Source organism: Schistocerca serialis, chromosome 9 (assembly GCF_023864345.2).
Source record: "Schistocerca serialis cubense isolate TAMUIC-IGC-003099 chromosome 9, iqSchSeri2.2, whole genome shotgun sequence".
NCBI classification, from domain to species: Eukaryota; Metazoa; Arthropoda; class Insecta; order Orthoptera; family Acrididae; genus Schistocerca; species Schistocerca serialis.
In genome coordinates, this window is record NC_064646.1 from 97,106,709 (window position 1) to 97,250,887 (window position 144,179).

The following is a 144,179-nucleotide window of genomic DNA, read 5'->3' on the forward strand; positions in this document are numbered from 1 at the left end:
TATAAATTTTGATACATTTGTTGCATTACATGTGAGTTACTTACGAATATTAATGATTCCCATCATTGACAAAATTTACAGGGAAATGACAGAAGGTCAATCTATTGGTTATGACCTGTAGATTATAACTGAAGAAACTGCAAAAAGGTGGGAATTTAAGGAGATGGGACCTGGATAAACTCAAAGAACCAGAGGTTGTACAGAGTTTCAGGGAGAGCATAAGGGAACAATTGACAGGAATGGGGGAAAGAAATACAGACGAAGAAGAATGGGTAGCTTTGAGGGATGAAGTAGTGAAGGCAGCAGAGGATCAAGTAGTTAAAAAGACGAGGGCTAGTAGAAATCCTTGGGTAACAGTAGAAATATTGAATTTAATTGATGAAAGAAAATATAAAAATGCGGTAAATGAAGCAGGCAAAAATGAATACAAATGTCTCAAAAATGAGATCGACAGGATGTGCAAAATAGCTAAGCAGGGATGGCTAGAGGACAAATGTAAGGATGTAGAGGCTTATCTCACTAGGGGTAAGATAAATACTGCCTACAGGAAAATTAAAGACACCTTTGGAGATAAGAGAACCACTTGTATGAACATCAAGAGCTCAGATGGAAACCCAGTTCAAGGAAAGAAGGGAAAGCAGAAAGGTGGAAGGAGTATATAGAGGGTCTATACAAGGGCTATTTACTTGAGGATAATATTATGGAAATGGAAGAGGATGTAGATGAAGATGAAATGGGAGATACGATACTGCGTGAAGAGTTTGACAGAGCACTGAAAGACCTGAGACGAAACAAGGCCCGCGGAGTAGACAACATTCCATTGGAACTACTGACAGCCTTGGGAGAGCCAGTCCTGACAAAACTCTACCATCTGGTGAGCAAGATGTATGAAACAGGCGAAATACCGTCAGACTTCAAGAAGAATATAATAATTCCGATCCCACAAAATGCAAGTGTTGACAGATGTGAAAATTACCGAACAATAAGCCACAGCTGCAAAATACTAACACGAATTCTTTACAGACGAATGGAAAAACTAGTAGAAGCCGACCTCGGGGAAGATCAGTTTGGATTCCGTAGAAATACTGGAACACGAGGCAATACTGACCTTACGACTTATCTTAGAAGAATGATTAAGGAAAGGCAAACCTACGTTTCTAGCATTTGTAGACTTAGAGAAAACTTTTGACAATGTTGACTGGAATACTCTCTTTCAAATTCTAAAGGTGGCAGGGGTAAAATACAGGGCCCGAAAGGCTATTTACAATTTGTACAGAAACCAGATGGCAGTTATAAGAGTCGAGGGACATGAAATGGAAGCAGTGGTTGGGAAGGGAGTAAGACAGGGTTGTAGCCTCTCCCCGACGTTATTCAATCTGTATATTGAGCAAGCAGTAAAGGAAACAAAAGAAAAATTCGAAGTAGGTATTAAAATCCATGGAGAAGAAATAAAAACTTTGAGGTTCGCCGATGACATTGTAATTCTGTCAGAGACAGCAAAGGACTTGGGAGAGCAGTTGAATGGAATGGACAGTGTCTTGAAAGGAGGATATAAGATGAACACCAACAAAAGCAAAACGAGGATAATGGAATGTAGTCGAATTAAGTCGGGTGTTGCTCAGGGTATTAGATTAGGAAATGAGACACTTAAAGTAGTAAAGGAGTTTTGCTATTTGGGGAGCAAAATAACTGATTTTGGTCGAAGTAGAGAGGATATAAAATGTAGACTGGCAATGGCAAGGAAAGCGTTTCTGAAGAAGAGAAATTTGTTAACATCGAGTATAGATTTAAGTGTCAGGAAGTCATTTCTGAAAGTATTTGTATGGAGTGTAGCCATGTATGGAAGTGAAACATGGACGATAAATAGTTTGTACAAGAAGAGAATAGAAGCTTTCGAAATGTGGTGCTACAGAAGAATTCTGAAGATTAGATGGGTAGATCACATAACTAATGAGGAAGTATTGAATAGGATTGGGGAGAAGAGACGTTTGTGGCACAACTTGACCAGAAGAAGGGATTGGTTGGTAGGACATGTTCTGAGGTATCAAGGGATCACCAATTTAGTATTGGAGGGCAGCGTGGAGGGTAAAAATCGTAGAGGGAGACCAAGAGATGAATACACCAAGCAGATTCGTAAGGATGTAGGTTGCAGTAGGTATTGGGAGATGAAGCAGCTTGCACAGGATAGAGTAGCATGGAGAGCTGCATCAAACCAGTCTCAGGACTGAAGACCACAACAACAATAACAACAACTATGTCGACGACACAATATTGCTTATAGCTGGAAAGAATGAGGACATAGAATACATGCATACAACAGTCTACACTTTGCACCCCAGATGGAAATTTACTGTGGAAGAGAAACAAAAAATCAATGAACTTCCTCGGTCTGACCAGGAGTAATAGTAACAGCAGTCATAAATTCAAAATATACAGAAAGCCAACTACATCTGACAACATTATAAATGCAAATTCCTGCCAACTGATACCGCACTAGTACGCGTACTTTCACATCGTGATCAATAGAATGATTAACTTGGCTCTATAACAAGACGCTGTACAAAAAGAAGTTAGAACCCCGCAATACGTGGCACAACAGAATGAATACAATCCACAAATAACCACAGAGTTACGTAACAAATATAGAAAATTCTCACCTCCTACTATACATAAAGGAAAAACACTCATCAGGAAAATATCAAAAAGAAGAAAATTGCTTATACAGCTGCCACATACCTGAGAAATACATCAAACAAAACTAACACACTGCTGAGAAACACCGATATACGTTTCACTTACCAAAAGCGTTATAACATAAAAACAAAAATACAGTCATGCAACGGGAAATCACCAGTATACCCAAGCCCAGGTACACTATGTGATCAAAACCATTCGGACACCCCCAAAAACATACGTTTTTCATATTATGTGCATTATGCTCCCAGCCACTGCCAGGTACTCCATATCAGCGCCCTCAGTAGTCATTAGAGATCATGAGAGAGCAGAATGGGTTCTCTGCGAAACTCACGGACTTCGAACGTGGTCAGGTGATTGGGTGTCATTTGTGTCATATGTCTGTAAGCGAGGTTTCCACACTCCTAGACGTCCCTAGGTCCACGTTTCCGATGCGATAGTGAAGTGGAAACGTGAAGGGACACGTACAGCACAAAAGCGTATAGGCCGAACTCATCTGTTGACTGACAGAGACCGCCGACAGTTGAAGAGGGTCGTAATGTGTAATAGGCAGACGTCTATCCAGACCACCACACAGGAATTCCAAACTGTATCAGGATCCACTGCAAGTACTATGACAGTTAGGCGGGAGGTGAGAAAATTTGGATTTCATAGTCGAACGGCTGCTCATAAGCCACACATCACGCCGGTAAATGCCTAATGACGCCTCGCTTGGAGTAAGAAGTGTAAACATTGGACGATTGAACAGTGGAAAAACGTTGTGGGAAGTGACGATTCGCGGTACACAATGTGGCAATCCGATTGCAGGGTGTAGGTATGACGAATGCCCGGTGAACGTCATCTGCCAGCGTGTGTAGTGTCAACAGTAAAAATCTGAGGCAGTGCTGTTATGGTGTGGTCGTCTATTTCATGGAGGGGGCTTGCACTCCTTGCTGTTTTACGTGCCACTATCACAGCACAGGCCTACATTGATGTTTTAAGCACCTTCTTGCTTCCCACTGTTGAAGAGCAATTCGGGGAAGGCGACTGCATCTTTCAACACGATCGATCACCTGTTCATAATGCACGACCTGTGGCGTAGTGGTTACACGACAATAACATGCCTGTAATGGACTGGCCTACACAGAGTCCTGACCTGAATGCTATAGAGCCCCTTTGGGTTGTTTTGGAACGCCGACTTAGTGCCAGACCTCACCGACCGACATCGATATCTCTTCAGTGCAGCAGTCCGTGAAGAATGGGCTGCCATTCGCCAAGAAACCTTCCAGCACCTGACTGAACGTATGCCTACGAGAGTGGAAGCTGTCGTCAGGGCCAGGGATGGGCCAACATAATATTGAATTCCAGACTTACCGATGGAGGGCACCACGAACTTTTATGTAATTTTCAGGCAGGTGTCCGGATACTTCTGATCGCTTAGTGTATATATAAAATTCACAGCAAAACTGCGAAAAATTCTACATAGGACAGAGAGGCAGAAACATCGAGAGCATGTTAGACTAAGTGACAGCAGCCCAGTCACCTCTTCCATCACATTAAAAATGAATTACATATAACAGACTGATTGGAAAATGCTGTCGATATTTTACACATAACACCAAAAGGACCTATACAGAAAATATTGGAACAAATTCAGATACATTTGCTCACAAGAAAATATTCACAGCTAATCCTCAAGAAACAAATTGACCTAAAATATAAACATTTTATCGGAAACTTTAAAGACATTATACACCAAGATCCTGGATAAACTATAATACAACCAAAGAAAAAATTTATGTACTCTAACAGAACAGATAAGCATTCATAATAAACGAGTAACATCTCTGATAGAATTGTCAACAAGCAGATTTAAACATACAATATCACTGATCGTCTGACATAATTGGAGTCACGAAATTTCTACTGAGAATGAAGTTTATTACTGACCCTTACTAATGAAATGCCAGAACATAACACACAGCTTAAAATTACTGGCACAAAAACGAAAGAATGTAGTAGATAGATATTACAAAATCGCTGATCATCTGTCACAACTCCTGTAACTAAATGTCATCTACAGACTAAGATTTATTTCTGGCCACTACTAAATGAAATGTCAGAACATACTACAAAATTGATTATTATTGATTCATTAACGTAAAATATTGTCAGTAACAAAGAGACAGCGACAGAAACGACCATATTGCATGGTAATCAGGACTTTGAAACGTATGTAATATCGTATTATTCGTGAGTAACTCATATGTAATACAACAAATGTACCAAATTTTATAAGATGTTCTGTTGCAGAAAACCTGATAATGGCTGTATATCTTCAATAGGCCCATAATTCAAACAAAAATTGTAGTCATAGCAGTGTAACTAGTTATACAAATTTATTATGTCCTTGAAAGACATAGTGGAGAAGAGTACAATTTTCAGATTATCTTACAGGTAAACAATTTTTTACCTGCATCTAACTTTCCTTTACGTAACAACAGATGGAACTTCAGCATTAAATCGATCACTGGATAACAGTAAGAAGCATTTTTTATACAGGGTGCCCGAAAAATCTTTCCCTGATTACATGAATTGATAACTCAGGCTAGAAGTAAGATACAAATATGAAACTGGTGTCTAATTGTTTACAAACTATCAAAGTTTTTTTCACACATCAGTAAACTTCCACTTCCATTGTTGCCGAATGACAGTATACGACGATATGACTTTGCGGTCGAATTGCTATCACGTATTGAGGACGATGATGGTTATCCCAGACGAATTGCTTTTTCCGACAAAGCGACCTCTTTTGTCAGTGGAGTAGTGAATCGCCATAATGTGCGAATTTGGGGTCCACAACCCCCTGGCGAGGTCATGGAGTGCACCAGAGGCAGTCCAAAGGTGAATGTTTGGTGCGCGCTATTGCACGATCGAATTATCGGGCTATTCTTCTTCGCTGAGGCTACCATCACATCTGCAGTGTATCTGGACATGTTGCAGCTGTATGCTGTTCCTCAGCTGCTTCAGTATCACCCCGATGTCTTGTTTCAGCCTATCTCGATATGACCTTTCCTGGGCGATGGATTGGTCTTGATGGGCCAACGGTTTGGCCTCCACGCTCCCCTGACATAACCCCATTAGGCTTCTTTTTATGGGTTATGTCAAGGACGAGGTCCACCGAACACGTGTACCAGATCTTGAAACCCTGCGGCAACGGATAACCACAGTCGTTGAATGTATCCCTCCAGCGATGTTGGCTAATGTGTGGACGGAAATTGAATATCGCCTAGATGTGCCACGTGCTACCAAGGGTGCTCATGTGGAAGTTTACTGATGTGTAACTTCGATAGTTTGTAAACAATTAGACACCAGTTTCATATTTGTATCTTACTTCTAGCCTGAGTTATCAATTTATGTAATCAGGGAAAGACTTTTCGGACACCCTGTTTTTTTTTTCTTTCTTCATAAATTGTTTGTCAAGGGAAAGCCATTTGCATTGACACTATTACCCGTCACGCAAAAATGTTACATTTGTTTCTGATTGCTGGCAATCAACAACACAGCTGATTTTTAATTTTCTCCTAGCGTGAAGGTAAGGTACTGGCTCGGTGTAACAGGATTCTCCTCACTGCAGCACCCCTGCAGTTACTTTTGTGACCGCGATTTGCTGTACGAAGCGTGTTGGACGCGCGACACTTGTCACACCGCTGCCGGCGCGGCGGCGCGTACACACGTCCTCTCGTAAAGAGCGGGTCGCCCGGCCCCCACTTTGATCCCCGGCGGCGGCGGCGGCGACCGCTGCCCATAAAACCGCCCTCTTCGCCACCTGGAGCACGTGCCGACTGCGGCCTCGCCTCCAAACAAGCCGGCCGACGGTTGGCCACACTGTTACTCGCTCCTACCGGCGTTTCCCACCTCCACTGCGCTCTCCGCTTCCTCCTCTTCCTTACTGCTACTTATGGAACAACCACAGCTCTTGTCTCCTTTAACCCTTTCGAGGGCAAAACTATTGAGCAGTTTTTTTTAATGATTGGAGAGCAGATAGTAGTTGATAGGTATATTTATCATACAGAATATAAAATTTGCTCCAACTGTGAAAGCGAGGTCACACAACAAGGTGGGAAGTATTCTTCCCACTGCCCTTCCTTGGAGTTAAATGACCAAAACAACTTTTTCAATATATGTCATATTTATTTGATAAATTTACTGCTCTTTTTACAATGATCGTTCACAATTACTTGCCATGAAATCTTCTGAAACATGGGTCTATGCAAAGTGGTATTTGACAATATGTACAAACACAGCGAGTGCTCTTTTCCGCAAGTTTGGTACTACAATGACGGCACGTCCAATAGGTTTCTCCTAAAATGGGTTGATGCTCCCCTAAAGTGACATGACGAAAATCTGCAGGTACTTTACCCCTTTTTGCGAGAAAGACAGGTTTTTGTCCACGCCCTTTTTGGGATGAGAAGCCAGCGATCAATTGTCTGGCTAGATGGAGCCTGTATGTTAGTTGATCATGCTGTCCACTTTCTCTTTTACTTATTTTCCACAGGATAAAACTGTTCACTGCAGCAACGTCCACCAGGAAATAAAATATTCTGTGCCACCATTTTACAGAACGTCTGCCAATAGCATACCTTTCTCGTAATTGATCAAACTTATCGACACCACCCATTATTTTGTTGAATTCTGCCACAACTTCAGGACAAGAAATCTCTGTACTAGTACCATCCTTGTTTTTCCTTTTCACTGTGGCTGTTTCTCATGGGTCATGAATTGAGGACAGGAAAGTGACTGGACGGTTATCCATCCATTTTACTGCAGAAAGGGCTCCTTTTTTTTCAAACTGGAATTCTCCTCGTTCTAATTTTACGTTTTCCTTCATAAATTTGGGTAAATACTACAGCTTTGAGGAAAAAAATCACAAAATGTCAAGCAAACAGCACTGAAAGGCTCTTCTACAGAGCAACACTCAGCTATACAATGCCTCTGCGCGAAGGTACAGCAAAAACGGCGGGAACTTCCGATTGTAAGTAGTACGCTATACTGTTCACTAGGTGATAGCACCGTACAGAGGTGGGAACTGTGAATCCCACGGGACTAGGAGCGAGTTCATTGTAATGGGAAGCATGTTTCCCACGGCTCACGAAAGGGTTAACTGGAGGTCAGAGATGGCAAAGATAATAAGAAGACCCGCCTTGGAAGTGTTAAGGAATGGGATTAGATGTAATAACAAAGCCGAGACTTATGGCATGTAAATATTTTCTATTTCGTAATTATTTTCTACTTTCTCGCTAGACCCTATAGAGGGTCTATACAAGGGACTTTAACTTGAAGACAATATCAAGGAAATGGAAGGCGACGTAGAACAAGATGTGATGGATGGGTGATGCTGTGAGAAGAATTTCACAGAGCACTGAAAGACATAACTCGAAACCTGCCCCTGGGAGTAGACGACATTTTGTCTTAATTACTGATAGCCTTGACAGAGCCAGCCACAACGAAACTCTTCCATCTGGTGTGCAAGGTGTATGAGACAACATATATAATTCCAAACAAACAGATGCTGACAGGTGTGAAAACGACCGAACTATCAGTTTAACAGGTCGTGCTAGCAAAATACTAACCAAATTTTTTACAGATGAACGGAAAAACTGGTAGCAGCCGACCTCGGGGAATATTAGTTTGGATTCCGGAGAAATGGTTGGGACACGCGAGGCAATACTGACCCTACGACTTATCTTAGACGGTAGGCTCACAAATGGCTCTGAGCACAATGGGACTTAACATCTGTGGTCATCAGATAGAACTTAGAACTACTTAAACCTAACTAACCTAAGGACATCACACACATCCATTCCCGAGGCAGGATTCGAACCTGCGACCATAGCGGTCGCGCGGTTCCAGACTGGAGCGCCTAGAACCTCACGGCCACACCGGTCGGCTAGAAGGTAGGGTAAGGAAGGCAAAACAACGGCTATAGCGCTTGTACACTTACAGAAAGCTTTTCACAATTTGGACTGGAATATTCTCTTTGAAATGGTAGTAAGGGTACAACATAGGGAGCAAAACGCTGTTTACAGCTTGTACGGAAACCAGACGGCAGTTATAACAGTCAAGGAGCATGAAAGCTTACCAGTGGTTGAGAAGGGAGTGAGACGGGGTTGCAGCACATCCTCGATGTTATTCAATCTGAACAATGAGAAACCAGTAAAGGAAACTAAAGAAAAATTTGCAGTAAGAATTAAAGTCCAGGGGGAAGCAATAAAAATTTTGAGGTTTTTCAAGGACATTGTAATTCTGTCGCACTCAGCAAAGAAACTGGAAGAGTAGCTGAACGGTACTGACAGCATCTTGAATGAAAGATATAAGATGAGCATCAACAAAAGCAAAACAAGCAAAATGGAATGTAGTCGAATTGAATCAGGTGATGCTGAGGGAATCTGGTTAGGAAACTAGACACTAAAAGCAGTAGACGAATTTTGTTATTTGGGCAACAGAATAACTGAATATGGTCGTAGTAGAGAGATGATATAAAATGTAGACTGTCAATGCTAAGAAAAGTGTTCTGAAGAACAGAAATTTGTTAACATCGAATACAGATTTAAGTGTTAGGAAGACTTTCCTGAAGATATCTGTCTCGTTTGTAGCCATGTATGGTAGTGATAAATGCCCGATAAACTGTTTAGACAAGAAGAGAATAGAAGCTTACGAAACGTTGTCCTACAGGAGAATGCTGAAGATTCTGTGGGTAGATCACGTGACTATTGAGAAGGTACTGAATAGAATTTGGAGGCAAAAAAATTATGGTACAACTTAACTAAAAGAAGGGATCGGTTGGTAGAACACATTCTGCGACATCAAGGAATCACCAAGTGGGGGGAAGTGTGAGGATAGAAGTCGTAGAGAAAGACTAAGCAGATTCAGAAGGCTGAAGGTTGCCGTAGCTATTCGAGGTGAAGAAGCTTGCACAGGATAGAGTAGCATGGAGAGCTGCCATCAAACCAGGCTTCGGAATAAAGACCACAAGAAGATTACGAACCGATGTTTTTGTCGAAGTGAGTTCCATTGTTATGTTAAACATACACAAGAGCATAAATTATAACACTTTCATTGTTACATAAAATCCTAAGCGATAATATACTTATCATAATTTTTACGGCTGTTAAGGCGCTTATTATGATAAACAACCAACGTCCGATTTTCATTCTCATAAGCATCTGCTACCTCTCATGTGAACCACTGCTGTACGTCGGTTTTGACGTCATCATCACCATCGAGGGGCACAAAACAAATCCAGTGTTCCGAATTTCCTTTGCCGCGTAGGAATGAAGGTCATAAATTTTTAAGCCCAACTTCTATTAGAGACGACACTTGGATGGTTTACGATGTACCATGACCGATACTACAGCACATGGAATACAGATATTCATCATTGCCAATGAAAACGAAGGACAAACAAGAAATTTCAAATAGGAGGGTGGTCGTACTTGTGGAACTTTTATTTCAGCGTTGAGGTGTCAGGTCAGAGGGTGTTCTGAACACAATTTCGACACAAAGCAGCTCAATAGGCTGTGGACAGGAAGGGGTAGGCTATCAACAGAACAGTGCATCACCATTGACTAGACACTCATTTATTTAACACATAAGTCAGGTACTACCCAGAAGGAACAATCAGTACAAATTACAAAATATTCTTTTCCTTTAAGTCTCTCAAACTTTTAAACAGGCAAATAGCAATCGGTTAACTGAAAGCCTTTTAAGAAAACAAGACTAGAAAATTTGAATGATGAGTTAAGATCATATTTAAATAGACTCTGACCGAGCACATATTTTAAAACGAAATACTTGCTTTAAGGAACCAGCGATCAAAATTAATTACATAATCCTCAACAACCATATTACATCCAAGACATTTAAAATTAAACAGTAATATATAACATGAGAGAGCTGCAGTCCTAAGTTTTAAGCAGCACATTTCAGATGGACTGCACTGCAACAGTACAATACAAGTCCCTCAGAGGGTCTCCCACACAGGAAGTTATTGCCGCAATCGACAAAATATCAACATCATTCCATGTACAGACCTAAAACAAACTAAAAGCTCTCTTAAGTGTGGTACAGTTAATTCCCTTTCAACATTACATCACAAGTCTAGCCTAGGACGGCACCGACACCCCGCAATTTACCACGCGAAAAACTACAGCGATGCACTCATCCCGTATGCTTACAAAATCCAAGAACAGAGAGCCGGCTCCCCAATAGCAGAGCATTTAACCGCGTGCAGAGTGCGGGTTTGCGGGATGCTGACCTCGCACTTAACCTCAACACCAGTTCAAATACTAGTCAGCCTACAATCTTGAACCGCCATACACATTCCTTCAGTTACTGCATAGAAAGCCAATGTGATAGGCAAACAGACCAGCATATGATAAAAGCTTAAGCAATTTCCTTGCTAGACAACCCTTATGAATAGTAGCCGTAATTTTTTTTTAAACGTGAGCACACCCACAATCAAACAACAAACAACACCAATCATAAGGACAGTAACACATAAGCAAGTAGCAATGGTAACTTCTGCTTAGATTGGCTACAAATCAGCGCGTGATTTAACACACCAGAGAACAGTCTGTACAACATAAGCATGAATACAATAGCAAATTACTCACATGTGTACTCCCCCACGATTTCGATCCGCAAAGCCATAGACAAAACGTGGAGAACGTATCACTTGTTGTTGTTGTTGTTGTTGTTGTGGTCTTCAGTCCTGAGACTGGTTTGATGCAGCTCTCCATGCTACTCTATCCTGTGCAAGCTTTTTCATCTCCCAGTACCTACTGCAACCTACATCCTTACGAATCTGCTTAGTGTATTCATCTCTTGGTCTCCCTCTACGATTTTTACCCTCCACGCTGCCCTCCAATACTAAATTGGTGATCCCTTGATGCCTCAGAACATGTCCTACCAACCGATCCCTTCTTCTGCTCAAGTTGTGCCACAAACTTCTTTTCTCCCCAATCCTATTCAATACTTCCTCATTAGTTATGTGATCTACCCATCTAATCTTCAGCATTCTTCTGTAGCACCACACTTCGAAAGCTTCTATTCTCTTCTTGTCTAAACTATTTATCGTCCATGTTTCACTTCCATACATGGCTACACTCCATACGAATACTTTCAGAAATGACTTCCTGACACTTAAATCTATACTGGATGTTAACAAATTTCTCTTCTTCAGAAACGCTTTCCTTGCCATTGCCAGCCTACATTTTATATCCTCTCTACTTCGACCATCATCAGTTATTTTGCTCCGCAAATAGCAAAACTCCTTTACTACTTTAAGTGCCTCATTTCCTAATCTAATTCCCTCAGCATCACCCGACTTAATTAGACTACATTCCATTATCCTTGTTTTGCTTTTGTCGATGTTCATCTTATATCCTCCTTTCAAGACACTGTCCATTCCATTCAACTGCTCTTCCAAGTCCTTTGCTGTCTCTGACAGAATTACAATGTCATCGGCGAACCTCAAAGTTTTTATTTCTTCTCCATGAATTTTAATACCTACTCCGAAATTTTCTTTTGTTTCCTTTACTGCTTGCTCAATATACAGATTGAACATCATCGGGGAGAGGCTACAACCCTGTCTTACTCCCTTCCCAACCACTGCTTCCCTTTCATGTCCCTCGACTCTTATAACTGCCATCTGGTTTCTGTACAAATTGTAAATAGCCTTTCGCGCCCTGTATTTTACCCCTGCCACCTTTAGAGTTTGAAAGAGAGTATTCCAGTCAACATTGTCAAAAGCTTTCTCTAAGTCAACAAATGCTAGAAACGTAGGTTTGCCTTTTCTTAATCTTTCTTCTAAGATAAGTCGTTAGGTCAGTATTGCCTCACGTGTTCCAGTGTTTCTACGGAATCCAAACTGATCTTCCCCGAGGTCGGCTTCTACTAGTTTTTCCATTCGTCTGTAAGGAATTCGTGTTAGTATTTTGCAGCTGGGACTTATTAAACTGATAGTTCGGTAATTTTCACATCTGTCAACACCTGCTTTCTTTGGGATTGGAATTATTATATTCTTCTTGAAGTCTGAGGGTATTTCGCTTGTTTCATACATCTTGCTCACCAGATGCTACAGGACTGGCTCTCCCAAGGCCGTCAGTAGTTCCAATGGAATGTTGTCTACTCCGGGGGCCTTGTTTCGACTCAGGTCTTTCAGTGCTCTGTCAAACTCTTCACGCAGTATCATATCTCCCATTTCATCTTCATCTACATCCTCTTCCATTTCCATAATATTGTCCTCAAGTACATCGCCCTTGTATAGACCCTCTATATACTCCTTCCACCTTTCTGCTTTCCCTTCTTTGCTTAGAACTGGATTTCCATCTGAGCTCTTGATATTCATACAAGTCATTCTCTTATCTCCAAAGGTCTCTTTAATTTTCCTGTATCAGTATCTATCTTACCCCTAGTGAGATAGGCCTCTACATCCTTACATTTGTCCTCTAGCCATCCCTGCTTAGCCATTTTGCATTTCCTGTCGATCTCATTTTTGAGACGTTTGTATTCCTTTTTGCCTGCTTCATTTACTGCATTTTTATATTTTCTCCTTTCATCAATTAAATTCAATATTTCTTCTGTTACCCAAGGATTTCTACTAGCCCTCGTCTTTTTACCTACTTGATCCTCTGCTGCCTTCGCTACTTCGTCCCTCAAAGCTACCCATTCTTCTTCTACTGTATTTCTTTCCCCCATTACTGTCAATTGTTCCCTTATGCTCTCCCTGAAACTCTGTACAACCTCTGGTTCTTTCAGTTTATCCAGGTCCCATCTCCTTATTCCCACCTTTTTGCAGTTTCTTCAGTTTTAATCTACTGGTCATAACCAATAGATTGTGGTCAGAGTCCACATCTGCCCCTGGAAATGTCTTACAATTTTAAACGTGGTTCCTAAATCTCTGTCTTACCATTATATAATCTATCTGATACCTTTTAGTATCTCCAGGGTTCTTCCATGTATACAACCTTTTTTCATGATTCTTAAACCAAGTGTTAGTTATGATTATGTTGTGCTCTGTGCAAAATTCTACCAGGCGGCTTCCTCTTTCATTTCTTAGCCCCAATCCATATTCACCTAATATGTTTCCTTCTCTCCATTTTCCTACACTCGAATTCCAGTCACCCATGACTATTAAATTTTCGTCTCCCTTCACAATCTGAATAATTTTTTTTATTTCATCATACATTTCTTCAATTTCTTCGTCATCTGGAGAGCTAGTTGGCATATAAACTTGTACTATTGTAGTAGGTGTGGGCTTCGTATCTATCTTGGCCACAATAATGCGTTCACTATGCTGTTTGTAGTAGCTTACCCGCATTCCTATTTTCCTATTCATTATTAAACCTACTCCTGCATTACCCCTATTTGATTTTGTGTTTATAACCCTGTAGTCACCTGACCAGAAGTCTTGTTCCTCCTGCCACCGAACTTCACTAATTCCCACTATATCTAAATTCAACCTATCCATTTCCCTTTTTAAATTTTCTAACCTACCTGCCCGATTAAGGGGTCTGACATTCCACGCTCCGATCCGTAGAACGCCAGTTTTCTTTCTCCTGATGACGACATCCTCTTGAGTAGTCTCCGCCCAGAGACCGAATGGGGGACTATTTTACCTCCGGAATATTTTACCCAAGTGAACGCCATCATCATTTAATCATACAGTAAAGCTGCATGCCCTCGGGAAAAATTACGGCTGTAGTTTCCCATTGCTTTCAGCCGTTCGCAGTACCAGCACAGCAAGGCCGTTTTGGTTATTGTTACAAGGCCAGATCAGTCAATCATCCAGACTGTTGCCCTTGCAACTACTGAAAAGGCTGCTGCCCTCTTCAGGAACCACACGTTTGTCTGGCCTCTCAACAGATACCTCTCCGTTGTGGTTGCACCTACGGTACGGCTATCTGTATCGCTGAGGCACGCAAGCCTCCCCACCAACGGCAAGGTCCATGGTTCATGGGGGGGGGGGGGGGGGACGTATCACTTAGAGCAACATAATGGTGCTCCCTCAGTTATACCAAATAACTGACTCCCTTAGTTGCACAGCAAAGAACCAGACCTAATGAAACCACCACAGTTTTCGCCTCTAAATTGTCACAGTACAAGTGAGACTCAATCACAAATGTAATTTTACATCACCAGTTCCAGTATAGTCAATACAAGCGCCTGATTTTCACCCGTTTATAACGGTAGGCAGCAACATCGTACGGAAAAGAGCGTAGACACAAGCTCTTACCAATTCTCTTCTCCGAAAGCAGCCACCGCAACTCTCGGGAACCACTGGGACATCCAATGCAAAAATCGTTACTCCTTCACACGAATTACAGGACGCTCGCTTCCCGCTACTTGCGACGGCGCCTTCCGTTCAGAGCCAACTTGTACATCCACATGCAATAGGTCCGGTCCCACACTCGCTGCGTCAACCCGACAACCGTCTTCCACCACGTTACGGAGCACACCCCGCACAGGACCTCACCTCGTTACTCCTCGCGCAGGCCCCAGAGGGCGCTGCTTACCGCCCTGACCGTGGCAGGAAAGATAAACCACCAGAGTGGTACTATCGATATGAGCCGCCACGGCTCAAGCGTAGCATAATCGATTCGACTTTTTGTGGTGTGTCTTAAAGTCTAAAACGAAATTTTAAGTTTTTAAAGGTATAGTTACGCACACTCAACTCTGAAATTACGTTATTTGTTTGAAGCACATGTTTTCTGGAACAAAAAGAAAAACTGGGCGCAATCTTTAAAACACAACCATAGTTGAAGCTAAGAGTATTCAGAAAAAAAAAGGATGACATGTACAGGATGTTTCACAAGTTATGTTACACACTTCTAGAGGATGTAGAGGCGACTCAGTAGATCGAGTTTTAGGTAGGAACTCAGGTCTGGAAAGCACCGAACGAGGTGAAGCAGTGGTTAGCACACTGGACTCGCGTTCTGGAGGACGACGGTTCAAATCTGCGTTTGGCCACCCTGGTTTAGGTTTTCCGCAGTTTCCTTAAATCGCTGCAGGTAAATTCCGGGATGGTTCCTTCGAAAAGGCACGGCGGATTTCCTTCCCCATCCTTCCCTAATCCGAGCTTGTGGTCCGTCTCTAATGACGCAGTTGTCGACGGGACGTTGAACAGTAATCTCCTCCTCCTCCTCCTCCTCCTCCTCCTCCTCCTCCCCCTCGTTCTCTACGTTCCATGAAAAACAAGAGAGCTACTCAGTCGTGCTAGACGTTTTTTTACGCAGTTCACCTGTAATAGTAGGCTACCCACATTCGTGAATGGTACGATGATGCGATGTCACGTGACGTCCTCTGTTTCCATCTGCCTTGTTTCCTGGTGATGCGTCAGTTGTCTGAGTAAGGGTTCGCAGAGTACACCAGATACGTTGTTAATTTACGGTGGAGCTCGCCGTAATGGAAGGGAACTTCAATGTGTGTACCACCACTAGTACTTTCCCAATCGTAGACTATCTCATCCCATGTTTGCCAGAGAAGAACAACGGCTGCGGGAAAGCGGGAAAGCGGGAAATTCACAGGTGATAGAGCAGACTGTGGCACTCCAAGAAGCCGGTGGACTGTCGTGTTGTAAGGGGAAGTGCTTCATCAGGTTGAACAGAACACATCGACGAGTATCCGAACCACTGCACGCGGCTTGCATGTGTCTCATTCATCTATCTGGCATGTTCTGCATAAATAATAGCTCCACCCGTATCACACTCAGATGCTACAAGACATACTCCCGAATGATTCTGTGCCACGTGCCAATTTGTGTACTTGATTTTTACACCGTTGTGTGTTTTTTCCTCGGTTTCCAAGGCGAAGCGCCTTTCAACAGGGAACCTGTTTTGAACGCTCGAAACAGCCACATTTGGGATCAAGAAAACTCCAAAGCCACGTACACACGAAGATTTTTGCAGAATTTCGCCATCAATGTACTTGAAGATATCTGCGATGGTCGTGTGATTCGGCCATCCATCCTTCCTCCCCACCTAATGGGTGCTAGGTTCTTCATATTCCTGCAACAAGTGCTGTCGGAGATTTTGGAAGATGTACCATTGGACATTCGTAGAGGGAGACCAAGAGATGAATACACTAAGCAGATTCAGAAGGATGTAGGTTGCAGTAGGTACTGGGAGATGAAAAAGCTTGCACAGGGTAGAGTAGCATGGAGAGCTGCATCAGACCAGTCTCAGGACTGAAGGCCACAACAACAACAACACCATTGGACATTCGGCACGAATTGGTGTTCCAGCGTTATGACGCGGCAGTACATTTTGCAGTTCGCGTCCGAAACCATGAGAAAGTCGTCTACGGGAGCAGGTAGATAAGTCGAGGTGGACCACATGCTTGGCCATCAAGGTCCCCGGATTTAATCCCTTTGAACGTTTTCTTGTGGGGCCACATGAAGTGTCTTTTTTACGAAAACTCTGTCCAGTTGGAGGAACATCTGGTTGCACGGATCGTGGTTGCGGCAGAAGTGATCAACCATACACCACGCATGTTGGACAGAGTTTATGCCAACTTACTGCGCAGATACACTATGTGCATCGAACTTGGTGGTCGGCAAATCGAACAACCGTTGTATATCATAATAAATAGTGGTGAAATATGTGCATCTTGTTTCACTTGTATCGTGAAAACGAACCGTTTCCGGACATGGGTTCCAGTGTAAAACTTGGTCTACTAAGTCCCCTCTATAACCTCTAGAAGAAACATGTGTTGTGAAATAACCTGTGTATTAAAAACATAATTTTTAAAACAAAAATTAATACGTTTGCTTGTGTGGCCATCTTCCGCAGTAGCTGTTAACATCTGTTATTATAGGTTATCTGTCTTGAGCTGACGACACCTCAAGACAGATAACCTAAATAACAGATAAAGATTAATACATTCTTGCTATTGACTTACAGCTCTGACCTTTTCTTAATATACTACACAAACTATTCATCATATAAAACATATTTCCTGCTCAAGGTGACAACGATCACTCGTAACCAGCGAGGTGTGCGTATAACACTGGCTAATACATTACATTTGCAACTAGTAATTAAAAAATATATTTAGTGTTCACACAGACGAAATTATTATCTAATTTCAGCTTTAGATGTGAATTCTATAACGACTTAAACACACTAGCTTTCGTAAGAGATGAGATGCCAGTGGAAAAAGGCAAATCACGATGAAGATTTATGTGAGAAGAAAATTTAGAAGTTGGTACTTAGTTGCTATAATGTATTTCAATATTGGAGAAGATTCTGTAGGAACATAAATTGAGATACAGGCTTTCAAGTAACAATAAAGCCGTTATAATTAGTGCTGCTACACTATGTGATAAAAAGTATCCGGACACCTGGCTGAAATTGACTGAAAAGTTCGTGGCGCCCTCCATCGGTAATGCTGTAATTCAGAATGGTGTTGGCCCAACCTTGGCCTTGATGACAGCGTCTACTCTCGTAGGCATATGTTCAATCAGGTGCTGGAAGGTTTCTTGGGGAATGGCAGCCCTTTCTTCACGAAGAGCTGCACTGAGGAGAGGTATCGATATCGGTCGGTGAGTCCTCGCACGAAGTCGGCGTTCTAAAACATCCCAAAGGGGCTCTATAGCATTCAGATCAGGACTCTGTGCAGGCCAATCCATTACAGGGATATTAGTGTCGTGTAACCACTCCGCCATCGGCGTACATTACGAACAGGTGTTCGATCGTGTGAAAGACGCAATCGCCATACCCGAATTGCTCTTCAATAGTGGGAAGCAAGAAGGTGCTTAAAACATCAATGTAGGCCTGTGCTTTGATAGTGCCACACAAAACAAGGGGTGCAAGCCCCTCCACGAGAAACACGACCACAAAATAGAATCACCGCCTCCGAATTTTACTGTTGACACTACACACGCTGGCAGATTACCATCGGATCACCACGTTGTGTACCGTGATTCGTCACTCCACACAACGTTTTTCCGCTGTTCAATCGTCCAATGTTTACGCTCCTTACACCAAGCGACACGTCGTTTAGCATTTACCGGCGTGATGTGTGGCCGCTCATAAGCTGGCTTATGAGCAGCCGCTCGGCCATGAAATCCCAGTTTTCTCACCTCCCGCCTATCTGTCATACTTCTTGCAAAGGATCCTGATGCAGTTTGGAATTCCTGTGTGATGGTCTGGATAGATGTCTGTCTATTACACATTACGACCTTCTTCCACCGAAGGCGGTCTCTGTCAGTCAACAGATGAGGTCGGCCTGCACGCTTTTGTGCTGTACGTGTCCCTTCACATTTCCACTTCACTGCCACATCCGAAACAGTGGACCTATGGATGTTTAGGAGTGTGGAAATATCGCGTACAGACGTATGACACAAGTGACACCCAATCACCTGACGACGTCCATAGTCCTTGAGTTCCGCAGACTCTCACGATGTCTAATGACTATTCAGGTCGCTGATATCTAGTACCTGGCAGTAGGTGGCAGGACAATGCACACTAAGATGAAAATCGTATATTTTTGGGGGTGTCCGGATACTTTTGATCATATAATGTATGTCTGTTGAATATTTTGGCGGAAGTTTTTTGAAAAAAAGAGAAAAAACCTAGTATCGTCCTAAAAAGGTCTACGATATCCGAGTATCTGAGGATGAACTGGCCCTTCTCTCCAGTTAGGCAGGCCCAACACAGACCCCGTGCTCGGGTACGGCGAATGGTTGAGGCGTTGGGCAAGGGGGCCAGGGAGGCAAGGGGAGCGGGGAACCCCTACTTTTTGATGTGAAATGAAAGCAAATCATTAAGATGGTGGACCAGCTACACAAAACTTGGTGAGACTGACATTCAGTCGTGCTATAGTGGGTTACCAGACGCGGACTTACATGTCGCAAAAGAAGCAGACATCGTAGTACTTCTGTATTCGGTTTATTTACCGTTTGCCCTTGGTTCATTATATGATCAAAAGTATCCGGACACCCCCAGAAACATACGTTTTTCATATTAGGTGCATTGTCCTGCCACCTACTACTAAGTACTACATATCAGCGACCTCAGTAGTCATTACACATCGTGAGAGAGCAGAATAGGCCGCTTCGCGGAACTCATGGACTTCGAACGTGGTCAGGTGATTGGGTGTCACTTGTGTCATATGTCTGTACGCGAGGTTACCACACTCCTAGACATCGCTCGGTCCACTGTTTCCGATGTAATAGTGAAGTGGAAACGTGAAGGGACACGTACAGCACAAAAGCGTACAGGCCGACCTCGTCTGTTGACTGACAAAGACCCGCCAACTGTTGAAGAGGATCGTAATGCGTAATAGGCAGACATCTATCCGAACCATCACACAGCAATTCCAAACTGCATCAGGATCCACTGCAAGGACTATGACGTTTAGGGGAGAAGTAAGGAAACATGGATTTAATGGCCGAGCGGCTGCTCATAAGCCACACATCACGCCGGTAAATGCCAAACGACGCCTCGCTTGGTGTAAGGAGCATAAACATTGGACCGTTGAAGAGTGGAAAAACGTTGTGTGGAGTGAGAATCACAGTACACAATATGGCGATCCGATCTCAGGGTGTGGGTCTGGCGAATGCCCGGTGAACGTCATCTGCCAGTGTGTGTAGTGTCAACAGTAAAATTCGGGAGGCGGTGGTGTTATGGTGTGGTCGTGTTTTTCATGGTGGAGCCTTGCAATCCTTGTTGTTTTGCGTGGCACTATCATGGCACAGGCCTACATTGATGTTTGAAGCACCTTCTTGCTTCCCACTGCAATTCGGGTATGGCGATTGCATCTTTCACCACAATCGATCACCTGTTCATAACGCACGCCCTGTGGCGGAGTGATTACACGACATTAACATCCTCGTAATGGACTAGGCAGCACCGAGTCCTGACCATATATATAAAATATGTGTGTGAGTGTGTGTGGCTTATTTATATATATATCCTTTGGAATGTTTCGGAACGCCGACTTCGTGCCAGGCCTCACCGACTGTCATAGATAGCTCTCCTCAGTGCAGCAGTCCGTGAAGAATGGGTTGCCATTCCCCAAGAAAGGTTAAAGCACCAGATTGAACTGCGAGAGTGGAATCTGTCATGAAGGTTAACACTACACATCACGCCAACACCACATTGAATTCCAGCATTACCGATGGAGCGCGCTACGAATTTTTAAGTCATTTTCAGCCAGGTGTCCGGATGCTTTTGATCACATAGTGTAAGTTCACTCGGCAGTTCGTTTATCTGTTCGGACGTGGGATCTGATACCACTACGGTTTGCGGCCCATTAGACGGACTAGCAGACAATGCAAAGCTGACGATCTGACGCGTCATCATACATCTGGCCATCATGAAAAGGTCTAGAGTGAGGTGAGTGGCCCCCGACGCTTGCCTGAAACGACTGGAAAGCAACTTATATAGGGTCATAAAGATTGTCCTCGTAAGAGAAAGCTTTTTGTCTAATACCAAATTCTCTTCTCCATACTCTATAGATTCACATTACGCAGCACTTGGAGCAATATGCGGTGTACCAAATCATTCCGAGCAAACTCATTAAATTTTACATTAGAACCTTTTGTCGTCCCATAGACTCATACATTCACTAGACCAAGAAGTCCCTTAACTTAAAACGTTTCTTTCGGTCTCACGTCGGAGCTTCCGTGACGCAGCGCGAAAATACACTTACGGCCACACACAGGATGCCCATACTCCTTGCTATGTGCGGCTCGCTAGACAAACTACACAACGAGCATATCGGTTGATTTAGCCAGAAGCGTTTATTGGCGGACTCAGATTAATACTCTTCACCGTTAGACATGTAAGATCAGTCTAAGTAACGATCGGCAGCCCCGCTCAGACCCACGGTACGGGTTAAAATTGTGAATATTCCCACCGATGTGGTCGGCGCTGTGGTTGGCGCAATGGACCAGCTTTCGGTATAACGACAGTTCAAAGCCGCGTCCTGCGGTCTACATTAAGGTTTTCCGTGATTCATTTAGAAGGGCACAGAAAATTTCATTTTGTATCATCGAATCATTCTGTGTTCTAATGACCTCTATGTCGCCATGACTTTATGTGGTGTCACCGCCAGACACCACACTTGCTAGATGGTAGCCTTTAAATCGGCCGCGGTCCGTTAGTATACGTCGGACCCGTGTGTCGCCACTATCAGTGATTGCAGACCGAGCGCCGCCACACGGCAGGTCTAGACAGACTTCCTAGCACTCGCCCCAGTTGTACAGCCGACTTTGTTAGCGATGGTTCACTGACAAAATACGCTCTCATTTGCCAAGACGATAGTTAGCATAGCCTTCAGCTACGTCATTTGCTACGACCTAGCAAGGCGCCAATACCAGTTACTATTGATGCTGTAAAACATGTACCGTCAAGAGCGATGTTCACCAATTATGGATTAAAGTTAAGTATTCCAGCAGCTACGTACGCTTTTTGTTAGTCTCATTTCCTTGACCTGTTCCAGACCTCACGCCAGCCTGCGTGAGCTAAAGCGCGTGCTTTTCGGCTTCCTCTCATAGTGGGTTGGCTCTCTTGCCAATCCACAACACTTTAAGCCCTAAGTTTGCTTCCTACAGTACTCAAAACTCAATAGTTAAAAGTACTGTAGGAATACAACAACTTTGTAAGAATTCCCAGATACGACCATTGCTTCAAAATGGTTCAAATGGCTCTGAGCACAATGGGACTTAAGTTCTGAGGTCATCAGTCACCTAGAACGTAGAACTACTTAAACCTGCCCGAGGTAGGATTCGAACATGCGACCATAGCGGTCGCGCGGTTCCAGACTGTAGCGCCTAGAACCGCTCAGTCACTTCGGCCGGCCTCCGACCATTGGAATGCAGTATGTAGACCGATTACAGATCGAACACTGCATTAAATAATAAAATAGCGCCGGTTGGTATTTTCTGTGACCTATCTAAGGAATCTTGTAACGCCGGAAATGCATATCCTCCTATTTCCATCTATTGTACTATAATTTGTTTTCCTTATTTTTGTTACCTGAATATATGACATTTCTGTGTCTTTACATATTGTAATTGTTTTACTATTTGTATATATATATTTATGCATTTATGTCGATGTATAATTGGTTTGTTTCGTAAATATTATTTGTATTTTTACGCTGGGTCTTGCCTAGGGAAAACTGCTATCGAACGATTACATCGATAGGTCGTGTGAAGACTCAAAGTGTGTAGGATCTTTGGTAGTGTTAACTCTGCCGCGTGGAGCGCGGGCAGAGCTGTGGGAGTCTGGCTGGAGTAGCGAGTGGGGCAGGTGTGTTGTGTGACGCTCCCGCGAGTTGCCGCGCTTTCGGGGTTTGGCAGCATGTAATTGCGCTCGACTCGCGATGATAGTTTCTGACTGGTGTCGCGGACGGGAAGCATTAGTTGGCGCACATCAAGAGCCCGTTTCGCCTGGTGACCGTGTCGAGAAGAAGGCGCGCCAACATCCAGCTTCTGCAAAAGCGACGGCCGACAATGAGTGACTGTCGCCACCTCCTCGATCGACGGCTTCAAACCTTCAATCAACCAACAAGGAAGACTAAAAGCACGTAAAGTTTCAGAACTGTATGGCAGACCTCAGCTTTTCAAATTGTTCCATTTGCCTCGCAAAATTACAGCAACTTAGCATGAACCTTTGTTGCTCATTGTCCCAATTGCATTGCCAAGCAGGGTCCCTTCCTTTTCCGAAATGAACCCGAGAGTCGTTGAAATTCAAACGCCAGCATAATTCCATTTCACTGCTTTAATTTCAAAGTTCAATTTAAGTATTCATAGCTGGCTACAATAGTTAGATTACACAAGCACAAATTAAGAGTGCGAGTTTTGTTACCGTATTTTAGCTTACCTGTGACTGCAGCTCAGCTTGGTACGTACCAAATTTTACTATTGTTGATTGTTCAGAATCGTTTAATTCAAGTTCAAAGTTAAATCTCTTCTTTCTAAATTGCGTAGATTCAAGTAGCTTTAGAAATGATTGTTGAGGTAGTCCAAGACTAACTGTATTTCGATGTGCTTCAGAAAGAAAGCTCACTATTAACTTCAGTCACTAAATTAACTTTCGATTTTCCGGTTTCATTAATTCTTTTGCTAAATTAAGTGTAGCGAAATTTATTACTTCTGTCAAACTTTCAGTTTTCACACTACACGTGTCAATCTTCAGTTGCCACGCTTCTAGTGCTAATTATATGTGTAATAACCTTTCTTTTTCAGTTATTATAGTAATTGTCCATAGGACTGGCGACCGTAATTTCCCCCAAATCTCAAATATCTAATTACCGCTAGTTGATTGTTAACGTAACGGCCGCACATTTACTTTCTTTATTAACTTTATCCCTATTTCAAAATTAATTTCCACCAGTTTCACTTGCATTTTTCCTTTCATTAAGATGTAACCCTTTCCTCCCTCTTTACCGACAGGTTAACTTCGGTGACGATTGCTTTTCCAAAATTCCCATTAGGTACACGCGGTTTCATTTTTCACTGTCATTAAGGTCGATAAGTGAGGGGGAGGTTACACGTGGCGACCTGGTGACAGGACAATCTTCAAATTTGAGGTTGTTCTGGACACGAATTTTGCATTGTACTAATCTCGTAACAAAGTACTGGTTACGAAATGGTCGATACGTCAGCGAGAATATTAGTGTGAGGAATCCTAATTAGATTTGAGATTTGGCATTTATATTGAAAATTATTAAAATGAGTGAAGGCAACAATTACCAAAATTTGGTATGCTTGGATAAGGAACAATCGGTCGAACAGTGGGGAACGCGTACCGCGGTACCCATTGTTGAGGGACAGGCGGCTAGCATGAAAGACGCGACCGCCGAAACGCAACAACGAGCAGAAATGGAATTCCACACTTAAGAAAATGTTTCAGAGTCGGAAGTGAAAACCAAATGCGAATCCCTTGATGACGAATACGGGGGGACAATTAAAGAGGAAGCCGCTACGGAAGTAAAACCGGTAGTTTCCGGGAATTTAACTGATTTATTGAATGTTTTGATTAACGAAATCAAGAGTCAATCGGCCAAGCAAGAAGCTCAGTCTGAAATAATTGAACGAAAGCTAGACAGTCACAACAAAGCTATTAATGTTGTTAACAACAATGTTGGAGTTGTTAACACATAAGTTGATAAAATCAAAGAAGATATTGTTGTGATTAATAGCGAAATCGGTAATCTTAAACAGGAAATGATAGGCGTTCAGGCGGAAATTGCGAGCGTAAATACTCGTTTTTATTCCGAAATTAGCAGAATCGAGAAAAGTGTAGGAGAATCAGTTGCTCCGATCATCGAGAATAAGGTGACGGAACAAATTCAATTAGTCAAAAAAGAGGATCAAAAGAAGGTGGAAACTTTAAAGGCTTTAGTATCCGAAGTAGATACCAAAGTGACGAAGCAGGCTAATACCTGCGAAGAGGAAAAAAGGGAAGTAGAAACGCTTGCGACAACCACTTGCCAAGTAATTACGAGAGTGTCGGAATTAGAAAAGAAACTTGACGAAAAACAGAGCTATGTGCCAATCTATGCACATAGTTCGGAATTGTTGACGAAAGAGGAGCGGTTCGACCCCTTGAAAAAAGGCGGTATACACGCGACAGATTTCATTAAGAATTGTGAAAGAGTTTTACCCAGACCATGGACTAATGAGAGAAAAATTAATGCGATTATTGATGTGTTGGCTGGTGATGCCAAGCGTTGGGGCTTAAACCTCAACATTACGGACCTGACTTTTGACGAATTTAAAAATTTGTTTCTGGTTGAATACTGGTCAGAGCAAAAACAGCAAAGTGTCTGGCGCGAATTTGTCGTATCGAGGCTTTTCGATGCGAATTCGTGCGGTTCGATGAAGGAGTTTTGTGAGGGCTGGATCCGCAAGTTGGAATACTTGCGTGATCGCCGCACGGAATCCGAAATAGTCTGGAAACTCTACAAAAAGCTTCCAGATGATACAAAACGCTACGTAGGAAGCAATTACAGAACAATAAATGATATCCTGGAAAGAGTGGAGGACGAGGACAATTGGCGCAATAATCGCGACAGTGGTAGAGACCGTGGTAACAACAACGGGTACCACAGCAATCACAACAACGATAACCATGGGAATAATGCATACCGCAACCATGGCAGCAATAACAATAATGGTTCGGATCGTAATAACAATCGGTACAATGCAAATAATAACAGGAATGACGGAAACCAGTATCATACTAACGTGATACGGGCTTCACAGAATAGTAATAACGCCAGAGGGTGTGATCAGCCGCCTCAGCAGCATCCGGGGACCGTATCTGCTGGGACGAGACAGGGAAACCATTAGCCGCGCCGGTGAGGGGCCGACCGGGCGTGGAGAAATTTTGGCGGCCCAATAGCAGGAGAAAACCCAGGTGTCGTCGATATGAAAATTCCGTGTGGAATAATCAGCGGCGGGAGAGTGTGCCAGTGTTAGGAGAAAGGAGTGCGCCCACAAGTAGTAGATCAGCTGTATACACGGCAGTAGGAAGTACATTCACTGTCAGTGAGAACAATTTAAGTAGTGATCCGAAAATCGATTATAAAGTGGCAGCTGTAATACCCACAGCGGAACTGGAGATTGAGTTTAAGAATGATTCGCAAGTGTTGAGAGAAGATCAGATGTCGGATAAAACGTCCGTCATCGAGCGAGGGGATGCAGAGAGGGATGAGGTCTGGTTAAGGCAGTTCGGTCGCTTATACGACGAACTAAGAGATTATAGGGGCCTGTATGGGAGAAGTGTTTATGGGGAGCGCGTGCAGGATTTTCCGCGTCTCGTCCCGCAGGAAGATAGTGTTTGTGAAATGATAGAAAGTTCTGGCCCTAACCGGCAGACTTTACTAGAAATAGTTGATGTTAATGGGGAGCACGAGCAAGATTGGTCGTGTTTCGTCCCGCAAAAGTTGGATGTTGAAGTAGTAACGGAAAGTTCTGGCCCTAACCGGCAGACCTTACCGAAAGTTTCAGTGGTAGAAGTAGCCGACCCATCCGACGCAAACCTCCAGTCTAAACATTGCGAAAGTATTAAGGAGAAAGATTGCGAAAATTTTAGTGATAGCCGGACACGAATGGTAGAAAACCACGTAGATTACAGTGTGTATGAGGTTAGAGCTGACGTTATACGATCAGACGATAACAGTGTGGGTTGCGCAGATCTAAAGGAAGTAATTGCAGATACTACTGGGCACATTTCTCCAGGTAGATTGGCAGATGAGATCAATCTGGCTAAAGAGGATTCAACGAAGGTGACAATTAGTGAATTGATAGCAAAGCAACACTCGCTAGTTGACGAGTTACAGGAAAAGGTTTCGGTATTGGAGGCGACGCTACAGACTAAGCCTCAGGACAAACGTGTTGAAATTAAAACTGTATGTGAACAGAGACTGAAAAAGCCGCCAGATAAACCGGATTTAGGATCAAAGCCGGATGGTTTTTTCTGGAATGACCTGGATATAGACGAGGATTTACTGTGGGAAAATAAAGAAACAGTCGAGGACAAGTGTAGACAGATAGTAGTGTCTGTTAATATGCACGACCTACAACTAAACGTGTTGATTGATACCGGTGCAGAATTGAGTGCTGTATCTGGGAAAATATTTGAGTTACTGAAAGACAGACCTGGCATCGTAGTTATGCCAGTAACAGGAGTGACAATTATCGGTGCTACTGAGAAGACCAGTAAACCGGTCACAAAACAGATTTTTGTCAACTTCGAGATATGTGGGGCACGATTTGAACAAGAGTTTGTCGTCGTGCCAGACTTGACTACGGAAGTAATTATCGGGTTAGATTGGCTATTAAAGTACCGTGCAGTGATGAATTGCGAAAGCAAAACTTTGACATGTACGTCACAAGATAAAACAATAGTAGTTAGTTTTGACGAGGCAAGAGACGGTGTGCATAGGCAATACCAGTCTATACACATTGTTAACTGGCCGGATGACATTGACGTAGGAATGAGTTTTAACTGCCGTAACATGAGGAATTTCGGCATTGACAAAAGTGTAGAAAGTGAACTGGAAGAGATAATCAAATTCCCTCCACGGATTAACATTAGTATTGGTGTGAAAAAAGATCGTTTGCGAGAAGTAATGAAGCGTAAAGCCGATGCTCGCATACGTCGTCACGACGCTAAAGCGCGTTTTGCTAAGTTTGCAATCGGAGACTTAGTACTTGTAAAAGCTCATGAGAAATCGAGCGAGATAGACAATGAAATCTCTAAATTTAAGTTTGTTTATAATGGACCATATAAAGTCATTGGTATACCTCACACAAATGCTTATTGCTTAGAGTATCCAAGCTCTGGAAAACTATTAGGTATACGGAACATTGTAGACCTGAAATTGTACCAACCTAGGATTGATTAATACCACAGAATGGGTAATTTGTACAGTATGTAAAATAGAGTGTAAGATTTAACGATTTGCTAGATTGCCATGCTTTTGACTGACCAAGGTCATTAAAGAAGTTGTAATTAATAAGTAATTAATTTTGATTAATCAATTTAATTTTAATTAATTTAATCATGTTCTAATCAACTGAAAAATCCAAGCTGCTAGTTTAAGTTTTCAGCTGAGTCGCAGTAGATTAAGGAATGTAAATACGATTTTGTAAATAGCTGTAAGATTCCATAAATATGTGATTTACTAGTCATTGCCGATGTACTTAGACGCTGTTTTAAGTTTCAGGCTAGTACATGCGTGTGATGATGGACAGTGTTGAGTTATCCACTGTGATAGTGTTTATGGACTCCTTGAGATTACTCGGGAGTGAGTTTTACCGAAAGAATTCAGTGAAACGGATGTTCTGGAAATGCCGTTACAAGGGCGAGAGAGATCAAGCGTGCCGCACAGGCGGGCGCAACAATACTGGCGGGGCGGAACCGCTGTCGGCTCTTGTGCCGCTGTCGGCTCTTGTGCCGCTGTCGGCATTCTTTGTACTTGCGAGTACGGAAGGCGGAGTTGTTTTTTTTCCCGGACAGCTGATATGAAAGAATTCTGTTGTCAATATTTATGTCTTTGTCGATCTGCTGTATATTATTTTCTTGTTTAGCGTTAAGTGCACACTCATGACGAGAATATTAATTATGAAAAGTTTATATAAAATACGTATTCTATGTAATTAATTATTAATTTGCGTATTTTGATATACCTGTTTTCTATGACCATGTAATCCGATTAATTTTGTAAATAGTATTCCATTTCTTGATACTGCTAGGAATTTAGATTTTTAGAATAGCTAAACCATTTTCTATGTTTTCTATGAATTTTAATATGTTGTCAACCTTTTTTATTTTGATCAAGATGACAGAGTGGAATAAGATTAGGAGTGCCTACACTCAATTATTATCGTCTAAAAATTGGTTTATGGTTAATTAGGCGAATGCTAAATTTTGTTGATGTTTTGAGCATATGCATTTCCGCTGTTTCTTTTTTTTGGACATATTCTGAGTCTGTTTACGTTACACGAACCTCCTCAGACAATGTGGGGCACGTGTAACGCCGGAAATGCATATCCTCCTATTTCCATCTATTGTACTATAATTTGTTTTCCTTATTTTTGTTACCTGAATATATGACATTTCTGTGTCTTTACATATTGTAATTGTTTTACTATTTGTATATATATATTTATGCATTTATGTCGATGTATAATTGGTTTGTTTCGTAAATATTATTTGTATTTTTACGCTGGGTCTTGCCTAGGGAAAACTGCTATCGAACGATTACATCGATAGGTCGTGTGAAGACTCAAAGTGTGTAGGATCTTTGGTAGTGTTAACTCTGCCGCGTGGAGCGCGGGCAGAGCTGTGGGAGTCTGGCTGGAGTAGCGAGTGGGGCAGGTGTGTTGTGTGACGCTCCCGCGAGTTGCCGCGCTTTCGGGGTTTGGCAGCATGTAATTGCGCTCGACTCGCGATGATAGTTTCTGACTGGTGTCGCGGACGGGAAGCATTAGTTGGCGCACATCAAGAGCCCGTTTCGCCTGGTGACCGTGTCGAGAAGAAGGCGCGCCAACATCCAGCTTCTGCAAAAGCGACGGCCGACAATGAGTGACTGTCGCCACCTCCTCGATCGACGGCTTCAAACCTTCAATCAACCAACAAGGAAGACTAAAAGCACGTAAAGTTTCAGAACTGTATGGCAGACCTCAGCTTTTCAAATTGTTCCATTTGCCTCGCAAAATTACAGCAACTTAGCATGAACCTTTGTTGCTCATTGTCCCAATTGCATTGCCAAGCAGGGTCCCTTCCTTTTCCGAAATGAACCCGAGAGTCGTTGAAATTCAAACGCCAGCATAATTCCATTTCACTGCTTTAATTTCAAAGTTCAATTTAAGTATTCATAGCTGGCTACAATAGTTAGATTACACAAGCACAAATTAAGAGTGCGAGTTTTGTTACCGTATTTTAGCTTACCTGTGACTGCAGCTCAGCTTGGTACGTACTAAATTTTACTATTGTTAATTGTTCAGAATCGTTTAATTCAAGTTCAAAGTTAAATCTCTTTTATTTCTAAATTGCGTAGATTCAAGTAGCTTTAGAAATGATTGTTGAGGTAGTCCAAGACTAACTGTATTTCGATGTGCTTCAGAAAGAAAGCTCACTATTAACTTCAGTCACTAAATTAACTTTCGATTTTCCGGTTTCATTAATTCTTTTGCTAAATTAAGTGTAGCGAAATTTATTACTTCTGTCAAACTTTCAGTTTTCACACTACACGTGTCAATCTTCAGTTGCCACGCTTCTAGTGCTAATTATATGTGTAATAACCTTTCTTTTTCAGTTATTATAGTAATTGTCCATAGGACTGGCGACCATAATTTCCCCCAAATCTCAAATATCTAATTACCGCTAGTTGATTGTTAACGTAACGGCCGCACATTTACTTTCTTTATTAACTTTATCCCTATTTCAAAATTAATTTCCACCAGTTTCACTTGCATTTTTCCTTTCATTAAGATGTAACCCTTTCCTCCCTCTTTACCGACAGGTTAACTTCGGTGACGATTGCTTTTCCAAAATTCCCATTAGGTACACGCGGTTTCATTTTTCACTGTCATTAAGGTCGATAAGTGAGGGGGAGGTTACAATCTGACTGCGTGTGTCGCAGTATTACCTTAGAAAAACAGATGGATTTGTGGGATCGATGGTGTAGCCAACAAATGGATAATGTTTTATCCATCCGAAAGATTGCAGAAGGTTGTACTTAGTAATTCAACCTATGTAGTCGGGGGCCGTTATTCTGATAGGGTATAAATCACGTATGGAGTTCCCCAAGGTTGAGTCTTATACCCAAGTGTGTAATCGATCTTCTGTCTAATGCACAACAAGCAAAATTTTTTTCTTTTAGGACATGACACTAACACTGTAGTCAGTCCAAACATACACACAGATACATGACAAATGGTAAACAGTGTTCTTAATAATCAATTTTAAACGGACATGACATATCCAGTTCTGGATATTTAGAGGTTCTACACTAACGACAAGTGGAACACACGTTGAGGAAATAATAAACAGGATAGAAGTTTCAAAATTCTTAGTACACTTTGAAACTCCTAAAATAGCTTAGTTCAGCCACATTTTCACTCAGAATCATCGCAAATCTTGGGGAGTGATAAGTCAGTAAGTTGACAAATTTTGTACATTTTCATTCAGTAATGTCGTACACTATAATGTTCTGGCGTAACCTATCGTTACGGAAGAAAATCTTTATTGCTCACAAAAGTATGTAAGGATATATAATGTGTGCACCCAGGAAGACATTGTAGACATCCGTTTAAGAATCCCGGAATGAGATTTTCACTCTGCAGCGGAGTGTGCGCTGATATGAAACTTCGTGGCAGATTAAAACTGTGTGCCGGATCGAGACTCGAACTCGGGACCTTTGCCTTTCACGGGCAAGTGCACTACCAACTGAGCTACCCAAGCACGACTTACGCCCCCTCCTCACAGCTTCACTTCCGCCAGTACCTCGTCTCCTACCTTCCAAACTTTACAGAAGCCCTCCTGCGAACTTTGCAGAACTGGCACTCCTGAAAGAAAGGATATTGCGGAGACATGGCTTTGCCACAGCCTGGGGGAAGGCAAAGGTCCCGATTTCGAGTCTCGGTCCAGCACACAGTTTTAATCTGCCAGGAAGTTTCATCCGTTGTTGGGCATTCTGGCAACTGCTTCACAGTATATTCACACTGAGGTTACAAAAGTCATGGGTTATCTCCTAATACCGTGTCTGATCTCCTCTCGTCTGGCGTATGTTGGTCAAAAGCTCAAATTTTCCCACAGTCTATAAAGACAGTCCTGATCATTCATCACAGTGAAACTGCCGTTTCTTTTCTCAAAGTCTGAGAAGTAAAAGACAATGCACACGGAAGTAGTGGATTTCCATGCCGTCTTGAAGAAGTAGTGTTGTCCTTCCAATGGAAAGACAGTGCTGACTCTTGACATGTTGACAGGTAATGGGCCACAACAGAGCAAACCCACAGCAGAGTCATTCGACAGTTTGAAGAAGATTGGTAGGTAGGTCATCACAGAGGAGACCCACTGTAATCCTGGTAGAGAGCATGGTATTGGTGAGCCACCAGAGGTGCAGACCCACTGTAGTTCCTTGTATAAATAATGGTATTGATGGATCATCAAAGATGTAGACCCACTGTAGTCCTTGAAGAGATGGCCAGCAGCCATCTGTTGTGACTGTGCAGGTGCACAATCACCATTGAAGAGTCTTGTGGACAATATAGCAAGTCCATAACCACCACTTGTGCACTCACAAAGTTTTTGGAATTGTCCTTAGAACCAGAAATGCTGTTATCCAGTCCCTTGCTGAATTATTAACACACATGCAAACACTAACAGTCCCTACTTCTCACATATTGTCCATATACTATGACCAACAGACACGTGTGCAGTGAAATGTAACTTAATTTGTATAACTGGTGTCTATACAATTATAAATTTACAACATGAAAATACAATTATAAAGGTACAAAATACATCATTAAAGAACATAATAGTACAGATAACATTTGTGGTACAGGCTTTACAAAAGAATAGAAATAAAGGTATACATCAGTGTTACAGAAATTATGACATGAGTACAAAAATAAAAGATCAGAATCACTTTCGAAACATCAACTTCACACATGAGCATTAAAACAAAACAGAATAAATAATGTGTAAGCATATTTATAAGGTAAATAACACATTATTAATGCCAATTATATTTGAGGATAACAGTATTCCTCATCATAGTGAATGTAGCTTAATATTAAAAGAAGAAAAAATTCTATGAAACTACACAGAGACAGGAAGAAAACAAATACACAAGGGTACACAAACACATAGTGGGATAACACCAATAGGAAAGGACAGGGTTCGTTTTCAGTGTAACATTTGGTACTGCAGTCCAACCCAAAACTTCATATATCTTTCCTCTTATTTCATCCTTTGTTTCCACCAAAAAAATTCTATCTAAGCATGCTTTCTGTATTTATATGTTCACACATTTCTTACCTCAACATTTATTTCCAAGAAAATCCTACCTAAACCTGTTTCCTGTACTTTTTTTTCATATAACTTCTCAATGCATTTCTTCCAATTCATCGCAACTCATTCTCTTAGAGGCTACCCCCTCTTAAGCTAACTTAAATCTACTGAGCTCAGATGCTAAACTAAGGGACGAGGCAATGCAGCAGCACAAAATAAGTAACACAAACAGCAATGACCAAAAAAATGGAAAATTGCAAAGCAAGCTACAGTAAATCTAAATTACCAAGCAATGCAACATTACAACTAATATGAGCCAATGTGCAGCAACAAGAAAAATAAATGAGTAGTAAAACTGGCTTAGCAGAGTAACACAAAGTCAAATTCAGTAGCACTATGCCTGGCAAACAGCAGTAACTTATACCTAAACATGACATAGCTCAAGCAGAAAAAATATTACAGTAAAAACAACAATGCAGATAAGGGAAATGTATATTCACATCTTAATGTCTATGTAAATTAAAGTGGAGCACCACAACAACTTATTGTAAAAAAAATATTACCATGTACTTGAAAAGAAAATTATGTGTCCAGTTACTGTTACTAGTCCCTTCTTATTGTTCTTTCCTTTCCAAGTGCTCCTTTTTTAAAGAATGTGGATTACAAAATTATTATTTAATAGATCTGTTGACAGAAAGTGTTCACATTAGCAAATGCATTTTATTTTATAAAAGCAATGCTGCAACACAGCTGGAAACCAGATATCAAGTGAAATAAGCAACTACGAAAAGCAAAGCATAAAAATATCATTCAATAGTCATGTGACATTTCATAAATTAGTAGAAATTCTCTCAACTCTCGTAGAAAGACGCTTGTCGTATTCAGGTGTGCAGATGTAAAAATATTTCTCGTCATTTCATTAGGCATTTATGCGCTGTGTTATTATTTTGTGGCTGTTCCGTATTTCTATGTCCCTCTTCCCGTATTGGGGCGCGAGTGTCCTCTGAAATACGTAATTCTTGTACTACTTGTGCCAACTGATCTTGCACTTCCCGGATTTCTCTTTTGTACTGTGTATTGATTTGATTTTGATTTTGTTTGAGTTTTCTAATTTGTTCATACTCTTCTGTGTCAGTGAAGGCTACGGGTCTTGTGTCATTCAGATCATCATCTACCTTTGTAGATAAGTTAGTGACCTGATCCGAAAGTTCGGCTACTTTCTCCGATAGTGTACTTATTTCCTCCATGTGTCTTTCTGAACCAATTTTCAGGGTATCTACTGTGTCCTTTAAGATTTCCTGAGTTCTTGCAAGTTGCGTAACCGAATCGGTAGATGCAACTGAGTCAATTTTAGCTTGCAAGGTCTCATGATTTTCATGAACAATAGTTTGCAGTTCTTTTATGGCTGCTTCGTGATTCTGTAATACATTTTCATGACGCGAAAAAATAGGTTGGAAACGCTCACAAATTTGTGTTTTTACGTCATTACAGACCTTTTGACATTTCGATTCGATTTTATGTAACTCAGTGGTTAAATCTTCACGTGTTTGTTCAAGTGTAGTGTCTAACTTTTGAAGATTTTGTTCCATTGTGTCTAACTTTTTGAGATTTTGTTCCACTGTGTCTAACTTTTTGAGATTTTGTTCCACTGTGTCTAACTTTTTGAGATTTTGTTCCACTGTGTCTAACTGTTGCTGTGTTTGTCTCTGGTGTTGTTCCATTGTGTCTAACTTTTCAAGCTTTTGTCCCATTTGTTGCATTAATTGTAATAACAATGCACTGGTGTCTGAAACATGTTCCTCAGTGCTTTTCGGCAGTGAAGTTGCACCGGCAACATTCACATTTTGACAAGCAGAAAATGTTTCTTGACTCATTTGAGAAAACGGTGAGAACCCAAAACCTGAGTCTACAGTATTTGCAATATTGTGTTCTGTCATTTCGGATTCCTGAGGCGAGCTGTTGCCGACCGATCGATCGATAATGCTTCCCTCTTCACTAATTGTTTCACTGTCCACGCCATTGTTTGCCGCCCGCTCCATTTCCCTATGCACAATTACCAAATTACTACTTTGAACATCAGTTAATTCATTACTCGGTGGCGCTAACACACTGCTTTCATTTTCACTGTCATTTCTCAGTTTACTTTGGAGCCTAGTATTACGTTTTTCACACACCATTATTGTCACAGTATTTCACACGACAACACAGAAAAACACAATTTGAAGATCAAAAATAAGAGAACACATTAACATAGCACTGAAAATAATATCTAGTTAATTCCAGCTGCGAAATACTTGGTGCAAATCTACATGCATGCCATAACTGTTTTACTGTACAACAATGAAAGTCTCCAACTACAAAGGAGATTTTCTCTACAATTACGCGCTAGCAATAAACAAAATCTACACTAATTACACAAACTACAACAAAAAATCAGAAGATTCCAGTGAGGTATCCTCGGCTAAGGGTCGACATATGAAACGTCCCCTTAGAACAATTATACACGACTGTCCTTAAACTGACACACAATATTTTGTTAGCGCAACACAATCTGACTTTCAATAATTCGTAAAAAAGAATGGGCCCGGACTAACATTAAACTATACCTTTCACAAATCACTTACCTCACAAAAATCTTCGCTACTCAAGCTACTACAATACTGCGAGCGCCACTACTGCCAGCTAAATAAAAGATTCAAACTACTGAAGGCACTAACTACTGATAGGGATAGTTAGCAAATGAAAGATATTAATAGAGAACAAACAATGTATTTACCTTGATATCATCATATATAAATATAGCAGTTCATGACAAATTTCAAAACTCCGCCATCCCTCTCCCCACATCCACCACTGCTGGCGGCTCACCTCCAACTGCCCAACGCTACGCGCTGTTCACATCCAGCTGCCGCTGCCCAACACTACAATGGCAGACAACAATGCAAAACTAGCCACAGACTGCACACAGCACAGCCAGTGATTTTCATACAGAGGTGGCGTTACCAATAAAAAAACTTAAACAGCCTACTTACAATATGAGTCTGGCGATATACCATCTGACTTTCGGAAAAACATCATCCACACAATTCCGAAGACGGCAAGAGCTGACAAATGCGAGAATTATAGCACAATCAGCTTAACAGCTCATGCATCGAAGCTGGTTATAAGAATAATATACAGAAGAATGGAAAAGAAAATTGAGAATGCGCTAGGAAAAGTAAAGGGACGAGAGGAAATTCTGACGTTACGGCTAATAGTGGAAGCAAGGCTAAAGAAAATCAAGACACTTTCATAGGTTTTGTCGACCTGGAAAAAGCGTTTGACAATATAAAATGATGCAAGCTGTTCGAGATTCTGAAAAAAGTAGGGGTAAGCTATAGGGAGAGACGGATCATATACAATATGTACAACAACCAAGAGGGAATAATAAGAGTGGACGATCAAGAACGAAGTGCTCGTATTAAGAAGGGTGTAAGACAAGGCTGTAGCCTTTCGCCCCTACTCTTCAATCTGTACATCGAGGAAGCAATGATGGAAATAAAAGAAAGGTTCAGGAGTGGAATTAAAATACAAGGTGAAAGGATACGATTCGCTGATGACATTGCTATCCTGAGTGAAAGTGAAGAAGAATTAAATGATCTGCTGAACGGAATGAACAGTCTAATGAGTACACAGTATGGTTTGAGAGTAAATCGGAGAAAGACGAAGGTAATGAGAAGTAGTAGAAATGAGAACAGTGAGAAACTTAACATCGGGATTGATGGTCACGAAGTCAATGAAGTTAAGAAATTCTGCTACCTAGGCAGTAAAATAACCAATCACGGACGGAGCAAGGAGGACATCAAAAGTAGACTCGCTATGGCAAAAAAGGCATTTCTGACCAAGAGAAGTCTACTAATATCAAATACCGGCCTTAATTTGAGGAAGAAATTTCTGAGGATGTACGTCTGAAGTACAGCATTGTATGGTAGTGAAACATGGACTGTGGGAAAACCGGAACAGAAGAGAATCGAAGCATTTGAGATGTGGTGCTATAGACGAATGTTGAAAACTAGGTGGACTGATAAGGTAAGGAATGAGGAGGTTCTACGCAGAATCGGAGAGGAAAGGAATATGTGGAAAACACTGATAAGGAAAAGGGACAGGATGATAGGACATCTGCTAAGACATGAGGGAATGACTTCCATGGTACTAGAGGGAGCTGTAGAGGGCAAAAACTGTAGAGGAAGACAGAGATTGGAATACGTCAAGCAAATAATTGAGGACGTAGGTTACAAGTGCTACTCTGAGATGAAGAGGTTAGCACAGGAAAGGAATTCGTGGCGGGCCGCATCAAACCAGTCAGTAGACTGATGACAAAAAAAAAAAAAAAAAAAATTCATTTCCAGTCAATGATCGGTTCAGTTGGACCAGAGGACCCTGCCAGTACCATGTAAACGCAGAACAGGCTATTATGGAGTCACCACCAGCTTGCGCAGTGCCTTGTTGACAACTTGGGTCCATGGTATCGTGGGATCCGTGCCCCACTCGGACCCTACCATTAGCTCTTACCAACTGAAATCAGGACTCATCTGACCAGGCCACGATTTTCCATTCGCCTAGGGTCCAACCGATATGGTCATTAACCCAAGAGAGGCACTGCAGGCGTTGTCTTGCTGTTAGCAGAGGCACTCGCGTCGGTCGTCTGCTGCCATAGCACATTAACGCCAAATTTCGCCGCACTGTCCTAACGGATACGATCGTCTTACGTCCCAAATTGATTTCTACGGGTATTGCACACAGTGTCGCTAGTCCGTTAGCACTGACAAATGTAGGCAAACGCCGCTGCTCTCGGTGCACTGCACTGCACTGCGTTGTCCGTGGTGAGAAGTAACGGCTGAAATTTGGGTTTCTCGGCATGCTCTTGACACGGTTGATCTTGGAATATTGAATTCCCTGACGATTCCTGAAATGGAATGTTCCAATGTACCATTCCTCATTCAAAGTCTTTTAATTCCCGTCGTGCAGCTATAATCACCTGAGTATAGATGACAGCTTCACCAATGCTGTACCCTTTTGTACCGTGTGTTCGAGATACTATCGCCATCTGCATACCTGCTTATAGCTATCCCATGGCTTTTGTCACTTGACTGTGTGTGTACTCCCTCATGAAGTTTGTTGCCAGTAGTCTTTTGCAGTTCAAAAGGAACAATGATGTACATAATTACAACACCAGAAGAAAAACGACGTTCGTTATTCCACATAAGGCTATCTTCAGCATGAAAAAGGGTGCACAATGAACGGTGCGAGTAAAACTTTTGACCACTTATCCTGCGATGCAAAATGTCTGACAGGCGGCAAAGTAAAACTTGAAAACTGACAGCTATTTCTGTTCCCCACAAGAAATTTCTATTATTGCAGAGTATAAAACGTGGCGGATAGGAATTACTAACTCTCATCTGTACATTAAAAAGAATCATATATATGTTCGGCATGTAGCCATATTTACACACTAATTTGCTACATGAATGTAAAATGGCTCGTTCCACATCATTATGGTTCATCGTAAAAATGATACTTGGAACATGAAGTCAACTACTGGTTCCTAAGACCTTCTGACCATTATCTCCATATAATAACAGAAAAATATATTTCAACGTAAATAAAGGGAAAAAGTCACACAAAACATCAGTTTAGTAACCCATGGAAACGAATATAGGGCTCTGCCTGCTTGGAAAGCACAAGCTAACATAAAAGCAACACTCACCTAGTAGCCTTAAAAAAGTCATGGGAACGCACTTTTGGATGTTTGTAGACTTGTTTTCAAAACCAATTTGTTTCATCACCATCTCCCGACTTCAGATATCCACAATAACGAGCAATACCTCCGCCCCGCAGGGCACAAAACGTATGTACACCCGCAACCTCGATTTCGCGAGCTCCAAAACCGCTCCAAGAAACTGTTTAACATTCAGCCCTTCCTGCCAGTCAGAAGCATATATAGAATAAATACTCGCTTCAATTGTTAGTCATTTTCCTGATTTACTCCACAACCAGTTTCTAAGCTTAAAGCTTCATCTTCAGGTGGCACCAATCAGCAGCAGACTCTAACCATTTACCTTGCCTCTTTCCCACACCCACTTATAGCGCTTTTGTGAGTTGTCGGTTTCTGCGAGAACTTCTAGAAGTTTACCTACCATCATGGGGAAGACGACTTTGACGTTAGGGAGGGAGCGGCCAATGACCTCGAGGCTGGAGAATACATCTTTCTCTAACGTACACAGCAGCAGCAGAAACGAGCAATCAGGCGATCCAAAACGGTATTTTACAAATTCACCATACAAAAGGTGAAAATGTTCCTCACACGACACTTAAGGAACTGACGCACATTCACAGGCACCAATGTTTGAACCAATAAAGCGTAAGAGAGATACTGCGGTTGTGTGACAAAATATGACAGTGGCGAACAGCTACAGAACTTTCTGACAACCGTGATGTCTCATTTCACACACAGGAGACTTTACATTATGAATCATTACTAAAAGGTTGGAAAAGATAATGAAGGACAATTTGATTGACGATCAACTTGATTTTTGACAGGATAAAAGCAACAGGAGTCTTGCGAATTTTGGGACAGAGGAGTATTGAAAGGGGAGGAGACCTATATACGTGTTTATTGACCTGAAATTGAAATTTGATAATATCGCCTAGAATCAGCTTGCAATCATAATTAAAGAAAAGAGAGCAGACAGGAAAATGAAATGAATTAGACGGTTATCATAATTAAATCAAAAAACTTTAGTACCAGCGGGATACAACTGTATGCTACGAAAAGGAGCTACACAATACGGCTGAGACCCGTCTCCTACATTTCTCAACCTGTGATTATAAAATTATGATTGGCTGCTGCACGATAGATGACAAGGAGGTAAAAAATGAAAGAAGAAGAATGTGATCTTAGAAGTTTGTAGACGACATGGTCCTTCTAGCGCCAGATGAAAAAGAATTACAGGATATATTGGACACCACTGACGCTAAAGGAACGACTTATGGAAGGAAAATCAAAACAAAGAAAACAATAGTAATAACAGTAGGAGGACAGTAGGAGGCTTTCGACACCGTTCCTCACAAGCGTCTTCTAACCAAACTGCGTGCCTACGGAGTATCGCCTCAGTTGTGCGACTGGATTCGTGATTTCCTGTCAGAAAGGTCACAGTTCGTAGTAACAGACGGAAAGTCATCGAGTAAAACAGAAATAATATCCGGCGTTCCCCCCTATTGTTCCTGATCTATATTAACGAAATAAGAGACAATCTGAGTAGCCGTCTTAGATTGTTTGCAAATGATGCTGTCATTTACCGTCTTGTAAAGTCATCAGATGATCAGAACGACTTGCAAAATGATTTAGATAAGAGGACTTGGAAGAGCAGTAGAACGGAATGGACAGTGTCTTGAAAGGAGGATATAAGATGAACATCAACAAAAGCAAAACGAGGATAATGGAATGTAGTCAAATTAAATCGGGTGATGCTGAGGGGATTAGATTAGGAAATGAGACACTTAAAGTAGTAAAGGAGTTTTGCTATTTAGGGAGTAAAATAACTGATGATGGTCGAAGTAGAGAGGATATAAAATGTAGACTGGCAATGGCAAGGAAATCGTTTCTGAAGAAGAGAAATTTGTTAACATCGAGTATAGATTTAAGTGTCAGGAAGTCGTTTCTGAAAGTATTTGTATGGAGTGTAGCCATGTATGGAAGTGAAACATGGACGATAACCAGTTTGGACAAGAAGAGAATAGAAGCTTTCGAAATGTGGTGCTACAGAAGAATGCTGAAGATAAGGTGGGTAGATCACGTAACTAATGAGGAGGTATTGAATAGGATTGGGGAGAAGAGAAGTTTGTGGCACAACTTGACTAGAAGAAGGGATCGGTTGGTAGGACATGTTTTGGGGCATCAAGGGATCACAAATTTAGCATTGGAGGGCAGCGTGGAGGGTAAAAATCGTAGAGGGAGACCAAGAGATCAATACACTAAGCAGATTCAGAAGGATGTAGGTTGCAGTAGGTACTGGGAGATGAAGAAGCTTGCACAGGATAGAGTAGCATGGAGAGCTGCATCAAACCAGTCTCAGGACTGAAGACCACAACAACAACAACAACATCTGTATGGTGCGAAAAGTGGCAATTGACCCTGACTAAGGAAAAGTGTGAAGTTACTCACATGAGTACTAAAAGAAATCAGCTGAATTTCGATTACGCGAATCTGAGGGATGTAAATTCAACTAAATACTTAGGGATTACAATTACAAATAACCTAAATTGGAACGATCACATAGATAATATTGTGGGTAGAGCAAACCAAAGACTGCGATTCATTGGCAGAACACTGTAGAAGGTGCAACAGGCCTACTAAAGAGACTGCTTGCACCACGCTTGTCTGCCCTATTCCGGAGTATTGCTGTACGGTGTGGGATCCGCATTAGGTGGGAGTGACGGATGACACCGAAAAAGTACAAAGAAGGGCAGCTCGTTTTGTATTATCACGAAATAGGGGAGATAGTGTCACAGGCATGATACATGAATCGGAGTAGCAATCATTAAAACAAAGGCGTTTTTCGTTGCGACGGGATCTTCTCATGAAATTTCAATCACCAGTTTTCTCCTCCGATTGCGAAAACATTCTGTTGGCACCCACCTACATAGGGAGAAATGATCATCACGATAAAATAAGAGAAATCAGAGTTCGCACAGAAAAATTTAAGTGCTCGTTTTTCCGCGTGCCGTTCGAGAGTGGAACGGTAGAGAGACAGCTTCAAGGTGGTTCATTGAACCCTCTGCCAGGCACTTTATTGTGAATAGCAGAGTAATCACGTAGATGTAGATGAAGGAAATAAAAGGATAAAGGTAATGCTGAACGGTGAAACATTAGAGAGCGTTCACAGCTTTAAATACCCAGAAAGAAGGGTAGCAACAGACTGCAAGTGCAGCACAGAAATTAAAACCAGGGTAACGAAGGCGAAAATGGTATTTTGTAAGAAAAGGAGAATTTTCTGCAACAAGAAATTTTTTTGCAGAAATCAGGACAAAAATTTGAGGAAAAAACTAATGAAATGTTTTGTATCGAATGTCTTCTTGTACGCTGCATAAACGTGGACACTGAGGACGAAAGACTTAGCAACGCAGGAGACTTTTGAGATGCTGAGGTGTGTCAAACGGAGGATAGAGAGAATAAGTCGGTTGGATAGAGCGAAAAATGAGGAGGTGCTGAGAAGAGTGGCAGAGCGAAGACAATTACTGGATGTAGTAAAAATAAGGAAAATATACTGGAATGGAAATATATCAAGAAAGAATGAGGGACCTGCAAGAGGGATACGTGAAAGTAGAGGAGGCGATGGGAGAAGAGATTCCAGAATCTGGTTGATGTGGTGGGCGGCAGCAGACACAGCAGCTTTAAGAACGAAGCAATGTATCGCAGCAAAGGGAGACGCAAAAGACCTACTAAGACAGCAGAAGGCTGATGATGATGATGATGATGATGATGATGATGCTGAAACTACAATATCAGCAAAACCAAACACTGATTACATTCGCACGTTTTCTCTGAGGGGCTTCTGCTGTGAATTGGATTGTCTTGCCAGTAGGTGCTCCGCCGCGTGGTGTGCTCCTTCTGGCTCTGTCTGGGCAACCAGTAGTCGGCTACCACGACTCTGGTTCGCGCCCGAGCGCCGCAGCAGAAACACTACACGCGGCGTCCCCAACTCCGCAAGACGGTGGAGTCTGCACCGTTGGAGCTCTGTGCAGCAGGCGTCACGCCACGCCAGCATAATCCCGCAGCTGTGCCGGCAACCCCACGAGTTCCTACTCCTCCGCCACCTCCATCGCTATTTCCACCACGGCGCGCCCGAGTTCCCGAAAATACCCAACAACAAATGGCTGCCAGCGCCCCATCCCATCCCATCCCATCCCATCCTCCAGTTAGTGGAGCCGCGCTCTGACAGCTGCGGGAAGAGGAAGAGAAGAGGATGGCGCACAGGAGGGCACAACCCCCCTCCCCCCCAACCCCCCCCCCCCCCCACCCGCACCCTCAGCCATTAGCCTCACTTGGTTCGCGGCTGCCGGCGGAGTCAACCACCACGTAAAGCCGTCGCCACACGGACCGTGCTGTCGAACGTTAACGTTGAGCGTGCCAAGTTCAACGTGCTGCTGGAAGCTCAGGAACGATGCGACTTGTGCATACGGTACGTGGGCCCCAACGTGGTATACGCGATCTCAACGCACTCCAGCGGCAGTTGAGGGATGTTTCTAGTTCGTGCCGGCCGGAGTGGCCGAGCAGTTCTAGGCGCTACAGTCTGGTACCGCACGTCCGCTATCATCGCAGGTTCGAATCCTGCCTCGGGCATGGATGTGTGTGATGTCCTTAGGTTAGTTAGGTTTAAGTAGTTCTACGTTCTAGGGGACTGATGACCTCAGCAGTTAAGTCCCATAGTGCTCAGAGCCATCTGAGCCATCTAGTTCGTAAATCACACTGTTTACTCAACGGGCGCGCGTAAAATTCGCACGTTAGCTCTATTAAAACGCTCATTTTCTCCATCGTTCATGAAAAGGAAGGTACCTTGTCCGATCAACAAGGACACAGTCTTATAAAAGTTCCATCACAAACAGTGCGGTACAAATTTGGAATACTTCTCCGCATAAGATAAACATTATTTCATAATTCCCACATTTTAGTAAAACCCCAGGGTCAGTCTTACTTGATCACTGTTCCTACCCAGTAGCAGAATCTTTGAAACATGTGAATTACGAAGCGTAAAAGAAAAAGGAGCAAAATATCTTTATACAAGTAGCGCAAGCGGTCCTGTAAATTAAGCCAATGGAACAAAGTCACCCCTCAAAAAAAGGTGAACTTATATTTGCATAACATCAAATATTGTAGTGTATATTTATATGAAACTAATAATAAAGTATCGGAACCTAATAAAAACGCGAATGTTAGGATGAAAATCTGGAAGTGTCAAGATGCGAACCACTGACCCAACCAACATCTCAACAGAGGACAGTGATGCTACCTTTTTTTTTTATCTCATTTTGTTCGTTATAGTTCGTTCCAATTGTTAGTGGCGGACGTTCCCTGACGCCCAGTGAAGTTCGTTATTGATCCATTCACTCAGTTTTTTTGTTACAGAGGGCAACTAACCCTCTGACCGAACACCCTGAGCTACCGTGCCGGCTATTATTCGTTACACTATACGAACTTCACACCTGTACATCTATCATATTATGTTATCCCGTGCTGAAAACCTTAATCGTAGATAAGTTACTAATTGAAATTTAATTATAACAAATTGTACCAAGAACAATACGTTTTGGGTGGATCATCAGTGTGTGGCTGCCTTCAAATAGCCTACTCTCATAACACGCAAGTTACAATAATCCTTTTGCCACGAATATAATGTTTCTCATTATTTTATTGGAACGAATCACACAGTTAACAACGGGTTTTCGAGTGATTCTCAGTTTGCTGGTGCTCAGAAACGGCATATATACATATAGGCTTGAAATGAATGCCAATATGGCGCCTCACAACTCTGTACTGAAGGGAGACGGCGTGCTTGTGACGTAGGTGGCGTTGTGCCATCTCATTGGTCAACGCTCAGACGCACGCTCAGAGTATCTGACATGCCAGATATTGCTCTGCACGTTCGGAAAGACTGCCGAGCGTGCTATTCCACGCTATGACGTCAGAAACTCGGCGAGCTCAACGCTCAAAGTTCGGATGCACAGTCCGTGTGCCGACGGCTTAAGGGGTGTGCTAGGGCGTGCAGCCTAATCCTTGCATGCTTAGTGTTCATCGTTAATACGCACTCTACGTTTGCCTGTTGTGAGGTAACGGGCGAGATGTGGCGCCCTGCAAACATTACATGTTCGGAATTGGGGCGGCCGCATAGGACGCTCGTCAAAGCCGGTGCCAGGCAGTAAACACGTGGTGCCGAACATTAGCCGGACGAGAGGGGTAGACCCAGCGCATGGTCCAGCCGCGTGGCTGGGAATTCCGCTGTGACGAGGACGGTGCTTTGTGTCCATGAAGGAGATGTCTATGCCGGGAGTGCCAAAGATGGTCGACTTTGTGAAACCTTAATGTCAGACATTTCACAGTTCGTACAGAAATTAATACTAGCCGGATGAATCATGATACCTCCGAAAGAAACGTGTACATTACTATTACTTGCACGACGATTCTGATGGTGTAAGAAGATTTTCAATATCTTTATTAGTTTAAATTTTAGTATCTGATGGTAAATTATACAAGTAACATCCTGCTACGAATTTCCAAAATATAAACGCTTCTTCCGATTTCGTCGATCGCCGTCTCTTTAGAAAGTTGTTAGTGTAAACCTAAATTGGTATGAATTACAGGCATTTAATTTAAATAGTACATGAGTTATTGGAGGTCAAATTGGCCGATTACTACCGATCGCGTCAGGCCATAGGTACTCCACAGTTACACGAAGAAACGGTAGCAGCATGCTTATAAATATATTTGTTCATCTATGTCTTTGTTTATATCCGATATATACTATTTATGAAGAAATTGGTTAAATATTTACTGTGTTTTATAAAGCACAGAGACATTAGGCTACTGGCCTTCCTTTGATATATGTTTATTTAATTTGTTTATTTATTTAGTAGTGTGTAGCGGACTGTGTGGTTGAATCGGGCGGAGGTTCGAGTCCTCCCTCGGGCATGGGTTCGTGTTTTTGTCCTTAGGATAATTTAGGTTAAGTAGTGTGTAAGCTTAGGGACTGATGACCTTAGCAGTTAAGTCCCATAAGATTTCACACACATTTTAACATTTTTTTAATAATGTGTGTTAGAGCGTGTTTATGGTCCAGCCGTAGGACTATTTATATAATTTCAAGTTATTTAAATGTAAATCCACTACTTCGAATGTGTTTTATTATGTTTGTGTGGGTGCGTTGGCATGAAGACATGGTGCGAGCGCTCTAGCCAAGCACAGCGCTCGTGAATGGGGAGACTGAATGGAAGCGCGCATGGGCAGTTCTGGAGTACGACACAGGACACGGGAAGTTCTGGACGTGACGGCGCGACGGACGCTCGGTCGCGGCAGAGGGACTTGCAGAGTGTGGAGCGGTTTGCGCGTGGTCGCGGTAGATAGAAATACTTTGGAGTGCCGACTTGTTCACTTGTGAGATTTCCTTGGATTCTACAGTGAAGACGTAGTGTGCGTTTAGAAGTGAATATCTCGCGAGTTATGTTGTTGTCCATTCAACTTATATTTTATTTAATTGCTGGACCATCGAAACCAATAAGTATTTTGCAGAAATATACCGCATTCTCAAAAGTACTTCTACTATCGTACTCATCATTTAAAGTCGTTAAGATAGTACCTGCAGATTTTATTTAATTGCAATCTTTCATTTATAAATTTAAATGTTACATTCATAATTCGCAATTGTCGAGTGATAGAAACTTTTGACCACTCGATTCATGTGTGGGTTCATATTCTATACTGTAGACTCAGAAGTATTTGGCTTGTAATGCGGAGACTACGTATCCCAGCCCCTAGTCAGCGAAACCAGCCAGAGCTATTAATATTGCAACATTGAGTCGGAAGGTACGTACTTGAGGCCCACATCATCCACTCACCATCATTTCCTTCTTTTGAAAGCCCCCACTGTGAAATACAGGAGCAAAATGTAACATAATGATTATAAAGATGACGATAATGAAAAACACAAAAATGACAATATATATGGAGCCAAAACATTACGAACACCTGTCAAGTAGATGTTCGCACTTTTTTGCGTGTTGGTCGACCTTCTGAACGCAATACAGTAACAGTTCTGGAAGCCCTTAGTGTTTTTGGAGAGGTTTTTAGCACCAGGCGTGTATGCATAAGTCACGCATTTCCCGCAAATTACGGACCTGTGGTTTATAGGGGTGGATATAGTGCTAGATAGCGTCCCATACAGGGTGGTCCATTGATAGTGACCGGGCCCAATGTCTCACGAAATAAGCATCAAACGAAAAAACTACAAAGAACGAAACTCGTCTAGTTTGAAGGGGGAAACCAGAATGCGCTATGGTTGGCCCGCTAGATGGCGCTGCCATAGGTCAAACGGATATCAACTGCGTTTTTTTTTTAATAGGAACTCCCATTTTTTATTAGATATTCGAGTAGCACATAAGGAAATATGAATGTTTTACTTGGACCACTTTCTTCGCTTTGTGATAGATGGCGATGTAATAGTCACAAACGTATAAGTACGTGGTATCACGTAACATTCCGCCAGTGCGGACGGTATTTGCTTCGTGATACAACACCCGTGTTAAAATCAACCGTTTACCAATTGCGGAAAAGGTGGATATCATGTTGATGTGTGGCTATTCTGATCAAAATGCTCAACTGGCGTGTGCTATGTATGCTGCTCGGTATCCTGGACGTCATCATCCGAGTGCCCGGACCGTTCGCCGGATAGATATGCTATTTAAGGAAACAGGAAGTGTTCAGCCACATGTGAAACGTCAACCACAACCTGCAACAAATGATGATGCCCAAGTAGGTGTTTCAGCTGCTGTCGCGGCTAATCCGCACATCAGTACCAGACAAATTGCGCGAGAATCGGGAATCTCAAAAACGTCGGTGTTGAGAATGCTACATCAACATCGATTGCACCCGTACCATATTTCTATGCACCAGGAATTGCATGGCGACGACTGTAAACATCGTGTACAGTTCTGCCACTGAGCACAAGAGAAATTACGGGACGTTAACAGATTTTTTGCACGCGTTCTATTTAGCGACGAAGCGTCATTCACCAACATCGGTAACGTAAACCGGCATAATATGCACTATTGGGCAATGGAAAATCCACGATGGCTGCGACAAGTGGAACATCAGCGACCTTGGCGGGTTAATGTATGGTGCGGCATTATGGGAGGAAGAATAATGGGCCCCCATTTTATCGATGGCAATCTAAATGGTGCAATGTATGCTGATTTCCTATGTCTACCGATGTTACTACAAGATGCTTCACTGCATGACAGAATGGCGATGTACTTCCAACATGATAGGTGTCCGGCACATAGCTCGCCTGCGGTTGAAGCGGTATTGAATAGCATATTTCATGACAGGTGGATTGGTTGTCGAAGCACTATACCATGGCCCGCACGTTCACCGGATCTGACGTCCCCGGGTTTCTTTTTGTGGGGAAAGTTGAAGGATATGTGCTATCGTGATCCACCGACAACGCCTGACAACATGCGTCAGTGCATTGTCAATGCATGTGCGAACATTACGGAAGGCGAACTACTCGCTGTTGAAAGGAACGTCGTTCCACGTATTGCCAAATGCATTGAGATTGACGGACATAATTTTGAGCATTTATTGCATTAATGCGGTATTTACAGGTAATCACGCTGTAACATCATGCGTTGTCAGAAATGATAAGTTCACAAAGGTACTGTATCACATTGGAACAACCGAAATAAGATGTTCAAACGTACCTACGTTCTGTATTTTTATTTAAAAAACCTACCTGTTGCCAACTGTTCGTCTAAAATTGTGAGCGATATATTTGTGACTATTATATTTCTATCTATCACAAATCGAAAAAAGTGGTCCAACTTAAACATTCGTATTTCTTTACATACTACACGAATACGTGGTAAAAAATGGGGGTTCCTATTTTAAAAAAAACGCAGTTGATATCCGTTTGACCTATGGCAGCGCCATCTAGCGGGCCAACCATAGCACCATCTGGTTTCCCCCTTCAAGCTAGACAAGTTTCGACCTCTGTAGTTTTTTTCGTTTGACGCTTATTTCGTGACATATTTGGCCCACCCTGTATATGTTTCATCAGATCAGAAAAAGAGAGTTTGATGTCCTAGACATCAACGTCAGATCACTGTCATGCTACTAGAACCACTATAGCACTATTCTAGCCTTGGAACACCCACTGGTATCCAGTTGGGAGATGCCTTGACCACTGGCGAAGTCATCTAGCATTAATGGATGAACGTGGTCCACAGATGTCATGGTGCCTTCGATTGCTATCACAGATCCCATGGAAGCTACGATGAATAGCTCTCATAGTACTGACGTCACAGGCCTATGTCTGTCGTGCGGTGCATGTTTCGAACAGTCGTTCGCCTGGATGATTCATGCGACCAGGCGAAAAGTTGCTGTTGGTCCGTCGTCCAATGTTCATGACCCCATACCCACTGCAGTCGCAATTGACTTTATCGTTGGGTCAGCATGGAAACATGTGTGGGTCGTCTGCTGTGGAGCCTTTGTTCAAAAATGTGTGCTGAGTGTTTTGATCCAGTGTCTTGTACCTGTATCAGCACTGTGGTCTGTCCTCAAGTCTGCCACAAATCGCCGCCAGTCATGCATCACAGAGCAGACAGGCCTCCGATCTCCACTTTCTGCGTTGAGGCGTGCCGTGATTGAACTGCTTTACACAAGTAAACATTTGGCGCAACCAAATTAGGGATTAATTTTTTTTTTAAGTTTAGGTGGCTGTAATTTTGTGACTTTTCATGCTTTCCCGAACAGATCTGCTGCAGATACGATTCTCGGGTTTGCGGCAGATCGTATTGTGTTACTTGCACAATACTTCATCGATGCAACTGGTCGACACCATTTGGTGGTGGCAGCTCCTGCTGTCACTGCTGCAAGGCCACGGCGTTTGGAACGCGGATTTACTGCAAACTTCGTACACTCGTAGTACTCCAGTAGGACAACAAAATGTGTAAGCAGTAGCGCGTGCTTCTCAAGCATTATTGAGAAAATCGCAAGATAATTTCGGTCGTCCAATATATACCTGTGCGTGGCCATTTTTACCATCAACCGCCGGCAGCCGAGTGGTGAGCGTTTAAGCCCCGTAACTATTGCGTCGCTGGATCGAGTCCCATTCGTTAGCTTTTTTTATTTTCAACACAGTCATTTTCTTTACTATTTATATTAAAATTGATGTAATGGGAAAAATACGTGTAATCGGATGAACTTTTATTAAATTTACGATGCTATTTGGCAGTCTACATATTTTTACTATCACAAATAATATAATTTACTATCGACTAGTAAACGACCAAACGCATAAAGTGATACTGAAAATGTATGCTTGTCCGTGTCTTCAAAATTGTTCGTATTTGGTCGAAAGAGAACGAGAAATTGCTTCTCGTGAAGACGCTATTAAAATACAGTCGATACTGCATGATCAATTAGTAGCGCCGATATTTAAGGAAATGCTGCGTTATGTATGGTTTGCTTCCAAATTATTGTCTGAAAGAGAGGTTTTTGAAAATGTTAACGAGGTTTGTTTCCTCACGAAAAACCTTAAACGACCTTGCGTACGCGGAAACATAGCATTTATTCAATGCAGCTGGTACCGTTTAACTTTATGTTTTCCGTGGTTTTAGGAAAAATACCATCTTGCAATTTATCACGTCGAAAGCGACGATTAATGGTACATCTTTCGAAAGCCGTCTGTGACGCTCATAAACTTGAAGGTAACAAGTCGCTACGTGCTCCTTCCATGTATGAGGGATTTCTCGAATCACGGACAAGCATACATTTTCAGTATCACTTTATGCGTTTGGTCAGTTACTAGTCGATAGCAAATTATATTATTTGTGATAATAAAAGTATGTAGACTGTCAAATAACATTATAAATTTAATAAAAGTTCATCCGAAAACACGTATTTTTCCCATTACCTCAATTGTAATATAAATAGTAAGCAAAATGACTGTGTTGAAAGAAAAAAAACTGACGAACGGGACTCGATCCAGCGACCCAACGATTACGGGGCTTGAACGCTAATCAATTTTTTTTTCTTCAATACCCCGATTCTCCAATGTAAGAAAGACAAAGAATCCTCTTCTCTGAGTAGAAACTGAACACTGATAAGACTTAACAATTCTTCTTGAATCACACAAATAGTTTGGAAGTCGAACACGAGTAAGTCTGAACAAAATGTTCATTGGGAAAAATGACCACGCAAGGTATATATTGGACGACCGAAATTATCTTGCGATTTTCTCAATAACGCTTGAGAGGGACGCGCTACTGCTTACACATTTTGTTGTCCTCATGGAGTACTACGAGTGTACGAAGTTTACAGTAAATCCGCGTTCCAAACGTCGTGGCCTTCCCTTGTGAGAATAAGTGCGCGGCGGCGTCAAAATTTATTATGTCGGGAGCAGGTAATACGAGAGAGCGGAGAGACGCTCGTAGTTGGAGGAAACCTCCGCTCCTGGTGGCCCCTGCTGGGAGCCGCAGGAAGACCATCCGCGAGTGCGCTACGGGCAATAACTGTGCTGCCGGACGCCCCTGTGGTTGAAGGCTGAATTACATCTCAGTAGTGCGTTGTGTCGCATGATGAATCGGAAGTTGATGCTTTCCCTGTTTTGATTTAATGGCAACCAGTACTGGATCCCAGGAGGCGTTTAGTTGAAAACCTGCATCAATGTTGATATGTATGGCCTCCTTAACAACACAATCCCAGAAAGATGACGCTGGGAATAAGATCTCAGTCTTTTCGTAAAACATACGATGTCCTGTATACAGTGTGGTGTTTCAAAAGTATAATCAGAAAACATCGCGTTTCTTTACCGCTTGAGCGACGCCAGGTAAGAAATATGAGTCACCTAACATTACCGCTGGATATATTTCGTAAACCACATCAAATACTGGCGAATCGATTCCACAGACCGAACGTGAGGAGAGGGGCTAGTGTAACTGGTTAATACAAACCATAAAAAAATTCACGGAAGTATGTTTTTTAACACAAACCTACGTTTTTTTTAAAAATGGAACCCCGTTAGTTTCGTTAGCACATCTGAACATATAAACAAATACGTAATCAGTGCCGTTTGTTGCATTGTAAAATGTTAATTACACCCGGAGATATTGTAACCTAAAGTTAACGCTTGAGTACCACTCCTCCGCTGTTCGATCGTGTGTATCGGAGAGCACCGAAATACGTAGGCTTCCTAAGGGAACGGTGATGGACCTTAGGTACAGAAGAGACTGGAACAGCACATTACGTCCACATGCTAACACCTTTTTATTGATCTTTTTCACTGACGCACATGTACATTACCATTAGGGGTGAGGTACACGTTCGACGGGCGTCTCATAGGACGTGGAGGACGCATAAATTGGCCAGCCCGTTCTCCTGATCTTACACCTCTGGACTTCTTTCTGTGGGGTACGTTAAAGGAGAATGTGTACCATGATGTGCCTACAACCCCAGAGGATATGAAACAACGTATTGTGGCAGCCTGCGGCGACATTACACCAGAAGTACTGCGACGTGTACGACATTCATTACACCAGAGATTGCAATTGTGTGCAGCAAATGATGGCCACCACATTGAACATCTATTGGCCTGACATGTCGGGACACACTCTATTCCACTCCGTAATTGAAAACGGAAACCACGTGTGTACGTGTACCTCACCCCTAATGGTAATGTACATGTGTGTCAGTGAAAAAGACCAATAAAAATGTGTTAGCATGTGGGCGTAATGTGCTGTTCCAGTCTCTTCTGTACCTAAGGTCCAACACCGTTCCCTTTGGATCCCTACGTAATTCGGTGCTCTCCGATACACACGATTGAACAGCAGAGGAGTGGTACGCAAGCGTCAGCTTTAGGTTACAATATCTCCGGATGTAATTAACATTTTAAAATGCAACAAACGGCACTGATTACGTATTTGTTTATATGTTCAGATGTGCTAACAAAACAAACGGGGTTCCATTTTAAAAAAAACGTAGGTTTGTGTTAAAAAACATACTTCCGTGAATTTTTTTATGGTTTGTATTAACCAATTACACTATCCCCTCTCCTCACGTTAGGTCTGTGGAATCGATTCGCCAGTATTTGATGTGGTTTACGAAATATATCCAGCGGTAATGTTAGGTGACTCACCCTATATACACTCCTGGAAATGGAGAAAAGAACACATTGACACCGGTGTGTCAGACCCACCATACTTGCTCCGGACACTGCGAGAGGGCTGTACAAGCAATGATCACACGCACGGCACAGCGGACACACCAGGAACCGCGGTGTTTGCCGTCGAATGGCGCTAGCTGCGCAGCATTTGTGCACCGCCGCCGTCAGTGTCAGCCAGTTTGCCGTGGCATACGGAGCTCCATCGCAGTCTTTAACACTGGTAGCATGCCGCGACAGCGTGGACGTAAACCGTATGTGTAGTTGACGGACTTTGAGCGAGGGCGTATAGTGGGCATGCGGGAGGCCGGGTGGACGTACCGCCGAATTGCTCAACACGTGGGGCGTGAGGTCTCCACAGAACATCGATGTTGTCGCCAGTGGTCGGCGGAAGGTGCACGTGCCCGTCGACCTGGGACCGGACCGCAGCGACGCACGGATGCACGCCAAGACCGTAGGATCCTACGCAGTGCCGTAGGGGACCGCACCGCCACTTCCCAGCAAATTAGGGACACTGTTGCTCCTGGGGTATCGGCGAGGACCATTCGCAACCGTCTCCATGAAGCTGGGCTACGGTCCCGCACACCGTTAGGCCGTCTTCCGCTCACGCCCCAACATCGTGCAGCCCGCCTCCAGTGGTGTCGCGACAGGCGTGAATGGAGGGACGAATGGAGACGTGTCGTCTTCAGCGATGAGAGTCGCTTCTGCCTTGGTGCCAATGATGGTCGTATGCGTGTTTGGCGCCGTGCAGGTGAGCGCCACAATCAGGACTGCATACGACCGAGGCACACAGGGCCAACACCCGGCATCATGGTGTGGGGAGCGATCTCCTACACTGGCCGTACACCACTGGTGATCGTCGAGGGGACACTGAATAGTGCACGGTACATCCAAACCGTCATCGAACCCATCGTTCTACCATTCCTAGACCGGCAAGGGAACTTGCTGTTCCAACAGGACACTGCACGTCCGCATGTATCCCGTGCCACCCAACGTGCTCTAGAAGGTGTAAGTCAACTACCCTGGCCAGCAAGATCTCCGGATCTGTCCCCCATTGAGCATGTTTGGGACTGGATGAAGCGTCGTCTCACGCGGTCTGCACGTCCAGCACGAACGCTGGTCCAACTGAGGCGCCAGGTGGAAATGGCATGGCAAGCCGTTCCACAGGACTACATCCAGCATCTCTACGATCGTCTCCATGGGAGAATAGCAGCCTGCATTGCTGCAAAAGGTGGATATACACTGTACTAGTGCCGACATTGTGCATGCTCTGTTGCCTGTGTCTATGTGCCTGTGGTTCTGTCAGTGTGATCATGTGATGTATCTGACCCCAGGAATGTGTCAATAAAGTTTCCCCTTCCTGGGACAATGAATTCACTGTGTTCTTATTTCAATTTCCAGGAGTATATATATATATATATATATATATATATATATATATATATATATATATATATATATGTATATATTATCTTAGGTGGAGATTTTTTGTTATTTAAAAAGATTTTGTTTCTTTTCTTTCATGTCGAGCGTGGCAGCAGGATGATCCAGTGGGGACTCGAGACGCGGCAGACGACGAGAGCTAGCCACTATTGGATCGTGATCGACGGCCGGCGGCTGGAAGAACCGTTGAAACATCATGCTGACAATTATTAAAATATGTTTTACGTTCTTCTTTTTTTTTTTTTATAAAATGAAAAGGAGTTCAATGTTGAATGTGGGATGATAAAGTTTGTAAGTGGATGTCAATTGGTATTCAACTGTTGAATAAACTTCGAGTTGGAAGATGGAACAGTCAGTTGACTCTGTTCTTACGAGTTGTTGTTGTTGTGGTCTTCAGTCCTGAGACTGGTTTGATGCAGCTCTCCATGCTACTCTATCCTGTGCAAGCTTCTTCATCTCCCAGTACCTACTGCAACCTACATCCTTCTGGATCTGCTTAGTGTATTCATCTCTTGGTCTCCCTCTACGATTTTTACCCTCCACGCTGCCCTCCAATGCTAAATTTGTGATACCTTGATGCCTCAAAACATGTCCTACGAGATGCATCGTAAATATTACTTATGTGTGAGATTTGCAAGTTTTATTAAAATTCGGACTTCTTTAAGAGGTTCTGGCAGGGTTTTGTCGAGAGTGTGGACGATCTTCAATGGTTGACTGGTTTGAAGTTTTATTGGTGAGAGGTCGACACGTATTGATATTTTGAAAATAATCGATACTGTGAAGTGTGTTAGGATTCTGTTTTGAAACTTTATCGGCGATTGTGGTCGGGAGGATCGGTTTTAAAGTGGAATATTTCCCTGAATGAGAACAGGATTGATTGTTTAGTGACATTAATTAATTATTTAAGGAAAAATCAGGAGAATTTCAATTTATTCCGGCAAAGATATCAAGGAGTGTCAGCCCGCATATATAGAAACTCTGTGACTTTGTTGAACTGTCAAAAAAATTTTATTTACGATAAAACTTGTCTACAACAGGGACTGGTGAATTTGGCTGCTTCTACCCTTATCTTTTAGGGTGAATGTTTTTCTTTATGGATTTTTCAAGTAACTGGGAAAAGAACTTATAATTTGATCTGCGGCGGACCGTCGATATTGGGTACACTGCTAGGCTGTTGTGAAGCCTGTTGGTTTGCAGATTGCCTTCCTTTCCCCTGCTGCAGACATCGTTGCTGAGTTGCTGCGACAGGATCGGCAGTTCAGCGCAACAGGCAGTGCTCCGCTACTGCATGTTTCAAGGCTGCCCCAGGCGTGTATGATGATGGTCTTCGACGCAACGTTCTTGCATCGCTCGGCATGTCTGCCCAATATAAGATTTTCCACATTAGCGTGGGATTTCCTAAAGCCAAGGTCGTCTTTCACAGAGGACAATAAATTCCTCAGTTTTGCTGGTGGTAGAAAAACACACTTGATATCGTGCCTTTTGAGGATTCCTTCTATTCTTGGAGACATGCCACCAAAATAGGGCAAGAACGCTGTTGCAGTGCGTGCCTTCGTATCTTCATTTCCATCCCTGCTTCGAATTTTCTGTGTTTTTGGTCACCTAGGTCGTATGGAGATGTCCCACATGCTGCAGCAGTTTGTTCTATCCAGTACTGATGGTCATCAAAGATTATGCTGAGGTCTTTTACAGGTTTCTGAATCGATAATTAGACACCATTAAAAATACCAGAGGAACTATTTCACGAAAATGACCGCTGAACAAATTTCATTCTCAGATTAGCATGGCGTGTGACTTTTTAGGGTTGACTTTAATACGCAGGTTTTGTGCCAGTTGTGATGCTAAACAAAGATCATCATCCATAATTGACACGGCGGCAATGTAGTTCGTAGGGGCTGGCATTTAGGTACAATTGGATGTCATCAACGTAGGAATGGTAGTTACAAGAATGAAACACCAATGAAACATATTTGATCTACAGCGAGAAAGGCCGTGGTGGCCAAGCGGTTCTAGGCGCTTCAGTCCGAAACCACGCGACTGCTACGGTCACAGGTTCGAATCCTGCCTTGGGCATGGATGTGTGTGATGTCCTTAGGTTGGTTAGGTTTAAGTAGTTCTAAGTTCTAGGGGACTGATGACCCATAGTGCTCTGAGCCATTTGAACCCTACTGCGAGGAAGCCAATGGGCTGAGGACTGAACCCCGGGGGACGCAGCGGAGCAACTTTTCCATGATGGCTTCTATGACCCATAGATGACCCACTGACGCCTTTTGTTTTCAGGTAGCTATCGAACCACAGTACGGCATTGTCTGAGAAATTAAGCTGTTTCATTTTCATAAATGGTAGCCTGTACCTGTATCAACATCATCAAAAGCCTTGCTGAAATTTGAAATCAAACAATATTAAGACAGTCGCTTCACGTTTGTCTGAGACATGTTTTGTGTAGTCAGTCACTTCGATTTGGTTCAAATGGTTCAAATGGCTCTGAGCACTATGGGACTCAACTGCTGTGGTCATAAGTCCCCTAGAACTTAGAACTACTTAAACCTAACTAACCTAAGGACATCACACACATCCATGCCCGAGGCAGGATTCGAACCTGCGACCGTAGCGGTCGTGCGGTTCCAGACTGTAGCGCCTTTAACCGCTCGGCCACTCCGTCCGGCAGTCACTTCGATTAACTCAGCTGCTATGCTGTTGTGTTTTCGGAAGCCTGATTTATAATTATCGTGAATGTTATTAGTTTTAAGGTAATCTGTCAACTGAGCATCAACAATGTAGTCCAAAGCCTTACATACTGCAGATAATATCCGAGCTATAGTCGCCTGGTGATTTTGGCTTCCCATTCTTTGGTGTTGGCATAATGGTGAATAAGTAGCTGGTTGTTCAATACCCGTCTGCACCCCCTCCATACGTTGCAATGGTTCTATCGACAACGCTGCAGAAGGTTCCCTGGCAAGCACTTACACATACTCTACACAGTCCCGATCTCTCCCTATGCGATTTACATACTTTCGGAGACATGAAGAAACACTTTCGTGGCCGTCGATTTGCTTCGGACGAGGAGGTGCACGCCTAGGTAACATTATGGTTGCATAGGCAACCGTAAACGCATTTCCATGAACGCATTTTGAAATAATATGCAGTTTACTTACGTTTTTCCCATCTCTCTCCTTCTCATTTGACTGCCCCCTTACACATTACAGTGACACAGTACACATCTTTCCAAGTTCAAGTGTTTGTTTAGTAGTAAATCGTGTAATTGTGGAGGCGTTTACTTTGTTACACGACGTATTCGTTATTATTAACAAGCTTATTCTCTTGTGCACAGAGTTCCCATTTCATGTAAATCCTTATAATAGCTACAACAAATGTAATATCCACGTAAAACTTTTGTGTGAGGGAAAGAGCGCGGTGAATTATCGACAGTCGACGGACGGACAGAAGGCACTGCAAGAGAGTAATTGTTGTCTTAGATTTAAATAGCTGGTGTGACAAATGCAAAAACAAAAACAAAGAACAAAAAAAAGAAGAAATTTATGCCTTCTTTATAGTATTCTGATCGTTAATGTCACTGTGTATGCATTGAAAGTGTGAGACGGACCTATGTAACAGTTTCATACGGCGGAATTTTAGTATGCGGCAAGTGTGAGCGCAAACTAATGATAGTAGTATCTCCATCCAGAACGTATCCAGCGGAGCAGCCGTGTAAGTGTTGTAGTCGCCAAACCGATTATACATCATGAGGAATGCCATGGTTGTGCCTGAACGTTTGTGGACACGCCACGCCGGCTTCACGACTACCACCACCACACAGCAGGAGACAACGCTGGAAAACGTCGTTCCGCACGCATCACATCTACACTGTGTGATCAAAAGTATCCGGACACCGCCAAAACATAAGTTTTTCATATTAGGTGCATTGTTCCGCCACCTACTACCAGGTACTCCATATCAGCGACCTCAGTAGTCATTAGACATCGTGAGAGACAGTAGAATGGCGCGCTCCGCGGAACCCACGGACTTGGGTGTCACTTGCGTCATACGTCTGTACGCGTCATTTCCACACTCCTAAACGTCCCTAGGTCCACTGTTTCCGATGTAATAGTGAAGTGAAAACGTGAAGGGACAGGTACAGCAAAAAAGCGTACAGGCCGACCTTGTCTGTTGACTGACAGAGACCGCCGACTGTGGAAGAAGGTCGTAATGTGTAATTCACAGACATCTATCCAGATCATCACACAGGAATTTCAAACTGCATCAGGATCCACTGCAAGGACTATGACAGTTAGGCGGGAGGTGAGAACACTTGGATTTCATGGTCGAACGGCTGCTCATAAGCCACACATCACGCCAGTAAATGCCAAACGACACCTCGCTTAGTGTAAGGAGTGTAAATAGTGGACGACTGAACAGTGGAAAAATGATGTATGCAGTAACGAATCACGGTACACATTATGGCTATCCGATGGCAGGATGTGGGTATGGCGAATGCCCGGTGAACGTTATCTGTCAGCGTGTGTAGTTCCAACATTAAATTCGGAGGCGGTGGTGATATGCTGTGGTCGTGTTTTTCGTGGAGGGGCTAGCACCCCTTGTTGTTTTCGTGGAACTGTCACAGCATAGGCCTACACTGATGTTTTAAGCACCTTCTTGCTTCCCAATGTTGACGAGCAATTCGGGGATGGCGACTGCATCTTTCAATACGATCGAGCACCTGGTCATAATGAACGACCTGTGGCGGAGTGGTTACACGACAGTAACATCCCTGTAATGGACTGACCTGCACAGAGTCCTGACCTGAATCCTATAGAACACCTTTGGGATGTTTTGGAACACCGACTTCGTACCAGGCCTAACCAACCCACATTAATGCCTCTAATCAGTGCAGCACTCCGTGAAGAATGGGCTGCCATTCCACAAGAAACCTAATTGAACGTATGCCTACGAGAGTGGAACCTGTCATCGTTTTGCTATTTGAACAATGTGAATGAACAAATCTTACACGTTTTCGGGCTATTAACAGCTACACATGATTTCTGATTTGTGCCATTTTTCCTTTTGTTTCTTATTATATGTGTTTTTTGGAGTCTTTTGGGGAATGTGCTCTCACATGTATGTTCTAGTAACGTCTTACATGTTTGTATCTTGAACTTTATGAAAAAACGTGCAAAATGTAGCGTTCCTTTTTGGGAGTTTGTCTCTGGCCAATGAGGACAGATCATGTTATTTATTATTGAAAGTCTTAGACAGCGTGGGTAATCTGCATATGACAGCTAGGTGGTGACGGAAAATCGTGAATACTTCAGTAACTTGTTATGTTACAGCTTCCTAAAGTCGTGGATGAAATTACTTGGTCTTTCAATATTTTCGGGTCATTATTACGTCTCATAGGGGTTTATGTGGCAAAATAATTCTGATGTTTTCGTAGTTTCCGTTTTTTTTTTTTTTTTTTTTTTTTTTTTTTTTTTTTTTTTTTTTTTTTTTTTTTTGCGGGCGGGGGTAGTCGCTTCCTAAAGATGGATTAGACTTTTTCCAGAAACTGTGACACAGGTAAATGATTCATGTTACTTTATTATGAATTTGGCGTGAGTATTCCGGTCCAGATGGTGGAGATTTCAGTTTACCCTCGATACATTCACAAAATATGCACGTTTAAAGTCGGTGGTAGACATGAAACATCGTCCGACATAGTAGTAAACACTTTCTCCGTCAGTTATTTTCAGCATTAGCTGCGGACCTACACAAACTTTGAATGGTTGTGATGACATAACCTCTTAGTGACAGATAATCCTGGGCTAATAGAGCGCGTGATGACGGATACAGGAGTTAGTGACCACGAGATCATCGTAACTAGACTGAACACGGGAACACCCGTATCCACGAAAAGTAACACAATACGTATCTGTATTAAAAAGCATATATTAAATAAAATTTTGCTCAGATTCAAAGAAACAGTGTTGACGGTAATCGAGACCTCTATAGCACCTAAATTAATAAGAGAAGGAACAGGAAGTTTCAGGTTATCCATGGTACACAAAAGAAGTCGGGACATTATTGTAGAATCAATGAAAAACCCCTACGAGGTTTAAAAGTGTAAAATCTCCAAGACTGGCTACAGTTTAAGAATGAGCGAAACTTGCTGTGGACCTAAATTGGAGATGCGTTTAATAGTTTCAAAAACGAAATTCTATGTCGATATGATATCTGACAGACAATACAGAGATTCTGGTCGTATATTAAGCATGCCAGTAATGAGAAACAGTCAGATAGTCAGCACCGATGGTATCGGTAATGTTATTAACGACAGCGACGCTAAAGTGGGGTTACTAAACATGGTTCTCGGAAATTCCTTCGCCAAAGAAGATACAGTGAAAATTTCAGAATTCGAATCAAGAACAGCTGCTAGTATGGGTAATTTTAAAAAGGGTACTCCGGCTGTAGTGAACAACTCGATAAAGGAAAGTCTTCCAGCCCAGACTATATACCAGTTCGGATTCTTTCAGAGTATATTTATGAAATAGCAAACATATGCAACCAATTGCGGTTCTGGAGTTGTGGAACTAGGAAGTACGAGGTGCATTCAAGTTCTAAGGCCTCCGATTTTTTTTCTCCGGACTGGAAAGATATAGAAACATGCGCATTGTTTTAAAATGAGGCCGTGTTCATTGTCAATACGTCCCAGAGATGGCAGCACCGTACGGCAGATGGAATTTTACCGCCAGAGGCGAGAATGAGAACTGTTTTAAATACTTAAAATGGCGACGTTTTCCTTACTTGAACAGCGTGCAATCATTCGTTTTCTGAATTTGCGTGGTGTGAAACCAATTGAAATTTATCGACAGTTGAAGGAGACATGTGATGATGGAGTTATGGATGTGTCGAAAGTGCGTTTGTGGGTCCGACAGTTTAATGAAGGCAGAACATCATGTGACAACAAACCGAAACAACCTTGGGCTCGCACAAGTCGGCCTGACGACAAGATCGAGAAAGTGGAGAGAATTGTTTTGGGGGATCACCGAATGACTGTTGAACAGATCGACTCCAGAGTTGGCATTTCTGTGGGTTCTGTGCACACAATCCTGCATGACGACCTGAAAATGCGAAAAGTGTCATCCAGGTGGGTGCCACGAATGCTGGCGGACGACCACATGGCTGCCCGTGTGGCATGTTGCCAAGCAATCTTGACGCGCAACGACAGCATGAATGGGACTTTCTTTTCATCGGTTGTGACAATGGATGAGACGTGGATGCCATTTTTCAATCCAGAAACAAAGTGCCAGTCAGCTCAATGGAAGCACACAGATTCACCGCCACCAAAAAAATTTCTGGTAACCGCCAGTGCTGAAAAAATGATAGTGTCCATGTTCTGGGACAGCGAGGGCGTAATCCTTACCCACTGCGTTCCAAGGGACACTACGGTAACAGGTGCATCCTACGAAAATGTTTACAAGAACAAATTCCTTCCTGCACTGCAACAAAAACGTCCGGGAAGGGCTGCACGTGTGCTGTTTCACCAAGACAACGCACCTGCACATCGAGCTAACGTTACACAACAGTTTCTTCGTGATAACAACTTTGAAGTGATTCCTCATGCTCCCTACTCACCTGACCTGGCTCCTAGTGACTTTTGGCTTTTTCCAACAATGAAAGACACTCTCCGTGGTCGCACATTCACCAGCCATGCTGCTATTGCCTCAGCGATTTTCCATTGGTCAAAACAGACTCCTAAAGAAGCCATCGCCGCTGCCATGGAATCATGGCGTCAGCGTTGTGAAAAATATGTACGTCTGCAGGGCGATTACGTCGAGAAGTAACGCCAGTTTCATCGATTTCGGGTGAGTAGTTAATTAGAAAAAAAAAGGGAGGTCTTAGAACTTGAATGCACCTCGTACATCGAAGAAAACAATTTATTCACACATAATCTGCATGGCGTCAGAAAATATTGTTTTTGCAATACACAACTTGTTCTTTATTCATAGGAAGTAATGAGTACTATCGACAAGGGATCTCAAGTAAACTCCACACTTCTAGATATACTGATAGCTTTTGAGACAGTCTCTCATGAGCACTTCCAATCAAATTCCGCGGCTATGGAGTATTGTCACAGTTGTGCAAATAGATTCATGATTTCCTCTCAGAAAGGTCACAGTTCATAGGGAAGTCATCTAACTGCCGTGATGATGATCTGCTCATTGGCTGAGGTTTATTTATTTTTGTTTTATATGTTCACTTGAAGCAGGACGTACAGACATTCATGACGCATTCAGGGAAGGAAGCGAGTGTCAACTGATGATCTTGTTTAACGATCAGGCGATTCGAAAAAAGTGTCTATGAATGATAATTCAGAACAGCAAAGACAAATATTGTCGTCAGGCATTATCCTTCCTCATGAGAATACTCGGTCGCACGCTGAAGCTTGTGACATAGACGCTCCTGGTTAAGAATCATGGACCTCGATAATGCAGGTTACAGGTGTGATGTTAAGTAGTGATGAGATGACGAGAGTTTGAGGACAGCAGACGTGAAGAAATCCTGCACTGCCAAGGTTTAGCAGAGTGAAGGAACACTGCAGTTCAGTAGACGCTCCTGCAGCGTTTTCGTTGGGAAGTGTTTGGTCACCCGCCACACACCCAGGACGTGGCTCCCTTTGATTTTCATCTCTTTGCTCACATGAAGCACTGACTATGAGGAGAGCATTTTGGCACAGACAGCGAGCGATAGAAATGTTCAAATGTGTGTGAAATCTTATGGGACTTAACTGCTAAGGTCATCAGTCCCTAAGCTTACACACTACTTAACCTAAATTATACTAAGGACAAACACACACACTCATGCCCGAGGGAAGACTCGAACCTCCGCCGGGACTAGCCGCACAGTCCATGACTGCAGCGCCTCTGACCTCTCGGCTAATCCCGCGCGGCCGAGCGATAGAACAGCGTGGGCAGCACAGACGGTTGCCTCCTGTGACCGGGGTAATGGAAAGTTGGTACAAAGCTACGACAAAAGTTGAATGGTGTAGTTAAATGTTGCAAATAAGACGTTTTTGATTTTCACTGTGATTTCCATTTATTGATCGATTGGGGGAAGGAAGAAAAGGAATAGCCCTCGTATAATTATAACAGGTGGATGTGCGTAGGCTCCGTTACTTCTGCAGGTGAGACCTTTTCACATCTTCAGAAGTAAGCGATGCAGCATCCTCATAAGGAGCTGGGATGCCAGCCGGGAACTTCGGTAGAAAGACTCTTCGTGAATAATGGAATTTGTCCGGTCGAATTACAGATCAGCAGAAGAGACGCCAATATTAACTCAGAAAAGGGAAAACAACAAAAGTAAGGGATATAATTTGCCAACTAATCACTTAAACAAGAAGTATAAACAGGTCAATAACGCATAACTAGAATCGCATGTGGTACAATACCAGTTTAGGAAGGGAAGTGTATAATAGTCTTCCAGATGTTTGGTAACGTATGAAAGTGCGTTAACTAATTACTTACGAAGGAGTGTAACCTGCCTCTGCCATTTTATGTAAGAAGCAAAAAATAAGTGAAATTTCTGGAGAAACCGGAACACCTGATATTTTACACATACAGTGTCTCTAAGAAAGACGCACACTGTACGAAGGAAACGGTTTATTTAAGACGTCGTAATTTGTTTCATCTAATATGAGGTGACAAAGTACGTCGTGTGCTGAACAGTCAGATACATAGTCTAGGAGACAGCTACACAAAATATCTCAATGTGCAGAGAGAAAGAAACTGAGGACTCCAGTCATGACCAACAGCAGTATCACTCAAAACCCGGCTGTTGTTGTTGTTGTTGCCTTGAGTCCGAAGACTGGTTTGATCCAGCTCTCCATGCTACTCAATCACGCGCAAATCTCATCACATCTGTGTGTAAACTACATCAAAATAAAACTGCTTACTGTAGCGAATCATTAATCTCCGTCTACAATTTTTTCTTACGGTGACTCCCTCTATTAAAAAATTAACTGTTCCTTGATGACTCTGGATGTCTCCCATCAACTGATACCATTTTTTAGTGCAGTTCAGTGCATTCTATTGCCATTGGAATGGGAAACTGCTTCTAAAACGCAGAATTGTTCTTTGTTGCACGATTGGATTCAGCACCTCTCCATTAGCTACCCGATCTACGCACCTAATCTTTTGCAGCACCACACTTCATGAGTTTATATACTCTCTTCGTGCCTAAACTCTTTATCGTCCGTGATTCAGTCCCATAAAAGTCTACACTCCTTGAAAATGCCTTCATAAAGAATTTCCAAGCATTCACATTCGTATCCGATATTTTAAAAAATCAATTGCCTGTCTCCATTTTGTATCCTTTGTACTTCAGGTAAAGTCATTTATTTTGCTGCCCAAATAATAAAACCCCTACACTACCTTAAGTGTCTCCTTTCCTAATCCAATTCGCTCGGCACCGCATGTTTTAATTCGAGCTCATTTCGTTACCTTTGTTTTATTGTTAGTTTTCTGTAAAGGGTGTGGTTCTTCTTTGGTGGAGGATGGTTGGTTGAAGTGAGTCAAAGGCCGCTAGGTGATAAAAGAATCCCTTTATTAGTTTCCAGCCACACTACACTGAAGCGACAAAAGTCATGGAACAGCGATTCGTTCATGTACAGATTGCGGTAGTACCACGTATACAAGGTATAACAGAGTCGTGCGCTGGCGGAACTGTCATTTGTGCGCAGCTGAACCATTTGAAAAGGTTTTCAATGTTATTGTGGCCGCACAACAGGAACTGAGGAACTTTGAACGCTGAATGGTAGTTGTACCTAGATGAATTGGACATTACATTTCGGAAATCGTTAAGGAATTCAATATTGTGCGATCCACAGTGACAAGAGTGCGTCGAGTATACCGCATTTCACGCATTCCCTCTCTGCATGGACAACACGGTGGCCAACAGCCTTCACTTAACGACTGAGAGCAGCGGCGTTTACGTAGAGTTTTCAGTGCTAACGGACAAGTAGCACTGAGTGAAATAACAGCAGAAAGCAATGTGGAACATGCGACGAACGTATCCGTTAAGGCAGTGCGGCGAAATCTGGCGTTAGTGGGCGATGGCAGCAGCTGCCAGCATGAGTTTCTTAGAAGTAGACACCTTAGGGGTTGCGAAGCAACTCAGATCGCTTGATATGGGCAAGTCTTCGGGTCCAGATTGTATACCGATTAGGTTCCTTTCAGATTACGCTCATACAATAGCTCCCTACTTAGCAATCATATACAACCGCTCGCTCACCGATAGATCTGTACCTACAGATTGGAAAATTGCGCAGGTCACACCAGTGCTTAAGAAGGGTAGTAGGAGTAATCCATCGAACTACAGACCTATATCATTGATGTCGATTTGCAGTAGGGTTTTGGAGCATATACTGTATTCAGACATTATGAATCACCTCGAAGGGAACGATCTATTGATACGTAATCAGCATGGTTTCAGAAAACATCGTTCTTGTGCAACGCAGCTAGCTCTTTATTCGCACGAAGTAATGGCCGCTATCGACAGGGGATCTCAAGTTGATTCCGTATTTCTAGATTTCCGGAAAGCTTTTGACACCGTTCCTCACAAGCGACTTCTAATCAAGCTGCGCGCCTCTGGGGTATCGTCTCAGTTGTGCGACTGGATTCGTGATTTCCTGTCAGGAAGGTCGCAGTTCGTAGTAATAGACGGCAAATCATCGAGTAAAACTGAAGTGATATCAAGTGTTCCCTAGGGAAGCGTCCTGGGACCTCTGCTGTTCCTGATCTATATAAATGACCTAGGTGACAATCTGAGCAGTTCTCTTAGGTTGTTCGCAGATGATGCTGTAATTTACCGTCTAAGAAGGTCATCCGAAGACCAGTACCAGTTGCAAAGCAATTTAGAAAAGATTGCTGTATGGTGTGGCAGGTGGCAGTTGACGCTAAATAACGAAAAGTGTGAGGTGATCCACATGAGTTCCAAAAGAAATCCGTTGGAATTCGATCACTCGATAAATAGTACAATTCTCAAGGCTGTCAATTCAACTAAGTGCCTGGGTGTTAAAATTACGAACAACTTCAGTTGGAAAGACCACATATATAATACTGTGGGGAAGGCGAGCCAAAGGTTGCGTTTCATTGGCAGGACACTTAGAAGATGCAACAAGTCCACTAAAGAGACAGCTTACACTACACTCGTTCGTCCTCTGTTAGAATATTGCTGCGCGGTGTGGGATCCTTACCAGGTGGGATTGACGGAGGACATCGAAAGGGTGCAAAAAAAAGGCATCTCGTTTTGTATTATCACGTAATAGGGGAGAGAGTGTGGCAGATATGATACGCGAGTTGGGATGGAATTCATTAAAGCAAAGAAGTTTTCCGTCGCGGCGAGATCTATTTACGAAATTTCAGTAACCAACTTTCTCTTCCCAATGCGAAAATATTTTGTTGAGTCCAACCTACACAGGTAGGAATGATCATCAAAATAAAATAAGAGAAATCAGAGCTCGAACAGAAGGGTTTAGGTGTTCGTTTTTCCCGCGCGCTCTTCGGGAGTGGAGTGGTAGAGAGATAGTATAATTGTGGTTCGATGAACCCTCTGCCAAGCACTTAGATGTGAATGCAGAGTAATCATGTAGACGTAGATGAACAGCAGAAATCAATAGGGGATATACGACGAACGTATCCGTTAGGACAGTTCGGCGAAATTTAGCGTTAATGGACAATGGTGTCAGTCTGATAACAGCACGACATCGCCTTCAGCGCCTCGGCTGGGCTCTTGAACATATCGGTTGGACCCTAGACGACTGGAAAATCGTGGCATGATCAGATGAATTCCGATTTAATTTGTAAAATATGATGGTATGGTTCGTGTGTAGCCCAGACCCCACGAAGCCGTAGACCCAAGATGTCATGAAGGAACTGTGCAAGCTGGCGGTTGCCCAACACCGTCGTTGGCTGTGCCTACATGGAATGGACTGGGTCCTTTTGTCCAGATGAACCGATCATTGACTGGAAACGTTTATTTCCGGCTACATGGAGACCATCTGCAGCCATTCTCGGACTTGATGTTTTTATGTAAGCCTATATCAATGCGCCGTATCACGGGGCCACAATTGCTCGCGATTGCTTTGAAGAATATTCTGGATACCCAGATCGCCCTACATGAATCCCATCTTACGTTCATGGTACAAAAACCTGCACCGGCAACCCTTTCGCTCGGACGGCTATTGAGGCAGCATGGCTCAATATTTCTGCGATGGGAGTTTCAATGGCATTCTGAGTCCATGACAAGTCGAAATTCTGCACTACGCCCGTCAAAAGAAGGTCCTATACGGTATTAGAGGGTACCCAATGACCTCCGTGTGATAAGGTGTGCGTTGTGTGTGGAGCGTCGTGTATTTATCTAAGCAACGACTCGTTTTTATCGTCAGAAGCTGTCGTGCCTGCATCCGCGATACCTGCTACGTTCACCTCCACCGTTCACCCTTCACGGGTATAATTTCTGTTAACCTTGCTTATGTTTCTTGTATTTTATATTTTACTATTATTATCAAATGCCCCTTTAAATCGATTCGATACTTATATTTTAGTGTAATATAGTCTGAAGATGGTCATATTTTGACCTAAATCGGTTACCATTGCCTATAAATATTTTATTACAGTCAAGACTGTTATTAATTCAGTTTTAAAGTAATCAAAATGACGTTTAAAATACGCCACGTAGCTCTTGATGTAGAGTAATATTTAGTGAGTGATATTTCTGTGTTGAAGAATACACAGATCGCTTATTTGGGTGAGACCAGTCTCTCTCTCTCTCTGTATTTAGCGATAACTGGCATGCGGATTTATTGCAGCATGACAAAGCACAGCTACTTCTGTATCCCTATTGGTACCAGTCTTCCCCGGTATTTATTTCATTAATTTATTTTTTATTCTTTTTTTTATGGTGGGAGAAGGGGGGGGGGGTGGCAAAACTAGTAGTGTCGGGGAGTCTTTTGGTTGTATTGAAGACGGTGGTACAAGTTGTACAACATCTGCCTGGGAATCGCTTGCATACAGCTCTGCTATTCTTGATGCATTTTGGACACATTGTCCATAAATTAAGAGCATGTCGACTAATTCTTGTACGCCTGAAATGGTTTGCGCATTATTAACGATTTGATTAAGTGCAACACACTGTGAATGGGTAGTAACACTGCTCATAACAAACCTATCCTGAGTACATAATTGTTCCACTGCTCTTCATGTAATTCCTCCGAATGGCAACACGCAACTGACGACGTATCTCCTGTCTCGACGGCATAGGCGTCTCTGGACAGTGACGTAACCTTCCAACTGGCGGACCATTCCACGATCGCCGCCGCTACAACAGCACCAGAAGAAACACTAAGAGGTGCCACAATGCTAGCTCAAAAAATGGTTCAAATGGCTCTGAGCAGTATGGGACTTAACATCTATGGTCATCAGTCCCCTAGAACTTAGAGCTACTTAAACCTAACTAACCTAAGGACAGCACACAACACCCAGCCATCACGAGGCAGAGAAAATCCCTGACCCCGCCGGGAATCGAACCCGGGAACCCGGGCGTGGGAAGCGAGAACGCTACCGCACGACCACGAGATGCAGGCACAATGCTAGCGCCCAATGCCATACACTTCACGGTGGCTCGCACAGTGTGTACGTAAGTGTATACTTTTAAAGGGATACAACACAAGGCATCCGCAGTCGAAATATTTCATCTTGAATAGGAAGGACAAAATCAACTTTTAACCATTTTTATTCAAAGACACGTCCCTTTTCGCAACCTGCATTGTCGGAAAAAAACAATTAGTGCGCCATTTTTATGGGTTTCGAATCCACTCAAGATCTTTTGTTGCAACAGTGCATCTGGAGTACATGAAATGATTATACACTACTGGACATAAAAATTCCTACACCACGAAGATCACGTGCTACAGAAGCAACATTTAGCTGAGAGGAAGAAGTTGTTGTGATATGCAAATGATTAGCTTTTCAGAGCATTCACATATGGTTGGCGCCAGTGGCGATGACGAAACCTACAACGTGCTGACATGAAGAAGGTTTCCAACCAATTTCTCATACACAGACACCAGTTGACCGACGTTGCCTGGTGAAACGTTGTTGTGATGCCTCGTGTTAGGAGGAGAGACGCGTACCATCATACTTCCGACTTTGATAAAGGTCGGATTGTAGCCTATCGCGATTGCGGTGTATCGTATCGCGACATTGCTGCTCGCGTTGGTCGAGATCCAATGACTGTTAGCAGAATACAGAATCAGTGGGTTCAGGAGGGTAATACGGAACGCCGTGCTGGATCCCAACGACCTCGTATCACTAACCGTCGAGATGACAGGCATCTTATCCGCATGGCTGTAACGGATCGTGTAGCCACGTCTCGATCCCAGAGTCAACAGATGGGGACGTTTGCAAGACAACAACCATCTGCACGAACAGTTCGACGACGTTTGCAGCAGCATGGACTATCAGCTCGGAGACCATGGCTGCGGTTACCCTTGACGCTACATCACAGACAGGAGCGCCTGCGATGGTGTACTCAACGACAAACTTGGGTGTACGAATGGCAAAACGTCATTTTTTCGGTGAATCCAGGTTCTGTTTACAGCATCATGATGGTCGCATCCGTGTGAACGCACATTGGAAGCGTGTTTTCGTCATCGCCATACTGGCGTATCACCCGGCGTGATGGCATGGGGTGCCATTGGTTACACGTCTCGATCACCTCTTGTTCGCATTGACGGCACTTTGAACAAAGGACGTTACATTTCAGATGTGTTAAGACCCGTGCCTTTACCCTTCATTCGATACCTGCGAAACCCTACATTTCAGCAAGATAATGCACGACCGCATGTTGCAGGTCCTGTACGGGCCTTTCTGGATACAGAAAATGTTCGACTGCTGCCCTGGCCAGCACATTCTCCAGATCTCTCACCAATTGAAAACGTCTGGTCAATGGTGGCCGAGCAACTGGCTCGTCACAATACGCCAGTCACTACTCTTGTTGAACTGTGGTATCGTGTTGAATCTGCATGGGCAGCTGTACCTGCACATGCCATCCAAGCTCTGTTTGGCTCAATGCCCAGGCGTATCAAGGCCGTTATTGCGGCCAGAGGTGGTTGTTCTGGGTACTGATTCCTCAGGATCTATGCACCGAAATTGCGTGAAAATATAATCACATGTCAGTTCTAGTATAATATATTTGTCCAGTTAATACCCGTTTATCATCTGCATTTCTTGTTGGTGTAGCAATTTTGATGGCCAGTAGTGTATTTACAGATCAATAGCACAGGCGAGTCTGAGGTTTCAGGTAGTATGTGGCGTAACCTCCACGAACCTCAGTACAGGCCTGATTCTAGCATCCAGTTGATGGTACAGATGGATAACACTGTCGTTGGATACGTTATGCCACGCCTGCTCCAGCTGTTCACGTAGTTCTGTATGACTTGTTGGCTGACGATTTACACAAGTCACTTCTCGTCCCGTCATATCCCACAGGTGCTCGATTACAGGCAAGTCCGAAGATAGTGCTGGCCAGAGAAGGGTTGAGTTTCATGGGCAGTGTGTGGATGAGCATTATCCTGTCACCTTCGCATTACAACAACGGCGAAAGAACGGATCTAACAACATTCTGCACGTACTGAGTGTTCGTTGCTGTCTCCTTCAGAAACAAATTAGGTGAACGAGAGATGCTGCTTATCGGACGCCAGACCAGAAGGCCTGGTGTGGGGCCACGGTGTCTTGGACGAAGGTGCTCCACGAGACAGTGCTCACCAGATCTACTTCTTACGCGCAAACGACCATCACCTGCTGCGAGCACTACCTGTTGTCATCACTGAAGGCCACGGCGCGCACTTCCATCTTGCAAGTGATTCTCTGGCGGCATCAGTCGAGCCGTGAACGCCGATGCTGTGGTGTGAATGGAAGACGGGGCTACAGGTGTGCGTGCCCGTAGTCCCACTACTAACAACCGGTTTGCAACAATTCGTGTTGACACGTTTGGGCTCACAAGGCCTCCTATCCGTGTTATGGTAGCTGCACCATCTGCCACTGCTGCCCTTACAATGCGAGCCTAGCAGGCACCTCGTCTACGGGTGTGAGAGTGTCCACGTGACCACTGATAACAGCATCGTTGCACAGCTGACGCAACTAGTCCAGCTTGTGAGGCAATTCTCCGAAACGACCGTGCCGCCTCTGGGAAGGCCAAAATCTGACCACTTTCAGACTCACACAACTGGCTGTAAGATGCACGAATGCGTGGTTGCCTACTTTCTTCACACCTTTCACCACACAAAGCCTTATGGCTGTGAGCATTCACTATTAAAAGGTAGACACAAATGGCGCTGTGCTAGCTATGCGACTACGCTATCTTTTCGTGGGTGCATCCGCTTCGGTTGAGGATGTCCCGCAACGAGCACATTATACAGCTCTATCTGTTGGCAGACGACATTGAAACCATTATCAGTATTTGTACTATCCGTGGGTGCCGTACTCTGTCATCGAATCGTACTCGGAGTCGTCGTAAGAGGGGTGCTGATTTGTTTTTCTAGCAGTCGGTTTTTGCATCATCAGGTGTTTATCTGTATACAAACATATAAAAGAACTTATTAGAATTTGGCAATGGCAGGTAACGGAAAATAGTGGGATTGCTTTTGTGTCTACTTACAATCAGGCCATATAAGCGATCTGTTTAAAAGCCGGAAAAAGCACTTTCCTCAATATTCTCATCAACTTATTTAAAATTTGTAACACGCAAATTTTCGATGGTCCATAAATAGGAAAGGAGATCTAAGGTCATCCTGAAAAAAAAAAAGAAAAGAAAACGGTGAAGTGTCAAAGGCGGGAACGTGTTGTTGTTGTTGTGGTCTTCAGTCCTGAGACTGGTTTGATGCAGCCCTCCATGCTACTCTATCCTGTGCAAACTGCTTCATCTCCCAGTACCTACTGAAGCCTACATCGTTCTGAATCTTCTTACTATATTCATCTCTTGGTCTCCCTCTACGATTTTTATCCTTCACGCTGCCCTCCAATACTAAATTGGTGATCCCTTGATGCCTCAGAACACGTTCTACCAACCGATCCCTTCTTCTAGTCAAGTTGTGCCACCAACTCTTCTTCTCCCCAATTCTCTTCAATAGATCCTCATTAGTTATGTGATGTACCCATCTAATCTTCAGCATTCATCTGTAGCACCACATTTAGAAAGCTTCTATTCTCTTCTTGTCCGAACTATTTATCTTCCATGTTTCACTTCCATACACGGCCACACTCCATACAAATACTCTCAGAAACGACTTCCTGACACTTAAATCTATACTCGATGTTAACAGATTTCTCTCCTTCAGAAACGCTTTCCTTGCCATTGCCACTCTACATTTTATATCCTCTCAACTTCGACCATCATCAGTTATTTTGCTCCCCAAATATCAAAACTCTTTTACTACTTTGTCACATTTCCTAATGTAATTCCCTCCGCACCACCCGACTTAATTTTTGTTGATGTTCATCTTATATTCTCCTTTCAAGACACTGTCCATTCCGTTCAACTGCTCTTCCAGGTCGTTTGCTGTCTCTGATTGAATTACAATGTCATCGGCGAACCTCAAAGTTTTTATTTCTTCTCCACAGATTTTAATTCCTACTCCGAATTTTTCTTTCGTTTCCTTTATTGCTTGCTCAACATACAGATTGCATAACATCGGGGAGAGGCTACAACCCTGTTTCACTCCCTTCCCAACCACTGCTTCCCTTTCATGTCCCTCGACTCTTATAACTGCCATCTGGTTTCTGTACAAATTGTAAATAGCCTTTCGCTCCCTGTATTTTACCCCTGCCACCTTCAGAATTTGAAAGAGATTGTTCCACCCATCATTGCCAAAAGTTTCTCTCTAAGTCTACGAATGCTAGAAACGTAGGTTTGCCTTTTCTTTATCTAGCTTCAAAGATAAGTGGCGGGAACGTAGTGGATATTAAATTAATCAAAATTAGAACATTCAGTTCAGGATAGAAGAGAGTATGAACGGAACGCTACCATTTTTTGATTTGTCAGTTCAGATGCGGGGGAGAGCTTTCGGTTACGATGTTTAGAGGAAAGCTACAGCTTGAGACACAGTTCTACGAAGCACTCACGGTAAAGCCTGATGAAGCAAATAAAGATTCCGAAACCGGTCGCGTCTTTGAATAAAGATTTTTAACAGCTGCAGCGGTCTTTCTTTTTCGACACGTCCGAGGAGTCATTGCGAACCCAGGTGGGTCTAGAGAGCCGGCTGGGAAAGCCACGGCGCTGCTGAGGCCCCGGCGCACAGCCGGCTCGCCGGTCGGCCGCCCTTCTGCGGCGGCGGGCGCCGAACGGCTGCCGGGCTGGCCGCGGTGCGCTGCGTCTCGTCGCCAAGCGCGCGCTGCCTTATCAGCCGCCGGACGCCGAGGCGAGCCGCGGACGGACAAGTCGTGGTGTCATCTCGGCTAACAAGAAGCCACGTCTCCCTCCCGGTAACGAGCGGCGCCGTCCTTTGAGCCGGTCGCCCGCCGCTTGAGTCAGCACTTCCAGCGGACCGCGGCTGCGTCCCTCTTTGGCCTGTGGCCACTGGTCACACTGCGCCGAGCTTGTCCAGAATTACACGGCAGACGCTCCGTCGAACGGGACACGAACTTTTCCGTTCCGTACTTCATCTATCGTTACAGGTAAGTCGAAACGAAGCCCTCGGAGTAGACGAGATTTCCTCACGATTTTTAAGGTTCTCGGAAGAGAAAACTACACTACTGGCCATTAAAATTGCTACACCAAGAGGAAATGCAGATGATGAAAGGGTATTCATTGGACAAACATACTAGAACTGACATGTCATTACATTTTCACGCAATTTGGGTGCATAGATCCTGAAAAATCAGGACCCAGAACAACCAACTCTGGCCGTAATAACGGCCTTGATGCGCCAGGGCATTGAGTCAAACAGAGCTTGGATGCCGTGTACAGGTACACGATACCAAAGTTCATCAAGAGCAGTGACTGGCGTATTGTGACGATCCAGTTGCTCGGCCACCATTGACCAGACGTTCTCAGTTGCTGTGAGGTCTGGAGAGTGTGCTGGTCAGGCCAGTAGTCGAATATTTTCTGTATCCAGAAAGCCCCGTACAGGACCTGCAACATGCGGTCGTGCATTATCCTGCTGAAATGTAGGGTTTCGCAGGGATCGAATGAAGGGTACAGCCACGGGTCGTAACACATCTGAAATGTAACGTCCACTGTTCAAACTGCAGCCAATGCGAACAACAGGTGACCGAGACGTGTAAACAATGGCACCCCATACCATCATACCGGGTGATACGCCAGTACGGCGATGAGGAATACACGTTTCCAATGGGCGTTCACCGCGATGCCGCCAAACATGGATGCGACCATCATCATACTGTAAACAGAACCTGGCTTCATCCGAAAATATGGCGTTTTGCGATTCCTGCACCCAGGTTCGTCGTTGAGCCATGGTCTGCGAGCTGATAGTCCATGCTGCTGCAAACGTCGTCGAACTGTTCGTGCAGATGCTTGATGTCTTGCAAACGTTCCCATCTGTTGACTCAGCGATCGAGACGTTGCTGCACGATCCGTTGCGGCCATGCGGATAACATGCCTGTCATTTCGACTGCTAGCGATACGAGGCCGTTGGGATCCATCACGGCGTTCCGTATTACCCTCCTGAACCCACCGATTCCGTATTCTGCTAACAGTCATTGGATCGCGACCAACGGGAGCAGGAATGTCGCGATACGATAAACCGCAATCGCGATAAGCTACAATCCGACCTTTATCAAAATCGCAAACGTGACGGTAAGCATTTCTCCTCCTTACACGAGGCATCACAACAACGTTTCAACTGCTGTTTGTGTATGAGAAATCGGTTGCAAACTTTCCTCGTGTCAACACGCTGTATGTGTCGCCACCGGCGCCAACCTTGTGGGAATGCTCTGAAAAGCTAATTATTTGCATATCACAGCATCCGCTTCCTGTCGGTTAAATATCGCGTATGTAGCAAGTCATCTTCGTGGTGTAGCAACTTTAATGGCCAGTAGTGTATACACTGCTAGAAAAACAAATCAGCACCCCTCTTAAGACGACTCCGTTTTCGATTCGATGAGAACCTACGGCACCCACGGATAGTACAAATACTGATAATGGTTTCAATGCCGTCTGTCAACATACAGAGCTGTATTATATACTCGTTGTGGATGCACCCACGAAGAGATAGCGTAGTGACACAACTACCAGAGCGCCATATGTGTCTACCCTTTAATAGGGAATGCTCAGTCAGAACGCTCCGTGTGGTGAAAACGTGTGAAGCAAGTAGGCAACCACGCATTCGTGCGTCTTACAGCCAATTGCGCGAGGCTGAAGGGGGTCAAATTTTAGCCTTCCGAGAGGCGGCACAGTATTTTCGGAGAATTGCCTCACAAGTTGGACTTGTTGCGTCAGCTGTGCAACGATGCTGTTATCAGTGGCCACCTGAACACTTTCACAACCGTAGACGGGGTTCTATACGTCCACGCAGCACAGATGCCTGCTAGGGTCGTCGTATTGTAAGGGCAGCAGTGGCAGATGCTACAGCTACCACAACACGAATAAGATGGCTTGTGAGCCCAGACGTGTCAATACGAACTGTTGCGGACCGGTTGTTAGCATCGGATCTCGGGTCGGGGACTACTCAGAAGGACGTTGTTATCAGGAGAAAGAAAACTGGCGTTCTACGGATCGGAGCGTGGAATGTCAGATCCCTTAATCGGGCAGGTAGGTTAGAAAACTTAAAAAGGGAAATGGATAGATTAAAATGAGATATAGTGGGAATTAGTGAAGTTCGGTGGCAGGAGGAACAAGACTTCTTTTCAGGTGAATACAGGGCTATAAATACAAAATCAAATACTAGTAATGAAGGAGTAGGTTTAATAATGAATAAAAAAATAGGAATGCAGGTAAGCTACTACAAACAGTATAGTGAACGCATTATTGTGGCCAAGATAGATGCGAAACCCACGCCTACCACGGTAGTACAAGTTTATGAATATAAATAGCTCTGCAGATAATGAAGAGATTGATGAAATGTATGACGAGATAAAAGAAGTTATTCGGATAGTGAAGGGAGGTGAAAATTTAAAAGTCATGGGTGACTGGAATTCGATAGTAGGAAAAGTAAGAGAAGGTAACATAGTAGGTGAATATGGAATGGGGGTAAGGAATGATAGAGGAAGCCACCTGGTAGAATTTTGCAAAGAGAATAATTTAATCATAGCTAACACTTGGTTTAAGAATCATGAAAGAAGGTTGTATACATGAAAGAAACCTGGAGATACTGGAAGGTTTCAGGTAGATTATATAATGGTAAGACAGAGATTTAGGAACCAAGTTTTAAATTGTAAGACATTTCCATGGGCAGATGTGGCCTCTGACCACAATCTATTGGTTATGAACTGTAGATTTGAAACTGAAGAAACTGCAAAAAGGTGGGAATTTAAGATCGGACCTGGATAAACTGACAGAACCAGAGGTTGTACAGAGTTTCAGAGAGAGCATTAGGGCATGACTGACAAGAATGGTGGAAAGAAATACAGTAGAAAAAGAATGGGTAGCTTTGAGAGATGAAATAGTGAAAGCAGCTAAGGATCAAGTAGGTAAAAAGACGAGGGCTAATAGAAATCCTTAGGTAACAGAAGAGATATTGAATTTAACTGATGAAAGGCGAAAACATAAAAATGTAGTAAATGAAGCAGGCAAAAAGGAATACAAATGTCTCAAAAATGAGATCGACAGGAAGTACAAAATGGCTAAGCAGGAATGTCTAGAGGACAAATGTAACGATGTAAAGGCGTATATCACTAGGGGTAAGATAGATACTGCCTTCAGGAAAATTAAAGAGACCTTCGGAGAAAAGAGAACCACTTGCACGAATATCAAGAGCTCAGATGGTAACCCACTTCTCGGCAAAGAAGGGAAAGCAGCAAGTTGGAGGGATGAAATGTCCCCTTAGAAAAATTATTGAAATGACTGTGCTGGTAAACCTCATACGTTATTTGATTTTCAAAGAGCTGAGCAGAACTGAGCGTACTCAGACATTTCGCTCTCTACCTATTCTGATCAACACTAAACCGACACATAATATTTTTAGCGCAATACAATCTGACTTTCAATAATCCCTACAAAAGAATGTCCCTGACTAACATTAAACTATACCTTTCACAAATCACTTACCTCACAAAAATCTTCGTTACTCGAACTACTGTAATACAGCGAGCGCCACTACTGTCAGCTAAATAAAAGATTCAAACTACTGAAGGCAGTAACTACTGATAGGCATAGTTAGCAAATGAAAGATTTTGGTAGAGAACAAACAATGTATTTACCTTAATAGTGTTCAAAAGTCATAACATATATATCAGTTCATGACATCCAGTCTTACAAATTTACTGTCTCTGATGGAGACACGTCCAGATCATCCGCTCTCAAAACTCCACGATTTCTCTCCCCACATCCACCACTGCTGGCGGCTCACCTCCAACTGCGCAATGCTACGCGCTGTTAACATCCAACTGCCCAACACTACAATGGCAAATTCCAACAATGCAAACCAGCTACAGACTGCACACAGCACAGTCAGTGATTTTCATATAGAGCGCTACATGGCGTTACCAACATAAGAACCTAAACAGTTACTTACATAGCCCCCATGCTCCCCACAAAAAAACTCTACAAATTGTTTTGGGCAGTGGTGAATACATATTTGTTAAAATTTTTCATAATTGCAATAACAAAGATACCAAATGGACACACTTATTGATATACTGTTGGTCAAAAGCAAAGATTTTCTCACAGTCCATAAAGACAGTCCTGATCGTTCATCACAGTAAAATTGCAGTGTTTTTCTCAAAGTCTGAGCAGTAAAAGAAAATGCACATGGAAGTAGAAGATTTCCATGCAGTCTTGAAGAAGTAGTGTTGTCCTTCCAACGGAAAGACAGTGCTGACTCTTGACATGCAGACAGGTAATGGGCCACAACAGAGCAAACCCACCACAGAGTCAGTCGAAGTTTTGAAGAATATTGGTAGGTAGGTCATCACAGAGCAGACCCTATGTAGTCCTGGTAGAGATTATGGTATTGGTGGGCCTCCAGAAGTGCAGACCCACCGCAGTCCTTGTAGAAATAGTGGTATTGGTGGATCATCAAAGGTGCAGACCCACTGCAGTCCTTGTAGAGACGGCCAGCAGCCATCTGTTGCTACCGTGCAGGTGCACAATCACCATCGAAGAGTCTTGCAAACAATATCGCAAGTCCATAAACCACCACTTGTGCACTCACAAAATTTTTGCAATTGTCTTTAGAAACAGCAATGCTGTTAACCAGTCCCTTGCTAAATTATCAACACAAGTGCGAGCACTAACAGTCCTCTTTTTTTTCACATATTGTGCATATACTATGACCAACAGAAATGTGTGCAGTGAAATGAATGCTTACAAGTTACTTAATTTGATGAACTGGTGACAATTACAATTTTATAACATGAAAATACAATAACAAAGGTACAAAATACATCATTAAAGAACATAACAATACAGATAACATTTTTAGTAATATGGGCTTTACAAAAGAATAGAAATAAACATATACATCAGTGTTACAGGAATTATGACATAAGTAAATACATAAAAGTTCTGACTAACTTTCGAAACATCAACTTCACACGTGAGCATTAAAACAAAACAGAATAAATAATGTCTAAACATCTTTACAAAGTAAATAACATATTATTAGAAAAGTTCTACATCATGTGTCTTATCAGATAAACACATAAAGACAGGAAGAACACAAATACACAAGGTACACAAACACATAGTGGAATACACAAAAGGACAGGACAGGATTTGTTTTCAGTGTGACGTTTGATACTACAGTCCAACCCAAAACTTCATTTCATAGATGTTTCCTCTTATTTCACCCTTTTTTTATACCTTGTCAATGCATTTATTGCAATTCATCTCAACTCATTCTCTTTTATAGCCTACCCCCTCTTAAGCTAACTTAAATCTACTGAGCTCAGATGCTAAACTAAGGGACGAGGCAATGCAGCAGCACAAAACAATTAACACAAACAGCAATGACGAAAATTGGAAATTGGCAAAGCAAGCAGCAGTATATCTAAATAAGCAAAGTAAATGTAACATTACAACTAATATGAGCCAATGTGCAGCAACAAGAAAAATAAATCAGTAGTAAAACTGGCTTAACAGAGTAATAAAAAGTGACATTCAGTAGCACTATGCTTGGCAAACAGCAGCAGGAAATGCAATAACTTATACGTAAACATGACAAAGCTCAAGCAGAAAAAATATTACAGTAAAGATAGGAAATGTCTAATAACTATGTCACATCTTAGCACTAGAGTGATGCATCACCTTGACTTACACTACGAAACAAGTTACCCACTCATTGACAAAAATTATGTATGCAATTCCTGTGAAGGGAAATGTCTTTTTGTGCTCCCTCGTTTTTTTTTTTTCGAAGTAGATCATAAAATTATTGTTTACTGGATCTGTAGGCAAAAAATATCTATGTTAATACATCTATTAAATTTTATTTTAACCAATACTGCAGTGCAGCTAGAAACTAGATATTAAACAAAATGAGCAATCTATCAAGTAGAAAGACAATAGATGTAAAATGTTTCTCATCATTTCATTAGGCATTTTAGTAAATATCATAAATTAAGAGCTCTACTGTGTAATCATATGTTTTCAAGTTTCAGCATGTTGTATTTGCGATGCTTTCTACAAAGGAATGTCAATAGCGAGGATAATGGCCTCTTTATTTTTTTTTCTCCACCTAATGGCTTTCTTTTTTCAGGCGACTATCTCTCAGCTGGGTGTCCACAACGCATTACATCAAGGTCACTTAGCTTTCTTACCGAAATATCTACGACAGCAGTTTGCGCTACAGTGACAGTCTCATATAAAAATTTCACAGGTCGAGAATTTGCGTTACAAATGTGTAGAAACAAAACCTTATAAATATAATAGTGTCCAAAAAATTTTCGTAGGCATCCTTTTTCACAAATCAGAATCCCTAACCACTACTCATTAGTCCTTACCTTATTACACATATACATATTCGTCGACACATCAATCTTGCGTCGACACTTCAATATTTCATCACAATAAATACGTAGCATAATCAGATTACTCATATAGCATCAGCTTATTGATCATAAACATACCTCAACAGCATAATACACATCGTCATCGTAATAATAACATCATAACACCTCAGTCATAGCTTTGTGCAATCATTTCAAAACCTAAAGAAATTCTCTGCTCATTTCAATTGTGTCATCTACCTCAAATGTACTTTAAAACTCATGATACCATACCAAATACATCATTCAAAGCTCTCATAGTATCACAATAGTTCCGAAAAAATATTAACAGTTCACAAAGTACAGACAAAATACAATTTCATAAGTGTGAAGTTATCCAACTGTGTAATTGCGTAAACTTGTGTCACTGATGTAGTAAAATAAATATTTGTCTCAGTTAAATGATCAGATAGCTGTGAAATTATGTGTTAGAGAAATATGGTACCGATGTGTAAAGTTGTATAAGCAAATACCATGTTATCTAGGGCTCCTTGTGCTTCCCAAACACATGATACACAAAGTAAGCGTCTACCCCCCTGAGGATTAATGTAATTATACCCTCAGGTGTTACAGATTACAGCAATGGAACGAAATGTATCACAGAAAACTTTCTTTGTAATTCAAAAATCTTTAAAAATAAATGTTTTAAGTACAAAATTAATCACTCAAATACGTGAATTGCCGCGCTAAATTATGCGTCTTCGTGGAACATAATCTCTGTCATTACGTAAGGGTAAAAAATGTGCCAAGTGTCTAATTATCGTCGTCCATAAGCAAAGTTCTGTGGAAGTCAATGTACTTACCTTGTAATAAATATAAAACAGGTATAAAACAGATACACCACAAAAGCAACAATGTAAATTGTGTCACATATTAGTAGCGTCATGATATAATCGTGTAGCTGTCAAACAAACTAACCACTGTGTCATCTGGTATCTCTCAGAAAGTACTTTAAATCCAGAATGTATTTTCAAGTAAACCAAAATGTTGTATTAAAATCTCATTAGCAGTATATGTTCTAAGTGTGTAAGCCGTATATTCGTTACGTAATCTTGCAACTAACAAGCAAGAATGTACAAATAACAACACTGTGTCGTCTGTTCACTATAACAATGCATTCATAATTTCTGTTTAAATACGTTCTCTGCTTCTTGACTGGATATTTAACTTCAAACATTGTTGCATGTTAACAGTTTCTAAGTCTGACAAAGCATACCAGTAATGTGAAGTGAAAAGTTTTATGGCAAAGATAAAGTTAAAAAGTAGATAATCTTTCAATAAACGGTTTTACATGTGAAATGTGGTGTAATCCTTTACTCTTCCTAGTACGCAGAGTTTCAACTTCAATGCAATTATCATGTGGTATACCTCGGATTCTGTAAGGTCCATTGTAAACTAGAAAGAATTTGTGACTCAAGTGTTTCTTCTTATGTGACAATGAATGAGCTTTAATGAGAACTTTCTGACCAATATATAATTTCTTTGCATTTGCTTTACCGTGCAGTTTTCTCCTTTTGTCTGCTGCAGATTTTATATTTTTAATAGCCAAATCAATTATGTCTTTGTGTCGAAGTTTACGTGTATTCGGGAAAGGTACAAGCTCTCTGATTCTGTTCTGTGGTTCTTCATTCTTCAGTACAAGAATAGCTGGTAAAGCAATGGAGTCATGAGGAATTTCATTCAGCACATTTTGAAATAAGTGTAAATGTCTGTCCCAATGCTGATGGTTTCTGTGACAATAAAGTCTGCAAAGCTTATTGATTTCTTTCATAATCCGTTCAGACAGGTTACAGTGTGGTGAGTACAATGAAATAAAAACAGGTTTGATTTTATGGTTCCAAAGCATGCATGACCAAACAGCAGATCTGAATTGCGGTCCGTTATCTGAATGACATTATTAACGTGTCCAACTTCACGTAAGAAATTTTTAACAACGGTGTTGGATACAGACCATCCAGTGGCTTTATGTGATGGAGTGAAAGAAACAAATTTTGAAGTAAGTTCAACAGCGACTAGAATGTAAATCCATTCGATGTTCTGACAAGGGGTCCCAAGAGATCAACAGCAGCAAATTCTTTTAATTTAGAAGGAATGATAAGAAACAACGGAGCACGACGTGAGATAGTAGATGGTTTAGCCTTTTGACAAAGTTACAAGTAGACAAAACTCTTCGAATTCTCTTTTCTGTATTGTTAAAATAACAAGTTAAAATAACAAGTCTTTTGAAGAATATGATAACATTTTCATGGACCAAAATGTGTGTAGCAGAAATGAATGTACCAAATGAGCTTATTAACAAAATCGTCAGGAATGCAAAGTACCCATAGCTTGTCATCAACAGTGCAGCATTTGAAGAGTATGTTGTTTCTAACAAGATAATAATGCCGAATCTGAGTGTGTGTCTTTTCATGCCATTTACTTTTGATGTCTTTCCAAATCAGATCTTTATCTTGTTCATGTGCAATGTCCTTCAAAGATGTAGTGATGAAGTTTTCAATGACGACTTTCTGAATGTAAAGAATACTGAAATTTTTCTCAATGTTGCCTTCTGTGTTACTTTTCTCAAGCCCAGCCAGTGCGCGTGACAGTGCGTCCGCAACAATGTTCTCCTTGCCGGGAATGTAGACTATCCTGAAGTGGAATTCTTGCAGAAACAATGCCCAACGTTTTGACGTGTCATGATTTAATTTTGAAGCCATAAGAAATTGTAATGCACGATGATCACAGCATACTTTTACGTGCTTACCAGAAAAAAACGGAATTTGTTAAATACCCAAGCGATAGCTAATGCTTCTATTTCAGTAACGGAATAATTTTTTTCAGATTTTGTTAGCACTCGTCTAGCAAAAGAAATGGTTTTCTGAACAGTAGTGTTATTTTCTATGGCTTCTTGAAATAAATGGGGACCAAGACCGACTTTAGAAGAATCCGTGCTAAGGCAGAAATCTTGTGACAGATCTGGATGAGCTAGTATTGGAGCGTTAAGTAGCGATTCTTTCAAAGAATTGAATTCCAGCTGTGCTTGTTCGTCCCAGTTCCAAATAGTCTTTTTCCAGTGAGGTATCCTCGGCTAAGGGTCGCCATATGAAACGTCCCCTTAGAAAAATTATTGAAATGACTGTGCTGGTAGACCCCCTATGTTATTTTATTTTCAAACAGCTGAGCAGAACTGAACGCACTCAGACATTTCGCTCTCTACCTATTCTGATCAACACTAAACTGACACACAATATTTTTAGCGCAACACATTCTGACTTTCAATAGTACCTACAAAAGAATGGCCCTGACTAGCATTAAACTATACCTTTCACAAATCACTTACCTCACAAAAATCTTCATTACTCAAACTACTGCAATACAGCGAGCGCCACTACTGCCAGCTAAATAAAAGATTCAAACTATGGAAGGCACTAACTACTGATAGGCATGGTTCGCAAATGAAAGATTTTAATAGAGAACAAACAATGTATTTACCTTAATAGTGCTGAAAAATCATAATATACATAGCAGTTCATGACATCCAGTCTTACAAATTTACTATCTCTGATGGACACACATCCAACTGAGCAGTGCTACGCGCTGTTCACATCCAGCTGCCCAACACTACAATGGCAAATTCCAGCAATGCAAACCAGCTACAGACTGCACACAGCACAATCAGTGATTTTCATATAGAGCGCTACATGGCGTTACTAACATAAAAACCTAAACAGCCTACTTACAAGGGCAATGTACTTGATGACAATATTATGGAAATAGAAGAGGATGCAGATGAAGCTGAAATGGGAGATATGATACCGCATGAAGAGTTTGACAGAGCACTGAAAGACCTAAGTCGAAACAAGGCCTTCAGCTCTATGTACTCAAAAAGTGGTAGGCATGCCCTACTAACCTTATTGAGCAGGACTGATGTTAACGCCGTTCGGTTATGCCTCTGAATTTCGATGTGGTGGTGATCACTTGTACAGGAACTCTATTCTTCCTTCCTTCATATTTGCAAATCTTTCAATCACTCTTTGATTGAAGTCCGCAATTCCTCGTAGAGAGCATTGCAAGTGCTGATAATCTTTCTTGGCCCATAGTATTCTGCAAGAAGGTTTTGATGCGTTTCAGCGAAGAGAAACAACGTTCTGCTTCTGATGTGGTGGTTGGAATTATAATTATCGGTTTCAGGAGCTTCACAGATCCGCTCAGTGTATCACAAAGATTATTGTCTGTTATGTAATCCAGAAAGCTCAAAGCTCCACACATGCTTTTGAACTCCTCTCTTCTGTAAATAACAGAGAGTTCTGTTCGAAGTTTATATGCTTCCAAAAAAAGTGTAGCATTCAATAGCCGCTCTGAAATAAGTTTCTGGGAACTGGAAGAGTAACTAGCGAATTTCTCTGGTAGAAAGAGAGAGGCTGCAACCAGGTGTCCAGTGAACTTGAATCTTTCTTTTGCCTCATAACTTACGACGGCAGACACTTCTTATGCCTCCCACAGTAGAGTACACATCGCTGCGCCATCTTCAGTTCTCCCTCTTTTATGGTACTCGTGTAAACCTGTTGAATTTTCCGTCCCTCTTTCCCTAATGTTCGCAATTTCACGCTCAAAAGCTGTGAGCTGATTGTGTGCGTAACTTGGGTCAATATGCCTTTTTTGTAGCAGGTTATACAAAATATCCACATCGATCATCATTTTATGAAAAAATGAAAGCCAAAAAATGAACCTTTCATCCTCCAAAATTGTTACTAAACGCTGACCGCGGTGATCTCGCGGTTAAGGCGCTCAGTCCGCAACCGCGCGAATGCTACGGTCGCAGGTTCGAATCCTGCCTTGGGCATGGATGTGTGTGATGTCCTTAGGTTAGTTAGGTTTAAGTAGTTCTAAGTTCTAGGGGACTGATGACCACAGAAGTTAAGTCCCATAGTGCTCAGAGCCATTTGAACCATTTGTTACTAAACCACAGGATTGCAGGATCCTGTTCGACTTACAGAGTTTTTCCCCCTGGCGCGAGAATCCCACTTTGTTCGATGATCACATAGTTCCATTTCCCTTCAGAAGCGTTCGGACTATCTTCCTGCGGCTGGCAGGGTGGCCCAGGTGAGGTGTTTATACAAACAAGTCCCACATACGAGTATAGTGATTCCAAGCGTTGCCCCCACACCACGTACCCCCTCTGAGTCACCCAAGTCCGGGTTTGCAGCCACAGTGCAACCCGCTGTTGCTGTCAGCACATTCCGTCATTTCAAATACCCTCAGACTTCCAGAAGAATATAATAAAACCAATCCTAAAGAAAGCAGGTGTTGACAGATGTGAAAATTACCAAACAATAAGTTTCATAAGCCATGGCAGCAAAGTACTAACACAAATTCTTTCCAGACGAATGGAAAAACAAGTGGAAGATGACCTCGGGGAAGATCAGTTTCGATTCCATAGAAATGTTAGTAGATTCGTTTTGTAATTTCTGGCTCACTAGCTCAATTTTATAAAAAATTAAGAAATTGCTCATTAACACACACAATTTTTTATTTTCCTTAAAATTGATGGAATTACCCAGAACCTAAAACAACAATCCACTATATTTACCAAGTAGAACCCTTAATAAATGCTTTATTAAGTAGAAACAAATAAAGTACTAAAAAAACACTTATTTTACGTACATTTCCCATAGGTGTGCGTAATAAATTAAATATAATAAATTTATAATATTAAATAAATTAAATATATAAAATTATATATTTTCTGCTTTAGCAGCCATATGATTATTATGATCTGTTGTTTGTAAACTTTTTTTGAGATAATGCTTATTTATACTTCTACCACATTCACAAGGAACTTTATTTTTCTGACATTCTTTCCAGCATTCTTCGCATACATAAAAATGTCCACCTGTTCGATATTTACCTTTTTAAAATTCCTCAATACTCGAACATTATCTACACAGTCTTAACTGTAGCCTAGTGTTGTCCATTTAAGAAAATAAAATTAATGAGAAAAATAATTTTTAAAAATATTACCTTGTGAACATAAGTAAATTATTCAAATGTATTCGTTAACAAAACTAAATTATTTTAAACATTTTACATTGTGAAATTCATTCCTTTATATTTTAATTTCATTTTTTCTTTTCTAATTATTTCAAAATCTCACAGTAATCTTAAAATCATTATTGAGTTCTAGACTGTTTGTAACATCATATAAAACATTTACCTGGTGGTAACTTATTTTTTAATCTCTGCTGAGACACTTACATTGTTGAGCTTCTTGTATAAAGTAGTTTTCATTTATCTAGAAAAATATTTATTAGTTTCACAAAAATAAAAAATAAATTATTATTTTTAAATGATTCATTGCAAATTATTGTTTTTTATTTTTAAAAGTATAATAAAAACTATTTATTATAAATGGAAAACCTAAACGAAGTGCAAGCTAAAGCAATAGGTACTTATGAACTAATTAAGCAAGCTGATGAAGACATGGATTGTCCTATATGTTTAAGTAATGAAAAGAACAATCCGTTCATCAAAACACACTGCAAGCATATTTTTCATGAAGAACGTACTGACAAATGGTTAAGCGAAAAAGAAAATTAACCATTTTGTAGAACCATTATTAAAAATAAAGAACTAGAAACAGTTAAAATAATTGATATTTATGCTTTGTTTGATGCTCAAGGTGAAGCAGCAATTTATGGTGAAACAGCGTTATATGGTTATAATAATGATAAATTATATATTTAAATTACATATTCAAATTGATATTTATGCTTTGTTTGATGCCCAAGGTGAAGCAGCAATTTATGGTGAAGCAGTGTTATCTGGTTATAATAATGATTAATTATATATTTAAATTGTAAAAATAATAAAATTATAAACCTTAATAAAAATTTACTTTTTCACAAATCTCCAAAAATTTTTTCTATATAAATGGAGGAAGTTCATCAAGAGTCTTGTGTGAAATCTAAATTTTGCAAACATTGTGATACAGAAAAATCAATTGATAATTTTACTTTACAGAAATGCACAAAAGATGACTATAGAACTAATTGTAGACCATGTATAAATAAATATCATATAAAACTTACAATAAAAGTCGAATTTATTGTGTATGTGGAAAAAGTATCACTAAATATTATTTCAAAGAACATTTACGACGAAATCCAAATGAATAACGTTAAAAATATTATTAACAATGGATAATGAAGAAAAATCTATATCTATAATGAATAATGAAGAAGGTGTAACTGAAGAAATATCTACATGAACAAAAAAATGTAAAAGTTGTCAAGAAAGATTTAACCTTTTTAATATAAATCCTTCACATAACGATAAATACAATAATAAATGTAAGAAATGTACCTTAGAATATATTAAGAATAAGCAAGCTAAAGAAGAAGGAGCATATTGAACTTTATGGTTAATTATATATTAAATAATAATACTCTTTTATTCATTAAATAAATTATTAAAACTGATTGGTTGTTAAACTTTGTTCGAAAACTAATTAATTGTTAAACGAAATAACAAACTAATTCTCTTTTTAATTAACTGTCTATAAAATAATAATCCTAATCGATCTATAAAATAATTATCACTTATTAAAAATTATTTTTACATATGTAATGAATTTTTTTGTAATAAATAGAAGAGCAAAATGGAAAGTTATTTTGCTGCTCAACTAGAACAATTCACTGCAACTAGACTTCGTGAATTTTGTAAAATAACTATTTTATGAGGATATTCAAATTTACATAAAGCTGATTTAATTACATTTAATATTAGTAATCGTTCTATTATTATTAGTAATCATCCAAATATTGTTGGAAAAAATGCACTGTAGTAAGTAAATCAATACATCTGAATGCAGTTCTGAGACTGCTACAGCTGTCACTGAATTAAGAGAAAATATTATAAATACTGTTAAAAATAATGTCTGAAGTAAGTCAAAATTATATGAATTATATATCTAAAGTATGTAAAAATTATAAAAATATTGTTAATATTTATATACTTGAAAATCAAACAATTATTAAAAGTATATCTGAAATAAGTGAAAATTTTTGGAAAAAGTTACATATTATGATATTTATGTTTTTCTAACTCAAGGAGATAAGCCATATAAAAGAATATTTCCATTTTCTACAAATATATTTGTTATACAATTAAAGATTACTTAGTTGTCAAAGCATTTGCATACATAATATAAACTATAAATTTTGAAAATAATATAGATGCACTTGATTTTAATCATTTCTTAAGAGCAGTAAAAACAATTTTTTTTAATTGTTAAAGACTATTTGAAAGTACATCATGGTGTAGAGATAAATTTTAATTTATATTGTGAATATAAACTACAAAGAGGAGAAATAAGTGAAAAAGTTCAAGAATTTAGACAACGAACAGCAAACTATACCATTTTAACAGAATAAGACTTTTAAAAAAATTTAGAAAGGGTAATAGAGATATTTTAGAAAAACCATCTAATTTTCAAGTAAAAGGGTCAGGATGGTCATTAAAGAGAATCGTTGGTCTACAACTAGAAAATAATAAATACGTTCCATTAAATGGATCATCTTTTATTGATTTACCTGAAGTAGCAAAAAATAAAAAAAAGTTGTATTAATATAAAAAATAATGTCAAAGATGTTTTCTAGGGTCTATAAATGCAGCTTTATTTCCTGTATATAAAAATGCAGAATGAATAACAAAATATAGTAATGTTGTTCTTGATCTTGATAAAAAAAACTTGAAAATAATGAATTTCCTGTATTAGGTGCTACTATTCCAAAAATAGAAAATATAATTAATGTATCTATTAGTGTTTGGTCATTTGATGATGCAGATGAAACATATAAAGTGTATCCATTAAAATAACAAAATGTAAAAAAGAAAAACCATGTAAATTTACTTTATTTCAAGAAAGATGGTAATTCACACTGTTGTTAAATAAAAAATTTCCTGGACTTGTATCAACTCATATCACCAATCATGAAACAATGAAATTTTTGTGCAATTTATGTTTACTACATTTTAATGGTAAAGAAAAATTAGATAATCATACACCAAATTGTTTAACTAAAAAACGATTAAAAGTTGAAATGCCAAATAAAGTAAAATATGTAGATTTCAAAATTATCAATATACACAAAAAGTTTCATTTATTATTTATGCCGATTTTGGAAGTTTACCTTTAAAAATGGACATTTGTGAACCAAATCCAAAAACACCATTTACAATGAAATATCAAGAACATGAACCAAGTGGATTTTGCTACTAAATAAAATACGTGTATGGAAATTATAAAGATCCTGTTGATTATAGAGGACCAAATTGCCATAAAAATTTATAGAATGTGTAAAACAAGATGCTGAAAAAATCGGAAGAATTTATTCTGAAATTGAAGAAATGAAACCACTTACACCAGAAGAATATAGAATATATAATAATTCAAAAGTTTTTACATTGTGTAAATATCATTATACTAAAAGTAATAAAATGGCTCGTCATCATGATCATCTAACTGGTAAATACCATACTGCATTGTGTAATAATTGTGATTTTCAACTACAACAACCTAATTTTGTACCTATTTATTTACATAAATTATCTGGTTATAATTCACATCTTTTTGTAAAAGATCTTGGTTAGGATAAAGAAGAAATAGAACTAATACCTTGAAATGAAAACAAATACCTTAGTTTTAGTAAATGTACAAAATAATTAAAAATGACGTTAGTTGATAGATTTAGATTTGTGCCTTCTTCACTTGATAAACTTACATCAAATTAAAAATATTTAGAAAGTAATTTTCTCTAGAATTATTAGTTTTAGTAATTAGAAAAGGTGTTTATCCATATGATTACATGAATTCTTGTAAAAAATTTGAAGAAACACAATTACCACCAAAAGAAGAATTTTTCAATAGCATGAATGATTGTGACATAAGTGATGAAGATTACTAACATGCAAAATTAGTTTGGGAAAAATTCAATATGAAAAATCTTGGTGAATGCCATGATTTGCATCATAAAACTGATGTACTACAGTTAGCTGATTTTTTTGAAAATTTTAGAAAAACATATATTGAAGCATATGATCTAGATCGTTCTTGGTATCTTACAGCACCAAGTTTATCTAGGGATTCAACATTAAAAATGACTGAACAACAACTTGAATTGTTATATAATTATGATATGCTTCTAATGGTTGAAAAAGGAATAAGAGGGGGTGTATCTCAGTGTTATAAAAGATGTGTAGAGCATATAATAGATACTTAAAATATTATGATGTTGAACAAATATCTAATTATCTAGCATATTTAGATGCAAACAACTTATATGGATATACTATGAGTCAATATTTACCATATGATGGATTTCAATGGGGCAAATCATATAATTGTGATTGTACAAAAATAAGTGTAATGTCAAACAATAGTCAAGATGGATATATATTTGAATAGATGTTGAATATCCTAAAGAATTACATGATTTACATAAAGTTTTACCATTAGCTCCTGAACCAAAGTTTGTTGCAGGGGCAAATGACAGTACTATAGATAAAAAGTGTAATTATGTAGTGGATTATTGAAATCTTAAACAATATCACTCTATAGGAATGACACTTACAAAAATACATAAAGTTTTAAAATTTATACAATCTAATTGGTTAAAGAAATATATAGACCTAAACACACAGTTAAGAATTGAACTACATATGATTTTGAAAAAGATTTCTATAAATTAATGTATATGTCTGTATTTGGGAAAACAATGGAAAACATAAAAGTAGACAAGATAAAAAATTATTTTCAAATAGTAAAATACCTGATAAATTTATAGTTGAACCAAACTTTAAATGTAGAACTATATGTAATGAAAATCTTGCTGCTATTCATGTGAATAAAAATAAGATAACATTTGATAACTCTGTTTGTGTTGGAATAAGTATACTTGATTTATCTAGGGAGTTAATGTATTTTTTTCACTTTAGAGTTATGAAACCTAATTATGGAGAAAATATCGAATTATGTTATCAGGATACAGATAGTTATACTTACAATATTAAAACCGAAGACATCTATGATGATATAAAATCAATGACTGATTACATTGATACAAGTGATTATCCAACAGATAATGCATATGGTATTCCACAAGCAAAAAAAAAGTTGTTGGTAAAATGAAAGATTAATGTAATGGAAAAATAATGGAAGGATTTTGTGGTTTAAAAGCAAAGATGTATACTTATAAAGTGGCGACAAAACAGAGGAAAAATCTAAAGGAGTTAGTAAATGTATTTTAAACACAGATAGGTTTAGAAGATTACAAAGATTGTTTGCTTAATTATATAGAAAAATTAATTTAATTAAAAGTGAAAAACATGAAATCTATACAAGAAAACAAAAAAAGCACTAAGCCCTCATGATAATAAAAGATACGTATTGGAAAATAAAATAGGTATGTTACCATATGGTCATTACAGGTTATTAAATTAATAAAATTATTTGTTTATGAAATTATTAAAATTTTTCTATATAAATTGAAACTTTTTGGAGGTATTAAATAAAACACAAAAAATATCAAATGAAGAACAAAGATTAGTAAATACAAACACTACAAAGATTGAATAAATTAAACATTGAAATAATTAAAGTAAAAGATGAAAGTATAAAAGTAAGAGATGAAATAATTAAAGTGAAACATGTTCAAATTAAGAATTTGATGGAAATAGTCCATACTTATTTACCAACTAACTGATAGTTAAACTAAATAGTAATCTAATTCTTTATAAATTACTTTATCTTCATAAAATTACTTTATCTTTATTCGCCCAACTGTTGTGTGAACTATTGAAACCCAACTATTTAACATTAACTTCATCTCCTTTCTTAAGACTTTTTCAACTTAGTATACATATGGATATTTCGTTTTCTGTAGTTCTTGTTCATAAAAATTACCTTTTAAATCTTTTAATTTATATGTAATTGGCTTAGAATGAATAACATCTTCCATTTCAAATATTTCTGTTGGTCAATTAGTTGTATATCCTTTTTCAGTAAGACCTTTAAGTTTAATAGTCCTAACTGTATCAACATTTTTTAAATTTAGGTTCCTCATTAGATACAATATTACCTATGTTTAAATTTTTTTCATTTACTTCTGATGTTTTCATTCTTTTTGTAGTATGTTTTGTGTTATTGCATTCATCAATTAGTTTTGTAACTAAATTCAACCATTTATAATTTCCATCTAAAGCTAATTTCTACCATTTTTTTTTTCAGTGATCTGTTAAATCGTTCAAAAACAGACGCTTTTAATTCTGAAAAAGTTATATTATTATGTTACATTTTTCATTAATTCTTTAAATTCTTTGTTATAAAACTCATTACCATTATCTGCTTGTAAATTATTTGAATTTCTAACTATCAAAATTTGCTGAAAATTATCAACAATATTTTTACCATTTTTATCTTTAATAGGAACAGCAAATTCATAATTTGAAAAAACATCAATTATTGTTAATAAATACTTATAACCTTTGTTTATTTGTGATATTCCCTCTAAATTTCCAGAATCCATTTCAACTAAATGAGCTTGCCATAAATCATCTATATTAAAAGAAACATCATTTCTTCTTTTAAATTTTTTTGTAGTTGGTTTATGTAGCTTATTAGCTATATTTTGATGCATGTTATTTTCATAAATATTATTTAGACCGTCATCATCTACAAATTTTTTAATGAATTTGGTTTTTGTAGATTAACAAATTGTCAAAATACCTTCAACTCCTTGACTTCCATTTTTGTTGTTACTTTATGTGGATTGTGTGTATCAGTAAACTTTTTACACTTTAAACAATAAATGATATATTCATGTGAAGTATGATTTTTCATTCATATATATAAAAATGTGGATAGATTAAAAAATATTAAATTTAAATTATTTCACCAAATACAATTATATTTACATATACAGGAACAGTTTTAACAGAATATTTCAATATTACAGTTATAAAATTTGATATATGCACCATTTTTGATTGATTCTTATTATTAATTTGATATAGCTTATCAGGTACACTTACTGTAATATGAAAATCATCAAAGTTTAAATTTCTATATTTTTATCACCAACAATAATCCTTTTAAGTATGAAATCATATTCAAAATTGTACATTTTAAATTCACCACCTGTTTTAAAAGTAAATTCAATTGTTTGTTTAACGTACACTTTACCATTAAGATTAGTTAACTCATTTAAGTAGGGAGTTGAATCTGTTTTTGAAAAATAATCTGAAAAAACTTTTTCTACTTCCTTTTTTTAAAGAAATTCTTGAAAGTGTTGTAGTTATCTTCCTGCATCTGAATAATTTTTTCATTAAACTGTGTAATGGTGACATAGTTATTCATTCGTGTTAAAATGCTTGTGTATTCAGGTTTTGTAACATATTCTTTTTTTAAGTATATTTTGTCAACTATATCTTTTAAATCAATTGGATCGTTTACATTAGCAAGTCTTCTACTTTTAAATCCGATATAACATTTAGTTATTTTAGAAATAGCTTTAAATTCTTTTGAAATTGTTTAATTGCATTAGTTTTCTTTAGATCTATTGATGATTTAAGTTGTTTAATAAAATTTTCATTTATTTCAATTTTCTCTGAATTGTTCATTTTGTTTAATTACATGCATCTTATTTCAAAAAATGTCCATTTATTAAATTTAAAATATCATTTAAAATAATAATTCTCACATAGCAATTTTAAAACAAATAAACATAAATGACCACTTATTACTTCATCAAAATTCTGTATTCTATCTGCATTGTAGTATAGTTTATTTTTTCCGAAATGGTTAACTAATTGTTTTGGAATATTACCACCAAATAAATCAATAACAAATTTTTTATCATTATTTTTATAATAACAAGTCCAATGAGTACCAGGATTATCAAATGTGTCTAAATTTGCTATAATACATTCTATTTTTAATGGTTTATTTACTAATTCATCAAACATATATAGACCATGAAAGTTTTTTAATTTTATATGTGTCAAAAGTTTTTCTATATTAAACTTACTTAATGCATTAGGATGTTTATCAATTACTTTTTGCATTTCATTTCCTCTCTTTATTCCATTACCAACAGCTTTCTTTTCCATTTCATTCCTGTCTTTTTGTGCTTCTAATCGTTAATCATTTCTCTTCTTGTTTATAACTTCATTAGCTACAGCTGCTGCTCCACCAGCTAATGAACCAATTGTTATTAAATATGGTATCACAGCTAATAATAATGGTAGAAATACACCTTCATGTTGTGTTAATCCTTTACCATCATTCTTTTTTGTTAAATATTCAATAATTTTTTACAACAGGAATAGCTAATGTAAATGTCCACCAGTTTTTTCTCTTTCTCTCGTTTTTGTGTAAAATGTTTAAAATAATTAACTTTTGTTAACTAATACAGTTTACTTATTTACTTACATTCACAATGCAAAATTAAAAAAAAATTATTTTTCTCATTAATTTTATTTTCTTCACATGGACAACACTAAGCCACAGTAAAGACAGTGTAGTCAGTGTATGATGAAATAAATCTCGGGTGAAGAGCCTGGTATGAGTGTGCATAGGACGCAATATTTCGACAATCGACCATGTTGCCATCATCAGGTGTGCTGATGTACTGATTTATTTTGTCGTAAAATACGCCTTGAGAAATTGAAGAATCATAGTCAATGTATGATTAAAAAAAGTATTGAGGCATTTTATAAAGATAAATATCGAACAGGTGAACATTGTTACATATGTAAAGAATGCTGGAAAGAACGTCAGAAAATTAAAGTTACCTGTGAATGTGGTAGAACTGCAAATAAGCATTGTCTCAAAAAACATTTACAAACAACAGATCATAATAATCTTATGGCTGCTAAAGCAGATATTGAATATGTTTATGTATTTAATTTATTATACATTTATTATATTTAATTTATTACATTCCCGTTTGGGAAATGTTTGCAAAATAAGTGATTTTTTTAGTTCTTTATTGAAATTATTCTACTTAATAAAGCATTAATTAAAAGTTCTACTTAGTAAATAAAGTGGTTTGTTTTTGTAGGTTGTGGGTAATTAGATCAATTTTATGGAAAATAAAAATTGTTAGTGTTAATGAGAAATTCTTTTATTTTTTATAAAATTGAGCTAGTGAGCCAGTACCTACAAAATATGTCTACTAATGTTGAAACACATGAGTCAATAACGACCCTATGACTTATCTTAGAAAATAGATTAACGAAAGGCAAACCTACATTTCTAGCATTTGTAGATTTAGGGAGAGCTTTTGACAATGTTGACTGGAATACTCTCTTTCAAATTCTGAAGGTGTCAGTGGTAAAATACAGGGAGCGAAAGGCTTTTTACAGTTTTTACAGAAACCAGATGGCAGTTATAAGAGTCGAGGTGCATGAAAGGGAAGCAGTGGATCGGAAAGGAGTGAGTCAGGGTTGTAGCCTATCCCCGATGTTATTCTATGTCTGTATTGAACAAGCAGTAAAGGAAAGAAAAGAAAAACTCGGAGTAGGAATTAAAATCCACGGAGAAGAAATAAAAACTTTGAAGTTCGCCGATGACAGAAAAGGACCTGGAAGAGCAGCTGAATGAAATGGACAGTGTCTTGAAAGGAGTGGATATAAGATGAACATCACTAAAAGCAAAATGAGGATAATGGAATGTAGTCGAATTAAATTGGGTGATCCTGAGGGAATTAGATTAGGAAATGAGACACTTAAAGCAGTAAATGGGTTTTGCTATTTGAAGAGCTAAATAACTGATGATGGTCGAAGTAGAGAGGATATAAAATGTAGATTGGCAATAGGAAGGAAAGCGTTTCTGATGATGAGAAATTTGTAAACATCCAGTATAGATTTAAGTGTCTAGAAGCCTTTTTTAAAAGTATTTTTATCGAGTGTAGCCATGTATGGAAGTGAAACATGGACAGTAAATAGTTTAGATGAGAAGAAAATAGAAGCTTTTGAGATGTGGTGCTACAGAAGAGTGCTGAAGATTAGATGGGTAGATCACGTAACTAATGAGGAGGTACTGAACAGAACTGAGGAGAAGTGAAATTTGTGGCACAACTTGACTAGAACATCAACAAATGCAAAACGAGGATAATGGAATGTAGTCGAATTAAATTGGGTGATCCTGAGGGAATTAGATCAGGAAATGAGACACTTAAAGCAGGACATATTCTGAGGCATCAAGGGCTCACCAGGTCAGTATTGGAGGGCAGTGTGGAGGGTAAAAATCGTAGAGGGAGACCAAGAGATGAATACACTGAACAGATTCAGAAGGATGTATGTTGCAGTAGGTTGCAGTAGGTACTGAGAGATGAAGAAGCTTGCACAGGATAGAGTAGCTTGGAGAGCTGCATCAAACCAGTCTCTGGACTGAAGACCACAACAACTACAGCTACCTGTATATGTACTCAATGCACCACAGTGTATGTCAGTAGTAGCCAATAAAGTATTCAAGAAGTGAAACTTTTTACAATAAGATATAAACACAGATTAGTTACAGAGAAATTTTAACATACGCAGAAATAAATGCATTACATTATAAATATAGCTGCAGTAACAACCGTTTTCCAACAATGTAATAAAGCTGTGTTTAAGAAAGACAAAAAGTTACAGTCACCTGTGAGAATATTGATTGCCATCTGTGGGGATCTAAAAAAAACGCGTATATCGTATGTCAGCAAAGATGAAACTTGAGTGACCCAGAAGGTTCTTAAGGAGTATCGATTTGCACTATCTACCAGAAGACGCTTTCAAAGCTCCCTCAGCAACTGACGTTAAAATGCAGTGAAATGCCGGCAGACATGTATAGGTGCGTGTCAGGTATAGCGGACTACTCTTATATTGTGGTGAAGGCAAAAATAAATCTTGACTGACGCTGATGGTTACTGTGGAGATGGCGTGGACGTATCGATATGCAGGTTTCACACTTGCGACAGTTACCAACTGTTAAGATTCTAAACTCTTTATGTGTGTTGTTTAAAACTACAGTTTTGTGGTGGAATTATTGTTTACTGAAGAGGTCACGTTCACAGATCACAGGAATGTAAATTTTAGAGAGATGCACTAATGGTAATGGAAAACTCAGATTGGTTTCTTCAGGTGTTCCACCAACGACAGTGGAGGATGGGTGAATGGTGTGCCATAATCGGACAGCACGTGATTGGATCTCATTACTTTGGTGCAACATTGATTGGGGAAAAGGACACACATTCTTCTGTAAATAGGTTACCCCTGTTATTAGAAAACGTGCCTCTGAGAACTCGTGAATCGATGTGTCTCCAAAAAAACCTGTCCATAATTTTTCGGTAGCATATTTCCAAACCAGGAAATGGGAAGGAGTTCTGTTCAGAGATAAGCAGCATCATTGCCTGTCCTGAAGCCACTGAACCTTCTTATTCTTGGGTCATGTGAAGCATGTTGTATACAAGGAGGTTCCACGGACTGTGGAAGATATGTGAGAGCTAATTACTATTGCATGCAAAGCGGTTAGTCCAGATACGTTGACATCAGTCCGTTCATCTACACTGAAGTGGCAAGAAACTGGTACAGGCATACATATTAAAATTCAGAGATTTGCAAACAGGCAACATACGGCGCTGCGGTCGACAACGCATACATAAGACAACAAGTATCTGGCGCTGTTGTTAGATCGGTTACTGCTGCTACAATGGCAGGTTCTCAAGATGCAAGTGAGTTTGTAAGTGGTGTTATAGTCGGCGCCCGAGCCAAGGGACTCAGCATCTCTGAGCTAGCAATGGAGTGGGGATTTTCCGAGGCGACCATTTCACAAGTGTACCGTGTATATAAGGAATCTGCTAAAACATCAAATCTCTGACATCAATGTGGCCGGGAACAGATCCTACAAGTTCGGGTCAAATGACGACTGAAGACAATCGTTCAACGCGACAGAAGTGCAACCCTTCCGCAAATTGTTGCAGATTTCAGTGCTAAGCCATCAACAAGTGTCAGCGTGTGAACCATTCAACGAAATTTCATCGATAGGGGCTGTCGGAGCCGAAGGCCCACTTCTGTACCCTTGATGACACACAACACAAAGCTTATTATCCCGTCAGGGCTCGTCAACACCGACACTGGGCTGTTGACGACTGGAAACTTGTTGCCAGGTCAGACGAGTATCGTTTCAAATTGTATCGAGTGGATAGACATGTAGAGGTATGGAGACAACCTCATGAATCCATGGACCCTGCATATCAGCAGGGGATGGTCCAAACTGGCGGAGGCTCTGTAATGTCTTGGGGCATGTGCAGTTGGAGTAATATGGAATCCCCAATACGTTTAGATATGACCCTAGCAGGTGACACATATGTAAGAATCCTGTCTGATCACTTGCATCCATTCATGTCCATTGTACATTCCCACGGACTAGGGAAATGGCAGCAGGGCAATGTAATACCACACACTTCCAGAATTGCTACAGATTGGCTCCATGAACACTCTTCTGAGTTTAAATACTTCTGCTGTCCACCACACTCCCAAGACAAGAACATTATTGAGCATATCTGGGATGCCTTGCAGCGTGCTGTTCAGAAGAGAACCCCACCCATTCGTACTCTTGCGGATTTTTGGAGAGCCCTGCAGGATTCACGGTGTCATTTCCCTCCAACACTGCTTCATACATTAGTCGAATCCCTGCAAAGTCGTGTTGCAGTACTTCGGCCTGCTCGCAGGAACCCTACACGATATTAGGCACGTGTACCAGGTTCTTTGGCTCTTCGGTGTATGATACAGCTTGGACGAATGTGTAGTGACATGGATTCTGATTTGGAATATAGTCTTTAAAAACTCAACTACAGAAATGTGGTGACATATAATATTGCCTTCACTGATTTTTGTTCACAATCTATGATTTTATTTATTCCATTTGTTATTTGTGCACTTTTTGACTGATGCACAAATGACGCAACATATGTAAAACAAAAAGTAGAAATACTTCTAATTTCATTTTAAATAATTTTTTCACGAAATGAGAAATTTTCTAACTAACAACCATTCGACTGACATTAAAGATTTATGAGTGTCGTCCCACATCATAATAAAAAAGAAAACCCAGTTCCCTAGGCAGGAGAAGCCAACGTTTTGGCCACAGTTACAGCAGTCCCAGATGAAGGCAGTTGTAACCAAGGCCGAAACATCGGTTTCCCCAGGATAATTGTTTTTAGGTTATGATGCGGTATGGTACATAAAAAAATTATTTCAATTGACTCTGGCCTTGGAAGCCTAGAAATTACATTAACATCAACATTCCTTTGCAAACTGCAGATGCCCTCACTGATATCGGACAGTTTGTTGAACAATGTGAGAAGTAAAAATAGTAAACTTTTTCTTCTTAATGCTGGATGTATGTTTTTTTCAGTGAAATAATATTTTATTTGATTACAGGATGTATATATAGCCACTTCAGTTGCACAAAATTTTTGTGAAATTGACCATTGTTTCGACTGCACTAGGGTAATCTCCATCAGAATAAAAAATTAGATGGTGTCATTACATGTAATCCATGTAATTAAATAACGTATGGTTGCTGGATCTCATCCAATAATGATGTTTAAAATTTCAACATTTTGTTTGGTACGACACTTTCTAAGGGCTAACCCACTTGGTTGATGTTGCTCCTTAACCCGGCAGTGAAGTTCCCTTGTAAAGTGCCGTAAACTTCCGGATAGCAGACCATTCAACGACACCAAAGTAGCCGCATTTCATGTATTTTTACTCCATACCTTCTTATAAAACAGTTGTACAATGACGTGAAAAAAGTCGTAGGATATCACAAAATATGGTTCCCAATCTCCTTTTGCCTCACATACCGCACCAACTCGACGGGCATGACGGAACAAGTTGTTGGAGCTCCTCTGTAGAAATATTGAGCCATACTGCCTCTATAGTAATCCACAACTGCGAAAGTGTTGCCGGGTGCAGGTTTTTCTGCACGAACTGACTTCTCTGTTATGTGCCACAAAATTTAGAAGGGATTAATGTCGTGTGATCTGGGTTTCCAAATCATCCGCATTTGGGAACATGACGTCCATAATTGCTGCAATTCCCTCCAAGTAGCTGAACATACACATTTCCAGTCAATGATCGGATCAGTTGGACCAGTCTATTCCATGTAAACACAGTCCACACCATTATGGGACCATCACCAGCTTACACAGTGCCTTGTTGAAAAGTACGAGTAGAGGAAGAGGCACCTAAAGAACTGTTGTGAGATGCAATTGGCTGTGCAGAACACTACACTACAAACTCACAAAAGAAGAAACTGCACTCGCAGAAGATGAGGATATATGGGGTAACACATCACTGTTGGACAAAGAAATCGAATATTAGATTGTGAAGCATACCCATGTGCAGACATAGAAAAGCATAATTGAGTTGTAATAACCCACATATTGGAACTTAAGAGATGTGGAAAGAAGGAGAATATATTGGAATGGAAAGGAGAGAATGAGAAAATGTGACATTTGTCTGAGAATCTTCTAAAGCACATAAACATCGATAGTAGGAGTAGTTTAGTAGAAGAGGTACAAATATAATGAAGGGAGAGATAGTTACAGCAGGGCAGGCTATTCCAAGTAATCTTGTTAGGTGAATTTTTTCGCTTCTTCCACTGCTTTATCTTTACAAAGTTCGAAATTAAGGAAGTTGTTACACTCTTTTCTGCCACTTTTTTTTACCTCCGCCTGTTTCGCTAGCCCTGCGACATATGCTGTGTAAAGTTTGCTATCCATTCTTTTCAGCTGGTCTTCTAAGTCTTCTGTATCCTAATAATAAACTAAAGCCTACCACTTGCTTTACCACTGATTGAGCCTATGTGATCATGCCATTTCATACCAATAAAAATTGTTACACCCAGGTATTTGTATGAGCTGGCCAATTCTAATACTGACTCATTGATATTATGGTCGTAGCACACTACGTTTTTTCGTTTTATGAAGTACACAATTTTACATTTCCGAACAATTAAAGCAAGCTGCCAACCTTTTTTGCACCACATGGAAATCTCATCAAGATATGAATGAATATTTATACAACTTCTCTCAGATAAAACTTCATTATAGATAACTACATCATCTGCAAAAAGCCAGATATTTCTATCAATATACAACATGAACAGCAAGGCTCCCAAAACACTGTCTTGGGGTACACTCAAACTTACTTCTACATTTGACAATGACTCTCTATCTACGATAACATGCTGCGTCCTCCCTACCAAAAAGTCTTAATCCAGTCACAAATTTCACTTGATACCCCATACAACCGTATTTTCAACAGGGGCTAGGTATCGAGTTAAATACTTTTCAGAAATTAAGAATTACTGAATCTACAGGATTGTCTTGATCCAAGGCATTCAGTATGCCATGTGAGAAAAGTGCGAATATCGGGCCCTGGAGCTTTGTTCAATTTTAATGATTTCTACTGTTTCTGAACACCACTGACACTAATACTTATTCCATTCATCTTTCCGTTGGTATAAGGATTAAATTGGGGTAATTTTCCTGGGTATTCCTTTGTAAAGGAATTATTGGAAACAGAGTTAAGCATTTCAGCCTTTGCTTTGTTACCCTCAATTTCAGTTGCTGTCTTATTCACTAGGGACTGGACATCAACTTTGTTGCCACTTTCGACCAGATGGGATCTGTAAAAGATCACCTGACAATATTCTGCTGTGGTGGTTGTTGAAGCATGATGCATACATCAAGAAACATTAAACTATGACGGTTTGCTGTAGAATCACAGTAGCTTATTGTTAAATAATGTTAATTTTTTACCATTCTCTACTCAGTGTTATCTACATAATCCTTGACTTTGTAGTATGAGTTATTTAAAACATTAAACTATGACAGTTTTCTGTAGAATCACAGTTGTTTATTATAAAATACTGTTAATTTTTTAACCACTCTCTACTCTGTTTTATCTAAATAATCCTTGATTTCGTAGTATGAAATATTTAAATGAATTCTTGAACTTATTTCTTAAATAATTGGGTTTTAGTAGTCTATTTAATCTCTTTGGCCAGTTTATTCTGCCGGTTTGTTCTTTTGTAGAAAATACTGTTTGTATTTGTTTATTACTGGTAAATGTAAGTTTCAAATTTAAATTTATCCATGTTATATGGTTTCAGATCCGTGACTGCATTATGAGATTACGTGGAATAATTTTATACTGCTGCAGTCACTTTGTACTAATATTTCACTAGCACAATGCATTTCGGCAGCATGCTGCCATTATCAGGTGCATTACGCAGTTATACATCAGATGATAGATTATATACATTAGTGTGTGTGCCAGTGGGGTTAAGAATGGAAAAATAAACCTGCGTGTGAGGATAAATCTGTTACTGCATGTACATTGTGAGAATAACATGATTAGGTAATATATATTAATATGTTTACTTACTTTTTTTTGCAATTTCATTTTTTGGCGCACAGAGCGCAGTAATAGGTCAATACAACTTAGCATTTTCACAAACATCTGTTTTAACTTTCCAAAGAGATTTAAAATCTAAGATAAACTACTTACAATTTCAAAGAGAGTTTACAGCTTTCAAGAGAGTTATAAAATCTAAGCTAAACTACTTACAATTTCAAAGACAGTAATATATACCTGTAGTGAAGATGAAAACTTTTATCTAGATGTATTGGCAATATGGATAATGTTACATGGATACTTGTTGAAAACTATTCTGCCAATGAAATATATGTTTAATGTTGGAGACGTTTCTGAAGAAGTTAACATTATTACTTTCAATCTTATCATTCAATAATACATCTCCATGTGCTGCACCATGAACGAAGATTTCCAGTTCTTCATATAAGTCCATTTGGTATCCCTTATCCTTTTCACGTAATATATGAAAATCATTCGCAATATCATGGAATGGGTGGCCTGTGTCTTTTATGTGAGTGGCTATTGCTGATCTATTGTAGTTGTCCATGTGGTAAGCATTTATGTGTTCATTATATCTTGTTTGGAAGTCTATCCTAGTTTGGCCTATATAAAGGGACCTAAAGGTATTACATACTATTTTATAGATGCCTGATTGTGACCATTTATCAGTCTGTGTGTGTAGATTGTGTCTCAGTGAGTGTTGCAGTTTGTTGTGTGTTGTAAAGGCAATGTTAATGTTGTGTGGTCTGAGAATGTTTGCTATTTTGTAGGAGAGTTTGCCTGTGAAAGGTATGCAAGCTGTGGATTTCTTTTTAATTTCATGTATGGAAGGTGGTTTATCATTGTTTTTCCATTTTTGTGTTAGATTATCAATTAATACTTCATCATAGCCATTTGTTGATGCTATTTGTTTTATTCTGCTGACCTCATCAATACATGCATATTTATCTATTGGGATATTGTTGTCTCTGTTACTTGTGCTCTGTATGCAGCAAGTTTGTGTGTTGTGGGGTGACAGGATGAGCTGTGTATGGTGGTATCTGCTGCTGTTGCCTACCTGTAAACTTTGAAGCTGTGAGTTGTTTTCTTTACTGATGTTTAGATCATGGAAACTGATGCTACCATTGCTCTCATATTCCACTGTGAATTTTATGTTGTCAAGTGTACCAGCTACACTTGAGCCCATTTGCAAGGCCTCTATGTTGCATGTAGATTTTGTTATTAAATGTAAAGTAGTTGTAGTTTAGTACTAGGTCCATGAATTCAATAATTTTGGGCAATGATAGTTTTTGATGTTTTATAAAGTTTGACCTGATGATTTTGAGTGTTTCAGGGATGGGAATGTTAGTGCACAGGATTGTAACATCAAATGGTACAAGTTGTTTCTGTAGTTAAAGTTGGAGTGAACACAGGAACAACTATGTAACTATATGGCATTTTTCTCACATACTGATGACAGGACACTGAGGCGTGGCGTGCAGATGACGCTTTGCTAATGTATTATGAAATAATGAATTATTTTCTCTCTTCAAGCAGAAATCCATGCTTAGCTTGTTATGGTCAGTGTTAGTTTATTACAAGATGAACAATTATAAATATCTCTTAGGTTTTCATTTACTTCTTTTGATAAGATTTCTTGTGTTTTATGTGTTAGTTCATTGTTTTTTGCCATAAACAAAACGAAATTTTTCTGCACATCTAACATTTTGTGGAAAGCCAAAAATAAAATTGTTGCAACGATGATAGATCGTAACCCTGCATTAAATTATTATAATCAATCACTTTTATCACTCCTGCCTGGCATTTCAACATATTGTAGATTATTCGTCTGTCTTTGTACTTTAGCCCCAATCTTTTCATTATTTTGAACATCTTATTCCATCTTAAACCGTTGAAGGTTTTTTTCTGTATCCTAAATTGCTTTGAAGATATTTAAATGTTTCTTGACTTAGCCTTCGTTCACTAAACTTAATGGTGATAATTACTTCTTGTGGTTCCTTTTCCCATCCTGAAACCAAATTGCTCTTGTTGATCTCAGTTGGTCTTTAGTTTTTGTTGCAATTATCCTATGTATTATTCTGATCAACAAAGAAGCATGCCTTGTCAGTCTAATCGTCCGATAGCTTTCACAAGTATCAGAGATGCGTTCTTTTGTAATGTGATGGTAATAATTTTCCAGAAATCTCCCCTTTCAAAGGTGTATGATAGCAGCTCAAATAACATGCCAATTCCTACAACTTGTTTGAGCTCAGATTATTAAGCGCTCTATCAGACACCACTTGTTTCTTGCAAATTAGCTTCATATTTCGGAATAATTCCTCTCTCTATTCGTGTCTACCGCAGCTATCAGTCCAAGTTTTTTCAGCATGGTAGATGTTGTCGAAACATCAGTCTCAAATGCTAAACGACGCAACTGTTTTCTCGAACTTGTTTCTAAGACCTCTGACATCTCGTCCATTCGAATGAAAACCAATACAGCAACTGTTGGAGTCCAAAGAACGCAACGGAGTGTATGCGACTATCAAAACAAAACATGTTTCTCCAATACTGGCTTTTGGGCAACTTCGGGTGAAACACTTGCGACTTAATGTGAAATACAATTGCAAACATTCTCCAATTGCTACCCACCAGGTCGTTTATGAACAAATATGTTCCAAAAGAAAGAGCTTATTTAATGACTTTTCCTTTCGTCAGGATAGAAACACAATTACAACGTTCCTAGGAAAAGAAAAATTGAAACTTCTGAATAACCCGCATAAAGAGTTCAGTTTGAAACCATAGTGGCGCTGCAGCTTGTTTGTAGCAAAACGACGGCGCCATAGGAACGATCGTTTTGTTTGCTACAATTAACAAAATTGGAGTCCATTGTTAAAGAGAAACGTGCGTTTCACCTACATTTCCACGAAGAGCCACAGCCTCACAAACAGATTTATGACTGGCATCGAAAATACGTAGGAGACGGTGGCATTTGCAAACGGAGAAACACCGGACGACCACGCACATCAGATGGAAATAACGAATGCATCCGTAAAACTTACAAAAGGTACCCCACCAGATCCACAACATGAGTAAGCAATGAACTCAAAGTCTCTCAACCAACGGCATGGCCAATTCTAAAACATTGTCTGCATCAGAAGTTGTACGAACTGCAAATATTGCAAGCACTGCATCCTGATGACAGGTTCGAATTTTGCAGTGCTATCTAAGAGGACATGGAAGGGAGCAATTTTTATGAACGATGAATTTTTTTTGTGAATCTACTTTTCCTTTGGGCATTATTCGTCATGAAAGAGATTCACCTATGTCTTCTGTGGCATTTATGTGAATGAAGTTGAAAGGGTACAGTACCGCCCGACATTGAAAATAGGTACAACATTCTTCATTATTCTTGTCAGAACAACATATTTTTTGTAAAAATAACTCACTTTCGATTAATACAGCGAATCCGGATACCAGTGTAGGAAAGAATGACAATTTATTTATTTAATTAATCACATGTGCACTCCCACAAAACAAATCCCTACATCCAGTTTGGTGAGATCAGTGAAATGAATGAATGTATGGTCGTCTGCTAACTGCAGATAGTGAATGTGAATATATGATCGTCTTTGAGACGATCTTTTGGTCACCTTTGGTGGAACCAAAGAGATGAAATTTACTGGAGCTTTGAGCGCCTGAAATGTGGCTGACCAATGGGTAGCATGGTCTTCCCCCACCTCGACGAAGGTGCGAGATGACCTGAAGAACGGCCATGTTTCAGCACTCTGCCGTTGGATCTAGTGTTGGTAAGACCTGTCTTAGGTGTGCTCCATACAGACAAAAGAGTGGAGACATGATATGCATGTGAAACACTTAGAGTAGTTTGGAATAATAATTTCTCCATTTCAGGAACTTTTGTGGGGAGAATTAAATGTCAGGCAGGTAATATTAAGGGTATCGTAGTTCGGAAGTGACCAACGGTCACAATGAAACCACATGTAGCAATAAGTTGAAATACTTCCGAGTGCTTAAGATAAGTTGAATTACTAGCGTGTGTACTATAAGTTGGAAATATTTAAGAAATGGCGTGTGCAGGACTTGCAATTAGAGACGAGTACTTCCACGTGGTGAGCACTGCGTGAGTCTCAATCTGTGTATGAGACAAAGGATAAAGAGAAGTACTCGTCCATGGTATCAGTTGAGGACTCGCGTGTGTGATGAATATGTTCTTAATATTACTTTGCGTGCTATGTTTCCGTGTGACGCTTGATTCAAACTATAATACTCTGAGAAAGAAGCAAGGTGAGTCAGGCGTCTATCCAGCAACGCCACTTGGTTTGCATTGCACAGGAAGACGTGCGTATATCCTCCAGAGTTCATAGTTGGAAAGAAAAATTACGAAGTGGGGCAGTGTCATGTGAAACTGGGATAAATAGTAATTGAAGTGCGGAAGCTGAAAGTGATGTGATTATAACGTTGTGACTATTCTTTGTATTGTATGTTGCCAGTGTGATGTATTTCATGAAATTTAAGTATGTGTGGTTGGCATGGGAGAGTAACAAGATAGTTTCAGAGGCAGTGGGTTATGCATGTTCCTTTTTGTACCGCTTGGTCTGGAGGAAATTTTCGTAATGCTGGGTGTGAGAGTCGAAGTGTGAGATATAGAAAAAGATCCACCATCCTATCCAGAAAGTGCACTGTAGCGTCAAATAATTACGAGACCATAAGATGGCGAATCACCAATGTAAAGCCATGCCCACTGGGCGGAATTTCTCATGTGTTATTGTTGTAGGATTACAGAATTTGTGTGTTTAGGTAATAGAATTTATCGGAATAAATAAGATAGTGAAAAGAAAAAGATTGATGGCCTTTTCCTTCGAATAGTATGTTGTCACGATACCCAGGATTTATAATGTGTGGGCCTTTCATATTCAGTGCGATGGCCACTTGTTGATCAAAGCCGTTAAATAAGAAAGAAAATGTGGTATTGCCAGATCGTAGTGAACAGTCAGAGTTGTGTAAATTACTAATAGTAAGATGTGCGTTTCCCTAGCCGTTGCGTAATATTCAAACAGGAGAATAACTTAATTGTGAGTTCATGTTACTCGATAAATAAGAATGAGTCCACTCGCTTGGCAGACCACTCATCTTGCAGGCCTGACTGCTTGATGCCACAGTATGAGCAAGGCATGTGGGTGCCTCTCAAAGTCTATGGACGATATTTTTTAGTGAGAACAGTCACAAGAATGTCGTCTGTAGACATGCTTGAAAACTGGCTATATCCTCAACTCCAAAGTGGTTCAAGTAACTTCGTATTCTCGCAACACAGTGCCCTGCCTCATTTCTCCAACCATGTCCAACGTTACCTGAAATAGCACTATTGCAGTACGTAGATTGAAAGATGAGGAGCAGAAAGTCAGTTTCGACGTCTATGGCCTCGCAGATCTCCAGACCTTCCCCTTACGAATTTTATCTGTGAGGGTTGTAATGAGCTCACCTATAAATGTTCCTCAATTGTTCTTCATAATGACATTGCTACGTGATGTTGCAGCAAGTATTGCCAAGTTCAAGGATAGGATTCAATTGGTTTAAATGATAATTGGTTTGGTACTCACAGCTTCAGTGTCTGGGTTTCTTTTCCTGCTACGCAATATTCTATAAAAGGAAGTCTTGTGCGTTGTATAATAACTTTGAAGAATTAATAATTTCAGTTTACCGCAGCTGTTTATTTTTATTTTCTCATTCGAGCGCACACATTTTCACAAATACTGCATAAACGTCTTCAAAATAACACAAAGGAAATGTATTGTATTCATAAAATCCAAAGAATTTCATCGAAAATCTGTCTGATCATGAGCTGAGACCAACATGAACCGAACTCTAAAAAAGCTAATCCCACTCTGATGAACTCTGACACAGTCCTGATGCGCCAAAAAATTGTGTATACCGGGTGACCAAAAAGTCAGTATAAATTTGAAAACTGAATAAATCACGGAATAATGTAGATAGAGAGGTACAAATTGACACACATGCTTGAAATGACATGGGGTATTATTAGAACCAAAAAAATGCAAAAGTTCAAAAAATGACTGACAGATGGCGCTTCATCTGATCAGAATAGCAATAATTAGCATAACAAAGTAAGACAAAGCAAAGATGATGTTCTTTACAGGAAATGCTCAATATGTCCACCATCATTCCTCAACAATAGCTGTCGTCGAGGAATAATGTGAACAGCACTGTAAAGCATGACCAGAGTTATGGTGAGGCATTGGCGCAAGAGATCTTTCATGCATCTAGCAATATGGGGTGGAGCGCCATCCTGCATCTAATAAAACCCCATGTCATTCCAAGCATGCGGGTCAATTTTTACCTCTCTATCCACATTAGTCCGTGGTTTATTAAGTTTACAAATTTGATCACCCACTATATTACAGACCCAAGTCCCAGAATCTTGCAGAACCGGAAATAAATCAATTTCACATTCAGGTAGCTTTCATTATTGAAAATATTCATCACTTTTCATTTGTGTATTGTTTCCTGAAAATAATTATTTACATGAAAATTTGAAGATCTAATGGTTAATAACAAAGGTTGCAAATTTTGAAAATACTGAAAATTTAGGCTTGCTTTAGGAAACTTAATTATCTTTCGTATTTAAGAATTAGATAATTTACATAATAAAGTCAATTCAAGTCTGGCTAATATTTATATGATATCTAACGGTTCATTACGTTAGCAGAAGTTCCGGGGATGCTACATTCATTATAGCTTCCATAAAAGACACTGATTTTGTGCCACTTATGGCTGGTACACCTAACTGCTGAAGCTGTGAATTCGATAGCTAGATAGGAACTGATTCATGTGTTGCACGAAACTAGCTACTTTTTGATGAACTGTAGTATCGTGTTGAAGCTGCATGGGAAGCTGTACCTATACACGCCATCCAAGCTGTGTTTGACTCAATGCCCAGGCGTATCAAGGCCGTTATCATGGCCAAAGGTGGTTGTTCTGGGTACTGATTTCTCAGGATCTTTGCTCCCGAACTGCGTGAAAATGTAATCAAATGTCAGTTCTAGTATTATTTGTCCAATGAATACCCGTTTATCGTATGCATTTCTTCTTGGTGTAGCAATTTTAATGGCCAGTAGTGTATTAAGATGTACCGGGATTCAAAAGTCGAGGCGCTGAGAACATCCAGTGGCAGTAACGGTGCTCTCTGTGCCCTCTGAATTGGGTGACCAGATATGGACGTCTAAGCTGGTAGCTTACATACACCATGGCCAGTTCATTTGTGTGTTTGCGGTACAGAACAATAAAACACCTAAGAACTACGGAACTGCGCAAAAATGGTGCAACCCTGAACGAAGTAACGTGTATTGGTAGCAGCTGATAAGGCTATTAATACTGTCAAACACTTGGTGGAGACTATTCGATCCGGAATGAAAAATAAAACTAAGTATGTGGTTCTTCTGGATAGGATCGCTTCTCACCGATGGTTACTGCAGAGCACAGAATTTGCTCACATTTACCGCACAACGGTTTGTCCATTCGCAACCCACGTTAAGGATCTGATACGTCGTCCAGTGGAGAGAAGAGCACCTGGGCTATCTGTCGGACGCCTACGATCTCGCCACGATCAAATGACGGCTGGCGTAGGTTAGATTAGATTAGATTAGGCAAGTACACGGTACAAGATAAATGTTGCAGATGGTCACCGTCATTATTCTGAGTTTCATAGTTCAAAGCTGGTCACACGATCTTAACAGTCTCTCTCCGTTGTTCCTGGTCTTCGGCACGTCGGAGCAGCTGGCCCCACAGTGGCTTTCTCTTCTCCTTTAGGTAGTCCAGCCATCATCTCGATGGTCTTCCGTGCAAACACTTCCCTTGAATTTTGCCTTGGATGATCATCTTTTTCAAGTTATCCTCCTGTCAGAGACCTATGTGAGTGAAGAACTGAAGATTCTACAGGAAAAAAATACTGGACAATCTCTTCCTTACCCTATGTTCTTGAAAGACTGATTTTCTGGTTCGTTTGTTCATCCGTGATATTCTCTGCGTCGTCTTCTATGTCTACATCTCAAAAGCATCAATTCTTATACGGTCCCCTTCAGTTGTTGTCTAAGTTTCAGTCACATAAAGTTCCTGAAGGATTAATTTGTTGTTTCGTTCGTCCTTCCATGAAATCCTCAGTAGCCCCCTGCATCTCCATATCTGGAAACAGTCACTTATTTTGTGGTCCCATACACTTACTGTCGAAATTCCAGGGCCATAAAGGAAAACTGGAAAGGGTATGATGTACAGTTTTGCTCAAAACTATTTTGTAGAGTTAATAAATTTGGAAAACAAGTTGCTTAGGACAAAATTTAAGTGGAAAACATAATCAACAACTGTGTATAAAGTGTACTCCATATCATACAATTACAATCTTTACATAAATAATAAAACACAAATGAACAAATTACATAGGTTTAAAATAATTTTATTGAAACTTGTTGTTGTTGTGGTCTTCAGTCCTGAGACTGGTTTGGTGCAGCTCCACATGCTACTCTATCCTGTGCAAGCTTCTTCATCTCCAAGTAAGTACTGCAACCTACGTCCTTCTCAATCTACTTAGTATATTCATCTCTTGGTCTCTCTCTACGATTTTAACCCTACAAACTGTTCTCCAGTACTAAACTGGTGATCCCCTGATGCCTAAGAACATGTCCTACAACAGATCCCTTCTTTTTGTCAAGTTGTTCCACAAATTCCTCTACTCTCCAAGTCTATTCAGTACCTCCTCCATAGTTACATGGTCTACCCATCTAAACTTCAGCATTCTTCTGTAGCACCACATTCCGAAAGCTGTTATTCTCTTTTAGTCTAAACTGTTTATCGTCCATGTTTCACTTCCATACGTGGCTACACTCCATACAAATATTTTCAGAACAGACTTCCTGACACTTAAATCGATACTCGATGTTAACAAATTTCTCTTCTTCAGAAACGCTTTCCTTGCCATTGCCAGTCTACATTTTATATCCTCTCTACTTCGACCATCGTCAGTTATTTTGCTCCCCAAATAGCAAAACTCATCTGATACTGTCCATTCCGTTCAATTGTTCTTCCAGGTCCTCTGCTGTCTCTGAGAAAATTACAATGTCATCGGAAAGCCTCAAAATTTTTATTTCTTCTTCATGGATTTTAATTCCTACTCCAAATTTTTCTTTTGTTTCCTTTACTGTTTGCTCAATATACAGATTGAATAACATCAGGTATAGGCTACAACTCTGTGTCACTCTTCCGAACCACTGCTTCCCTTTCATGCCACTCGACTCTTATAACTGCCATCTGGTTCCTGTACAAATTGTAAATAGCCTTTCGCTCCTTGTGTTTGACCCCCGCCACCTTCAGAATTTGAAAGTGAGTATTCCAGTTGATATTGTCAAAAGCTTTCTCTGAGTCTGCATATGTTAGAAAAGTAGGTCTGCCATTCCTTAATCTATCTTCTAAGATAAGTCGTAGGGTCAGTATTGTCTCCAACGTTTATATGGAATCAAAACTGATCTTTACCGAGGTCGGCTGCCACCAGTTTTTCCATTCGTCTCTAAAGAATTCGTGTTAGTATTTCGCAGCTGTGACTTATTAAAATGATAGTTCGGTAATTTTCACACCTGTCAACACCTACTTTCTTTGGGATTGGAATTATTATGTTCTTCTTGAAGTCTGAGTATATTTCGCTTGTCTCATACGTCTTGATTACCAGATGGTAGAGTTTTGTCAGGGCTGGCTCTCCCAGGGCTATCAGCAGTTCTAACGGAATGATGTCTACTCCCGGGGCCTTGTTTCGACTTAGGTCTTTCAGTGCTGTGTCAAATTCTCCATGCAGTATCATATCTCCCATATCATCTTCACCTACGTACTCTTCCATTTTCATAATATTGCCCTCAAGTACATCGCCCTTGTATAGACCCTCTACATACTCATTCCACCTCTCCGCTTTCTCTTATTTGCTTAGAACTGGTTTTCCAATTGAACTCATGATATTCATACAAGTCGATCTCTTTACTGAAAAGGTCTCTCTAATGTTCCTGTAAGCAGTATCTATCCTACCCCTAGTGACATATGCCTCTACATGTTAGATTTTTCCTCTATCCATCCCTGCTTAGCCATTTTGCACTTCTTGTCGATGTCATTTTGAGACGTTTGTATTCCTTTTTGTCATCTTCATTTACTGCATTTTTTTATTTTCTCTTTTTATCAGTTAAATTCAATATTTCTTCTGTTACCCAAGGCTTTCTACTACCCTCGTCTTCTTTCCTACTTGACTCTCTGCTATCTACACTTTTTCATCTTTCAAATCTACCCATTCTTCTTCTATTGTATTTCTTTCCCGCATTCTTGTCAGTCTCTCTGCAACTGTCTACAACCTCTGGTTCTTTCAGTTTATCCAGGTCCCATCTCCTTAAATTCCCAACTTTTTACAGTTTCTTCAGTTTTAATCTACGGTTCATATACAATAGATTGTGGTCAGAGTCCACATCTGCCCCTGGAAATGTCTTAAAATTTAAAATCTGGTTAGTAAATGTCTGTCTTACTATTATATGATCTATCTACATCTACATCTACATTTATACTCCGCAAGCCACCCAACGGTGTGTGGCGGAGGGCACTTTACGTACTACTGTCATTACCTCCCTTTCCTGTTCCAGTCGCGTATGGTTCGCGGGAAGAACGACTGTCTGAAAGCCTCCGTGCGCGCCCTGATCTCTCTAATTTTACATCTATCTGAAACCTTCCAGGGTCTCCAGGCCTCTTCCACATATACAACTTCCTTTCATGATTCTTAAACCAAGTGTTACCTATGATTAAGCTATGCTCTGTGCAAAATTCTACCAGGCGGCTTCCTCTTTCATTCTTTACCCCTATTCCATATTCACCTACTACCTTTCCTTCTTTTCCTTTTCCTACTATCGAATTCAGGTACCCCATGACAATTAAATTTTCGTCTCCCATAGATATCTCAATAATTTCTTTTATCGGCTCGTATATTTGTTCAATCTCTTCGTCATCTGCGAAGCTAGTTGGCGTATAAACTTGTACTACTGTGGTAGACGTGTACTTCGTGTCTATCTTGGCTACAATAATGCATTCACTATGCTGCTCGTAGTAGCTTACCAGCGCTCCTATTCTTTATTCATTATTAAACCTACTCCTGCATTAACACCATTTGATTTTGTATTTATAACCCTGTATTCACCTGCCCAGAAGTCTTGTTCCTCCGGCCACCGAAATTCACTAAGTCCCACTATATCTAACTTTAACCTATCCATTTCCGTTTTTAAATTCTCTGATATACCTACCCGACTGAGGGTCTGACACTCCACGCTGCGATCCGTAGAATGTCAGTTTTGTTTGTCCTGATAACGACGGTCTCCTGAGTAGCCCCCCTCCCCCCCCCCCCCCCAGAGATCCGAAAGGGTGAGTGTTTTACCTCCGGAATATTTTACCGAAGACGACGCCATCATCACTTAACCATACAGTAAAGCTACATGCTTTCGGGAAAAATTATGGCTGTAGTTTCACCTTGCTTTCAGTCGTTGGCAGTACCAGCACAACAAGGCCATTTTGGTTAATGTTGCAGATCACTCAATCATCCAGATTGTTGCCCCTACAACTACTGTAATGGCTTTTGCCCCTGTTCAGGAACCACACGTAATGAAGTAATGAAGTCTTGACCGATTGAAACTTAAGAGAAGAAAAACAATAATGAAGTCTTGACCCGTCATTTTCTTGGCTTAATACTTGGTTCCATAGTCCTTTGCGTGTGTTAGTGCAGCAGACCTAGATGACGTAGAATTCACGAGTTTGGCCAATCGTAGGTGTGGAATCATCTTCCATTCCTTACAGAATTCCTTGTTGAAAGCGTACTTGTTGGTGCAGTTCTGTTGGCGGACACGTCTGTCCAGCTCGACCCAAAGATATTCTATGGGGGCTTAAGTCTGGAGTTTAGCTCCACCATTCGAATACCTTTATTTTGTGCTGCTTCAGAACTGTCTTCACATAGCCAAAAGTGTGCTTTGAATCGTTATCATGCTGGAATTCCCAATTACGTGAGGTATTATATGGTCTGTTAATATTTCACCATACTTCAGACTATCCATTACCCCATGAATTCTGAAGACAGGATCTATACCCCTTCCTGAGAAACAGCACCACTTCAAGGTACTTCCTCCACCGCGCTTCATAGTGGGTACTTCGTACTTCCTGTCATGCCTCTTGTTTTTCGGCCGTCGACCGTACTGTAATCCACTCTGAAGAGAAGAGATTGAAGTTGCTTTCATAACTCCATAGACTTTTTGCCTAGTCGTCAGTGGTCAGTTACACGTACTTCTTAGCAAACTGTTGTCTTACCTTCGTATTTTTCGCACTTATGATAGGTTTCCGAGAAGCTCACCTACCATTGAGATCTAGAGCTACTACCCGACGTTTAACTGTCGAAACGTGGACGTTCATCCGGTGTTCTACCTGTAGATCAACGCGTATCGCCTGAGCTGATTTTTTGGTATAAGCCATCGATTGCCTTCGGATGGTCCTGTCTTCTTTTTGGGTTGTTTTTCGGGGCCGATCACTTCGTGCGTTGTTTTCTATCGTCCTTCTTTTTTCCCGAAGCCAGGCGCAGGCATTCACGCGCAAAGAAGTACTGAGTTTGGCCTTGTCTCAGTGTTGTTAACACAATTTGTTCAAAATCCACCGAGTATTCTTTAAATATTACTGTAAATAAATAAAATTATTAAAATTATATTTTCTTTATGTAGTTAGGTTGTACAGTATTCCCATTCTACAAAATGAACCTCTTGGAAACATTGTTTACGGCTAAAATCCATGCTTACCTGTACTCCGTAATTAATACACGTAGCCGCGGCGATGTGAAGCACTCTTGTGCCGAACAACCGTTTTGTTACGGTTTCGCATATCGGTAAACACGCCTACCAACCTAGTTGGTCAACTAAATAATAGTTTTGAACGATAAAGCATACGAAAAATCAATTGGAATAAAGCAGAAGCCTAATAAATCAGAAGCCTCTCTGTCCAAAAACATTGTAATTATGCTTCTGACCTTTGCAGTTTCTGTGAAATAAAACATTTAAATGTTCTCCTTCTTCATGAATATCTGTACATATGGAGAACAGGAGCGCTAGAATCAAACTTCCTGATGCATCCATGATGGCCTCTTCGATGTGGAGAGGAAGCACACTTTCCCGGTTGTAAAGGGACATCCTCCTCTAGTATCACTTTCACTCAACAGTAGCAGTTGATAGCAGAAATATTTTTCCAATTTTGAACAGGTCAGTATCATGACAGCTGTTGTGAAAAAATTCATATGTTATATTTCAAGCTGAAATTTATGAAAAGGAATTACTTTGTCGTCGTTGTTACAATCGATATGTACTAGCTCTGAATCTACAGTTAAACCTGTTTTTTTTAGAAACGTTTGAAATTACAAATTATTTGGCACTGTTATGATTTCCATTATTAATTACGCAATCTAGTACTGTTCATTATGTTTATTTCTGGTTTCATTAATAAAATAATAATCTAAACTAATAGAAACCGATTTGTCAAGAAAAACTGTAAACCCTTAGGGATACTATTATTACCGCAGAGTGAGGTAGTAGTAAGCATGCCTCTGATGTGATCGTACGTATTTTCCTATTTTCGACGAAAAGTGTAATTTCGGATCTGTTACTGTAAAAATTCAAAGGCAGTTTGAAACAGTAAAATGTGAGACAGTAAATTATCGTGATGACAAAAATTCTACAAAGACAAATTGTTCAAATGGCTCTAAGCACAATGTGACTTAACAGCTGAGGTCATCAGTCCCCTAGACTTAGAACTAATTAAACCTAACTAAGGTAAGGACACCACACACATCCATGCCCGAGGCTGGATTCGAACGTGCGACCGTAGCAGCAGCGCGGTTCCGGACTGAAGCGCCTAGAACCGCTCGGCCATATCGACCGGCTTCTGCAAAGACAGCCTTCAAAGTTATTTAGATCAACTGAACCAAGAGAACTTAAAATCTGAGAATTTCAGCTTCAAGAATCAGACCCTTAGACATGGAGAAATAGAGCTAACTATGCGAGAAAAGATGTACACTCCTGGAAATGGAAAAAAGAACACATTGACACCGGTGTGTCAGACCCTCCATACTTGCTCCGGACACTGCGAGAGGGCTGTACAAGCAATGATCACACGCACGGCACAGCGGACACACCAGGAACCGCGGTGTTGGCCGTCGAATGGCGCTAGCTGCGCAGCATTTGTGCACCACCGCCGTCAGTGTCAGCCAGTTTGCCGTGGCATACGGAGCTCCATCGCAGTCTTTAACACTGGTAGCATGCCGCGACAGCGTGGACGTGAACCGCATGTGCAGTTGACGGACTTTGAGCGAGGGCGTATAGTGGGCATGCGGGAGGCCGGGTGGACGTACCGCCGAATTGCTCAACACGTGAGGCGTGAGGTCTCCACAGTACATCGATGTTGTCGCCAGTGGTCGGCGGAAGGTGCACGTACCCGTCGACCTGGGACCGGACCGCAGCGACGCACGGATGCACGCCAAGACCGTAGGATCCTACGCAGTGCCGTAGGGGACCGCACCGCCACTTCCCAGCAAATTAGGGGCACTGTTGCTCCTGGGGTATCGGCGAGGACCATTCGCAACCGTCTCCATGAAGCTGGGCTACGGTCCCGCACACCGTTAGGCCGTCTTCCGCTCACGCCCCAACATCGTGCAGCCCGCCTCCAGTGGTGTCGCGACAGGCGTGAATGGAGGGACGAATGGAGACGTGTCGTCTTCAGCGATGAGAGTCGCTTCTGCCTTGGTGCCAATGATGGTCGTATGCTTGTTTGGCGCCGTGCAGGTGAGCGCCACAATCAGGACTGCATACGACCGAGGCACACAGGGCCAACCCCGGCATCATGGTGTGGGGAGCGATCTCCTACACTGGCCGTACACCACTGGTGATCGTCGAGGGGACACTGAATAGTGCACGGTACATCCAAACCGTCATCGAACCCATCGTTCTACCATTCCTAGACCGGCAAGGGAACTTGCTGTTCCAACAGGACAATGCACGTTCGCATGTATCCCGTGCCACCCAACGTGCTCTAGAAGGTGTAAGTCAACTACCCTGGCCAGCAAGATCTCCGGATCTGTCCCCCATTGAGCATGTTTGGGACTGGATGAAGCATCGTCTCACGCGGTCTGCACGTCCAGCACGAACGCTGGTCCAACTGAGGCGCCAGGTGGAAATGGCATGGCAAGCCGTTCCACAGGACTACATCCAGCATCTCTACGATCGTCTCCATGGGAGAATAGCAGCCTGCATTGCTGCGAAAGGTGGATATACACTGTACTAGTGCCGACATTGTGCATGCTCTGTTGCCTGTGTCTATGTGCCTGTGGTTCTGTCAGTGTGATCATGTGATGTATCTGACCCCAGGAATGTGTCAATAAAGTTTCCCCTTCCTGGGACAATGAATTCACGGTGTTCTTATTTCAATTTCCAGGTGTGTATAAGAAGTTTATTGTGAACGTTACTCCTCTCGAATGTTCTGAAAAGACTTCAATATCGTGGACGATACCAACAACAAGAAAGGGAGTGGTGAATTACACGGTGCACCTCTGACGACCTCGTCGGTTTGGTGGGCGGAGGGTTGTTCGAAGCCAGACTGGTAACGTTCTAGAGAGGAGAGGTTTGTGATATGTGTTACAAACCGGACACAATAGGAAGGACCAGGCACCTTTGCTTTTTTCTTTTATCACTCGTTTATTACATCAGAGAAATACACATTTTAAGACAAAATTTAACTACATGAAATATTGCTCCCAGTAAAGGTTAACATAAGCAGTGACAAAACTTATTGTCTTAAGGGTTCCTGCTGGCAACAAATTTTAAGGAGGCAATGTAAGGTTTATATCAGTTTAGCTCAAACACGTAGCTAGTGATTGAATCACGACACAGACACTTTAACAATTTCGGCAACAAATAAATAGCGTGAATTTGTACTCACAGTAACCAACTAATCAACAGCCTTGCCAATGAATAAGTAGCAGGCCATTTGGAACGAGTTAGCAACACCCAGCAACTAGGGGAGTTAATACCAACAGTATTTAAAAGTCTTGCTCCCCATTGAACAAACAAACTTACAGTAATTGAATGAATAACAAATCAAACACACTACGCTCCACTCAAACTCTTCAGTGGAAGCCAAGTTAAGATGAAGATTCCATTACCTGACTAGCGCTGAAGTCACAGTAAAGCTCATCTTTGTGTTCCCAGACACACATGGGGCAGACTTATACAAGACAAAAAAATGTCTCTGAGCACTACGGGACTCAACTTCTGAGGTCATTAGTCCCCTAGAATTTAGAACTAGTTAAACCTAACTAACCTAAGGACATCACACACATCCATTCCCGAGGCAGGATTCGAACCCGCGACCGTAGCGGTCTCGCAGTTCCAGACTAGAACCGTACGGCTACTTCGGCCGGCTATACAAGACAAGATTTTGAAGTGAGCGCATCAGTAAAACCGGTAGTGGAGCTAACTCGTGCCACTGAAAATTAAGGTACTAGACCAGGGCACAAGGTGGGGTACAGTGAGGTTGCCTTAGTGCTATACTGCGCTCCAAAATATTAATTCAATTGGCCAATTGAAAATTAAGTACACATAAACCAGAATTAGTTAACAAGGAGTGACACTAGGTCGCTCGAAGGGATGACAACTCTTAACTGAAAAGACGAATGCCAGAGGCGGCAGTAACATGAAACACCTCCGAGTTTTAACCAGGAGTCACTTCCCGCTATACAAGTAAACATTTAACCAAGCACAAGGAAGGAACCCCAAAGAGAAAATTCAAATAAAGCCCCCAAAATATTATAAAGGACAGGGAACCCCGACTATTTAAATTTAAAAGTTTAGCTCTACCCAAAGGCAGTTTAAACGCTAAGGCCACACTTAAGAGGCCACCAAAACTGGTTACAAAAAGTATTATACATTTGCTCCTTTTCCTTAAAAGAAACACTAGGCTGCTTAACTTCTGCTGGACGTCTGGTATGGCTCATGTAGGATACACCAGGCAGCAACCCAAGCTAGGCGGTCGCAAGGCACGCTGAGCAAAATCAGGAGAGCAGACAGGCAGGCAGCCAACACATATCCTCCATCCTTAACCGGCAGCCCGCGTACAACCAACTCCACATATACCTGGTTGCTTCCCACCTCATACCTCGCGGTGTCTCAGCAGGTAGCCCGAGCAAATGTCAACTGCCACTAGCCTCGCGAATGCGGAAAACAACAAGGCAAGCAAAGAGGTGTGCGGACATTTTCCACGGCGGACATTTGCCACGATTTTACCCGCTCCGAAGGGTTGGGTCCCCCTACCCCTCCTCCTCCTCCTCTTCCACCGCCCGACCCATAGTAAAGGTACTTGCTGAGCCTTCCCGGTGGTTACTTAACATAGGACCAGAATCTCTATGGATTTTCCGCCACATTTCTAGAGAGAGTTTCGTTGTGGAAACTATTAAATGCATCTCGTATTGGACTCCGCACCAAATTTCGAGCCTCCGTAAAACTTCGCCAGTCTTGGAGATTTTGCGCTCATCTAAATTATATGTGCCCTTTTTGGTGCTCCTGCAGCAGCTTTCTGTCGTGTTTTGTGTACCGTCAGGAATCAGTTCCGTCTGTTATTAATTTATTTGGTATAAATCTCTCGAGTGCTGTTGATACTATTTCTTTGAACTTAAGCCACATATGGTCTTCACTTTCGAAGGACTGGAGACTGTCTCTTAGAAAGACGTCAAGCGAATTTTTACTTGCTTTTATAAAAAGATATATTTCGCGTTTAGTTTTGGTGAATTGATTTGTTACAAAATTGAGCCTCACTACGACTGCGTGTTCACTGATCCCTGTATCCGTCGTGATGCTCAGGATTATTTGTGGCTAAGAGCTCAAGTGTGTTTTCGTAACCATTTACAATTTGAATGGCCTCGTGAACTAATTGTTCAAAATAATTAAAAAAAACATTTAGAACAATTACGGAAGTTGTTTTATATCTACAATAGGGTCTGAAAATATATTTTTGTCAACATACAAAAGGTAGATTGAAGTCACTGCCAACTATAAATGTATGAGTAGGGTACCAATTCCAGTTTTCTTTGAAATGTTCAGCCACTGTTTCATCTGATACCGCGGGTCGGTGAAAGGAGTCAGTTATTAATTTATTCCGGTTGTTGAATATAACCTCTGCCATACTAAATCACAGGAACTATCTGCTTCAAAGTCGCTTGTGAGCTGGAACACACCTTACATTATTTTTCATTAAGTTGTGCTTCTTGTTTCTGTTTTAGTGGAGATCTTTACAATTACGGTTTTTCCCTCCAAAACCTCGGATGCGTGCTCTGTGACCCTGTTAATACCAGAGCTAAACAATATAGAACAACAACGTATGTTACAAGCATAGCATTTTGTATTACTTCATTTCCGTATTTCTAACATTTTAAAATTTTACGTCAGCTTTAGATGGCATGTCAATCACAGATGTTCTTATCTCTGTTTATGAGCGTACTTTCAGTCATGTTTTGAACATTGTCCTGGTACACTTTATTGACTAATGTCTCGCCGCAAGGGATATCGGATTTTAGAGAGTAAATTAATATGGAGTATGTCGTTCTTCTTTTCAAACATTCACATACCCATTTCTTCTTTCCTTATTGTCTTTTGGGCATGCAGTTGTAGTAATTAAAGTAGGCACAAATGCAGTGATCAAAAAGAAATGATTAGCGTACATTCGAATTCTCTTTACATCGTTCCTTTCTTGTTGCTCCCATATCGATGGACTGTTTCTTTCGCAATCAGTAAGCGTGAAAGGAAGGTACCGTACAGACAGACGGATCTATATTTATACTTGGCTAATTACATACTGACATAATCGTCGGTATTGGATCCGTTTCCCGTAAGTTATAAATAGTTCGCCGGCCGTGGTGGCCACGCGGTTAAAGGCGCTACAGTCTGGAACCGCGCGGCCGCTACGGTCGCAGGTTCGAATCCTGCCTCGGGCATGGATGTGTGTGATGTCCTTAGGTTAGTTAGGTTTAAGTAGTTCTAAGTTCTAGGGGACTGATGACCTTAGAAGTTAAGTCCCATAGTGCTCAGAGCCATAAATAGTTCGATTTCGGAAAAGAAGCTCTGATGACCTTAGAAGTTAAGTCCGATAGTGCTCAGAGCCATAAATAGTTCGATTTCGGAAAATAAGCTCTGTATTTGGCCAAGATCTCGAAGAAGAAGGTCCGTTACGTACTTTTTGTATCGAGTAAGATGTGGAGACGGCGGTTTGAAAGCGGACAGAAGAAGTACGAGGAAGGGCGTCCCTTACCTGAGGGATCGCTACTCAAGCTACCTGGCGAAGGGGCAAGAGTGGCAGATGTCCGGCGTGGCAAATGTCCTGCGTGGCAAATGTCCGGCATTCAGTCAAAGATAAGAAACATCGAAGGATCGATAATGGACATCCAAGGGACTGGCGCGCCAGTAACGAGGGCCACGACTCAGTTTGCTCCCCTTCGCGGAGCACCCAGTACCCGCACGCCCCCGCTCCCGCACAGCCCCCGCCCACGCTTCGCCTGCTGACTCGGTTCCGGCCGCGGGATCCCCGCGCTCTGCCCTGCGCGACGCCCAGCGTCGCGGCGCTCCACGTCGCGGCGCGCCCCGGCGCACTCGGCCGTCCGCCGCTTCCTCGCTCGCTTCCTGTTCCCGCGGCCAATTTTAGCCGCCGTTGCCTGCGCCTCTCCAGGTCGTGCGCTTCCTTTTTCCCCTCGTGTCCCCGCCTCGACCTTTCCGCTCTCATTTGTCTCCATTCCCGTTTTAAAGCGAGACCTCGGCCCGAGCGCCGCGCCGCCCCTTGACTTAAGCTCGTGGAGTGTTGTCTCGTCTAGCCGAATATCTGGTTCCGGAGTGATCGTCAGCTCAAGCATACAGACAGTGTTGTCGGTCGGGACGTTTAAAGGCGCGAGCCACGGGTATGCGGTCACGACGGTTCCACTAGAGCAGTGGTTGCAAGCCTGGGCGTAATTACCCCCTGAGGGGAAAAATGAGATTTTCTGACGGATAAAAAACCAAAAGAGTGTGACTGTGTTTCAAACTTAAAACTAAATTCACATCTAAAACATCACAAATTTGCAAGACTTTAAGACTGATTATATACACTACTGACCATTGAAATTGCTACACCACGAAGATGACGTGCTACAGACGCGAAATTTAACCGACAGGAAGAAGATGCTGTGATATGCAAATGATTAGCTTTTGCAGAGCATTCACACAAGGCTGGTGCCGGTGGCAACACCTACAACGAGCTGACATGAGGGAAGTTTCCAACCGATTTCTCATACACAAAAAGCAGTTGACCAGCGTTGCCTGGTGAAACATTGTTGTGATGCCTCGTGTAAGGAGGAGAAATGCGTACCATCACGTTTCCGACTTTGACAAAGGTCGGATTGTAGCCTACCGCGATTGCGGATCGCTACATTGCTGCTCGCGTTGGTCGAGATCCAATGACTGTTAGCAGAATATGGAATCGGTGGGTTCAGGAGGGTAATACGGAACGCCGTGCTGGAGCCCAAGGGCCTCGTATCACTAGCAGTCGAGATCACAGGCATCTTATCCGCATGGCGGTAACGGATCGTGCAGCCACGTCTCGATCCCTGAGTCAACAGATGAGGACGTTTGCAAGACAACAACCATCTGCACGAACAGTTCGACGACGTTTGCAACAGCATGGACTATTAGCTCGGAGACCATGGCTGCGGTTACCCTTGACGCGGCATCACAGACGGGAGCACCTGCGATGGTGTACTCAACGACGAACCTGGGTGCACGAATGGCAAAACGTCATTTTTTCGGATGAATCCAGGTTCTGTTTAAAGCACCATAATGGTCGCATCCGTGTTTGGCGACATCGCGGTGAACGGACTGGCGCGTCACAATACGCCAGTCACTACTCCTGATGAACTGTGGTATCGTGTTGAAGCTGCATGGGCAGCTGTACCTGTACACGCTATCCAAGCTCTGTTTGACTCAATGCCCAGGAGAATCAAGGTCGTTATTACGGCCAGAGGTGGTTGTTCTGGGTACTGATTTCTCAGGATGTATGCACCAAAATTGCGTGAAAATGTAATCACATGTCAGTTCTAGTATATCTGTCCAGCGAATACCCGTTTATCATCTGCATTTCTTCTTGGTGTAGTAATTTTTATGGCCAGTAGTGTAAGATATCAGTAATTATTTTTTCCACAGTTACTAGCATTAACGCATGGCACTATGCGGTGGGGGTCACAGGTACCACATATAGACCATGAACTTTGTACTCTGAACTGTACGTCTATGAAAGCGAAAATAAGACATACACTGCACGCCAAAGAAACTCGTATAGAGATGCGCATTCAAATACAGATATATGCAAACACGCAGAATACGACGCTGCGGTTGGCAACGCCTGTATAAAACAAGTCTCTGGCGCAGTTGTTACATCGGTTACTGCTGCTACAATGGCAAGTTATCAACATATATAAGTGAACTTAAACGTAATATCATAGTCGGTGCAGCCGGCCGAAGTGGCCGTGCGGTTAAAGGCGCTGCAGTCTAGAACCGCAAGACCGCTACGGTCGCAGGTTCGAATCCTGCCTCGGGCATGGAGGTTTGTGATGTCCTTAGGTTAGTTAGGTTTAACTAGTTCTAAGTTCTAGGCGACTAATGACCTCAGCAGTTGAGTCGCATAGTGCTCAGAGCCATTTGAACCATTTTCATAGTCGGTGCATGAGCGATGGGACACAGCATCTTCGAGGTAGCAATGAAGTGGTGATTTTCCCGTGCGACCATTTCACGAGTGTACCGTGAATATCAGGAACCTGGTAAAACATCAAATCTCCGACATCGTGGGGCCGGGTCCAGATCCTACAACAAAGGGTCGAACGACGACTGAAAACAATCGTTCAACGTGTCATAAGTGCAACCCTTCGGCAAATTGTTGTAGATTTCAGTGCTGGGCCATCAACATCATCTATATGGATTTTCGGAGCCGAAGGCCTGCTGGTACCCTTGATGACTGCACGACACAAGGCCTTACGCCTCACCTGGACTCGTCCACACCAACATTGGACTGTTGATGAGTGGAAATATGTTGCCTGGTCGGACGAGTCTCGTTTCAAATTTTATCGAGCGGATGGATGTATACGAGTATGGAAACAACCGGATGAGTCCATGGACCCTGCATGTCAGCAGGAGACTGTTCAAGCTGGTGGAGGCTCTGGAGTGGTGTGGGGCTTGTGCAGCTGGAGTGATATGGGACCCCTGATACGTCTAGGTACTAGTTTGACAGGTGACACGTACTTAAGCATACTGTCTGATCAGCTGCATTCATTCATGTCCATTGTGCATTTGACACCCCACACGTCCAGAGTTGCTACAGACTGGCTCCAGGAACACTCTTCTGAGTTTAAACACTTCCGCTGCCCACCAAACTCCCCAGATGTGAACATTATTGAGCATATCTGGGATGCCTTGCAGCGTCCTATTCAGAAAAGGTCTCCACCCCCTCGTTCTCTTACCGATTTATGGACACCCCTACAGGAGTCACGGCGTCAACTCACTCCAGCACTGTTTCAGACATTGGTCGAATCCATGCCACGTCGTGTGCGGCCCTTCTGCGTGCTCGCGGGAGTCCTACGCGACATTATGCAGGTGTACCAGTTTCCTTGGCTCGTCAGTGTATAACAAACGCTAAGTATCGCGTTTAAAATGTCTTCTGCATGTTGTAGGTAGTTCCTGCAGTAGATCAGAAATTGCTTCATTACTTATTTACTATGAAACAGATCTGTGACCTAACTGGCATCACGACACTATAGTGCTGTACACACATTTAATATTATTACTGTTGTTATTAGAGTGGTCAGATACAAAGCGCTAACACCCTGAAGTCTTGCAATGTCTGCCACTTCAGAAGTAAGGAGTCCAGCAGTCAAGTGATTTATAAACAGTATAATTCACGCATTTTAACTAGATGGATTTTAAATGATGATGCATGGTGTGGGTGCAGCAGATGGCGATAGCGAGAGGAATAGTGCAGAGAAAGAACGTTTTGTAACAAGTGTCTACCCTCACTGTGGATCGATAGTTTTCGTAACCGAGTTGTAGGTAGCACACGCTATGCACCGGGCACTGCTTCATTATTCATTAGACACGCGCGCACACACACAGAAACATACACACACACACACACACACACACACACACACACACACACACACACACAAACTAAATATCATTCATCCTTCACAATTTTAAAAGTAAAGCTATTAAAGAAAGTTCTTTTTCATTCTACAGTTTAGTTAGTGGTTTAGATAGATGATGGCCGGCCGGAGTGGCCAACCGGTTCTAGGCGCTACAGTCCGGAACCGCTACGGTCGCAGGTTCGAATCCTGCCTCGGGCATGGATGTGTGTGATGTCCTTAGGTTAGTTAGGTTTAAGTAGTTCTAAGTTCTAGGGGACTGATGACCTGAGAAGTTAAGTCCCATAGTGCTCAGAGCCATTTGAACCATTTTTTTTTTAGATAGATGATGGCGGGAGAAGCGGTCGAGGGTTTGGAGTGGTGTAGGGGGGATGGCTGTACCAGATAATATCAGATGCCCTTGAACCCTCAATTAGGGCGGTTCACAAACAACAACTCAAGTACACATGTTATTCCAAAACGTTATCGAGGCCGGCCAGAATGGCCGTGCGGTTCTAGGCGCTACAGTCTGGAACCGAGCCACCACTATGGTCGCAGGTTCGAACCCTGCCTCGGGCATGGATGTGTGTGACGTCCTTAGGTTAGTTACGTTTAATTAGTTCTAAGTTCTAGGCGACTGATGACCTCAGAAGCTACGTCGCATAGTGCTCAGAGCCGTTATCGTGGATATAGGGGCCAGGAGGTGCTGGTGAAATAACACACACTGCTAAAGATGCCTTTTTATTTTAAAATACTTTCTCAATAATAATTTTTTAAGTCTGGCATTTTTTTTTAAAAAAAAGCAATTTCAAAAACAATTTCCAATAGCTGACAAATTTTCTTTATGAAAAGGAGATTGCAAGATAAGACGTTAACAACTTCCCAATAATAAGATTTTAAACTTATCATATATATATATATATATATATATATATATATATATATATATATATATATATATATAAGAGAACAATTCCTAAAAGAACCTTTAACTAGCTAGTTTGTGTTAAAGTTAAAATAGTTGTTCGTGCCAAATAAATAACTTATATTACACCTGTCAGTTGTTACAAGATAAATGTGAATAAGCCAGCACACAGCACACAAACCTTCATATTAAAGGCAGTTCCCAAAAGAAAATTTTCCTTAGCTCGGTGAGGGAGTGACACATCTAAAGGGGGTCAGATCACAATAGTCGGAATAGTTATTGGTGGTCTATAGGGCCACAGCAGATCAGCCCCAAAACTTCCATTACAGGCCACCACCTCTCCGAGTTACTCAAAACCAGAAGATGTAGCAAGGTCGGTGCCTACACAGACTCCGAACCACAGAGACACGCGACACCGACCCTAAATCACCCAATCGAGGTGTGAATGAAAACGGCCCGACCAAGAGGCAATTACCACATTCCCGCGGACAGGCTAACGAAAACTGTGGTGGGAAGACCCCAACATAACCACTGGTGAAGAAACGCGTACACTTCACTATAACTTGAAAATAACTAAGTCTGTTACATAAAAACAGTACTCAACTTCTCACACTCCACACCAGCGCCGGGAACATGTCGCACTTCCAAATGCTCATCAGAGACAACCGCTGCCAGTGGTTTCAACGGCCGATAGGAAGACATACGGTCCCACGCGCTGATCTCCTGCACCACGGCTTCTAAGTTTCATAAGCCACGTACATGCGGGTAAGGCAGACCTAGCCCCTGACAGCCAAGAGGCCGGCCAAAGCACGTGGCGAGCAGTTGACGACCCCCAACACGACCACCTTCCTCGGCTACCGGCCAGTACGTACTCCTCGATCGTCACGTGACCGTACACTTACTCCACCTCCCGCCAGAGGGCGGTAGCGATCAAAACAGCGCGCCAAACCGAAAGCGCCACTGCAAACTCTAGACGTGAAGCGAAAGCACTCCGCCTGGCGCGCTTTTCGAAGAGCCGGACACAACTACGGCTCAACCCTCAGGGTACTTGGTCTAAGAAAGGTTCGGAACCACTGTACTAGAGGCGTCTGAAGAAGTGATGCCGGCCTCTCTGCGTTGTTCTCGACGTCTCGCTTCCCTGTTTTCGCTCGGCTCTGAGACGCTGCGTAGCTCCGTACAGTCAGCCAAATGTTTACAATGAAAGTACAGCTACTCACGGAGGTGTAGCGTCGGCCGCAGTTACCGTATGGCAGTGAAACTTGCTGCACACTCTAAGGCGTTAATGCGGAACCTATTTACGCAAAAAAAAAGAGTTCCACTTTTGGGCACCAGGCGCAAATATGGCGCTGTACACCATTTGTGTTACGCTATGATATTTACACTGTTATCTGACAAGCCATAATGTGAGTGAACAGTATGGCTGTCGAGAACAGAGGCTGTGCACTGTTAATAAAACTGTTTTATCTAAATGGTAGCAATTACATTGTTCTACTGAGAGAGCATCGCCCCCTGAAAGGTCTGAATACCTAAATGGACTAAAGAAGATGATAATGAAATTCGAAAACTCAGATGAGCTTGGTGTGTCACCTGGAAGAGGAAGGCGTTCTTTCGCAGTTGAAGTTATAGGCGAGGTTGCTGTAAGCGGCCTTGCAGCAGCTGCCCTGGGTAGAACTAGCACTCGTGCCATTGGCACGAAAGTTTTCGGTTCTACGGTTAACAATATTTAAAATTTTGCGCTCTATTTTACACTTGTACCTGTATAAGATGCAGACGATGCAGCAACTAAAACCTCACGATCCACAGCAATCTTCTGACTTTTATCTTCGGTTTCTGGCATGGATCGAAGTTGATGACATGTAGCTGGGAAATATTCTATGAAGTGAGGAGGCACATTTTACTCTGTAGGGTGCAAAAAATGCATAGAACTGGCGAATTTGGGGCACTGGTTAAATCGCTTGTTGTGCACGAAGAACCACAATCGCACTTCCCTGTGTGACTGTGTTGGGTGGATTCACAAACACATTTATTCTCGGTCCGTTCTTCTTTGAAGAGAATACTCTCAGAGGGCCTGTTAGGTATACCAAGATATGTGCACGCTATCGAGACCACGTTGTACAGCATGTGATTCGTGATTTGGAAGGGCGCAACTATGTGGGAACCACTATTTTCTTGCAGGATGGGACACATGTCACTTGCCCAGTGAAATATCTGCATAATGAAATCTTCCGCCAACGTGTTATTTCCAAAAATTTTCCAGATGCATGGCCTGCAAGATCTGCTGATCTGAATCCACGTGACTTTGTCTCTGGAGATATCTAAAAGAACACGCTTACCAGGGACATATTCGGTCTCTGTCTGATCTGACGGACGATATACAGGAATATGTCGCTCAGCTTACACCAGAACTGTTGAGAGTTACTGTTTATCACGTCGATTTGGTGGCGCAGCATCTCGTCATGTTTCCGGTACTCATAACGAACAAATTTTGTAAACGGTGGTTTATGATAAAAATCAACATAATGACTTTTGTGCCCATGTCTCGTTCCTAATCCAAGGCATATGCAAATATTTGTAAGCGTCTTTCTTGCAATCACAGTGCCACATGGTGGCCAAAGCTGGAAGTAATTTTTTTTCGGGATAAATTAGTTCCACATTGATGCATTGGAATGTCTACCAAGCTTTGCTGCCATATGATAATTAGATCCCACACTAGAACTCTGTGAGTAGTTGCACTTTAATTATAACCACCCAATAGTTAATTACTTCTCTCCAAGTAACCATTTAGACCCATTCTTTAAAGAATCGGACTCTGACGGTTAGCGAATGGAGATAGTAGTATATACTAGGTCTACAACTTTGCTTCCGCCGTTTTTGCTCGAAGTTCGAGACTTTATTGTGAAAAACTTACAAAAAATATACGATTCAAAGTACTGGCCATCGTTGGCCACTGCTTTCTCCTAGCTTTAGGACAGTATTCGAATCCCACAGTGCATAAACTGGGCATCTTTTGAGGGGAGCCATGAATCGATCCAATATTGCAGTTGATGACCGCAAGTGCTAGTCAGTTACTGCAGGTCGTGTGTCATCGATCGAGGAAGGTGGCATCCAGAGGGAGGAATATCTGGAGAATACGGCGGGTGGGGTAGAACTTCCCATTTCAAAGTTTCCAAGAACGTTTTGACAGGTTTCTCGACATGGGGTCGTGCACTGTCATGCTGCAAAATCATTTTTTCGTGTCTATCGCTTTAGTGTGGCCGTTTGTCTTTCAGTGCTCGGCTCAAACACATCAATTGCTTTCGATAACGATCTCCCGTGATTGTTCCCGTCGGCTGCAGTAGCATCGAAAGCTTTCTCTCTTTCACAAACATGCCGGTCTTCAACGCCAAAATCACCATTCTTGAAGCATGGAAACCATTTCCTGTGAAGTTCTGTCACTAACAGGCGTCGCATCATAGGTCTTGCCCAGCTTTTTAGCCGGCCGGAGTGGCCGAGCGGTTCTAGGCGCTTCAGTCTGGAACCGCTCGACCGCTACGGTCGCAGGTTCGAATCTTGCCTCGGACATGGATGTGTGTGATGTCCTTAGGTTAGTCAGGTTTAAGTAGTTCTAAGTTGACCTCCGATGTTAAGTCCCGTAGTGCTCAGAGCCATTTGAACCATTCGAACCAGCTTTTTATGAGCCTCAGCCGCAGATTTCTTCATATCAAAGCAGAAAATTAAAACCTTCCGCAGATGACGAGAATTGGGCTCATAAGTTGACGTATTCAGCCGAGAATAACTTTATGATGCAATCAAAAATCGACTGGTATTTTGATGGCGTTATGTTTTCAAACGTCTAAGCTTACTGTGTGACACGACGAACGAGGGGCACCACTACTGTTGTCTATTGCAAAACGGCGGAAGAAAAGTTGTAGATCTAAAAAATTAAAAAATCATGCTTTCGGCTTAAGTTTTACCACACGAACAACGAACGTTTACTAATAGATAAAATGTTTTTCTTTCATATTTTTTGGGAAGGGGCGGGGGAGGGGGGGCTGTAACCGATAGAAAGTTTATGAAAGGCCTGTAGTTATGTTTAAAGGTCGTCGGCAGTAACTAGGTGCTGTCATCATCAGTCACTGGATGAGTGTAATCTGGGTAGATTGCGCTCCACTTTAACAAACGCTAGTTGCTCAGGCCTCTCAAAGTTTATGACTTCATATCTCGTGAACTATACGTCGCACAGTGATATAACACTGCAGGTTCATTCAGTGACGTGCGTGGACACTCTCTGTCCAGTATGTTGGGGATACATTTAGTAGTAAAGAAGTAACAAATTAATACCTCATACCGGATGCTCAAGTTTTACCGCATGAACGGCGAAAGTATATTAAACGATAAACTTTCTTCGTATTAGTATTTTGTGGGGATGTCAGCGAGAAAAAGATTCAAAAAATGGTTCAAATGGCTCTGAGCACTATGGGACCTAACTTCTGAGGTCATCAGTCCCCTAGAACGTTTTTTTTTTTTTTTTTTGTCATCAGTCTACTGACTGGTTTGATGCGGCCCGCCCACGAATTCCTTTCCTGTGCTAACCTCTTCATCTCAGAGTAACAGAGTAGCACCTGCAGCCTACGTCCTCAATTATTTGCTTGACGTATTCCAAACTCTGTCTTCCTCTACAGTTTTTGCCCTATACAGCTCCCTCTAGTACCATGGAAGTCATTCCCTCATGTCTTAGCAGATGTCCTATCGTCCTGTCCCTTCTCCTTATCATTGTTTTCCACATATTCCTTTCCTCTCCGATTCTGCGTAGAACCTCCTCATTCCTTACCTTATCAGTCCACCTAATTTTCAACATTCGTCTATAGCACCACATCTCAAATGCTTCGATTCTCTTCTGTTCCGGTTTTCCCACAGTCCATGTTTCACTACCATACAATGCTGTACTCCAGATGTACATCCTCAGAAATTTCTTCCTCAAATTAAGGCCGGTATTTGATATTAGTAGATTTCTCTTGGCCAGAAATGCCTTTTTTGCCATAGCGAGTCTGCTTTTGATGTCCTCCTTGCTCCTCCTAGAACTTAGAACTACTTAAACCTAACTAACCTAAGAACATCACTCACATCCATACCCGAGGCAGGATTCGAACCTGCGACCGTAGTGGTCGCGCAGTTCCAGACTGTAGCGCCTAGAACCGCTCAGCCACCCTGGCAGGCCGAGAAAAAAAATAAATCGAAACGGAATGAATTGTGTGCAAACTTATTATTATTGCCCCCGGAAGCGCTTAGACAGGCAACTTGCAAGTGTAACAGTACCCCAGGGTTAGCCGTTTAGTACTCAGCCCAGTCATGTTAATGTAACCGCCGACTATGTTCGACGTCAGCGCGAAGTAACCACTCACAGGTGGCAGGTGGCAGCACAAGCAGTGAGGGATGTACAAAGTATGTTGCGGAGACGCGATAAACGGCGCAGTCGTTCTCGTAATGCTGAAACGGATCGATTTATCAGACGTCCATGAACTGTGCTGGCCCTTTTATGCGTTGGTTTAAGCCTTGACTGTTACTCTGCGTTTGGTTTCCCGCGGTTACTGCGGTTATCCCGTAGTTCATCCTCTTTCTACGTGTGGCAGCAGCGGTGCGTATCGATATTTGCACATTGTACTGTCTTTGGATGGTGCTTGTAGTTTCCGGCTAGCTGGTGTGTGGTAGTCGGTCGGTTGGTGTGGATCAGCGAGGAAATCTCCGAGCGGCGCAGTGGGCCCGGGCCCGCTGGCGGTCTCTACGCAGTGTCGGAGTGTGTGGGAGCTGTTCCGATTGCTACGGGGTCCGTGGCTCACCGACCCAGGACATCAGAGTTGAGGGGTGATTTAATTACCGAAGCCAGACTGTTCACACTGTGTCGTTGGTTTTTATGGTTGGCTGTTGGGGGTATTCCCCTGACCAACAGCGAGTGTTCGAGTTGGCGTAAGTTTGGCCACCAACCGGTGGAGTCTACCTGTATTTTGGTTATTTGAAGTCCAAGTGCACCAGCGGAATTTTCTGCCTTGTGCCCTGGCCACTGACATAAAATTCAGGCAGTGTCCTTTCCTCTCCGTGTTGTCACTGTCCCACACGTGTGTGTAGTTTTGACAGCTCATGCATACCTGGTTGTGGACGGCTACGCCTTTTGCATTTTGACTTTGGACTTCCTTGTGTACAGGTCAGGTGGAAAGCAAGTCGTCGGTGGGTCTGTTGACTGTCTCTTGGTTTGGCTGCTGGTGGATAGGATACGGTTGGTCTGACTACCTGTCTCCCCTAAGCGAACGTTAATATTTCAAGTGCAAAACGTCTGAGCGCCGCTGGCTGTACTGCTGTCTTTTATTGGTGTTTGATTGTGTATTTTAATGGCTTATAGCGATGGTTTGAATTTGTATGCTTTTATTTCGGTTTTAAATAATGGTCCTTCAGCTGCTTTGAATTTAAAAGTTCCTTACTTGTCAAGTCTTGCATTGTATGGGTCTTCGGCCTCATTTAAAATATTTTTTGAATAAAGATTTGGGCCTTCCGCCTTTTGAAAATTTATTGTAGTTGGGGTTTTTAATAATGGGCCTTCAGCCACGTTAAAATTTAAATTCCTCACTTGTTAAATCTTAGATTGTTTGGGCCTTCAGCCTCTGTGAGATATTGTTTAAAGATAAAGCTTTGGGCTTTCTGCCCACTAAAAATTATTTCAGTTGTTTAAAGTAATCGGCCTTCAGCCGTTTTTAAATTAAAGTTCTTGTCTTCCAAGTATCAGACTGTGTGGCGTCTTCAGCCCAATTGAAGATAAGGCCTTGTGCCTTGTAGTTTTTTTTTATTTTAAATTAATTTTACCTGCAGTCTTAAATCATGGGCTTTCAGCCGTCTTTAAATTAAACTTGTTTGCTTTTCAAGTGTTACGCTCAAATGGTTCAACTGGCTCTGAGCACTATGGGACTTAACTGCTGAGGTCATCAGTCCCCCAGAACTTAGAACTACTTAAACCTAATTATCTTAACGACATCACACACATCCATGCCCGAGGCAGGATTCGAACCTGCGACAGTAGTGGTCGCGCGGCTCCAGACTGTAGCGCCTAGAACCGCTCGGCCACTCCGGCCGGCTTCAAGTGTTAGATTTGTTGGCCCTTAAGCCAAGTAATAGAACTTACTTACGTGAGGCCTTCTAAATAATCTGTTTTGAGTCTGAATTTATATTAATGGCTTTCAGCCGTTTTTAAATTTAAGTGGTTGTGCCCTTAAGGAATAAAATAGTGTGGCCTATTCAGCCGATAACTAAGTTCAAAAAATTTTTGCTGTATTGTTTGAACAACTAAATAAAGTTATATGTTTTTGAGCGTAACTGACAGCCCCCTTTTGGCCCCTTTCCACAATTCCAACTACCTGTTCTGTCCTGAGGACTTAAGCAGGGCGTCTCAGTCCCGTATGACATCATCATCGGCTTTCGGGTCACGGGTGGAAGCATTTCCAAGTCTGAAAACAGTTCGCGTGCCGGAGTGGTTTGCGAGGCGAAATGGTGCCATCAAAAACCGGCGCAGAGACAAATGTGGTGCACCATGGCCCATAGGTGACAGGGGCGAACGACGGCTGCGGAGGTGTGTGTGCGGGCGAACAGACAGGCAACTGTTGAGCAACTGACTGCCCAGATGAACCAACGGGCTGCCAACAGTATCTCCTCAACGAAAGTTCAGCGAACGTTGCTGTGTATGGGTGTCCGCCTGGTTCATGCACCGATGCTGACTGCCGTTCATCGGGGACCAAGGCTGGAATTTTCACGCTAATACCGCAACACGGCGTCGACTGAATGGCGGTGGTTAGCCTTCTCAGATGAATCACGTATTATGCATCATGAGACAGATGTCCATTGGCGTGTCCGGCGGGAAACGCCTGAAAGCAAACACCCTGCAACAAAAGTCGGAAGGGTTACGGTCTGGGGCATATTTTCGTGGCATTCCCCGTGTGATCTCGTCATTTTGGAAGGCACAACGAATCAATACAAGCATACGTCTATCCTTGTGGACCATGTCCACCTCATACACAGTTTGTTTTCCCTCGGCACAATGGCATCTACCAGCAGGTCAATGCAATGTATCAAGCATCTCGCATTGTACGTATGCGGTTCGAAGAGCTACAGGATGAGTTTACCGTACTCCCTTGGCCACTAAACTCCACGGATTTAAACTCAATCCAGAATCTGTGGGACCACCTCGATCAAACTGTTCGCGCCACGGATCCGCAACCGAGAAACATGGCGCAGGTGGCCACGATATTCAAGTCGGCATGGCTCCACATCCCTGTCGGAACCTTCCAGGACCTGATTGACACTCTTCCTGCACTTCTTGCAGCGGTCCGCTCAGCAAAGGCTGTTATTGACAGGTAATAACGTTCTTGTCACTGGACAGGGCAACACAGACATGCGTGGTCCGTCTAGTATATTTACTGCCGCCTCTCGCTGTTATATGGAACGAGTTAGTTTCAACATTATAATAAAACTTCTCAGTGGTAATTATCGCCGCATGATGGCCATTTGAAGCATTTATTTAATAGTGAAAATAGCACAAAATAGTGAAATAAAAGCAGAAAGCTCCAAACCACAGACAACAACACAACAGAACCAAACACAAACACGCAGTCCCATAACAACTACACAGGATAATCAGAAAAAGATGAAAGAAAACACAGGATGGTACACAATGACATACAAACACAAACTCACCCATAAAATCACCAACATTTTCAAAAGACACGGCATAAACATAGCATACACAACAGACAATTCTATACAAAAATACACCCCAAAACTGACAAAAATCGGAGACATATACCAGAAAGCAGGTATATGTCAGCTACAATGTTACACTTATGAAGGCACATACATAGGGCAAAGAGGGAGAACATTTGACATCAGATACAAAGAACACATGAGAGTCTGGAAATATGGGACAAACCACTCCACATTTGCAGAACACCTAAGAGAAAATGACCACAAACCAACCACTAGAGAAGATGACATGAAAATAATGAGAATCAACAATTAAAAACACCTCCTAACCATGCAAGAAAATTACTGCATACAGAAAACCAAAGCAGAGGGGAAAATCCTGTTGAATGGCCAAGTACACATGCCAAGCAATTCATTATTTACACTAATAGATAAAATAATAGAATAACGTTCGCAAAAAGTATTAATATAATAATACTGTCCAATATAATAATAACAGAACTCAACATCTTTACACTCACTCATCCACGAACCCCTCCACAGAGTGTTGAAACTAAAAGTCAAATCTGCTGTCACCAAAGTTTTCAACCACTCGCAAAAAAAAAAAAAAAAAAATAAATAAATAAAATAAAAAAACCTAGTAGCCTCTATCCCCCTCTCTCTCACAATCATACACACACACACACACACACACACACACACACACACACACACACATACACACACACGCGGTATAAATATCATAAATAGAAGTTAGTCTCGAACATATACTCCGTTAAGTTGGCAATGAATAGGTAAACATATCAAAGAAGATGAAACACGTAATGGAGTCGCAATATTTACGTTGTGAAAAACAGTGTACGACGAAATAGTTATATCGAGTGACAAAAGAACAATAGCCCGCCACAAAAAAGAGTGAGAAACATGGTGAACAGTGTGTGGAAGGCGAAACACAAAGATGTGATTGTATGGCAGTGATAAAAGTGGTAGTGTGACCTCCAGACCAGATGTGAGGAAACAGAGATCAGCAAATCGTAAAAAGTTCCTTTTTTACAAAAAAAATCGCGAACTGAACTGTTTGATAATCTAAAACTAACAAAACTATCATTATAGATCCCACTGATGATGCCTTAGAACAGGAGAAGGCGAAACGCGTCTGGGATAAACAAAGTAATCAGCAGCAGGAAAAGGCAGTTTTATTTACAAAACAAGGATTTATTTAGGATGTTTATAATTATTAGTATTAGCACTAGCTAACCTAGCAATATTTCAAAATTGATGTATATGTACGGGGATGAGATGTACGTCCTAATCTCATTCTCCCCCATCCCTCTGTCGATCACCTCCTGCCGCTCCTCCTTCCTCACACTTCTACCTCTTTCTCCCCATCCTCTCTTTCTCTATCCATTTACTCCCCCCCCCCTCTATGTCCATTGTCTCCTTCCCCCTCTCTGATCATCTCCTCTTCCCCTCTCTCTCATCTGGTGCCCTGTTTATTGTCATTGCAAACAAAATACTGACTGGGATTTGAAGCTATTTAAAATGAACGAGTAAATCGGATGCGATCATTGCTGTACAGGTATAGCAGAGATGGTTCAAATGGCTCTGAGCACTATGGGACTTAACATCTATGGTCATCAGTCCCCTAGAACTTAGAACTACTTAAACCTAACTAACCTAATGACAGCACACAACACCCAGCCATCACGAGGCAGAGGAAATCCCTGACCCCGCCGGGAATCGAACCCGGGAACCCGGGCGTGGGAAGCGAGAACGCTACCGCACGACCACGAGATGCGGGCTAGGAGAGATGTATTCTGCTACTGGATCCGTGATGATAGTAGCTTCAATGATAGTATCTCACATAGTTTTAATCTGCGAATGGGTAGAGTTACAAAGTTTCGGACAATTAAAATTCCGCAGTAGTTTTCTTATCATAGGCAGATAAGCCATAAACTTATTGCGAGGAAGAAAACAAAACTGCATATTGCTCTTTATACAATTTTGTTTGATCTTATATACAAGGGAAAAAATACTTACGGGATAAACAACCTGTCTAAAATGCCCTGCTGTCGCAGTTAAAACGAAACTGAACATTTTCAGAGCACAGCCAGCATTTTCTTTCTCACAGTCGGTTTTAACATGTAGCCTATGTCTGATTGAATGTTTTTTAAAGAATTGTTTAAAAATTTGAAGTCAGTCGGTGAGCCGACCGGGGTGGCCGAGTGGTTAAAGGCGCTACAGTCTGGAACCGCACGACCGCTACGGTCGCAGGTTCGAATCCTGCCTCGGGCATGGATGTGTGTGATGTCCTTAGGTTAGTTAGGTTTAAGTAGTTCTAAGTTCTAGGGGACTTATGACCACAGCAGTTGAGTCCCATAGTGCTCAGAGCCATTAGAACCATTCAGTCGGTCAAGAGCTTTTCCATATTTTCGCTAACAACGTTTCCACTTCATACAGGGCGGTCAGAAACCGTCAGGAAAACTTGTAAAGGTGTTGCAGGGTAGGCTGTGCTGAGATATAGTTGTTAATAAAAATTTGATACGTCACGCCGTTTTCGAGTTAATTAGCGTTGTAGTTAGTCAGGCAGGCTACTGTCCTCTCAAATTCAAGCGCCCCACCAGAGACGCTGTCGTCAAACGTATTCTTCGTTTGGATTCCTAAAACTCAACAAGACAGCCATACAAAAGTTGGGCGTGGGACGGTAGTAAGGATCGAACCCAAGCCAAAGGCTGAGCAGTCTCGTGCGCTATCATCTATCCTGTGACAACAACTGATGCTAATTGCATATGGCGGGCCGCTTCAGTTTGCGCACGCAAAGTCTCGATTTGCTAACTTCAGTCCTATTTAATTCGGAAACCGTACAGCGTATCGAACCTTTTTCTTAACAGTTGTCTGTCGGCACAAACTGCCCTGCAACACCGTTACAAGCTTTTCAGACGGTTTTTGCCCACTTTCATATTACACTGCTGGCCACCGTAAATGCAACACCTTGAAGGAAGCATCCGAATCAAGTGAAATTTACACCATGGGTTTGCAGCGATGAGATATGCAACTGATTAGAATATCAGCGCGGACGCACATCACGCGCGCCTGTGGCGCCACGTCATAGCGCCATTTAAGGCTTGGCGATTTCGACGAGTGTACGTTCGGCACGCGTTTTTACCTTGTGGTTGTTTTACAAGACGATCAGTTATGCCTCGTAGACAACAGCCAACATCGTTTGATCAAGTATCCGAGTTCGACAGAGGAAGGATAGTGGCTTACCGAGATTGTGGATTATCATACAGAGAAATCGCTAGTCGTGTTGGACGAAACGAAACAACTGTAATGCGGATATGTGACCGTTGGATGCAGGAGGGTACGACGGACCGACGTGGTCGATCGCATTCACCTCGGCGCACCACTGCACGTGCTGATAGGCAAATTGTGCGCATGGCAGTGACGAATCGCTCAGTGACATCCCGAACCATAGCACAGCACATTGCGTCTGTAACGCATCATCCAGTGTCTGGGCGTACCATTCGACGCCGTTTACAGCAGAGTGGTCTGTCCGCAAGACGTCCATTGCTTCGTCTACCATTGACGCAGAACCACAGACGTCTCCGTCGCCAATGGTGTGATGACAGACGGATGTGGACGGCAGAATGGAATGACGTTGTCTTTACTGACGAGGCACGCTTCTGTCTGCAGCACCACGATGGTCGGATTCGAGTGTGGAGACACCGTGGAGAGAGGATGCTGGACAACTGCATTATGCACCGCCACACTGGTCTTGCACCGGGTATTATGGTATAGTGCGGTATTGGATATTACTCTCGCACGCCTCTAGTACGCATTGCCGGTACTTTAAATAGCCGGCGCTACATATCCGAGGTGCTGGAGCCAGTTGTCCTTCCTTACCTTCAGGGCTCGGCCACAGCCATATTTCAACAGGATAATGCGCGACCACACGTGGCACGCATTGTCCAAAGGTTCTTCGTCAATAACCAGATTGAAGTGCTTCCCTGGCCGGCTCGCTCTCCAGATCTTTCGCCGATAGAAAACATGTGGTCCATGGTTGCTCAACGAGTGACCCAGATTACATCCCCAGCTGCCACACCAGATGATCTTCGGCAACGTGTGGAAGCTGCTTGGGCTGCTGTACCCCAGGAACACATCCAACGTCTCTTTGACTCAATGCCGAGACGTGTGGCAGCGGTGATCTCCAACAATGGCGGCTACTCTGGCTACTGATTCTGGCAGGAACCACATGTCACAGACGTCTGTAAACGTAATCATTTGATACTTGGTCAACATGTTATCTACAAAATAAATTTTGTTGTGCTACCTCTTGTCTTTCTCGGTGTTGCATTTACGGTGGCCAGCAGTGTACATACAGGGTGTTTCAAAAATACTTTTACAACGTCTAGGACACATTTCTTACACCAAAAAAAGGAAAAAAGTCTACTAAACATGGGTTCTAAAATGCATACCTTGAAAACTATCAACATTTGTTCAAGAGAAGAGATCTGTTCCACATTAGCAAAGCTTGATAAGTCGTCGCAGCCCTTCAGATACGAATTTTACAGACCGAGTTTATTGGTCATTATTTCCTTGTTTTGGTCCACATTACCTCCTCCCCAAATATGGAAAGGTAAGGGCTTTCAGTAGAAGAGATGTGTTTCGCACTATCAAAGATGATGGTTCTGAGCACTATGGGACTTAACAGCTCAGGTCATCAGTCCCCTAGAACTTAGAACTACTTAAACCTAACTAACCTAAGGACATCACACACATCCACGCCCGAGGCAGGATTCGGATCTGCGACCGTAGCAGTCGCGCGGTTCTGGACTGAAGCTCCCATAACCGCTCGGCCACCGCGGCCGGCTATCGAAGATGAGCAAGTGCTCGCAGCTCTTAAGGTATGCAGTTTAGGGCCCATATTCACTAGACGCTTTTCATTGTTTTGGTATTAGGAAACACTCCTAAAAATTAGTGAAAGTATTTTTGAAACATACTGTATATACAGAGTGTTAGAGGTATACTTGCAGATATTTTTATTGATGAGGGGGGACAGTGTACTGAACAACATTATATCAGTGTTTACTTCATTCGTGGACTAATAATTGCAGCTGTTTCGAGTAGCATGTTTTTAGGTTGGTTAGTAGTTACAAGTACACAGGGCACAAGTAAGTCATTAATGCTTAGTTTCCCATGGGCAGCAGGTCAGGTAAGGGATAGTCTATACTGACTGATGTAGTCCACTTCGCGGTGCGGTTAGTACCATGCAGATAATATCAGGTAATAAATTATGCGTTGTTTTTGCGGAAAGACCCTTAGATGCAGAGAAAAAACAACTAACACACTGAAGTGGGTACATATTAAGGTGCAAATGATCGCAATATCTGTATCTTTAGCCCTAACACCCTGTATTATTATACTTTTTATACAGGCTTTCGCTCCACAGTTGAAATATACTTCTACGTTACTCATGTTGGCAGCTGTTCTCGATTCGAATTCTGGAATATTTAATTCCCGTTATTTCCTGAAGAAATTTCGAAAAACTGTGTTTGGTAACTCCGTTTCAGTGGCACTGTCATTGATAATGTTATAGTCGGTATCGCGCAGTGAATATATTGATTGTGTCTTGCCACTGGTGCACTTTACGAATTACCAGAATCTCTTTGGATTTTCTACCAGATTTCGAGAAAGAGTTTCGTTGCGGAAGCTATTAAAAGTATCTCACACTGAAGACCGTGCTAAATTTCGAGCATCTGTAAAATGTTGCCAATCTTGGAGATTTTGTTTTCTTTTAAATTTGGCATGCTTATTTTTCACTGCTTCTACAACATTGTTCTGGCCTGTTTTGTGGGTACTGCGAGATGAGTACCATCACTGATTAATTTATTTCGTATAAATCTCTCAGTTGCCGCCGATTCTATTTCTATGAATCGAAGCCACATTTGGTCTACAATTACGTTGTTAGTTCGGAAGGAGTGAAGGCTGCCTCTTAGGAATCCGTCAAGCGAATTTTTAAGTGCGTTTATTAATAGATATATTTTACGATTATTTTTGGTGAGTTTGGATGTTACGGTGTTCAGTCTCGCTTCAACCACCTTACCGTCACTAATCCCTGTACCCGGTCTGATGTTCCCTAGTTGCTCTGAATTATGTGTTGCCAAAAGTTTAAGGTTTTGTTCGCAACCATGTACAGTTCGAGCAGGGTCCTCAGCTGAATATCCCAAATGAATGTAGGGCAAAGAATTTAGTACGATTTAGGTGTATGTTTTATGGCTGCCACCTACTTTAAACATGTATTTTCGTCAATATATCGAGGATAAATTGAAGTCACCACCAGCAACAACTGTGTGAGTGGGTTACCTTACCTTTTTGATATGATACTCAAGTTATCTTTGAACTGTTATGCAATTGAAACATCTGAGCCGGGGATCGGTAAAAGAGACCAATTATAACTTTATTCCGGTTGTTAAGTACAACCTCTACCCATACTAACTCACAGGAACCATCTACTTCAATTTCAGTACAAGATAAACTACCTCCAACAGCAACAATCACGCCACCGCTAACTGTTTTTCATCTATCCTTTTTTAATACCGTTAGATCCTTCGTAAAAATTTCGACTGAACTTATCTTCGACTTTAGCTTTCGGTCCCTATAGCGATTTTCGCTTCAGTGATTTCTACTAGCACTTGGAATTATGCTTCTTTCTCAACACAGCTACATCAGTTTACAACTACAATACTGAGTGTTGCAATTTGTACCGTCATTCGTGTGTTTCTGCACTCTTCTAGGCTGAGATTGCACTTTCCTGAGACACTCAAACATAAAAAATCGAATATCCATTCCACACAGGTCCCCCTTCCATCCCCCCCACCCCCCGCCAGCCACTTGCCCGTGTAGCCGCCTCCTGTGTGTTGTGAACCATGACCTGTTAAGCTGAACTCGAAACCTCACCACCGTATCGCACAAGTCGAGGACTCTGCAGCCTACACGGTCGCAGAAATGTCAGAATCTCTGATTCAGAACCTCCAATCGTCTCTGTACCAGAAGTCCGCCATTGGTCCTGTCGACACTTCACAGATGGTGAGCATGCGTCGCTTTAACGTTGCAAGCAAGACTGGCAGTCCTTACCAGTTTAGGTAGCCGTCCGAAACCAGGTAGAATGTGCTCCGATCCAAATCGACACACATCGTTAGTAGCGAGATGAGTCACCACTTGCAGTTGGCTGCATCCTTAGCTCTTCAAAGCAACCAGAAGCACCCATTCCACATTGGGAATGACTCCTCCTATTATGCACACAGAGTGCACACTGGATTTCTTCCCGCCTTTGCCTTGCCAGGGGCTCGCCACGCAGCTCCCAATAACATGCAGTCCCACACTCTACGAAAGCCCAGATGTAGCAGGCCAAGAGGCTCCCTCTGAAACAGGATAAGTAACTGGATGTGGTTCGGGATCTTCATATCCACAGATAACGCCCGAAACATGTTTGCCAGGCGATGCTTGTCACACTTTGAAACGACGACCACTCGAACACTGAGCGCACCATTAATGCGTGCGGTAACCGTGATGGTCACAATAGTGGACAGATTGGAAGATACGTGGGACCTAATGGATTCAGCTTGAATCCAGTCGTCCGATCCCCTACAGCAATGCCCATTGACAGCTGTTGAATTTCTCTAATAATTTGGCGGTTACTAACGTCATACAGTCCTACATAGCTCGTCTGATGATATTCCAGTGCGACAATCTTCTTATCGCTTATCGCCACCCAAAATAAAAATCTTGAGACAAAGATTGGTGAATGTGTTGAAGGAGGGGGTCATTAAGCCGTCTAAATCTCCCTTCGTATCACCGATTTTTATCGTTCCTAAAGCTCAGGGCCAAGACTACAGGCCGGTGGTGATAATAGACTCCTTAATAAAAGCGTTATCTTACCATCTATCCCCTTGCCGGATCTTCACAACTGCT